Raw genomic sequence first — 112752 nt, 5'->3', positions numbered from 1 at the left:
GACTTCTAATTCATTCGGTTTTGTTTTGCTCTCTCTGCGCTTCCGTGTTCATCAATGCGTCATGTGTTGAGTCAGAGGTCACTCTTCCGCCGCAAATGGATGTGTACGAAAGCTAGTTATTATAGTTTTAAATATAGATATGTTTCTTACAAAAACCCATCGCTTTGCTTCAGAAGGCCTTTATTAACCCCCTGGAGCCGTATCAGATATTTGCTTATTTTCTGAACGAAGTCAAAGTAAATATCATGTTAAAATAAATAAAAAATAAGCCAAATGCCCTCTTAAACTCATAGTGACTAGTTCTCTAAAAGAATGTCAGTATATGTTTGAAATCGTTCCTGTTAAATTCAGAAAGCAGCTCATTAGTCACAGTGAGTATTACTTTTCCACCTGGTAAGTTGGTTATATGTCAAATGCCAATGGTTTGTGTGGTTGGGATGGTTGTAGGTATCTCTTACTGTTCAAACCTCTTAGTCAGTGGAGAACAAAGGAGGTACTTCTCATTGATTTCATCTCACTTTTAGAGTCCCACATGGTTTTCACACAGCCCGAGGAGCACAAAGCTGTCACGGGCACCGCCGCCAACCTCCTGAGACGATCAATAGATCATAGGAATGGTAAATCGAACGGGGTCATGCCGGTCATATAATGTGCAACCCACCACGTGTAACGCTCCAGGATCTCCTGCGGTATGTATGCTTGAAATGTTTATTTATGTAAAGCAAACAGTTCTAAACCTAAAGTGCTAAAAACAATTTATTTATGTCAGATTCACGCTGAGCGTGTGAAAATGAGTGATGGAGAGCTTTCATGGGGCCCGTTAGGGGACGGGAGCCCACAGACAGGAGGCACAAGCTGTTCCAGACTGGGAGACAGGTGGCGCTGGGTTCACGCAGCGGGCCGTGGGTGGGCGTCCTCCTCCAGCCCCCGCCCACTCCGCGCTGATGTCACTGACTCAGCCGGGAACGCGTTCAAGGGACTGATACTTCCATCATGGGAAACAGAAAGACAAGAAAGTAGAAAAACAACAGATGAGATCATAGGGCGGCCGTTCAACCAGGACATGCTCATTTTGTTCCGAAATTCCAAACGGTTGTTGGATACCATTGACTTCCATAGTTTTTTTTTTTTTTTTTTTTTTTCGTACTTTGGAAGCCAACTGTTTACTTACCCATATTCTTCAAAATATCTTCTTTTGTGTTCAGCAGAAGAAAGATATTCATACAGGTTTGGAACAACTTGAGGTTGTTATATAATTATTTGTGGGTGAACTATCCCTTTAAGTTCACTCAAACTGTCAGCATTTTCTCACCATCTTCCATTCTTCCATGGAACAGAAAAGGAAATGTCAGGCAAAACCTCCTGCTCCTTTTCCATGCAATGAAAGAGCATGACGTCTGACGATTGGTCATGAGATAAGTGAAAGGAGCATAACCAATCATTTCTTCTAAAAAGTAGTGTTTCATGTAGATGTTTTCACCTGCAAGTCACATGCACTAGATTTTATGTCTTTTTGTAGTGATATACAAAATAACATTGATTATTAGAATTATTGTACAAAATAATTTAACAATTGAATACTCCTGCCCATCACCGTTTTCAAGTCTTTTTTTATTTTTTTTTATTGTTGATGGCATTTCATTTAAATGCCATGAGATTCTCACCGCTTTTTAGTACATAAATGCGTATTGTATGTATGCTTGTATGTGTATATAGTTGTTACCGGGGCTTGACATTAACTTTTTTGTGTCTAGTGGTTTTCCAAAGTTACTAGCCACTCAAGCATTTTCACTGGCCACAATTTTGACATCAATACCATGGGGAGAAACTGACATATAGATATTTTTAATATTATCTCATAATTTGGCAGCAGGTATATTAGGCTGCTGTCACTTTAAGACCTGACGCTTGGATCCGTTATACTGTTACACATGCGTTTTCTTTCTCAAGTGTTTACGTTCACTTAAAACAGAACTGACTGTGTTTACGTGAATACTCACCAAGACCAGCAATTTGACATTATTGTGTGAGTATTTGACTGTTTAAGCGCAAAAACTGCTTTATGTGTGCGCGCTTTGGGTGTGAGCACAAAATCTGCAGGAATGAGTAAAATTATGCACAATACACGCAATCCCATGCTGAAATTCAAGCCCTGGAGCATCAATAATATTCATACAGCGCAAATGAGACAAGTGAGTGAGGGGAAGCGGGTTTGTGTGTTAACTCGCTGTCAGAGAGATGAGAGAGAGAGAGAAAGAGCAGCTGATATCATGTATCTATTCTGTGGAAAATTATTGCAAGCGTTTCAGATATTTCAGTATCAATATGTATTGAAAAATCTATATTTTCGACAACACTACATTGCACCTTTTTAAAACATTTAAGACTACAATTGAAAAATGTATATATTATATATAAAATTCAACTGAATTGAGAGTGACTGTGTTACAAGCCATTGCTGAAATCCACCCGCATTTGGTGGGTTGACGGGTGTTAAAAGGGTTAGTTCACCCAAAAATGAAAATTCTGTCATTAATTACTCACCCTCATGTCGTTCCACACCTGTAAGACCTTCGTTCATCTTCAGAACACAAAAGAAGATCTTTTTGATGAAATCTGAGAACTTTCTGTCCCTCCATAGACTGCTTTTCCAACATGATCTTTGACACTTTAAAAAGTTATAAAAACACATAAACAAGCAACACATGAGAATGATCCTCATTGGTTACACAGCATGTTTGAGCTTCTGGAACAGGTTTGTTCTTGTGGGTTATTCAGGTTCGTTTGAGCTTCTGCTTATGTTTGCTGATCAATGTTTACATGCGAGTAAAAGCCTACATTAAATCTATCATAAAAAGCAATCGAGTCTCTTCAGAAAGTTGCTAAAACTGCTCAATTCATATGGATTCGTTTTCTGACCTCTTTATGTACTTTTTGAAGCATCAGCGTCAGTTGCAAAGGCAGTCAATGGAGGGACAGACATCTCTCAGATTTTATTAAAAATATTTTCAACAAAAGTCTTAAGAGTTTTGAACGTCATGAGGGTGAGTAATTAAAGGTGCCATCGAATTGAAAATTGAATTTATCTCGGCATAGTTGAATAACAAGAGTTCAGTACATGGAAATGACATACAGTGAGTCTCAAACTCCATTGTTTCCTCCTTCTTATATAAATCTCATTTGTTTAAAAGACCTCAGAAGAACAGGCGAATCTCAAAATAACACTGACTGTTACGTAACAGTCGGAATCATTAATATGTATGACGCCAATATTTGCATATGCCAGGCAGTATTAACGTCTGGATCTGTGCACAGCTGAATCATCATACTAGGTAAGCAAGCAAGGACAATAGCAAAAAATGGCAGATGGAGCGATAATAACTGACATGATCGATCCATGATTACATGATATTTTTAGTGATATTTGTGAATTGTCTTTCTAAATGTTTCATTAGCATGTTGCTAATGTACTGTTAAATGTGGTTAAAGTTACCATTGTTTCTTACTGTATTCACGGAGACAAGACTGTCGTTATTTCATTTTTAAACACTTGCAGTCTGTATAATTCATAAACAACTTCATTCTTTATAAATCTCTCCAACAGTGTGTAATGTTAGCTTTAGCCACGGAGCACAGCCTCAAACTCATTCAGAATCAAATGTAAACATCCAAATAAATACTGTACTTACATGATCTGATATGCTGCACGACAAACACTTTGTAAGCAGGCTGAATCAGTGCATATTTAATGATGCCCCAAAATAGGCAGTTAAAAAAATGAATAAAAAAAAATCTATGGGGCATTTTGAGCTGAATTTTCAGACACATTCAGGGGACACCTCAGACTTATATTACATCTTGTGAAAAAGCATTCTAGGGCACCTTTAATGAATTTTCTTTTTGGGGTGAACTAACCCTTTAATGTCAAGCCCTGGTTTTAACTCTTATATTCTCTTATGTTCCATTTTGGTTGAAATTCATTGTGTTTTGGTTCTGTTTTCCCTGTGCCTGTTTGCCTGTATGACCCAGCTTCCAAGTGTGTGTCAATGTGTTCTCTTGATTAATGATTCAGTTCACCTGTTTTCCAATGAATTAGCTCATTTGTTCCTCTGTGTATTTAAGTCCTGTCTTCATTCATTTTTTTTGTTCTTTGTTGTCAGTGTTAAATGGTTGTTATTTTGTTTCCCTGAGTGTCCCTGTGGGTTTCTGGGATGAAAGACTATTTCCTTGAGTTCCTCTTCATTGTGTGCTTCCTGTTAGCAGCCAACCATGACAATAGTGGTTATTCAATGTAATTAAAATGCTTCTTGATTTCATTGTACGGAAAAGATTGTCTCAGACATTTAGTCTGACATCTTTTGTGTTCTTCAGAAGTAAGAAAGTCATACAGATTTGAAACGCCATGAGGATGAATAAATGATGACAGAATTTTCTCTTTTTTTTCCCCCATTTGACAGAGTGGCTGCCTTCTGTGCAGAATAATATTGGCAGCATATTAGCCAAAAGTATTACAAATGCATCACTTTCAGCTTTTGAACCCGTATGGCATATTGTAGAGTGAAGGGCTTATCAGCTCTTGACTTTAAAGCATTCGGCGTGCATTACATTTGCCTTTCCATCAGCTTTAAACAGCTCATTTCTTGCACAAACCGTGTCAATAAAACCTCTTTTTTCACCCTGCACTTTATCCAGCTGCTTTCTCATTCACACAAGTCTTCATTCAGTGCAACCCCAGGGGTCTTCCTCATTGTACAATGCTTTGAGAAAGGAAGGAATAATAATGAACAGAAGAAATTGTGTTTTCAGAAGGGAAAACGTGTGAGCTATTTAGGATCTTTGAGATGTCGCACCACGAATTCTCTGGTTTACAGAATCTATTCCTTGTAAGTCCAGTAATAACATTCATCTCTAGCTACCTAGGAATATCATCAACCCTTCCTGGAAAAGCAGTAATAGTATACAGGAAAGGAGGTGTAAAGTAGCATAGTATTCTTAAAACTGCATGTCCACCCAAAAAGACAAATCTTCAAATGTGCTGAGAACTGAAGACACAGTAGACACTTTGGCACACATTCAAAAGGCTTTTGTGCTTTTTATGTGTCTTTCCTGGATCTTGTGGACATCTTGAGACAAATCTCATGTGGAAGATGCTATTATAGGAACATTTTCAACTTAACCCTCTTGTGCTCTTGATTTTTTTGAATTTTTTACTTCAAGGTTTTGGCACTTGCAATGTGAACAAAAAAATTATGGACATGATTCGAAAAGGTTAAAAAGGCTCCTCACGGTTAAAAATGAATGGGAGATTAATTTCATCTAGTGAAAACTTTTGGTACTGCGGCCAAACAAAATCTTAAGCTGCATTCACAATGGTGTCAGCGTCAACGCTTGACGGAGGGCGTGTCTGAAGCTTGTGTTAGCGCGTTATAGTGATCTAGTGATATTGTGTTTATATAGTGATAACAGCCAATCACATTACTTTCCGGTGTTGCACAAACACAAATGGTTAGCGACTGCTCTTGGGTGTTTGCATAAAGCGATCTGATTGGCTGACGCCTGCGTTGGCACTTGAAAAGTTACGAAATCTTCAACTTCTGTCGCAAGCAAAGCGAGTGAAGCGACGTGACGGAACCCACAATTCAGTTCAACGTATGACGTCACCCATTCAAAGTAAATGAGAAGTGGTAACGCCGACGCCCGTGTGAATGCAGCGTTACTGAAAGCCCATTTTTTGAGTTATCAAGCTCAAATTTGGAACACAATGTTTAGATTTATGGCTTTGATTTTCTTGCCATTTTAGAGTAAAATGTGTTTTTGAAAATATATATTTCATATAAATGAAAATAGTATTTTTGTGCATTTTTCATAACAATAAATGTAAAACTTTTTTTAAGTTAACTTTTTGAAACTTTTTTCACTTAAGCAATAATTTGCCAAGTGTCATCTTTAAAAAGAGACCAACATTAAGTCTGTGCTCTAAAGCATTCAAAATTTGACAGTTTAAGTTGGAAATTTCATTTTCAGATCTATGATCAAAAAGTGAATAAATGGATTATAACTAATTTAGTACCATAAAATCCCCTAAAAATACAAAATATTAAATAAAAAAAACTGACTGACACACGAAGATCACCAGAGCGTTAAAATCTATGTATAGATTGCATATATTGTTGATTTACCAAGAACATTTAGTAAAAATGCACAGGAAATGCATTAACAGTACATATGCTTATTATGGCAGCTAGCAAGCAACTGAATGGGAGGTTAGGTTGTATTTTAGTGAACCTGCATTAATTATTCATGATATAATTTTGTTTTTGTACTTTTAGGTGGTGGAACATATGGTTTTGCACAAGGAGGCCTCGATATCTGGCACCCCTCCAGTTCGAACAGCCCGCTCTAAGCGGGACTCGAACCCGGGTCAGCTGGCATGGGAGTCGGGTGCTCTAACAAGGAGGCTAAAGACCGCAATCTCTAGCATCAGTTGCTAGAGGGCCTCTTGAGTTCAAGGGAGAGAGATTTACACGCACAGCTTTTACTAGCCTACGTCTGTTACACTCTCTCCCCTAAACCTCACTCCCATCCGGGCCACGGCACCAATGTAACCCCTCCAGTTCAAACTGCCCACTCTAGACAGAACCGCCCCAAAGAAAGTGAGTATTTTCCTAATTTTAACAACTGATTGATGAGCTGAAATGATAGTATGTGGAACATTTACATTTATGCATTTAGCAAATGATTTTATCCAAAGCAGCTTAAAATATATTAGCAGAGCAGTAAATCCCACAAATAAAGAGGAGCAAAGCATTATTTAATGCAATCCTTCAGTGGTCACACTTTCTAAGCACTAGTCGCACTCACTCGCCACCCCCTCTCTGTACTATCCGTCTTTCCCACCCCGTCTCACTCTTTCTCTCCTACGTCTTGATTTCTCCCTCAGTATGTCCGTGCTGGCGTGGGGCTACATCAGCGAGTGTTGAGTCACCAGACAGCAGTTAACTCTGTGTTTATGCTCCTCATTTGATTTCACCTCACTCATGAGGCCAGGGGGATAAACCGAGCGGGAACCACTTATTACGAATGTCAGAATCTTATTAGATATAATATTTGGCTTTGTATGGAAGAGAGGCTTGGATCCATTCCTTATTTAGTGATCTCATCTTGAGTGTATTTGAAAGAGGCTTTGATATATGTTCATTTTGCTCATTTCAGGATTTGTTGTCCTTAATTGATGCCATGAGCACATTGAATAGGATTTTCGCAGTGGACGGCATTCATAAAGTCTGACTAACACAGACATGGTGATCAGAGATTGATCCTTTAAACGTTATTTGATCAATAAGGTGGGTGTTTTTAGACACAATGCACACAATATATGCTTTGCATGCTAATGCTCGTTTTCGTCAAGGTTGCATTCTAATTTCCAAATATATTCCTGAATTTGAATTGAGGGTAGCAAACAGAATGCAGAATTCTTAGTTTTCACATGACATCATAGGAACGCCCACCTTGAGGGCAAAACAAGGTTTTCCTCCATTGGCCGCCAGTGATTCTTACCAGGTTTGTAAAAAGTACTAAAGAAGTAAGACAGTTAATAGACCAAATTCAATATGTGTTGATGATCCATAGAAAAACATTATAAAGAAAACACTTAACCATTTAACACATTGCATATATATATATTCTGGGCTAATCTCTCCTGTATATAGTATTCATCATCAATTGACCCTTCGCCGGGAGTTTGATTGACAAGCGATCTAACCAATCATAACGCTGAATCCACCATTTTGTCCGACAAAGCAGTCAGGAGTTAGAAGATTAACCTCGGTGGACTTGAACTTGAAAATGGTGTGTATTGACATCTTTCCGCATTTGAAACAACATACCTTCTGATGTTCATTCATGTTAATTTGATGCTATAAATTAACTAGTAGTAAGAGATGATCGGTTCACGAGACGCTTGATCTGAAGTGCTACAGCAATCTGTCATGACACATTAAAGAGCCACAAAATGATTTTTATTGTTCGAATTATTTCAAAAAATTACATAATTTGAAAGCTGGGACTTTTTTTAATATCATAAGTAACCTGCTTTGTTTGAAAATGTTTTTTTCACTGCGTGTGGCGTGACAGCGCCACGGCTTTTCAGACAAAGCAACAGTAACTAAGGGGGATAGGTCTTTGCGAAGGGTCAATAAGGTGTATATACTGAATTTAGTCTTTTAATATCACTGTTTTAGTACATGAAGTGTTTTTCCAGCATTTTAGAATGTCTTGCTGCTTTTAGAGATTGAAATACTGCAGCAGGTGCTGGATATGGATCATGGGTGCCCCAAAACTTGCATTTTATTCACATATTTTTGTTTTTCTTCTTTTGAGATGGAAAATTGATAGGCCTGTAATGCGGTTCTATGGATATTTTGCACATCCGGTCTCCGTGCCAGTCACATGACTGAAAACTAACATTTCCTAGAATTAATCACATGTAGCTCAAACAGTATCAAACCCTTTTTAGATATTTTTTTCAGATCTGAGTGCTGCTTTTGACACCGTTGATCATGAGATTCTACTCGACCGAATTCAGACCTGGCTTGTTCTGTCGAGTCCTGTCTTAGACTGGTTCAGATCCTGCTTAAGCAACAGGGAATACTATGTTACACTGGGTACCTACTACACCTCCAGGCATTATGCCATTTCTTGTGATGTTCCTCAAGGCTCAATTTTGGGTCCTCTATTATTTAACCTTTACATGCTTCCTTTAGATGACACGCAACTCTATCTTTCACTTGCACCAGATGCTCACAATTCAATTTCCACACTAATGGACTGCATAGAAAGCATGAAATTGTGTATGTCCCAGAAATTTCTACAGCTAAACAAAGATAAGACTGAGGTACTTATTCGTTCTGTGTGTGTGTGTGTGTGTGTGTGTGTTCATTATCTTAAAGGATTAGTTCACTTTCAAATTAAAATTTCCTGATAAGTTACTCACCCCCATGTCATCCAAGATGTTCATGTCTTTCTCTCTTCAGTGGAAAGGAAATTAAGGTTTTTGACATAAACATTCCAGGATTTTTCTCCATATAGTGGACTTCAATGGAGCCCAAATGGTTGAAGGTCAAAATTACAGTTTACAGTGATCCCAGATGAGAAATAAGGGTCTTATCTAGAGAAACCATCGCTTATTTTTAATTATTTTTTTTTTTTTAATTGTATACGTTTTAACCATAAATGCTCATCTTGAACTAGCTCTCTTCTTCTCTATTTGAATTAAAGCAGTGTAGACACTGCTAAGTGTATTACTGCCCTCCTCAGGTTAAAGTTTGAACTAAATAGTCATATACAATATGCTAGTGCAAGTATATAACAATTAGTTCAATCTTTGACCTGTGGAGGGCAGTAATACACTTAGCAGTGTAGAAGAAGAGAGCTAGTTCAAGATGAGCATTTATGGTTAAAAGTGCCCTCGAATGAAAAATTGAATTTATCTTGGCATTGTTAAATAACAAGAGTTCAGTACATGGAAATGACATACAGTGAGTCTCAAACTCCATTGTTTCCTCCTTTTTATATAAATCTCATTTGTTTAAAAGACCTCCGAAGAACAGGCAAAGCTCAACATAACACCGACTGTTACGTAACAGTCAGGATCATTAATATGTACGCTCCCAATATTTGCATATGCCAGCCCACGTTTCCAACATAAAAGGCATTAGACAAGGGCAGCCAGTATTAACGTCTGGATCTGTGCACAACCAAATCATCAGACTAGATAAGCAAGCAAGAACAATAGCGAAAAATGGCAGATGGAGCGTTAATAACTGACATGATCCATGATAACATGATATTTTTAGTGATATTTGTAAACTGTCTTTCTAAATGTTTCGTTAGCATGTTGCTAATGTACTGTTAAATGTGGTTAAAGTTACCATCGGTTATTACTGTATTCACGGAGACAAGAGAGCCGTCGCTATTTTCATTTTTAAACACTTGCAGTCTGTATAATGCATAAACACAACTTCATTCTTTATAAATCTCTCCAACAGAATAGCATTAGCCGTTAGCCATGGAGCACTATCAAACTCATTCAAAATCAGAAGTAAACAATATAACAGTATACAATACTCACATAATCCGACGCATGCATGCCGCATGCATGACGAACACTTTGTAAAGATCAATTTTGAGGGTTATATTAGCTGTGTAAACTTTGTTTATGCACTGTTCAAGGCAAGCACGAGCTCTGTGGGCGTGGACTACGGGATTTAAAGGGGCCGCAGCATAAAATCGGCGCGTTAATAACGATGCCCCAAAATAGGCAGTTAAAAAAATTTATAAAAAAAAGTCTATGGGGTATTTTGATCTGAAACTTCACAGACACATTCAGGGGACACCTTAGACTTATATTACATCTTTTAAAAACATAATCTAGGGCACCTTTAAAATGTATAATTATTTTTTTTTTGTTTGTTTGTTTGTTTTTTTTTTTTTTTTTAGAAAATGAGTGATGGTTTCTCTAGATAAGACCCTTATTCCTCGGCTGGGATCGTGTAGAACACTTTGAAGCTTCACTGAAACTGTAATTTTGACCGTTTGGGCTCCATTGAAGTCCACTATATGGAGAAAAATCCTGGAATGTTTTCATCAAAAACCTTAATTTCTTTTCAACTGAAGAAAGAAAGACATGAACATCTTGGATGACATGAGGGTGAGTAAATGATCAGGAAACTTTCATTTGAAAGCGAACTAATCCTTTAATTCTATTATGTGATTTTATTTTTGATCTGTATTTCATTTTATTATCTTATTTCAATTCAATTTATTATTTTATTTTATTGTTTTTTTTCTCTGTGTAATTTCTTTCTGTAAAGCACTTTGTAAACACTGTTTTAAAAGGTGCTATATAAATAAAATTTTATTGGCTTTTCGGTTTGTGTGACAGGAACACTAACCAGTCATAATGAGAGAAAAGAAATAAGTGATGCATTTCCAAGTTAATCTGATAACTAGATTATTTTCCGTCTTTTGGTTTTGATTTCTGTGGAATCACATATTGGAACCCTCCGTGAAATCCTGCTTAAGTACATTCTTATCACGTCATGCTGAATTTCTCCTTTTATGGACAGATAAATTAATTCCCCTTGGAAGATTTCTGGTTAGGACATGGTATTGGGGACATGTAAAATGCAGAATGATTTTTTTAACCAATGCAAATTACCCAGCAAGTAAAGTGTGACTGGTGCGGTTCGCCCATTGTTGTCGTCACAAGCACAAAGCACGAATCTTCACACCTCATTGTCTGTCAGTATTGCCTCCCTCGAAAATGATTTCACGTGAGAGACGAGACTGGGTGATAAACTGCACTGGCATTGCCATGGGTGCGTACAATCTCTCACTCTTGCTCCCTTGCTCTCTCTTCTTCAAATTGATTTTTCCTCCTGTGCACAATCCGTGACAGGGAAAAGACTCGGTAGGATTAAAAATGGACATCCGTTCAGAGCCCTCTTATCAAGCGTTTGGCAGTGTTTTGTGTTAGTGCGGCGTGGGAGGCCAAAAGTGCGTGGGTGCGCAGCAGGACGTGCGCGAACGGAGTCTCTGGATTCATTAGATATTTGCCGGCATGCTGTCGGGTTGAATGAATGCGCCACATGCTTCTGCATAAAATAATCTTGCAATCTCTTTATTTAATGAGCACTTAAATAGTCCGGTCCCCCTCCCATTTCACTGTCATTCCCTCTATAGGATACATGCACTCATTCTCTTACAAGCAAGTCGCAGCAAGAGAATGGAGAAGGAGTGGGTGGATTTTAGTGAACGGTATTTGAATGGTTAACTCCACCCCTCCTCCCCCACCTCCTTCCTGTTTGTTCTCCGCTGCCCAGTCTCAGACTACGGCATTTTACGTCAGAGTGCAGCTGCAGCCAATCAGAATCTTTGGGCTGCCCCCTCTGCAGCTTAACTCCTCCCCTCCTTCTGGCCACATATATAGCAGTGCTCATTCTGTCTGCTCGAGTGTTCAATGTGCTGCTGTGGGCTTGAGAGGCAGAGCACTGTGCCACTGACAAACCCACAGACATTGTGAGAGTATCTTCACATCCATAAATTGCATTTCCTCTCTTCAGCGCATCCTCTGTTGTTGTTGTGTTTCCTGCATCCTGGCTTTAAGATGGGATGTACCACAGGGCACTTCACCTGCCAACCGCAGACAACGGCAGCCCCAACCCTGGAGGGACAGACACAAGAAGGAGGGCCAAAAGTCCCTGAGGTCCTTTCATCCCTAGAGAGGCTTTCGCAAGCCACGGGAGGGATGGAGAAGTCCTGGTACCGCTGCATCTTTCCCTTCGGGATCATCTCGTTGGTGATTGGAGTTGCCGGAACCGGGGTGACGTACACGTATAACGATCTCCCGCAGACCAAGGTAGTGTCCGTGTTCCTTCTGATCGCGGGGCTGATCCTGGTACTGATGGCGACCGCTTGCTGGACGGCCCATAAGAAGAAGCGCAGGAAAAAGAAGGAAGGAGGTTCCTTCAGCTCCGAACAGTGTCCACTGTGAGAGCATCTGATAAAGTGACGGAAAATAGACTCTTCTTTTTATTTTCACCAAGATCTTCGTCCGCTCAGGTGGCCGAAGACAGGCCCTCTCAGAGAATCCCATGGAAAATACGGCGCAGGCCGGCATGAAGGTTCGCCGGAGTCATGCACGCAGTTTACCGTCGCTCAGCAGGTGTCTGGTATCAAAACAAGCCTGGAGAGGACACACATCCCCGCATGCACACACACAGGACACTCAACACTAACTGCGAGCCACTGCTGCCGTCAACACTGCTGTCAGTCCTCCTGCATTCCTGTGACGAGCGAAGAAGCCGGCCAGCGGCGGCAACCGGACACCGCAACGAAAGAGGAGTTCACCTCCGTCACCATCGCACGTCATTCGCCTGTCCAGTGACACCGTAGCAATGTGTGAGCTTTTTTACGGAGTGGAACTTGAACCTGTGTCTGCTGGCTAGAACCGGCAGCTGCGGATCAGGATAGGAAGAGAGCGCGGATCGGAGAGGTCGAGAATGTGTCCATCTGAGTGTGTGTGTGTGGAATATGTGTGCAGGATGGACTGGAGAGACAAGACACCTGCTCGGCCTCTTTCGCTGTCAACCCTCTGTCAATCGTAGCCGCTAATGATTTAGGACAAGGGTGCAGGACCTGATATTAAGGACACAAAGAGATTGATTTATTGGGAATTTTACACAGTGTACAATGTGTTGAAGGAGTTTTGCATTGGATTGTGTGTGTGTGTGTGCATGTGATTCTATCTGGCAAATTCAGGACTCTTCATGGACCTCATATAGGCGGTATTCGGAAAAACAACCGCAGAGGAATTTTATAACGACACGGTTCAGAGAAAGGCAAGCAAGCCGAAAGCAATTTGTTCTGAGACGGCCTGAAAAGAAAATTAATTTCCTGTCAGACAGATGAGCAAGATTACTAGTGGGGGGGGAAGATGCCACAAGGGTACACGAAAAGTGTCTGTAAAGTTTTGTTCTTGTTCCAGTGCCTTGAGCAAGCGTTAGGACTTAGCATGGTACAGCTCTGTTTTACCCCTCTGTCTTTCTTTTCCTCTTCCAGTGCCAGTTTTAAAACTCAAACTCAGCTATTTTAGCAATGTTATCCTCGCCCCCAAAAACAACATGCATGAATATGTCGTCACCTTGACCTGGTCAGAGCCCACAAAGGCTGGAGCTTACATCCGTTTTCACAATGGGAACAGCGCTTATTTACACTGCCTTGATCAGGGAAGAATTTGGCATGTTTTGCTAACAGATAATGAATTAAAAATGAAAGTTCTTTCATTATTTACTCAACCTCATGTTCTTCCAAATCTGTATGACATATTTACTTCTGTGGAAGACAAAACTCAGTGGGGTACAAAACAACACTTTTTATGCTCATTGAATGAAAAAAAAAAAAAAAAAAAAAAAAAACTCAGCAGAAGGAAAGTCATACTGATTTGGAACCACATGAGGGTTAATAAATGACAGAATTTTCCTTTTTGGAAAAGTTTAGCCTTCAAATGTCCTATAAATCATGTGAAAACTCTGTGTGAAGAACAACATTTGGAGATGGACAAAAAATCCATACCAATTCCGAGGTTAATACCCTTATCCTTTCATGAAAAGCTTATCGATTGAGATGTTTTGACCATGTTGAGGAGTGGACTTGTGAATAAGAGAAAGAAAAGAAACAGAGAGAGAGAGGATTAACAACCTTGAGTACTTGATAAAAGCAGTTTTTGAGGCATTTGGCTGTTAGCATGTGCTAAGCTCTGACTTGTTTGAGCCCAGAAGAAGATTTTATTGCTCTTTCATAGCTCAGGAGAGTTAATGGATTCCTCAGTCGTGTTCACCTTATCAGAGAAATAAAAGCTTTAGAGAAATAAAAATAGACACAAACTGAGATAGTTGTTCGCATAAAGTAGGAGTACAGAGCTATAAAATGAATATAAATTGTTCTTGCATGAAAACGATTGTGTTCATGACTTTTGATGAGCGACATTGTTGAGAAAACACATGAGATTACTGGTCATTTGCCCTCCATTTAATCTCATTGCCAAAAACATTTTGAGATATTTACGAGATCTCATCTGTGATTAAATAGACATGTAAGTTTGAGGTTATGGTAACTAGAAACAGAAGTTTCTGGAGTGAATGCGTGCGCATGGCATGCAACAGCGGTTCTGCACTTGGGGCACGTCCAGATGGAATTGATTGTAAAACAGTGACGTCTGATCACATGGCTAGGGATAAACACAGTGCCTTTTTATTGAATGATGTACGTGCTTTAAAGCTGCCTTTGCCTCCTTTAGTGTTTTTTATTGCTTTACACTATAATGTGGTTTTTGTCCCTTTACAAAAATAGATTGCCTTTATTGCGTTTCGCCACAGCGTGCTACAAAAAGCAGCGAAGGGAGTGCAACTAGAGTTTCCAACTGCATTTTAAACACTGTTCACAATGCTCTTAACTGCAAGCAGACGAGAATCAGGGTAAATCAGGGATGAAGTTGGTGTTTAAGTGGGAAAAGGACCAGATGAGATCCCTAGGGATATCAGTGACTGACCCTAATGGAGCGTCTGATTGTATCATGGAAAGCCAGTAATCCAAGATATCTGTTTACATGATCAAATCAAGATCAGACGTTCAGATCTGAGTCATCGGAAAAACATGGTACTGTTCTCCCCCCACCCCCAAAAATTGTTTGCGTTGTTTTTTAGGAAAAATATCAGATCATCCTTTTAAAACATTCTTTTGCAAAAGTGCTAAAACAAGTCCAGTGTTTTGATATTTGAAAATATACTCAAACGTATTTTTTTTTATTTTATATATATATATATATATATATATATATATATATATATATATATATATATATATATATATATATATATACACATACAGTTTTTTGGCCTTTCCATGTGATTGTTTCCATGCATATTTGGAAGTAGTTGTGCGCATGATTTCCTCCAGTTTTCAGATTTTCTTCAGCCATTTTACAAGAGCTGGAAGGAGAGAGATTTATAGAGGGTGAACACATTTACTGAGTTGTGCAATTTCATTGAAAAGACGTGAGCAGAATGTCACGGCTGCATGTGTGGAATGCGCAGTCAAACATATTGGGACCATATATTAAGTATATATACTGCTTCGTTTATCGCCTTACAGTCTTCTGTTGTACATAAATCCACATCTGTACCGCCACTGTACTAACCTGGGCTGCGTTTCTCAAAAGCATTGTGAACTAAGTTGATCGTAGAGATTATTGGTGGCAATTAATCTATGATCTACTTAGGAGAAGCGTAGCCCTGTCCATGCAGTTTTGTTCTTGTTTCATGTTGAAAGTTGTTGTGAATGAGTGAATGAATATCTGTTCTACTGTTTCATATTTTGGAATGAGAAAGAGTAAATCTACCTCTCTAGTTCTGAGAGAGTGTTTTCGCCATCCTTACATTCTCCAGAATGCTTTTTCTCTTAAGCTGGAGGCAACAAATGCCAAAATCTGTATTCTGTGTCAAACTATGTGATGTAAATATTAGTTATTTATATTTTTACATTTATATTCATATAAAAAAGACTTTTGAAAAAAATCAATTAAAGAACTGTTATGTGAAATAGTTTATCCCCGTGTCATTTTACTTGGTCGTTATCTGTGTTGTTATGTAATTAAAAGCTAATAAAGGTTCTTTATTGGCATTGATGATTCCATGAAGAACCTGAAATATCCATGGAATCTTTACATTCCACAAAAGATTCTCTATCTATCTATCTATCTATCTATCTATCTATCTATCTATCTATCTATCTATCTATCTATCTATCTATCTATCTATCTATCTATCTAGTGTAACTAGCTCTAGTTTTAGGTTAGTCTAGTTTTGTTACAGTTAGTTTTAAAGTAGACAAGAACAATGAAATTTCTAGAAATATAGAACACGGCTGGATGTTCAAACCTGTGGGGCATTTGTGTGGAAAAATGTGATAGCTTCACCCTCCGGCTTTTTATTCTAGTAGATCTATATGGAACCACGGTCCCTGCGGGCAGATCTATAAATATCTTCATAGAGAGAGAGAGAGTGAGTGAGTCACAGGGATTTTCTTTTTAAAGGCTGCCTGCTCTCTCTCTGCATGTGTGCACATGGATTTGACAAATCTTAATGAAATTTGAGCTTTGTTTTGTTTGGCTGTTGGTGTTTGCTTCAATGCAAGCTTGCTTTTCGTGACACTTTTGATGCTTTTACAAGCTTAAATTATTGAAGCTGGCATCTTTTTTTTCCATATGAAGATGTTTGACCAACATAAACACACTGCTGTCGAATTTAGCACCAATCAACACACAGAAAGGTTGCTGGGTTTCTGCAGGCATCTCAGGCAAGAAGTGTTAAATCTGAGATAATGGATTTGGACGTCACAGCCACGGCCAATGGAAAAACAATCTCAATTTGTAAATCCGAAAGCACGTACTGAAAAATTCCTCCAGTCAGCTGAAGGGCTTCAGTCAAGAGACACCATCTACTAGGCGCATAATACGGTGAATGTGTTGCATGTGTATTGAGATGGAAAATCTCACATAGTAATAGCTGTATGGGCACTTTCTACTCTGTTGCACTCATGAGATTAAACAAGGGTAGAGGGAAAAGTACTGCACAACAATATTACTCATGCTATAGAGAGAAACTCGTAACCTAGAGTGCAAATTGAAACAAACTCATTTAGAGGTCTTTAGAATTGCATGGAAAGACAGTTTGTCCCACTATAAAAAGGTGCTAGGGCTAAGCATCTCCACAAATTCATAGAAAATAACCAAAGTTTTTATTTAGTAGTGGCTAGATTAACAAATAAAGAGACGTCACCTAAACTGAATATTCCACCGTTACAGTTTAGTGAATTTCTTCACTGAGAAAATACAAACGTACAACCTTTGACAGCGTTTTATGATTCAGCCTCAATTATCGCAGTGTTTTACAGCTTTAGGACAGGAAGAGTTAAATAAACTTATTTCATCTAAACTAACAACATGTTTACTAGATCCAATACTCTCTAAATTACTTAAAGGATTAGTCCACTTTTAAATACACTTTTCCTGATAAATTTACTCACCCCCATGTCATCCAAAATGTTCATGTCTTTCTTTCGTCAGTCGAAAAGAAATTAAGGTTTTTGAGGAAAACATTCCAGGATTTTTCTCCTTAAAGTGGATTTCAATGGCTACCAACAGATTGAAGGTCAAAATTACAGTTTCAGTGGAGCTTCAAGGGCTTTAAACGATACCAGATGAGTAATAAGGGTCTTATCTAGCGAATCGATCGGTCATTTTCGAAAAAAATACAACCGTTTATGCTTTATAAACAAAATTGCCTTGAACGTACTTTCCGCTTCCGCATTCTTCATAACGCTTACGCTGAATGTTCTACGCCTTCCCTATTCAAGTTACGGAAAAAAAACGAAACTGGCGCTGCGTTCGTTCCATAAGTATTTTGACCTTCAACCTGTTGGTAGCCATTGAAATCCACTAAGGAGAAAAATCCTGGAATGTTTTCCTCAAAAACCTTCATTTCTTTTGGACTGACGAAAGAAAGACATGAACATCTTGGATGACATGGGGGTGAGTAAATTTATCAGGAAAAGTGTATTTAAAAGTGGACTAATCCTTTAAAAAAGAATTGTTCCCAGTAGCAGAAGACCTGCTTCTCAATATTACTCTGTAAAAACAAATTCTGTAGTTTTTACAAAATAATTTTGGCAGCTGTGGTTGCTAGAATAATTTTGTAAAAAAAATACAGAAAAACTGTAAACACATTTACAGAACCAACTGTAAATTTTACAGTATAAAACTGTAATTTACAAACAAGAAAATTTGAATGTTAAAGGGTTAGTTCACCCAAAAATGAAAATGTAATTTATTACTCACCCTCATGCCGTTCCACAGCAGTAAGACTTTCGTTCATCTTCGTTCGTACATTTCCTCTCTCAAGATCCATAAAGGTACTAAAAACATATTTAAATCAGTTCATGTGAGTACAGTGGTTCAATATTAATATTATAAAGAGACGAGAATATTTTTGGTGAGCCAAAAAAATAAATAAAAATAAGGACTTACATAGTGATGGCTGAAACACTGGTTCATGAAGCTTCGGAGCATAATGAATCAGTGTATCGAATCATGATTTGGATCGCGTGTCAAACTGCCAACGGCTGAAATCACGTGACTTTGGCGCTTTGAAACGAAGATTCGACACAAAAGATTAATTTATACTCCAATTCTTCCTGAAGCGGTGTTTTGAAATCGGCCATCACTATATAAGTTGTTATTTTGTTTTTTTGGCACACCAAAAATATTCTCGTCGGTTTATAATATTAATATTGAACCACTGTACTCACATGACCTGATTTAAATATGTTTTTAGTACATTAATGGATCTTGAGACAGGAAATGTCATTGCTGGCTATGCAGGCCTCATGGAGCCATCGGATGTGTTTAGAAATATCTTAATTTGTCTTCCGAAGATTAATGAAGGTCTTACGGGTGTGGAACGACATGAGGGTGAGTAATAAATGACAGAATTTTAATTTTTGGCTGAACTAACCCTTTAACCTGTAAATTCAACAATGCACATTACTACTAAAATCTGTTTTGTACCTTTAACATACTGACAACCACGTTATAATGCAGATGGTAAAAAAGAAAGCCACATGAAGTTCATCACAAGTAGATTTTCCACGAGCTGAAGTATATACTAATATATAGAAGGTGCAAAGAGTCGTTCACGCAAACGTGAAACGCCATCATGGTAACCCACCCTTACATAATGCAATAAACATTCATTAAACAACAGAAGATGTAACATAAAACCCTAATGTACATAACTGAAACAAAAACTATAACGAAACATGATTATTTAAACAAAATACTTTAAAATGTGGAGTGTCACACAGGGAATTGTGGAAATATCAGTTTACAGTTTTTGACCAAATTATACATTGATTTGTTCTATTTTACTTCTAAAAATTGTAAAATTTACAGTATTTTATTGTGAAAATTACATAAAATGTCTGGTAAGAGCTTTTACAGTTTTTCCCTGTATACAGTACGGGAACTTACTGTTAACCTATTTACAAACTTTTTTCCATATAGCGTTTTTACAATATTTTACCGTTAAAATCACATTAATTTTTTACAGTGTAACTCGTCTCTTTCTCTGGGTCATGTCAAAATTACAAATGACTTACTTCTAGCTTCTGACCACCAAGGCTGTTTCTCAATACTAGTTTTACTTGATCTTAGTGCTGTCTTCAACTCTAGATCATAAAATTCTCTTAGATCGACAACAATATTACATTGGTATTAAGGTATTTTAGATCATACCAATCAGATCATTACAATTTTGTTTATATAAACGAGGAATTATCCAAGATAACGTCAGTAAATTATGGAGTGCAGCAAGGATCTGTGTTAGGCCCTCTGCTATTTTCAATATACATGCTGCCACTTGGTAATATTATTAGAAAACATGGAATTGGTTTCCACTGTTTTATGATGACCAGATAAAATTTCTAAATTATCCAAGTTGACAGAGTGTGTTAAAGATATAAAACATTGAATGACCAGTAATTTTCTTGTATTAAATTCGGTTTAAGATTGATGTATTACTTATTGGACCAAAAACCTGTACACAGAAACTCTAAGAATGCAGTTTGCATCTAGAAGGATGTATTGTTACTTCAAACTCTACAGTTAAAGATCTGGGTGTTATATTAGACAGCAACTTGTCCTTCAAAAATCATATTTCATATGTTACAAAAACAGCCTTCTTCCACCTTAGAAACATTGCTAAGCTACAGAACATGTTATCTGTTTCTGATGAGGAAAGACTAGTTCATGCATTCATGACGTCTCGACTAGATTACTGTAATGCATTATTAGCTGGTTGTCCTGCTTCCTAAATTTTACTCCAAAATGCAGCTGCTAGAGTTCTTAATAGGTCAAGAAAATATGATCATATAACACAAATTTTATCATCTCTCCACTGGTTACCTACAAAGTTCTGTATCAGTTATAAAGTATTGCTACTGACATAAGGCCCTAAACAGTTTAGCTCCTGTGTATTTAACCGATCTTCTATCGCCCTACAATCCATCACACTCTTTAAGTTCATAAAAGTCTGGACTTTTGGTAGTACAGACACTCTCAGATACACTCTCCCAGTATAAATCTAGATTAAAGACATCTCTTTAGCCAAGCGTTCACATAATCTCATAACCTTGTACTCCAGTTATATCAGATAACTTGCACATGATTACAGTATCTTTTGCTTGAAATATTATGAACAGCAGCTACGGTAATTATTTTCCATTTGCTCTTCTGTTCTATACTTAGAGATTACGCCAGCTCCGGTTTGGATCCAGCCTCTTACGAAGATTTCAGATGCCCCAACACCTGTGAGATGACTGCAACTCCTGCGAGGAGGCCCGTTTACACTAGTGTATTTTTGTTTTAAAACGCCTAACTTTTGCTCTGGTTACACCTGTCGTTTATACTACTCCATCATTTTCTACTCTCGAAAACAGAGATTTTCGAAAACGCTGCAGAGCCTGTTTGCATTTCAGTGTAAACAGACCAAATTGGAGACGATATGTATCCTTGACGACACAGTAAACAATGACATGGAGACTGAACTGCTGAATCTTTGCTGGCTTTGTTGTCATTTTTAACATCCATTGTGCAGTTAAACTCTGCAATTTTTAATACTGAAGCTACCTACATGTGCAAGAGGCAACTGTTTACACTTGTTCGCGCATGCCCAGTGCGCATGAATGGTCATGTGACATGTTTTCGGTTGTGTAGTGTAGATAGTTTCTGAAACACTGTGGAAATGCCAGTGTAGACGAGGGGCTTGAAACAACATGCACAACTGCCATTTTTCTATTGTAATCATTATGATCACAACTTATAATAACTGCTTTAATGAGTTTATTGTTTCTGCCTAAATGAATACACATAGCAAAATCCCCAGAGTTAAATCAACTCTGCTCAGAGAACATATGGTCCCTCTCTACAAAGAGTTAAAATAACACTGAAGCAGAGTAAAAATTTATGAGATAATATGCTGTTTGTGGAGTTGTTTATTCAGATATTGAGAGATTTAATGCATTTTATCTTCAGTTAATTTCATCTAAGCCTGTGGCTGGAAGTCAGTTGTAGTTCTGCTTGTTAACAGCAGGTGTTCATCACTAATGATCAATCATAACTTAAATAATCACTTAATTATCTCATTAATTTCAACTCTGTTTCAGTGTTACTTTAACACTATATAGAGAGGGACCATATGTAATCTAAGCAGAGTTGATTTAACTCTGGGGATTTTGCTGTGCATGTTGTTAGCTAACTGCACAAATTGTATCATCTTAGAACTGTACATTTCTGGATATATGGACATTTCTTTGGACACAGAATCTGATTACAAATTCTCTAAACTGTAATGTAGAAACATGCATTTTCTGTAAACCTGTTTTGAAAGGATATGTATTTTTTAACGCACTAGGCTATACAAATAAATGTCCAATCCTTTTGGGCCACACATTTGTGTAATTCTTTATCACATTTTTTATCACAACAATGTGTAATTGCTAGCTATTATGTCTGCTGATCTTCACTCTTCTCCTATCTCAGCTTCGTGTTCATTTAGGGAAATTCCAAAAGTGCCATTTGCGTGATCTAAGCGAATAGGATAGTTTTTCTCTTCAGGGTCAATATAGCGCTGCTCTTATTCTGCTATTCTTCAGTGTGAGAAATGCATTAACATCCTGAGCACTTTCTTTCCATGTCCTCACTTTCCACTTCTGAAATGGGCTTGGGCATTTACCAAACCACAGGTAGTTGCCCACAAACCGAGCGTGCCGTGTGAAACGTCCGTGCCCTTCCACCAGAGACTCTAAACTCTAGTTAGCGTGTGAATGTTTGAGCAGGAAACAGGTTGATTTAGGGAAAAGGGGAAAAGGCCACAGGAGGGGACCCTGGGCGTGTGATGGTCAGGGTAGATTACAGGAATCCTGGCAGTGAAGCTTTTCCTCCCCGTTCCACCCAGTCTTGACTTTAGAGCCGGCCGGCGCTGACCTCTCCCGCTCAACTGAACTCTCTGATCAATTACACCAGCTCCCTTTCCTGCCTTCTCACATGCACACAGATTCAGCGCAACTTCAGCATGCCTGCTTCCTCTCTGAGTGCTGAGAAAAGTGGGTGGCTTTAAAAATAGGTCACGTTTCGTTGAACTTTAAGTTGTTAATTGAGTAGTGATAAAAGGCAAAGCTTTTTGCTTTCCGTTTCTTTTTCTAAAAAATTGTTTTTAGAGTATTCCCTCAAGCTTCCTTTTCTCCAAGTGGCAGTGAAATACAATAATGGAAAAAAAAACTGGCATTTTTATTTTATTGGCCAATATGCTGTGTTTATTGGCCAAACAATTTAAATAACTTATTTTTTAAATTTTCTATACTTGATATTTTTAATAAATTATATTTTGTTTTGTTGCTATGATTTCTAGATGGCTGATATGCTTTTAGGATGCTTTGTTTGGATGCTAGGATTTTCCGGTTGGTTGGTAGTGATTGCTATGTAGTTTCTATGCTTTTTCTATATTTTAGGTGGTTGCTAGGGTATCACGAGGGTGTTTGGCTGCTTGCCAGGGTGTTGTTAGGGTGTTTCTAGATGGTTGCTATGCTGTTAGGATGTTTTGTTTGGTTGCTAGTTTTTTTCTGTGTGGTTACCAGGGCATTGCCATGTGGATAATAGGATGTTTCTATGCTGTTTCTATATTTTGGCTGGTTGCTAAGGCATCACTAGGGTGTTTAGCTGCTTGTCAGGGTGTTTCTAATGTGTTTCTAGATGGATGATTTGCTTTTAGGATGTTTTGTTTGGTTGCTATGGTTTTCTGGTTGGTTGTCAGTGATTGCTATGTGGTTTCTATATTTTGGGTGGTTGCTAGGACATCACTAGGGTATTTGGCTGCTTGCCAGGGTGTTTCTAGATGATTTCTATACTGTAAGGTGGTTTTGTTGCTAGGGTTTTCTGAGTGGTTGTCAGGGCTTATTATGTGGTTTCTAGGTTGTTTCTATATTTTGAGTGGTTGCTAGGGCATCACTGGGGTGTTTGGCTACTTGCCAGGGTGTTGCTATGGTGTTTCTAGACAGTTGCTATGCTGTAAGGAGGTTTTGTTTGTTTGTTTGGTTTTTCTGGATGGCTTCCAGGGCATTGGTATGCTGTTTCTATATTCTGGGTGATTGCTACGGCATCTCTAGGGTGTTTGGCTGTTTGCCAGTGTGTTGCTAGGGTGTTTCTGAATGGTTGTTATGCTGTAAGGAAGTTTTTCTATGGTTTTCTGTTTGGTTGCCAGTGATTGCTATGTGGTTACTATGCTGTTTCTATATATGCATTTTTATATATGGTTGTCAGGGCTTTGATATGTGGTTTATAGGTTGTTTCTATGCTGTTTGTATATTTTGGGTGGTTGCTAGGGCATAACTAGGGTGTTTGGCTGCTTGCCAAGGTGTTGCTAGGGTGTTTCTAGATGGCTGCTATGCTGTTCAGATGTTTTGTTTGGTTCTTTGGGTGGTTGTCAGGGCATTGCTATGTGGTTTCTAGGTTTTTTCTATGCTGTTTCTATATTTTGGGTGGTTGCTAAGGCATCACTAGAATGTCTGGCTGATTGGCAGATTGTTTCTAAGATGTTCTAAAAAGTTGCTAGGGTGTTGGGGTGTTTTTTTTTTGTTGTTGTTGTTTGTTTGTTTGTTTGTTTGTTTGTTGTGGGTGGTGGGTGTTTTGGGTGGTTAGGTGGTTGCTTACTAGCCCAAGTCAAAAGATTCAGCATTCTGTTTGCAATGTATAATACTTGTTTAAGTATACTATTATGTACCTAAAACTTATTTTTATTTATTTCATTTTACTTTAGATTTTACCTAACCCTTACATGCATCATAAAAATCTGTAATAATGGTACTCTAGATATAGCTCTGGTCCCTTCTTCAGTGTCAGTCTGTGGAATTTTTTTTTTCACAAGCACCATTAAAAATACATCATATCTGACTTAATATAGAAAACAGCCCATAATCCTCTTCCCAAAGCTGAAGAGGGGAAGTGCATGTGATAATTTCATTAATGATTATGCTAAAAATGTTTGAGAGGACAATGAGCACATGCAGAACGTGTGTTTTGACAGCCGCATCTCTCTCACGCACTTAACATCTCTGACCCAGAACGCAGAGTGACAGCTCACAGAGATTGATAAAATCTTTCAAAGCAAATAAAATTACAGCATCTTGGTAATACGTGCATGGCTTTTAGACGCCTCAATTTTGTGCCATCAAACAGCCTTTTTCCGAGAGGGGGGTGAATTATCCCTGTGAGGAAAACTTGAGCAGGGTAAATGGAGGTGCTAAATTGACTGTTGCATCAGATGGCAGGGTGAACTCTACCAGATGTTCCACAGCATTTATCCACCAATTAAGCAGCGAGAGTTTCCTGGAAAATCGCCTGCTTGGGGTTCTTCAATTATCCTCAGATTCAGCTCACACAGGGAGAACTGCACGGCAGGAATGTCAAAATAAATAAGGATGATCCGTTTCCTGTTTCACCAAGACAAATATTTGGACTAATACGGGTCAGCTTAAAATAACCAGCTGGATCAATCTATGATTACTAATATGTAATTAGAAAGAGAATTTTGAACCATTAAATGAGAGAGCAGACAAGTAAATAAACACCAAGTCTCTCATTAACATACTGATGGAAATACAGCATTTATATCTTTAACAGGGTTAGAACTCAGTAGGTACACAAACTGATGTAAACGCTTGAATGCTTGCAAATAGCAATGCACTAGTCGGGATTAAACTGAAGTTGCGATAGTCTTTTCTTCCTTATTGTGACTTATAACAGCCTCTTGAATGAAAAAAAAAAATGTAGGGTGGGACTTGATTTTGTCCATTGGGAATTCATCAGTGTGGTTTGCTATTGCTGCAATGTCATGTGAGAGATTTCAACATGACTTTAATGTAAACTGTCTTCAACAGTTGTTTTTAGGTGGAGTACTGTTTCGGCGAGCAGTGAAGAAGAGAGGCGAAGATCTAATTGCAGCAGTTTATTCAAATACAATCCAAGATAATCCAAACAGGTGAAACATAAACACAAGGAAATCCAAATACAGGGGAACAAATCACAGGGGAACCATGACAGATTACTCTCTCACTGTTTAATTTCATATTATTTCATCATATTTTCTTTATACAGTACCAGTCAAAAGTTTGTGTTGTTAGATTGGGTCCCACCCTATGTTTTTTTTTTTTTTTTCTTGTTTGAAAAGCATTTTCAGTCGTTTTTGTCACAGTAGAGAAGAAAAGGCTATCTCAACTGCCATTTCATGCCGACTAAAACATTCAGTCCTGTTTGATATGTCTTAAAGGGAGAGTTCACCCAAAAATGAAAATTATCTCATGATTTACTCATCCTCAAGCCATCCTATGACTATCTTCTTTCAGACAAACACAACCGGAGATATTTAAAAATATCCTGGCTTTATAATGGTAGTGAACTTCTGGCATACTGCGCAAGTCAGCTAGCACCACAAGAGTAACTCCTGACGCGATGTATGACGCAGGATGTAGGAGTATCGTAAGCTTAGATGCCTCTCGCAGTTCAGACAAATAGGGCTGTGCACCAAACTCAAGCTCCTCTTCTCTTATATCAAAATCCTCTGACATTTCTCTTTAACATTTCTCGTTTTAGACTTCTAAATCATGACCGGTGTTTTGTTTTGCTCTCTCCTCTAGAAGTTACTCTTCCACCGCAAATCGATGTGTACGGCTGTCTGCCAAAAGCTAGTTATTATAGTTTATAAAGTTTTAAATATGGATATTTTTCTTACAAAAACACATCGCTTCACTTCAGAAGGCCTTTATTAACCCACTGGAGCCGTATGGATTATATTTATGATGGATGGATGCTTTTTTGGGCTTCAAAACACGCCCCCCCATAGTCATATACACCTAGGATGGCTTGAGGGTGAGTAAATCATGGGATAATTTTTTTATTTTTGGCTTTACTATCCCTTTAAATCTGATTATCAATTACTTTCAAGTTGCTCGTGTACGCTAACTATCAGCCCCTCACTGATTTATTTCCATTCTGTTCATTTTCTCAGAACTGTGTAAATATTTTCTAAAGTTTAAGTGCCTGATCTTGACCAGAGCATATTTCTGAAATACTTAAACTGCAACTCAAGGATACTTATTTCTCTAAGGGTTCCAGAGTTCAGCAGGCATGTGTGAATGAACCCTATGAGGAATTTTAAGCGCTCTGCTGTATTTCACGTCTATTTTACATTTCTTCCACTAAGTTCATAGACGAGAGCCAATAAACACTGAAAATCAACTGGAATCTTCCAGACCGCTGAGAGCCACAAACCACTACACCTGAATTTCCAACTATAATATTGTTTTAGGTTGCCATGGAAACACATCCAGGGTCAATTCAGCCCTCATTTGGACCCATTCATTCTTCAACAGGTGCATTCACTCCCATTTAATGCTGGTCATTTGGAAAGCATATTTCCGTGCCTTTGTATAAGCGTAATTTACGCTGTCAGCTGAGGCTGTTATCTTTCTGTGGTGGTTCAAAAACCTTCAGAACTTCATTCATGTTTATGTGAAGTCAATACAAAAAAAACATCAATAGAAAAAAGATGATTTTCATATCACATAAAGGATTGCACTAGTATCAAACTTTATATAACTCGGTTAAATGCAGTTGTTTATATTCATTTACTTGATGCTGCCAATAACCTAATTCTCAAGGACCAACTAAAGCACCTCTTGCTCTTCACTTAGTCACCTTATTAGATTACATGAGCTGGCTCAAATGCATCCAAGTTGCTTTCTTTAACAAGATGCAAAGCTTTTGATATACACTTCAATCAATTGATTCACCCTTTGTGATATTAGTAGGCTATCATTAGCTTTTTACTACAATTTTAAATGATGTAAGCAATACATATGCACAAGCCTATTGATTAACAGTTAATATCGAAGAACTCACCATATATAACCAAACAAAAATGACATGAATTATGACTCAATTGAATAATCGTTCCATTATATGTGTGGAGTTTTTTCCTCTTCTCTTTGTCTACGGTGAAAGCCGTTAATAATCGCTCTGTCATTTGTGACAGGCTTTATGAAAGCTAATCGTCAGCACTTTGTGATGGTTACCATGAACACACAAGAGTCTCTTTATTACCTGACATGTGGTTGAATCCTGCGTTCAGAGCAGATAAACAGGCTGCGCGAAAGTCTGACATTTAGGGACACAGTGCCATCCATAAACACACATGAAAGATACTTTTCTGGATTGAAAGACGTTGTGTCAAAGGTCTAATTTGTGAAATTCACAAAAGAAAAAAAGTCTTGCGTAATTTATTACACTCTTTCCTCGATACTTGATTCTGATTATTAGGTCTAACGCAACATTTCGCGGTCAATATTTTTGTAAAATGGCTGCTCAACTGCATAGACCAAGTAATCGATAACTGTGTTAGTTTTATGGCTCTCTTGTATTAGTTGAGTCTGCAGTCTCGTTCTTCTCACATAATAAAATATTTTAAGCTCTAATCAATGTCTCATCTCCATTTATTTATTTATCTTTTTTTTTCATAAAAATATTAATTAAATATTATTTTTTTGTAAATATGTAACCGTATTTTAATAAATGATTTTAAAAATCCTTTTTTAAAGGATTTAAAAATGGTAAACAAATATGCAATTTTTAAAAAAATACTTTAAATAATTAATTAAAATTATTTTAATATGTTAATATGTATTATAATAGAGTACCTCAGAGATGGCATGTTTTTGTAGGCCAACCTGGAAGTTAGCTGGCGCACGGGTTTCCTCGATCGAAAGCCTATGCATTTTCCCCATAGACTTCTGGAAAATCACAAAAAATAAGCTCTGTGTTCAACAAAGGGTTATGACACTTACACGTTTTGTCTATCAAGATAATCTTTACAAGTTAACACAACATTTATACATTTTGAAGCCTAAATAATGTGGTCAGATATAAAAAGCTAACAGTAGGCTATAAACGGACTACAGCACACCATGGTCGCGGATCAACGTCGTCCACCACCAAGCTTCCTCAAACTTTATTTAGAAAACAACTCTATTTAAAAACATGCTCACTGATTATGATCTGCGCTGTGTATGAATACTTATCCACTTTTTAATGAGAAATGCTGTCCAAATGTCCTGTTTGTCATGATGACGTCTAAAGTCCCCGCCAAAGGAAGTAGTCCCCTTTGTTAGCAGCTTGTTAGCAACCTACGTTTTTTTAAAATCACAAGCGGGTTATAACTGGTGTGTTTTATGTCATAGATCAAAACATGAAATTATTTAGAGGCTTTGTTTACCACAGACCTTATTTCAGGCGATTTAGCAAAAACCTATTCAAAAAACCCATAGACTTTGGGGCGATGGAACCGGAAGTCCTAAAATGCTAACTCGCTTCTGGGTTTTGCCTACCCAGACAGCAACATAGTGTCGGCCCAGATCCAGCCCACATCTGGCTCGTGTGTAATCCACATGTACCAGATCTGGGCCACACTATGTTGCTGTCTGGGTACAAAAACACGTCATCCCTGAGGTACTCTGTTACGCTCTTTCCTCGATACTTGATTCTGAATATTAGGTCTAACGCAGCATTTCGCGGTCAATATTTTTGTAAAATGGCTGCTCAACTGCATAGACCATTGACTCAAGTAATCGATAACTGTGGATAGGAAAAATATCGAAACTCTTTGGTCATTTTTGAACGAGATGCTAACGGTCTAATCAGATTCAATGAACTATGCTAAGCTATGCTAAAAGTGGTACGGCCAGACCCGGAGATCGGCTGAATGGATTCGAAAATGGTAAAACTCAACTGTTTAACTCTAGGGGAGTTGGAAAATGAGCCTATTTTCAAAAAAAGTGGAGTGCTCCTTTAATTAAATATTGATTTTTTTTGTAAATATAAGATTTTAAAAAGATTTAAAAATGGCAAACAAATGTGCAATTTCAAAAATTCTTTAAATTATTAATTAAAATTATTTTAATAATTAAACAGGATATGAGGGAAGTTCTATGCTTTAGCAGGAAGTATGTTTGGTTTATTACAGGCTTGTTTCAATGGTTGTTGCTTTGTGTGTAAATCTAACAAATAATTTGATTTAAAATGTGAACAAAATACACATTTCGCTCATGTTACACTAATGAGATACTACATCTCCCAGAATTCACCGAGCGAAACAACTCCTGTCCCACGCGCGTAATTCGAAAAAGCATCTTTTCAGCCAATGCATCGACGCCTTTCGTCCGCTCAGAACAACGGACCAACGGTGCCTCGAGGTTCACGCGAAGGCCAATCAGAGCGCAGCAGCGGCCGTGATGGGCGTATCCGTTTTCTGTCCAGTGAGCTCCCAGAGTTGATGTTTAAACTGTCCGCGCAGGCGTGGCCAAGCGCTCGGGGGAGGGGCTTAATGGAAGTTGCGTGGTTTGATCAGAGGAGAGTTGTGTTTTAAACAGTCCAACACTATTAGTTAACCGGAGTTTAGTAGTCAAACTGATTAGATCAATTTAAGATCTAATAATCTCAGATTTAAGTATTAGTTTCGGTTCACTGTGAAGCATTATTGCTGTAAGCTGACTTCTTTAATCCTTCCTTGAAATGAAAGCGGGCGGTAAGTAACTAACGTTAACTAACTTACTTTAACCTCGTCGAATGATTCGTTTTCAGTTAATTTATCATTGTAAATACGTAAGTTCATATTTCATCAGCATTTATAAACGTATTATACTTCTATTATATCATAATCAGGGCTGAAGTTGCTCACTAAATTGAGTCGAAGCGTTAGTGTTGTTACTGACCCGTTAACCTGTATATAATAGAAATACACTTTCACTAAGTGACTATAAATAATGTTTTAACTATTCATAACAAAGTTTTCTTAATAAATATGAAGGTAATGTCTCCTAAAGAGAGGTCAGTTATCCTCTGTCCCACAACTGGTTTGTGAATAAGGAGGGAAAACTGGCTACTGGTTGTTAGCATGTCAAAACTGCCATTGCAAAGAAACAAAACTAATATAAAATGTGTTTTACTCTTGTGTTAATGTGTTTTAAAGCATTTAAAGGAGTTTAAACTCAAATCAGATGTAAGGGTGACCTATATTTCGCAAGGAAACCTATAGCCTAGTAGGCTATACTAACAAGTCTACTATGGTAATACCATGTTTTAATGAGCTTTTACCATGTTATTCTTTAAAGTAATGTGGTATAACATGTAATTACCACGGCATTTAAATATAGTAATATAATGTTGACATGGTGTATATCAAAGTATCACAGTTTTACCATATTTCTACCATAGCACCGCTGAGGTACTTTTATATTTAATTGTCAATTTTGATATCTTGCTGACCAATATAATGCAGATATGCTTTATTAAATACACTTTAGGTCCATAAAATACTTATATTACACATTATTTACTGTTTAATTAACTAAAACATTAACTAGAACACAATATGTGGACTATTATTTGACAAAACTGTTGGCAGATTTTGGTACTGAAACTCGGCGTAATGAATAAATCTGTTAATGGACCTATCAGACACAGTTATTGATACTGAAGATCTCAAAATGGCCAATTAAAGGATTAGTTCACTTTCATATAAAATTTTCCTGATAATTTACTCACCCCCATGTCATCTAAGATGTTCATGTCTTTCTTTCTTCAGACGAAAAGAAATTAAGGTTTTTGATGAAAACATTCCAGGATTTTTCTCCATATAGTGGACTTCAATGGAGCCCAAACAGTTGAAGGTCAAAATTACAGTTTCAGTGCAGCTTCAAAGGGCTTTAAATGATACCAGATGAGAAATAAGGGTCTTATCTAGAGAAACCATCACTCATTTTCTAAATTTTTTTTTTAATTTTATAAGTTTTAACCATAAATGCTCATCTTGAACTAGCTCTCTTCTTCTTCTCCTTTTTTTGAATTCCGGCAGTGTAGACACTGCTAAGTTTTACTGCACTCCTCAGGTCAAAGTTTGAACTAAATAGTCATATACAATATGCTAGTGCAAGTTTATAACAATTAGTTTAAACTTTGACCTGTGGAGGGCAGTGTCAGTGCTGGAATTCAAATAGAGAAGAAGAAGAGAGCTAGTTCAAGATGAGCATTTATGGTTAAAACGTATAAAATTTTTATTTATTTTTTTAGAAAATGAGTGATAGTTTCTCTACATAAGACTCTTATTTCTCGTCTGGATCATGTAGAACATTTTGAAGCTGCACTGAAACTGTAATTTTGACCTTCAACCGTTTAGAGTCCATTGAAGTCCACTATATGGAGAAAAATCCTGGAATGTTTTCATCAAAAACCTTAATTTCTTTTCGTCTGAAGAAAGAAAGACATGAACATCTTGGATGATGTGGGGGTGTGTAAATTATCAGGAAATTTTAATTTGAAAGTGAACTAATCATTTGAACAACTAGGCCAATAATCTGCAATTTCGTAAATATTTCTTTCAAGAAGTTCTTGGCCACACACTGATTGTCTGTAATTATATTGAAGATGCAATAAAGAAACTGTGGTTCAGTGTTGTTTAATTTTGAATTTCTTCATTTCTAGTGCTCCACTGTCGATGTGCCAAATGTTTCTCTCTCCCTGTACGGAAGCGGATCCGAAAGCGTGCGTCCGCCGTCACGCTGCTGTCTCTTCCTGAAGAGCTGCTCCTGTATGTCCTCCAATGCCTCTCCGCTGAGGATCTCCTCGCCGTCCGAGCGGTTCGTCCTGAGAGACACATTATTTACAACCTCATAAATTCTCTGTTAACAAAAAGTGATTTTGTGATGTTGAATGTCATGTGATCCCACAGGTTCATTCTCATCTTCGTGACATTATTGATAGTAACTCAAGTGTTTGGGCACGAGTGAGCTTCAAAGACCGCTGGCCGGCCCCTGATACCGTTTGGCTCTTTGAGAGGTATGGTATTTCAGCTTTTTCAGCACATTTCCAGCTGTTTGTGACTACAGATAAGGGTCATAAAGGGTTAGTTCACCCAAAAATGAAAATAATGTCATTTGTTACTCACCCTCATGCCGTTTCACACCCGTAAGACATTCATTAATCTTGGGAACACAAATTAAGATATTTTAGTTGAAATCCGATGGCTCTGTGAGGCCTGCATAGGGAGCAATGGACACTTCCTCTCTCAAGATCCATAAAGGTACTAAAAACATATTTAAATCAGTTCATGTGAGTACAGTGGTTCAATATTAATATTATAAAGCGACGAGAATATTTTTGGTAGAAAATAACGACTTGTATACAGGGAGTGCAGAATTATTAGGCAAGTTGATTTTCTGATCATATTTTTTTCCCAAGCACATTTAATTCCAATCCACATCAATCTTAATAACTACTATTAATATTGTTTTTAATCATTTATAAGTGATATATAATTGTTCATGAAGGCTGGAAATGAAAAATGCCTTATATTCAGGTGTGCAGAATTATTAGGCAAGTTTTCTTTTACAGGCAAAATGAGCCAAAAAAGAGATTTAACTCAGACTGAAAAGTCAAAAATTATTAAATACTCATGAGAAGGACGCAATACTAATGCAATACTAGAAATTGCAAAGTTAAAGCATGACCAAGGGACAGCAAAATGCTCATTGGGTCAGCGGGGTCAGACAAAAACAGGTGGAAAAGAAAAGACACATGTTAACTGCAAAATAATTAAGAATTAAGGTGAAGAATTAAGTGTGAAACCATCAGGAACCCTTTAGTCTCCAGCGCCACCATTTTCCAGAGCTGCAACCTACCTGGAGTCTCCAGAAGTGCAAGGTGTTAGGATCTCAGAGACTTAGGTTAGCTAACGAATCCTAAAAAATGACCTGCACTTGATAAGAATCACAAGCTGAAGTGTTATAAAATACATGAAGACTGGGTTTTAATAGGGCTTATAGACAGACAGCTTGAGAATGACTCCTGATGGACCAGCACCACATCCTCTTGTACCACTGTTTGAAGAATTTATCCAGAATCTGGCAGTAAGGAGTTCACTTTTAGTCCATCTCTTATCCTGAAATGTCTGTCTTGCAGAGATGGACTAAAAATGATCTTCCAAAACTTACTGCCAGATTCTGGAAGATAAATTCTTCAACAGTGGTACAAGAGGATGTGGTGCTGGTCCTTCAGGAGTCACTCTCAAGCTGTCGGTTTATAAGGCCTATAAAACCCAGTCTTCATGTATTTTATAACACTTCAGCTTGTGATTCTTATCAAGTGCGGGTCATTTTTTAGGATTCTTTAGCTAACCTAAGTCTCTGAGATCCTGAGACCTTGCACTTCTGGAGACTCCAGGTAGGTTGCAGTTCTGGAAAATGGTGGCGCTGGAGACTAAAGGGTTCCTGATGGTTTCACACATAATTCTTAATTATTTTGCAGTTAACGTGTCTTTTCTTTTCCACCTGTTTTTGTCTGACCCCGCTGACCCAATGAGCATTTTGCTGTCCCTTGGTCATGCTTTAACTTTGCAATTTCTAGTATTGCATTAGTATTGCGTCCTTCTCATGAGTATTTAATAATTTTTGACTTTTCAGTCTGAGTTAAATCTCTTTTTTGGCTCATTTTGCCTGTAAAAGAAAACTTGCCTAATAATTCTGCACACCTGAATATAAGGCATTTTTCATTTCCAGCCTTCATGAACAATTATATATCACTTATAAATGATTAAAAACAATATTAATAGTAGTTATTAAGATTGATGTGGATTGGAATTGGTAAAATGTGCTTGGGAAAAAAATATGATCAGAAAATCAACTTGCCTAATAATTCTGCACTCCCTGTAGTGAAGGCTGATTTCAAAACACTGCTTCAGGAAGCTTCGGAGCATAATGAATCAGTGTATCGAATCATGATTCGGATCGCGTTCTGAAATCATGTGACTTTGGCGCTCCGAACCGCTGATTCGACACAAAAGATTCATTACGCTCTGAAGCTTCCTGAAGCAGTGTTTTGATATGAGCCGTCACTATATAAGTCGTTATTTTGTTTTTTTGCCGCACCAAAAATATTCTCGTCGTTTTATAATATTAATATTGAACCGCTGTACTCATATGAACTGATTTAAATGTTTTTATGTCCCATGCACACAATTATAATGTTCATTATAATTTTATGTAGCCTTTGTGACAGACTTGCGCTGCACGTTGCATTTAACTATCTTTAAGTGATTCCAATCATATTTCAAGCAATTCATAACCATCATGGTGAACTGTGCTCATCTTAAGTGTTTCAGCAAGTAATCTATTATTTATTGGCTTTAATTTATCGGGCAAATTTTCTTATAAGCCCGATAACAATAACATTAAAAATGAACATGTATATCAACCAAAACCAATATGGTGGCCGATATATCGTGCATCCACATTTAATTTGAATAATTTTCATGCCTGGAAAAACAATTTTTCATGATATTTCAAGGTTTTCCATAGCTCTGTTTTAATGGTAATGCCTAAATTGTGCTTGTTAAAGCATGTTAGTTCCTGTTCAATGTCCATAATTCCACACTGTCCCCTTTCAAATCAGATTAGTACACGTTTTTCTTGTTGCTCTTTTTAATTAATTCTAAATTTTCTCTTTAAATTCCTTCTCATCCTCTTCAATATCTAGGGCTGCGGAGAAAGGAAACTTTGAAGCTGCTGTGAAACTAGGAATTGCGTATTTGTACAATGAAGGCCGTAAGTTTTTACACTCATTTTTGATTGGTTGATTGATTTAAGTTCTTGATTGATTGATTGATTGTCTGTCTGTCTGACTGATCAAAGCCGTAATGACGTGTGAATGTTCTGCAGCCTCGCTCAGTGAGGAGGGACGGGCCGATCTGTGCGGCCGCATGGCGTCTCGGTACTTCAGCCTGGCCGAGAGCCTCAGGTCCCCGCTGGCCGACCCGTTCATCTGGCTGTTCATCCGCCCGCCGTGGTCCATGTCTGGAGGCTGCTGTAAGGCTGTGGTGTATGACCGGCTCGAGGCGGAGTGTGAGACCAACCTGGTGAGCCATTCCTGAATATCTCAGCATTCATGTCTGCTACAGTTGAACTCCCTTTCTTTTTATTTACTTTTTTCTTAAATTTGTTAGATTTTTATGTTACAGCTCTTAATGCAAGTGTTAAGCTTTTGTTCTAATTGCATTTAATGTTCTATGCAAGTCTAAATAAACAGTTTTAAACAATGAAGTTCATTGTTAAGTTCAACTAAAGTAGTTTAATTTTCTTCTCAAAACTGGCATCCGTCCATTAAAAATATTGTCAATATGGGGTCAGGTTTTTTCTTCTGTTTTTCTCTCTCCATGTTGACAACAAAATTGACCAAAATCTATATTTATTAAATATAATTTTTTAATCATAACACAGATGCCATCTAGTTCTAAACACACCCTGATGTCTCTCTTTCTTCTTGTCTTTATAGGGACGGAGAGGGACGTTACTTTACTGCTTGGCTAGAGTCCTTCAGCTGTTCGATGTGAGTCGGTTTTCATCTTGACACTTGCTTAAAGGATTAGTTCACTTTCAAATTAAAATTTCCTGATAATTTACTCACCCCCATGTCATCCAAGATGTTCATGTCTTTCTTTCTTCAGTCGAAAAGAAATTATGGTTTTTGAGGGAAAACAATCTAGGATTTTTCTCCATATAGTGGACTTCAGTGGGCACCAAACGGTTGAAGGTCAAAATTACAGTTTCAGTGCAGCTTCAAAGGGCTTTAAACGATACCAGACAAGGAATAACGGTCTTATCTAGAGAAACGATCGCTCATTTTCTAAAAAAAAAAACAAACAAATTTTAGACACTGCCCTCCACAGTATTACTGCCCTCCACAGGTCAAAGTTTGAACTAATTGTTATATACTTGCACTAGCATATTGAATATGACAATTTAGTTCAAACTTTAACCTGTGGAGAGCAGTAATACACTTAGCAGTGTCTACACTGCTGGAATTTAAATGAAGAAGAAGAGAGCTAGTTCAAGATGAGCATTTATGGTATAAAATGTATAATTTTAATACCCTTATTTCTCGTCTGGTATTGTTTAAAGCCCTTTGAAGCTGCACTGAAACTGTAATTTTGACCTTTAACCATTTGGAGGACATTGAAGTCCACTATAAGGAGAAAATCCTGGAAAGTTTTCATCAAAAACTTTAATTTCTTTTCGACCGAAGAAAGAAAGACATGAACACCTTGGATGACATGCGGGTGAGTAAATTATCAGGAAATTTTAGTTTGAAAGCGAACTAATCCTTTAACGAAATTATGGCCTTCTAATCCGAGATTGATTATGTGTACAAAGATGTATAAGTCTAACAGATTTCAAAGCCTGAGTCTCATTTGTTGCATATACTCAAAGACTAGAGCATGAAATGGTGTTATTCATTTCCTGCATCCACTTGATGTTTGTAGTTAACTGGCCATGTTTGGTTCGGTTTGCTCATTTTATGTTTTCTGTGTAGGGATTTGATCATTTGTGCTTCTCAAAGTCAAAGTGTCCCAGAGAAACACTTGTGTTAATGAGTTCAGCACAGCACCGGTTCTCTCGTAACCACTCAGACTCAATTGAAATCAAATAAGGCTTTGATTGAGTGGCAGGTGTTAACTCAATTTGTGACTCTTGTGCGTGTGTTTATCAGGATGAGGAGAAGCGTGACGAGGCTACATCCATGCTGAAGGAGTCGGCGCGTTGCGGGAGTGTGCAGAGCTCGTATCTGCTGTGGGAAATGAACCGTGGCACGTCGGTAAGAGCTTATTTAGGGCTTGTGATAACGGTATCCTGTATCTATGCTGATTATTTGCTGATCACTGGTTTAATTTTTCCGTCTGTAGGCGGCCGACCCCGGCAGGCATCTGCAGTGCATGCGCACGCTCAGGGACTACGCTGCCAAAGGATGCTGGGAAGCTCAGGTGATTGGAGAAATTGTGTATAGAAAATTAAAGAGGTCCTATTATGTTGTTTTTTTACATGGCCAAATTTCTTTAGTGTGTAATGTTGTTGTTTAAACATGAAAATCATCTGCAAAGTTAAAGTCACTCCGGAGGGAGTTATTCTCTTTAAACGCCTCCGTTGTAGTCTTGAGTTTTATTCTGGGAATGAACATGTCAAAATATTCCTCATTTAAATAATTCCCTCCCAAGGCATATGCAAAATAAACATGTGCAAATGATAACCTTTCACTCTATGGCAGTTAAACTTGTAATTAATCCTTAAATCACAAATGCGCCGAACCGTGGAGTCTGGCCCATATGGATCACTGATCAACAATGATCCGTTTAAAGGATTAGTTCACTTCAGAATTCAAATTTCCTGATAATTTACTCACCTCATGTCATCCTAGATGTTTGTCTTTCTTTCTTCAGTCGAAAAGAAATTAAGGTTTTTAAGTAACTATGTCATACGTGACCTTTCCAACATGATTATGTAATGTGTGGCGGATTGCAGAGCTAGTGCAAGATGAGCATTTGTGGTTAAAAAGTACATAATAATAATAATAATAATAATAAAAAAATAAAAAAACATTTTTAGAAAATCACTAGATAAGACCCTTATTCCTTGTCTGGGATTGTGTAGAGCCCTTTGAAGCCCTTTTGAGCACTCACTACACGCTGGTCCAGTCGACCAATCAGAGCACATTGTGCTTTTTGGAAGGCGAAGCTTCATAGAGACAGGAGTGAAAACTTAGACCCCAAAAACAAAATCAAGACTATTTAAATTCAAAATTGACACTGTTTAATTTCTTTAATACCCATTCCTGGTCTTATTGTGCATTACAAAAAATAAAATTATATATAATATAATATAATATATATTATTTATTTATTTTTTGGAATATCCTGTTCCTCTTGGATATTTTGCAAACGCTGTTTTATACTGAGGTTTTTCCTTTTTATGTTTTTGTCAGTTTTTCCTAACCTATTTTTTTCCCTAACCAGCTGCCATAAGATAAACTGTAAACAAATTTTTGCTTTTTATGTCATTTTTATGTGTATGTGTGGTATTTTTGTGCAGCTTTCATTGAGAATGAAAACAATTACTTGATTTAATATATATTTTAAAATATATTAATTTCATTTACTTTTCTTTGATGGCTCAGCCTTCAGTTTTTCATTTTTTGACCTTTGCAGACCTGCCAACATTTACGCATTTTGACCTCAAAGTGAACTGGTACGATTTGTCACTCTAAATATGCAAAAACCTGGCTCTGTGCACGCATGGTACTCAAATCAGACAAAAGAAAAAATTGACCAATCATAGCACTGGGTTAATTTCCCCAAATAGCCCGAAGGGATGATTGACAAATGCGTACGGCCTATCAATAAAAAGTGACTGCAAATCAACAGCAACACAAAATCAGTGACTGAATTCTCAAGCAAGGACAGTACAGTAGTCACGCACTTTTAACTCCTTAAGGTAAATGGATATAAAATGCTCAAGTAATGTTGAACAACAAATCTAAATAAAATTAAAATCGCTGTATGGCTTAGTGATTATGAAAGTGCTGTGATTTGTGAACGACTGACAAGCACGAGTCTGGAGAAACAGGCGTTTATATTTATCAGTGTTGAGAAACGTATAGCCTACATGTGTTGCGTTAACTAAAGTACCTAATTATGTTACATAGCCTACTTATTTTGTATGAAAACTAGCACATTAGTTACTTATGCATTTAAAATTACCGTTGTCTCAGAGCTGCGTGAGCTCTCTCAAACACAAACACGCGCGCACAGAGAGAGGGAAGATCATTGTGAAATGAAAATTGATGTTCTAGGTTTAAACTTTGTTCGTGCTTGTTGTTTTTCTGTCAGAAAACATTTTTTTTTTTTTATCCATCCGTGTTTTTAAGATTCGTTAAATGGACGCTTTAATTAACACAACCCCTCGTTATATGTCGGACTGACTTCTACTTGATATTCTTGAATGCTCGATTCGTTTTGCACTTATGAATCCTGTCTATTCATTGTCAACTGTTTTCTATAAATATGTTTGTATTGGCTAACCTTTATACAGCAAATGTCTCTTGTTTATAATGTGCAATGATCAAATGCAAGGACAGCATGTTACAAATTGAAACCCTTTTTTCTGTGGCATTTAGGATATTGGAATAAGTATTTTAAATGAATCATATGTAAACTCAATGTTTTTACTGTTTTCTAAGGGTTTCCTAATTTTATACTAGTTTTCATTACAAAACCTGTTTAAACAACTGTCAGGTTAGTCGTAGTAAGTAAATATAGTCTACTTGAAATTGCAAACAAAAAATTATTGTAGTTCATATTAAATAATTGAATGAGATTCATTTGTGGTTGTCAGTTTGCACACATTATGCAGTGCAATATTAATCATGAATTTAATAAATGCTTTTGAGCAGGTGTGAAACTTTTGAATTGGGTCAAATTCAAAAAAACTGTAACAGTCAAATTAGCTTTGCAAAGATGGGTGTGTGCACATGTTTTTGTGACATATCAAGACATGTGTATATTGACATGGGTATTACAAGGAGAGGGTGACTTGAGGACATTATTGTCCTCATAAAATGTCACAGTGGTAGTCAAAATATTTCCAAGGTTGGCAGGTCTGCCTTTGTTGTCTGTTAATGACGTCTGTGATGGGTTGTGTTTGGTGTCGTCATTACTAATCATCCATCTCCATTATTCTTCTGTTCTCACAATGTCAGTGCTGTGAGCTCCCTCATAATGGAAGTGCACACCCTGGGCAAGCTGCGTCACATTTCCTGTTCTCTCATACGGAGGTTTTCTCTATTGTCGACATTGATTTGTAATAATCAGCAGCTGTGCCAGATTGAAAGGCACTCTGACGTGTGGAAATGGGCTTGGATGGGGGCTTCAAATGAAGAGTGATGCCATATTAATACACACACACACACACACATTCTGGGTTTCATGTTTGTCTAACTTGTTTGTTCTGATCTCCCAGCTGGCGTTTGCAAAGTCATGTGGCACCGCTAACCCTCTGGGTCTGGAGCCGCGGGCATGCGCTGAACTTGTGGCCCAGTTCTTCCACTCCGGGCCGTCACCCCTGCAATACCCGCAAAATCTGCAGGGACAGGACATCATCACTAAGAGGTACGGCATCAACGCTTTGGACAAACACCCATTTCTAAATAGTCCACAGTGTACATTCATGGAAAACCTGGAATATCAGGGAATTTAAGTTGTTGTGTCCTTTTCAAGCCAAGAAATAGTCATGTAAATTTTTATAAATTGTTTGTTTTGCTTAACTTTAAAAAAAAAAAAGTTAAAAATATGCATTTCTATTTATTTAATTTAAAATATTTGTAAGTTTTATTATAGTTATCATCATTATTATTATTTAACATGGGTTTTGAACAGTTTTAGACCCTAAAACTCTTAATAATCATAGTAACACTTTACTATTCGGTCTCATTAATGCATTGACTAACATGAACAATGAGCAATATATTTTATACAATATTTTTTGTTAATGTTAGTTAATGTTCATTGTTAGTCATTTTAGTTCAGGTCCATTAAATATAAATTTTTAAAATCAAAAGTTGTATCTGTTATTAGTAAATGTTGAAATTAACATTAACTAAGATTAATAAATGCTTTAGAAGTATTTTTTTCATTGTTAGTTCATGTTAACTAATGTTAACAATTGGAATATTATTTTAAAGTGTTACCAAAATCATTTTCAGTGACAGAAATAAAGCTTAAATTAAAAAAAAAAAAAAATTAAAAATATTAGTTGGACTTGTATTATTATTATTATTATTATTATTATTATTATTATTATTATTATTATTATTTTAAGTCTAAAATGGAAATAAATACATTATAGATGTATAGAAATGTGCTTTTATTAAAAATGTAAATCAAATTCAAAATATTAAATACTATAATAGTATTGTCAAAAGTATAGAAATTTTTAAAATGTGATGCTTTGAGCAGATTCGTAAACGCCTCTGATTGGCCGTTGTGTTCACGCGTTTAACAGATATGTCTGTGATTGGCTGCAATGATCAACACTTCAAAAACATGTTGTAAATAGACATCAATGACACTCTTCACCAGCACTTACACAGATGCACACGGGAGCATTTGAAAGCAGGCGTCTATCAGCGAACTAGTCTGAAAAATTGTGATATTTACTTCCGCTTTCAAACCACTTTCAAATTTAAACACTTCTGTGTGCTTTCAAATGCTCCCGTGCGCTGATCCTTGTAGCCAATCACAGACATATCTGTTGAGTGCGTGAACACAATGGCCAATCGGATGTTTACGAATCCGCTCAACAGCACTCAAAGCGTCACAATTTTAAAATTTCTGTATCAACCTGGTATCGAAGTCGATGCTTTTGACAACACTATACTATAATAGCATATGCTATAATATCATCAAAATAACACTGATTGAGTGTTGCATGCTTTTATATTGCAAGCAAAATCCTTGATGAATATATTGTAAATCTTCAATATTTCTCTTCAAGATCTAGTGGTGGCTAAACAAACCACCCTGTCCCCTGAATGCATTTACTTCAAGCAATATTATACAGCATTTTTGGTGATAAAATTGTGGTCATATTGAACAAATCCTGTGTTCTTTTGCGACCCTCATCACCCCTATGTTTTTGCAGGTATATTCTAGTCGACTGGCTGGTGGAGGTGACCACCATGAAAGACTTCTCCAGCCAAGTGCTGCATGTGACCATCGGATGTGTAGATCGCTATCTGAGCCTGCGTTCAGTGCCCAAGGCCCAGCTGCAGCTCCTGGGTATCGCCTGCATGGTGATCTGCACTCGGTGAGCTACGAGACACGAAAGACGCACTCTGTTAATTCAGCCACCCAACGCAATCTTCTTCCTAAACCACAATGATTGGGCTATGTCTATTAAACCTTTGACAAGTATGATCACAGCGGACATTCAGATCTGCGTTGGCGCTGGCATGACTAGGTATTCGGGTAATTGTCATGAATAGGTATTTGCTTCCTAAACGGTTGTTTTAACAACACATTATCACATACTGTTTTTCACCTACTATAATTGTAGAGAAGTATGCGATTTCGGATGCAGCCATCGTGAGTCATTGAATCATTCATTCAAGAGATTTGTTCAAAAACATTGATTCATCCAGTAATGAAACGAGTGACGTCTTTGAGTGAGTCATTGAATTATTCATTCAAGAGATTTGTTCAAAAACGCTGATTCATCCAGTAATGAATCGAGTGATGTCTTTGAGTCATTAAATCATTCATTCAAATTTCTCAAAAAAAAAAAAAAAAATCTATTTAAATATCTTTTAAATAGACTGCAGCAATTAACATTTTGTCTGAACCTCCAGTAAATTACATGTTATTTTGTTTTGGTAGTATTTGTATTTTTTTGTCTATTTACAACAAAAAAACTTGTAATTCTCAGTTTCTCCAGAATCATGCAGCTCTATGCTAGACTGAACACGTTTTAAATCTTCTGACTCAGATACATCAGTAAAGAGATCCTGACCATCCGTGAGGCGGTGTGGCTGACTGACAACACCTATCAGTATGAAGACCTGGTGCGCATGATGGGGGAGGTCATCTCCGTGCTGGACGGGAAGATACGGGTCAGTTACTGAAGGACATAAGCGCCCTCTTGTTTGCTTTCACCCCAACACACAAAAACCTCATTATAGACTGCCAGCTGAGATTAATGTATCCTTGTGTCTGAGGTTTAGAGCTCAATGCCAAAACTGAGAGAGCTGCCTACCTATACGACATTAAGACCTTGTTTGCCAATGCAAAGTTATTCCAGAAGGCATTGCAATTGAGCAGAATGTTTTCTATAAATGCATTTAATTTAACACTGACCAGCAATCTAATTAAAAATGCGTTATTATTTTAATGAAGTATTTATATGTATTGTATTAAGCCAGTATTTGTAAGAATTTTTTTGTATTTATATTGATTTTAACCGAGATCTAAAATATTTAAGAAATTATACAATCAATCATTTGTTCGTGAATACAGTCTATCGATCTTGCCAAAATATTGACTGGCCCTGCCACAAAAAAAATGTATAAATCAGGGCTCAACCCTAAGGATTTTTTCTACTGGCCCGGTTGGGCCAGCGGTTCAAATTTTTACTTGCCCCGCCAAAATTTTCACTGGCCCCACAACAAAAAATTTATAAAAGTAAAAGACAAGAAAATGGGCCTATAAAATAAGCATAGTTATTGTTTTTGTTGTCTTTGTTACATTTAACCTCAATAAATAGGGTTATGACACCAAATAGGGTTATGACACCAAATAAGTAGTAAAATAGTAACAAATAATCAAATTACGAGTAATAGCACAAATGAATACAACAGAACAAACATATAAATTAAATAAACAATGCTTTAAGTTTTTCATGTAAGTTTAAACAGGAGATTTTCAGGTACAGAAATTGTAATCTAATTTATAACACTATAACTAGAATAGATTCAACTTTGTTAAAGTTTAACAGTCAAGAGCAGATGTATAAGATACAGATGCATAAAAATGTTTTTAATGTTGAAAATATAAAACGTTAAATACTGTTATTTGAAATTATTAAAATAATTGAAGACACTTTAAATGTGAACTTAAACCTGCCAGTAGGTGGCAGCGAATCACTGTTAATGAGCGAATCATTGAGATTCAACCGATTCATTCAAGCGGCTGATTCATTCAGGAAGTGTTGCTCAGAGACGCAAAACAATTCTGTTGACTTTGAAACTATTTTCGTTGGCAAAATACAGCAAAACAAGCGATTTGGTGTCTAAAATGTAAGTCACTTGATATTAAGTTCTTGTTCATTAAACTGTAACTTACGCTGAATAAAATCAATATCACATTTGTAATCATGTTAATATTTGGAGAAAAACGGCACTCTTTGTGTAATATTGGTTAACTATATTAAATTATATATATGAAATGTATATTTTTGCCCCTTATCTTGAATTCTGGGTCATTTAAATGTATTTTAATAGACTAAATCACGCAGTGAAAGCGTACACTCTATATATGCACGCGCACTAGTCTAACCTAACTGTTACTAGACTGTCACATAGTGCATGCGTGCACTCAAAGGGTGTGTTTTTGTTTGTTTTTTGTAAAGTTAGGGACATACTCGATAATATCAGATCATTAAATCAACAATTACGATATCATAGACTATATATAACGCACACCCTACAACACTGGCCCGATCGGGCAAGTGACCGTTCTGTCTACTGTCCCAAGCATCATTCACACTGGCCCCGGGCCATCGGGCAGTCCTTATTGTCAAGCCCTGTAAATAAATAAAATGGTTATGTTTTTGTGGGTTATTATGTGTTTGTGGCACCCCTTTAATACCTATTTAAAACCCATTAATATCATGGCATTATTTATACAATTCTAAATGCAGTGTTAATGCATTCATGCCACCTCTGAGGTGCAGTAAACAGTCTGTAAATATATATAAATACCAATTTCAGATGCAGGTTCTTTCTTCATGTCCTTTGTAGCCTAACAGTTTGTGCAATAAATTGTTCAATCAAATTATTTCCTTCTAAAGCTAATTTTTGTATTGTTTATTTGATGCTTTTCACGTTTAACACAATAATGACTTTAAATGATCTTTTGGGGGTAATTTCTCAGCCAAATTTGATGTGTGGTGCATCATGTAATTAATTCGATGATAAATTAATTGCTTGGCAACTCTACTTTAAAAATAACTGACTGTGTTTATGAGGATACTCCACATAATTTTGTGTGCATTGCAAGCAGCCATCAGGCAGTCCTCATTGTCGAGCGCTGACTCTTGTGCTCATTAATTGATTACTGTGTTAATGTTGTCTTTCAGACGGCCACGGTGCTTGATTATGGGGAAGTGCTGCTGTCATTGCTCCCCGTGGAGCGGCGCAGTTCTCACCTCTTCAAATACATCTGTGAACTCTCTCTTCTCTGCTCGCCTCTCACCGTACCGGGGCCGGCCCGACTCGCCAGCGCCATCCTGCTGCTCACCAGAGCACTGCACAACTATGGTACGATCGTCATTCCACTGAACCCACCAAAAAATATCACGTTAAATTTATGGTAAAAAGCTGCCAATTGTGGTTCACTGTAAAAAATACTGTGGCAGTGTTTCTGTATTGATTTCTTGATTTTAATCCATATTCAACTAATACTGATTCTTAAATTTGTACTGTTTGCAGTTCATATGTGAACAAAATTTCCCTGAGGAAAAAAAATTACATGTACTTTACCTGATAGATATCCTAAAGAAATGTTGAATCAAAATCGAATTGCAAAATTTGTGTCAATGCCCTAAGGGGTGCTCTACCAACTGAAGAAGAGTTGCAACCAAAATTCATAAGTTCATCTTGTTTGGAGAAAACGTGCAACACGAGGAATAAACTTGAATTTTAGGTAATGTTTCAGACATGCTTGAGGTCTTCAGGAATTTATTTATTTTTTTTAACTAAAGGGCTGTTTACACAACACTGATTTCAACTATAAACTGAACTTATGCACTTTGGCCGTTCATTTACACGACGGCATTTTGGGGGCCTGAAAATGCGAACTTTTGAAAATGGGTATCAAAGTGCAAGTTTTCCAAAACGATACTGCCATTGTCTATGTAAACTACAAAAAAGTGAATTTGTGAAAATGGTGACGTCATATGCATTACGTGTTCAGTCTATAGGTGCGTAGTGCTTCTTTACAAAGTAACATCGCCATCTACTGGCCTGGCATGAATAGTACAGCATTTTTAGATGTTTTCGCGGCTCCTTATGAACTGGGATCGTTTTGACAACGTTAACGTTTGAAAGCAAAAAACGCAAAGGAAACCTTTTCCAGTTTTAGTACATTGTTGTCATGTAAACGTACCCTAATAATAAAGCTCAAGTTTATTCCTATAGAGTAAGTGTTGCACCTTTTCTATAAAAATTACTAATATTTTTCACAGTGTAGAACTGGAGTCAACCATTCGACTAAGCCTTATTCAAGTTTTCTTGGTCCGTTTCTTCACAGTTCCTGTGTGGCCCATCCAGCTGGAGGAAAACACGGGTTTCTCCAAGCAGGATCTGGTCTCCTGTGCTTTATCGCTCTACGTCAAGTGGTGAGTGTCCATGTCAGTTATCCACACCGTTGTCTTAGCTACATGCATTCATTCAAATTAAAGTCTTATGGTTATTGTGACCCCGAGAGCAGTGGCGGTGCGTTTTCAAGCTTTGCTCTGCTGTCGTTTCCATGGAGCCAGTGATGTGCAGTCAGACAGTTGTTGTGTTAACGAGATGTTAGCGAGTTATCTGTGCTCGTCGCGTTCGCCCTTTATGAGGTGCACGATCAGCTCCTCTGGGTCTGAGTCATCGAGCTCTTGGTGCTGTAGGTAGATGGTGCTTCAGCTTCACAGTGTCTCATGATGAAGCCCACAGTGGCTTTTTCAACCCTAGTAAGCTGCAACATCCCAGCTGAAAAATTAAGATATTTTTGATTAAATCCAAGGGTTTCTGAACCACATATAGGCAGCAATGTCATTGCACATTTTGAGACCCAGAAAGGTAGTGAAGACATCGTTAAAATAGTCAACGTGACTACAGTGGTTCAACCTTAATGTTATGAAGCGGCAAGAATACTTTTTGCGCTCAAAACAAAGCAAAAATAACGACTTTATTTAACAGTTTGAACTGTCATACGCTGTTGACGTAGTGAATGCAGTGCAGAGCAGAGCTTCCATGTTTGTCCGTACACCGGCTCTGTATTGGCCGGCTCCTCCATCAGCATCACGTGCATGCAAATCTGAGCCAGCGTTTTGACGTAAACACAGAAGCCTGCACTGCGATCACTACTTCAACTGCGTATGACAACAGTGTTTTTGTTAGAGTTTTTTTTTTTTTTTTTTGTCATACTATTAGTTATAATATTGTTATTAGTAATAATACATTATTACTATATAGCATCTGGTGTTAGCATGTTGCTTAGCTAAAAAATAAATTCTCTAATTAGCAAACAAATACATTGTGTGAAATAGTATATTTTGAGAAGACTTCTATTTCTTTTGCTTATATCAGTACTTTTCACTTCATAATTGAATGTATTTCTTTTGACGTTTCCTATTTCCTCCCAGCATATTCAATGAATGTTTTCATTGAGCCTGTCGCAATGCATTCTGCGTTTGCCTTCTAAATGAAGCGCACATTAAAGGACTTTGACTTGTCCTAAATGAGGCTGTAACTTTCCTGCCAACAGCTTGGAATAGACTTTGATGCCTTAAAATGCTTAATAGATTTTGTATTAAATCTGCCGTCTCATCTTGTGGGAGAAAACTGAAGCTTTTCTGCTCGAGTATCTCGTACCATTTCAGACGGTGACGTTTATAGCTCTGTCGTTCTCTTCAGATAGCACAGGAACACCATTTTCTCTCTCTCTGATTGATCTTAGCACGTTGAAAAACCTGGTGTAATAACCCGATGTCACATTTATTTTGTGCCTCGATGGGGTCCTGAGGTGTGCACGGGGTGTTCATATAGTTTGGTTCAGGATGCGGTGAGATTGAAGCTCTCTGGTCTCACGCCTCTGTCTCTCGGTGGAAATGAATCAGGAGCAGTTGAGTGAGTTTACATCTATCACTCCTCACTGACCTGTTTTCAACTGCCCTCTGCAGTCTCAATAAAACACTTCAGATTTACTTCTATTCTAGGTTCATTCATGTCTCTCTGGGCCCTAACTTTATTTTTGTTTTACAAAAATAAATGCTTTTTACACGAAATGTGGAACTGTGAATGACAATATTTAATAACAATCATTTGTTTTTATTATAATATTTTATTATTGCACAAAAGATTAAAATGACAGCACATGCTAGTTGATGAGTTGAATCAACTCCACAAATTTATCCACTAACCATTCAGAAACGTCCAGTTTCATTCTAAAAGTTGTAACTTCTTCCTGAGTCTCTCCATCAGTGTCGACTCCGGTTTGAACAAAGTAAGGCTGAACACCGTTACTGACAATCCTCATTTTGTCTGCGTGAGATTCTCCGGCTTTGTTGTTGTTGAGCAACTGAAGCGTGAGCTGTTAAAGCTCCGCCCTCTTCTGGAGCAGCAGCTCATTTGCATTTAAAGGGACACACACAAAAACTGTGTTTTTGCTCACACCCAAATAGGGGCAAATTTGACAAGCTATAAGAAATTATCTGTGGGGTATTTTGAGCTGAAACTTCACAAACACATTCTGGGGACGACAGAGACTCATTACATCTTCTAAAAGGGGCATTATAGGTCCCCTTTAACTCCTGATTTTGCCTCGATATCTGAGATTATATTTGCAAGCTGTCGTTGTGACACTCACCAGTCTCGTTCACTCCATTCACAGTTTCGGTCAAGACGTGCCCAAAGACTACAGACATGTATCTCTGACAGGGGTCAAACAGAGGTTCGAGGATGATGCGTACCAGCAGATAAGCAAAGATGTGGTGAGTGTCTTCCCTCTGAGTCTGCTCTCGTTCACTTCATTATGTGAAGCATGTCATCTGAAGTATGTTTGTGTCTCAGGTGATGAGCTTTAAGGAGCTGTGTCAGGTGTTGGAGGTCCCAGAGGTGGAGCCGCAGGTGGAGGCGCCCAGTGCTAGCAGCCAGCTAACAGAGATGCACACCTTCCTGTCCTCTCCCGCCAGCAACAGCAAGAGGTGTGAACCAAACATTACATGCATATGGTTGCATACAGTATAGACAGGCATGATATATGAAGAGTTCAGATGCAAAAACCTCTACGTATGTCTGATGTTTTCTTTTAAATTAGCATTTTTACCAGGCTCCTATGTTTAGGTTCGGTAATTTCACTTTAATGGCAATGAAAAGGTTATTAGCCAGTTATTGAAATGCCTTGTTTTCAAAAATGTCACTTTAGTCAATTCATTGACATTTAACAAATTTGACTTTTTTTTTTTTTTTGCAAAATCTTCTAAGTCCACCTCTTTAGACAACAAGACAGAGTAAAACATCTGTTTCTGTCAGTTTTACAGCAGCAAAAGGAACACTCACTGTTGTTTACTTGCTACTCGTGAAATCCTGTCATTGCCACTGTAACGATGGACGATCTTTTGGTTATAAAAACATTAAAAATTCAAATCTACATTTTGATTTTCAAAGATATATTATAAAAATTGATTATTTTCCCCCCAAAAATACAATAAATCCATGACGCTTTTTTTTTTTTTTCAAAATGCAATTAATCCATCAATATAAAAGTTATTTTTCATACTGAAAATACACAACAAAGTAAGTTGATTCACATCTGACAGCCTCTGAACTTTGTCAATACTAATCTTATATACAGGCATTTAACTAAAAATACATTCAGTCATCTCTCCCAAAATGAATCACATTTTTTCTGTTTTATTAACACCATTCACGCTAAAATTAAATCAGCCATAAAACATTTTATATATATATATATATATATATATATACAGAAAAATGTACATATTATAATATTATGTTACTACTCATATAAGCATTTTGACAGACAAATATCTGACTTTTTTGTTTTTGTTTTTTTTCAATGCATCTCTAATCCTGTTATGTTTCTCATTTTTCTGCATCTCTATGACAGTGTTTTGTCAAATGTGGGTGGAGAAAAGATGGTAATCATTTTTTGACTCTGAGCAGGAGACGAGAGGACAGCATGCAGGCGCACAGGGGCAGCTTCCTGGCCACGCCCACAGCCGAGCTGTCCAGTCAAGAGGAGATGCTGCTGGGAGACATCCTGGACTGGAGCCTCGACACTTCCTGTTCGGGCTACGAAGGCGACCGGGAGAGTGAGGGCGAGAAGGACGGAGAAAGTGAGTGGGGGCAGATGGCTCATATATCAACTACATCATATTCTGAATCATCTTACACAGAAACATTAAGACAAAACCAATTGTTTTTGATGCATGAGTCACATTAGAGTCACATCTCGTGTTCATCAAAGTATGCACATGGTTTCTGAACAACTGCTTCAGTTTTAGTTCTATTGTAATTTAAGTATATAATTTATATATTGTCGAAGTTGGGCGGAAACCTCATATCTCCTTTTTTTTTTTATTTTTTTTTTTTTTATGGCTATTCCTTTTAAATTGCATGATGCTTGAATTTTGTCCAACCAACTATACAGTCCCACTCATTAAAGTTTTAAAAGGTCATGTGATGAGTAACTGGATCTCTTTCTGCCACAGTTTCGGCGATGGAGGTGCAGTTGGAGCTGCCGGTGGAGTGTGGTGACGGGCAGCCGCATTGTTGCGCGCTCTCCAGCGATGACGACAGTCTTTCTGAGGAACCCATCGAGGAGGAGGCGGCGACGAGCAGTCGAAGCAGCCCCTGGATACGTCACATATCCTCTTCCTCCTCTTCCTCGTGCACCTTTTGCACAGACCGCCGCAGCTCGGGCTACTCCTCTATCCAAAGCGTTCCCAGTCCGTCCGTCTCTTCATCTTTGGTCTCTCCCCAAAATCTCTCCGGATTCCGCCTCCTGCTGCCGCCCGTGCAGAGGACCCGCCGGCAAGTGAAGAGGAAAAACACGGCCGCGCACAGCGGAGGAGAGGCGGAGCGCGAAGAGGACGCTGCCAACGTGGCCTTCCTCAGCCTGTGATTGACTTAACGCATCACTTCCTGGCCGCCCGCCAGGAGCACTTTGGTTCACGGGTGGTCTTTATCTCAGAGGGACAACAGGCGAAATGTCCATTTTCTGAGCTTTAAGTAAGAACAAAGGTCATGTTTTTCTTCCCATAATGCATTTCACTCCAGCTCCTGACGGCAGGAGCGCCTTCGCTCGACTGTTGCTGTTGACAAGCAACGTGATTAATGCCTCAAATGTGTTGAAATCACTGGAACTGTCTGTTTTGTGTACGTTGTCTTGCGTCTTCGGAAGTATTTAAAACCGGACTGTTTACAGAAAATGACTATTATAGTTTATCAAATGTGCAAATGTTTATTTTTACAAAGTTACATGCAGCTATTGAGGAAACCGACTCAATCCATGAAGTTTCATGCTGATTAATGCACTGTCCGAACGAAACTGGTTTGTTTACGCGGATGTTTCTCGCCACGTATCCTGATTATTTATCTTGAACTCCAGTGTTTTTGTATTTGTGCATTGCTTTGCATTCACCACATCTTCTGCCAAAGTTCTTAACTTTCATACTGTTTCAAAAATGCTTTTCTGCTTGTGATACCACTGATGTTTTGACCTGTGAAACCTGTAAGCGTACAGTACATCTGTATGAATTTTTCCATGTGACAGATCCAATGCAACAGCCAATGAATGTGATCGTTTGACATGCTTTTTCGTAATGACCTCGAGAGATGCCGAGCACTTTTTTTATGACACATGCTGGAAAGCGAAATGACGCTTCGTAACGAGTCTCGATGTTTTATCTTTAATATGCTTGAACAATCAACCATACGTATATATTTGTGAGTGTTCATCTGTTTGAGGTTATGACACTAAAAGCATTAAGTTATTCTATTTGTGCAGGTCTTGTTGGTACTGTATGTCGAACGTCACTAAGGATTGCGACTGTAAATACTTATTCCTTGTTTATAACTGTAAATAATTAAATGTATGAAGCTGTGAAAGGCCATGTGAACTTGAAAACAGACATTTGTTTGTTATATTCTGAAAACCACAATAAAACAATGCAGTAGTTACATTTGCAAGTCTACAGTGTTTCTTTTTCATACAGATGGGAACTTGTGGTTTGTAATCAGTCATTGCACTGCCTATTTAACACCATTTTGATTTACTTTCTCTAGATATCACACTTAGGATTTTTTTTTTAACACAGTGGTTTGATGAGGGTGAATTGCTGGTCAAACAGTAGTTGAAAGATTAAAGATGTTATTTGACAACCACTGAATTGTGGATCACATTAAACCCAAAAAGAATATATTTCAATGTCTTTCACCTCGAAATGTTAATATTTGCATAATGAATTGATTCAAAATTTGCATGGTTAAAAAACTTGATCAAACGGTTTACAAGCTTTTCAAACTGAAACAATTGTTAGAATATGCAAATATATATGCAAATTAAGTACTTAAAGGCACACTATGTAACATTTTTAAAAATGATTCAAAACAAAGGTGTAGCTTGATGATGCCTTAATTTCGCAGATTCATGGGAGGTTCACGTTTACAGCTTGTGGAAAAGAATCAGGGCGGGACTTGAAATTATGTTTATGGGTGAGATTATTAACGTTACTGTAGTATGCAGAGCAGGGCCGAGAGATGAGCCCGACACACGGCTCGAGAGCAGCGGAGCTTTTATTATGCCACAGTCGTCGCTTCCGTTTTTCCGGTCGAGCGTATGTAAAGTAACACAGTGCTGTTTTATCATATTAGATACATTTGTGTGTTGAAAGTTGTTATAATGCTACTCTGTGCGTTCGCTCGACGGCTACTATGAGACACTTAAAGGGTTAGTTCACCCAAAAATGAAAATTCTGCCATTAATTACTCACCCTCATGCCGTTCCACACCCGTAAGACCTTCGTTCATCTTCGGAACACAAATTAAGATATTTTAGTTGAAATCCGATGGCTCCGTGAGGCCTCCATAGGGAGTAATGACATTTCCTCTCTCAAGATCCATAAAGGTACTAAAAACATATTTAAATCAGTTCATGTGAGTACAGTGGTTCAAAATTAATTTTATAAAGTGACGAGAATATTTTTGGTGCACTAAAAACAAAATAACGACTTAGTGATGGCCGATTTCAAAACACTGCTTCAGGAAGTTTCGAAGCGTTATGAATCAGTGTGTCGAATCATGATTCAGATTGCGTGTCAAACTGCTGAAATCACGTGACTTTGGCGCTCCGAACCGCTGATTCGACATGCTGATTCATTATGCTCCTAAGCTTCCTGAAGCAGTGTTTTGAAATCACTAAATAAGTCCTTTTTGCCGCACCAAAAATATTCTCGTTGCTTTATAATATTAATATTGAACCACTGTACTCGCATGAACCGATTTAAATATATTTTTAGCACCTTTATGGATCTTGAGAGAGGAAATGTCATTGCTCCCTATGGAGGCCTCACGGAGCCATCGGATTTCAACAAAAATATCTTAATTTGTGTTCTGAAGATGAACGAAGGTGTGGAACGGCATGAGGGTGAGTAATAAATGACAGAATTTTCATTTTTGGGTGAACTAACCCTGTAATGCACACTGCAGTAAGCTAGATCAGTATTAGGCATGGTAAAACATGGTACTCGCTGAAAATCAAGAAAATGAGATTTAAACGATAAAACTTACTGTGTTGAGCTATATAACATGATTCATTTTCTGTCGAAGAATATATCCAAACAGTTGTTCTAATAAAACACATAATATATTAATACCTATTTAGTGTTTCCATGATTTTTACAAAATAAAACGCGTGTATGATGTCATTGATAGGTGACGCACGGACACGGTCCGTGTCCTGGTTAAAACTGCTTATTTCTCTGGAATTAAACATTCTTGGAAATATTTGGGATAATGTAAGTACACAAGTCGACAAAATATATAACATTTTTAGTGTTTTTTTTGGCTATTTTAATCTTAAAACCGAACATATTGTGCCTTTAATCGATGAGACGTGAGGTACTGGCGTCAGCCATGACATAAACAAACGCCTCGGTCACATGACTGCAAGCAGCCGCCCAGCTGGTGGAGGTCACGTGATCGCATTTGTTGTGTCCGCACCGCACGGCCGCTGCGCTGCAATGTCATCATCTTCATTCTTATCACTATTATCGTCCTAATGAGTGATATTTCCCGACTGAATTCATCCGTGACCGAGCCGAGCTGAGCGCGAACATTAATCCAATGCTTTCCGACTGAAAGAGACGACATTCGAGCCCTATGCAGGACAGATAGACGAGTGTAAGGTGAGCTGTGTGCGTGCGTCCGTGCCTTCTATTGTGTTTTGCTGTGGCAGCTGGGTGATAAACAAGTTCTTGAATCCATCGCAAGATCTTTGCAATGATAGAAGAGATCGAATGCATTAGACAGAAAAAAAAAAAAATGCATGATTGATATAAAACAGACTGCTGTAATTTCAACAAAACAATGCAAACAAAACAAAAATAAAAGCAGACAATACTATAATATAATTGCATAAACTCACAAGTCAGACAAACAGGCATCAAAGCTGTGTCATCAATATGATGTCACTGCCGCGTCAGTATTATTAACCCTGCTGTATGTTTAATAAAGACAAGCTTTTACTGACGTGTCACAGAGATGACAGCTAAATAGTCACCTACATGTCAATCAAATACCTGAGTTTAAATGCAAATTAGTATTTTAAGTTAAATTTTTATTCTGAATGTTGGGATGGGAGATGAGGCTCCTCTCATTGTCTGTTATGGTTAATTTGGCCTTTATGGCATAGTTTAAAAGTGTTGAACATGACATTGTCGTCATGCTCCTTCAGTTAACTATGTTACTTTCAGTAGTCCTTGTTTGTTTGGATCATATTGTGCAATCACAACTGAAATACTCATTAATTGTTTGAACTTCTTGTTTCTTATCTGAGTGAAACATGAATTTTATAGTTGTTCTGTTATCTCAGAATGTAGTTGCGAAAGACTCTTGTTTACAAACTCACCATTGAAGTACAATTCCTGGAATAGCTCCCTGATATGGTTTTTCTTACATTTCTTTAAAAGTCTTGTGCAGAGACCTGATGTTCACTTTCTCTTCATCCAGGTTGTGAAGGTCTGTAAATCTAAAAATGGCTGTGTGGCGACAGTTCGGATTGCTTCTGTGGAAGAACTATATTCAGCAAGTGAGTATTTGACTTTTAATACAATGTATGTGCTGATACTTATTCTTTTATTTCTGGACATTGGATATAAGGTTTTATGACAACGATATACACTTTCAAAGGTTTGGCATCTGTAAGATATTTTTTTTTTTTTTTTTTTTAAAGAAATTAATAGTTTTATTCAGCAAGGACACATTATTTTGACCAAAAGTTACAGAAAAGACATTTATAATGTTACAAAAAAGATTTCTAATATATAATGTATCATGGTTTTCTGCAAAAATATCAAGCAACACTTGATAATAATCAGAAATGTTTCTTCAGCATCAAATCATCATATTAGATTTCTGAAGGATCATGTGACTAAAGACTGGAGTAATGATGCTGTAAATTTAGTTTTGGTCACTTGAATAAATTACTTTTTAAAATATATTCATATAGAAAAGAGTATTAATATTTCACATTATTACTGTTTTTACTGTATTTTTAGTCAAATAAATGCTGTCTTGGTGAGCATAAGAGACTTCTTTGAACGTTGGCATATAATATATGTGCATTATGGTTAATTTTGGGCTATAAAGCCCACAAATGATGGCGAGAGGTAAACTGTGTGATTAAACGCAGTTCTGGAGCGTCATGTAAGTTATTTAGCACCAGGCAACCAATCATAAACTCCCTCCAAACTTGCCATTTCATTAAATATTCATGTGTTTGGTACCATCACAAACTGTCACGGTGTGTTAGGATTCCGCGTTCTTAGCATGCTTTAGAAGATGGACAAGCTGTTAGTTAAATAGTTTGCATGCTCTTTGCACATTCTGCTTATCCAATTTATGTTAATTAACCTTCTAAATATGCAAATGAGAATGTGAAACCCCGGCACATTGTGAAATCTCAACTACCTAAAATTAATCCTTCAGGGTAAAGTATGACAATGTGAAACATAACCCAGGATAATATTAAACCGGGGTTAAAAATGACCCTAGGTTAATTATTTCAGCGTAATGTATGACATTGTGAAACATAACCCAGGATAATATTAAACCGGGGTTAAAAATGACCCTAGGTTAATTATTTCAGAATAATGTATGACATTGTGAAATATAACCCAGGATAATATTAAACCCGGGTTAAAAATGACCCTAGGTTAATTATTTCAGGGTAAAGTATGACAATGTGAAACATAACCCAGGATTATGTTAACCTAGGGTTAAAAATGACCATAGGTTAATTATTCCAGGGTAAAGTAAGACTATGGCCCAGTTTCACAAACAGGGCTTAGCCTAAGCTAGGATTAGGCCTTAGTTCAATTAGGAACTTTAAGAAGCTTTTATAAACACACACTAGAAAAAAACATTACTGGTGTGCATCCTGAGACAAAATAATGGCCTGACATATTTTAAGACGGCTCAAAAATGCATTTTAGTATGGGACTGTCTTAAGCCCTGTCTTTGAAACCGGGGGAATGTGAAACATAACCCATGATTATGTTAACCTGGACTTAAAAATCACCCTAGGTTAATTATTTCATGGTAAAGTGTGGCAATGTGAAACATAACCCAGGATGTTAACCCAGGGTTAAAAAGTGACCATAGGTTAATTATTTAAAGCCCATTCGAGTGAGTTTGAAACATATAAAGACTGATTCTACAAACCAGATATTTTAGTTAAGACTTCACAGCACGAAGCAGAAGTAAATCTATTTTACCCATCTTAAAGAAACAAGGAAATGTTTCAGCCAGTTTGCGGCAGATAAAAATAGACAAGTTCAACAAAGGCTTGGTGTTCAAATGTAATCATTACCCCCATTCACCTTATTTGACATAATGATTTAACTCGGCGGTTCTTTTGCTCTGTTGAATAACTTTTATGTTCCTTCTCGTATTTGGCCTCACAGATTAGATTTGAGGCACGTTTTGATAAACGCAAGACAACAGCCGTTCTGTTTAACGCAGATGCTTCGTTTTGATCACTGCGTGAGTGTTCATATTTATTTTTTGCTTTCATTATGCTTGACCTTTGCTCTGCACACTTGTGGAGATTTGCCATCTTGTGTAAGATCATGTGCAGGTGAGGTCTATCAAAATTGAACTTTCTAAACAATCAGTTCTCAATCGAAGGGCTACAAGAAGCGTCCCAATTCCCTCCAGATAGAGGGCTGTTTGCACACTATTGGGCTCCAGCTGTTGCTAGGAAACCGAAGCCAGCGGAGGCAGTAAACACTGGCCCCTTCATGCCTCGTTATAGCAGACAGCGCTGCCTTTCTGACCCAGATCAGAGGTCTAAAGTTCTTTATCGATCGAGATCAAGCCTCAGGTGCTGTGTGGGTTCCTGCTTGCTTACACATTCATGCATTGATAACATTTTCTAAACGCTAGATCTGCAATATGAGTATGACTAATTCACCTGTAAGTTAACACAAACAGGAAACTTGCAGCTGATGTGTAATATAGTTATTTTTTAAATATTTGTTTAGTATCATGACTGTAAAATCATCAGTGTAATTATATTTATTTATTTTAATTATAATTTTATATTTTTATTTATTTTTTATTCATTAAGTTATTTTACTTTTTTAATAATTTTATGTTATAATTTTTTTCATTTTTATTTATATTTTTAAATTATTATTTTTATTTTATTTTATTTTATCGCCATCCATTCACCCTTATCTACGTGACCATTATTCCCTTCTTCCGTGGTCCATATGCATGCATATCTTACTAACTAACTAACCATCCTTCTGTTTTACTCATTAACTTCCTCTTTCTCTCCATCTCCAGAAGCGTCAGATCCTGGTGATGCTGGTGGAGATGTCACTGCCGCTGCTCTTCTCAGCCATCCTGATCGTCCTGCGGCAGAATGTGTCAGTCACTAACTACCCTAATGCAACACACTACGGTAGCTTCGCTTTGAGTGACCTTCCGCGCATACTGTGCTTAGAGGACCTGCAGCTGGCCTACGTGCCCGCGAACGCCAGCGTGGTGCGGCAGATCGCAGAGGACACCCGGCGGAGCCTGGGAGGCTGCGTCAGAACCGGTAAGAGCTTTGGGGCTGTCTAGTGGTCTGAAGTATGGAAGTGTATTCATAAAAACACATCAGAGCTGTAGCCCAGAGTATCTGCTCAGACACATGTTTGGCTTGTGTCACTGGCTAATCTTGTTCCCAATATATACATATAAAATATTATCAATATTTTGCAATAAATTGGAAAACCTACATGGGAAACCTAGAAATAGCAGAGAACTGTTTTTATTTTACTTTACTTTACTTGTATGACATTTAAAGTATGTAAGGTAGCACAACTAGATCTCTTTCATTGAATCCAAAAGGTTTTAATTATATTTTGCTACATATAAAGCTATTTTAAAGATTTTGAAGTATCAAAAGGTCATTTGGTTTAACGTCCAAAGGCCAATACAGCCACTTCATTTGTGATTAAAATATCTTAAACTGTAATAAATGTATATATTTTTTATTCTGGCATGATTTTATATCATCATTTATCAACATAGTGCAAAATGGTATTAAAATTATGTGTAGAAGTCATTGCTTTGTTATGAGAAAGAATGTCCGGAAAAATGAATTTCATTGATGTCATTCGGAGTAACCAATATAAAGGCACCATTTTGAATCAAGTCATGTGGTCAATATCATGTGACAGGATGTGACATCATTCAGACAACTGCAAAGGACCACATGATCATGAAGCAAAGTAACTATTGAAAAATTCATGTTTTCACTTGCTCATAGACATGTCCCGAAACATCAGGTCATTTGGTACAACCGCTATAAAACATGGAAAGTGTTGTAATATTTTAAAAACTTGACTAAATATAAAATGTTTGATTGTCCGTTAGCTAGATATCAGCATGTTGGCATTGTTTCAAAACATCGTCATTTGGTATAACCAAAAGTGTAATTCTGTAAAACTGAAATTTTGGTTAAACCGAATGACTTTTTTGGTGACAAATTTTGTCCATCTGCAATAACTTTTAAAAAATTATAGAAATTTCTATAGTCTGTTTTTTTTAAAGGTGCCGTAGAACGTCTTTTTAAAAGATGTAATATAAGTCTAAGGTGTCCCCTGAATGTGTCTGTGAAGTTTCAGCTCAAAATACCCCATAGATTTTTTTAAAATTCATTTTTTTAATTGTCTATTTTGGGGCATAATTATATATGCACCGATTCAGTGCGCGGCCCCTTTAAATCTCATGCTCCCCTCCCCCGGAGCTCACACTTGCCTTAATCAGCATAAACAAAGTTCACACAGCTAATATAACCCTCAAAATGGATCTTTACAAAGTGTTCGTCATGCAGCATGTCTAATCGCGTAAGTACAGTGTTTATTTGGATGTTTACATTTGATTCTGAATGAGTTTGATAGTGCTCTGTGGCTAAAGCTAACATTACACACTGTTGGAGAGATTTATAAAGAATGAAGTTGTTTATGAATTATACAGACTGCAAGTGTTTAATAATGAAAATAACGACAGTCTTCTCTGTGAATACAGTAAGAAACGATGGTAACTTTAACCACTTTTAACAGTACATTAGCAACATGCTAACATTAAGAAAGACAATTTACAAATATCGCTAAAAATATCATGTTATCATGAATCATGTCAGTTATTATTGCTCCATCTGCCATTTTTCGCTGTTGTTCTTGCTTGCTTACCTAGTCTGATGATTCACCTGTGCACAGATCCAGACGTTAATACTGCCTGCCCTTGTGTAATGCCTTGATCATGAGCTGGCATATGCAAATATTGGGGGCGTACATATTAATGATCCCGACTGTTATGTAACAGTCGGTGTTATGTTGAGATTCGCCTGTTCTTCTGAGGTCTTTTAAACAAATTAGATTTATATAAGAAGGAGGAAACAATGGTGTTTGAGACTCACTGTATGTCATTTCCATGTACTGAACTCTTGTTATTCAACTATGCCAAGGTAAATTCAAATTTTTATTCTAGGGCACCTTTAAATGTTAATTTCAAAAATGTGTAATTGTATGAGTGCAAATGTTTTTAAAATTAATTTTCTTTGTCATAAAAGCTTTAACAGTTAAAACTAATACAAACTTTGAAAAAAAAAAAAAAAAATCATGGGAATTCCATGTTGTTATCGCTCAGAAATTGAATCTCATTGAGAGCAATATCTATAAAATATTTTTATTGATATTGCACGTCTATCCGGAAATCTAGAAAATTCATGGAAGTTCATTGGTCCAAAAGTGTGTCAACCCTGTCATTTAGTCTCTACAATATGAGTGAGTTTACAGTTGAAATGCAAATTTTGTAAATGAATAGCATCGTGACCAAACCCAAAACCTTAATGGCAGGTTTTTCTGGCTCCTGTCTGACCCTTGAGTTCTCCTGGTGCTCGTGTTTATGAGCTCTCATAAAGTCCTGCAGCTGGTGAGTCACATAATATACGTTTCTCTGGCCTGCGTCCTGATAATGTGAGTCACGCAGGAGATCCTTAATCTGATGCCTCAATTTTGACTGTAAAATGAACCACTTTGATTGTATTAAAGTGCTGTGTAATATTCAAAACTGACTCACTGACTGAACATACAGGTTTAAAAGAGTCTGCAGCAGTGCTCATGTAATCAAAGTCTAGGATTTTGATATTGTGACATTTTGTGGGATAGCTGAGAAGAGGAAGTTTCAGGCAAATACATAATTTATCTGAAATTGCAGAGCTGTAAGTAGGGGGTTATTTGTATGTGGACATGACGAAAGTGGATGACTTGAGGATAAACGAGTGAGTCACGAGGTTAATGTAGTCATTTGACCCAATCATTTTGACTGATTTGGAGTTATTTGTCCTTGAGCAACATTGGTCACATTGACTGTATGTTTGCTGTTGTGTGCAACCATCAAAATGACAAAAAATAGATATTTAGTCTATTGTCTTTATATTATTATCAAAGACTTTATATATAGAAAGAAGGTCCACTCGTATTACTATGAATGGGAGAATGCAACACACAATATGGTGAAATAAGTCCCGCCTTCTAAATAAAATAAACATGCAATAACTTTACCAATTAGTTAAAGTTAACTAAAAGCATTTATTATTACTTAATGATACTTTCTACATTTGCTAACCATCAAAAATAGTGTCTGTTGATATTTAATATGCCTGAGCTAACATGAACTAACATTGAACCATTGTATTTTAATAATTAACATTAACAAAGATTAAAAATACTGTAACAAACGAGTTGCTCATTGTTACTTAATTTTAGTTATGCATTAACTAACGTTAACTACTGTGACCTTACTGTAAAGGGTTACAATTTTGCTGGCTGTTGTTTACATTGGCACATGTAGCACAGATGCTTCCTTGTTGTACGTCGTCATCTGGATTTGCTTGTTGATCAGGACAGACCCGAGCGCTCCACATCTAAAAAAACACTGGTTTAACCGGCTCAACCGTCTCCTGTTTTTATAGTGGCAGATACTGTATCTCACAAGAAAAAGTCATGTGAGGACATTTGGTTACATATTAGATTAACGTTTGACCTAGAAATGAAAACTGCCATTATTCACCCTCAGGTCTTTCAACCCTGTATGGTGTTATGCGTTTCTCTGGAACAATAAAGGAGTAATAGTGACACATCTTCATTCAGAACAATTTATAGATACCATGTCTTTCAAGCTCCGAAAAGGACAATAAAAAGTACCATTTAATAGAGAGGTGTCAACTCGAAAGACTAATTCGCCCCTGGTTCCCTCAAGATTTTCCTGTGGTGTTTATAATGGGTTTTTCAATTTATGAGTAAAATAATGTCTGTGGTAAACGTAACTTGATGATACTTTGACGTTTTTTACACACCTACACCACAGACGTTCTTATCTAGTTACATATTAGAAACTAGGGCTGCACGATTAATTGCAATTAACCTGAAATCACTCTAACCTCTTGTCCAACAAAAGACAACATTAAATAACATGTTTTTACTCCAAACTCACTTCATAGAGACAGTTGAGCATCCTTCTGAGAGATGATGTGGCTTCTTACACACAGTAAGGCACACAAAATATTATTTCATAGTATTCTATACAGTGATAAAGGCTATGTCGATTAGCTTTAAAGTATAAATGTGCTTTATTATCATGAAAATACCCGAGAAGGCTTGAAGAACTCAGATAAACCATATATTGTCATAGTCGTGTGTTTATTATCATGTTTAATCAAAGCATTTCAATCTTCTGTTTATTCAGCTACAGCAATAGTATGATGCTCATAGGGATTTCCTGGAATGATGTGAATTATATCGTACTTCTGCGAGGCATATTTGGAGCTTCTGCACGTGAGCGCCCTCTGGCTTTCAGATGGAGCAGCATTTACTACTGATCACAGAGCCGTGCGTCACTGACAAGCTGCGCATAAAAAATCGCCGCCTTTGCCAAATCGCATGTGGTTTAATTTCAATTAATCGTGTAGCCCTATTAGCGTTCAAGTATTGTCAAGTCATGTTTACCACAGACCTTATTTTACTCATAAGGCGAATGTGATTTTGCCAAGTGCAACAAGTTCAATATCTTTGTTGATCCTGGAACAACTTTACAACCAACCAATCAGATTTGAGGAACAAGTTTACAGTTTATGTGAAGTTCAGTCTCACCACCAGGGTAGGTGTTTCTACATCAGTAGCTGCTTTTCCATTACCCTTTAAATTGCGTAAATTGAAATTGCAAAATGAAAATAAGTCCAATGGAAACTTTCGCAAAAAAAAAAAAAAAACATATCGCAAAAAGTTTTTACGCTCACATGGATGGTTTTCAGGCAATTCGATAAAGGAATATTTAGCAAAACTGCAATGAAAACAGTTTTTTCGCATTTACAGGTCACTTGATGTACGTAAAAGTCAATCATTCTTTAAAGGTGTTTGGACAGAAGGCAGAGTTCTTGATTAAACTCATAAAAGACAAAAGAAAAATACTGGATTCTAAACAACAAAGAAATGCCACAATTGATCAAGACCTTGAAGCAGATATGAGGGAGAAACACCCAGAAACATCTCATCAATGTCTGCTTCCAAGTATAAGGGGCTTTCCTTGCCATTAATTTTTGGATAACATGCCTACGTCTCCTTCTATTAAAAATAATGGCTAGTGCAGTGGCTGCGATATACTTAAACATACTAACATCTGTTGCCATGATTTTTGGAATGACTTATAGCGAGAGGAATAAGTTACATTTTAGTCGCATAACATCAGTTAATGGAAACAGTGTCATTTTGCAATAGTTTTTTTATTGACATATAGAAAACATTGCATTATGTGCAAATCTGTAATGGAAACCCGGCTATTGTTATTCACTTATCATTACCCTCTGATTTTAAGGATAACTTATGGGTAAGGTTAGGGTTAGGATTACATTTTCAGACAGGAATGTTGATCCAGTGTCAACAAAAGATGTTGATCTAGGAACATGTCTTGCTTTGCAAAGTCATGGAAACCTTACTCAAAAACCCTACTGTAAAACTCCATAGGAAAATCTTGAGGGAACCAGTGGCGAATTAATCATCCCTAGACCACTTTATATCCAATGAATGTAATGCTAAAAGTTTCTTGAAAATATCATATTTTTGTTGCACACACACAAAAAACCATTATGTGGGTTTATAACAACAAGAGGATGAGTAAATAATAACACATTTCATTTTTGGTCAAATATTCCTTTAAAGAACCTCACTTACTTGCCGGTTTATGTGTGTGTGTGTGTGTGTTTAATTGGATTTAGGTTGTAAATCCCAGTCGTGACCTGGCTGAATTCCCAGCTTTGCAGAGTGTCTCATTAGCTTTTCCTTTTAACATTATTTTCTTTGCGGAAAATGAAATACCTAGTGGTCATGATATCATTAACTTATGTTTACAGTAGGCTGACAAATCCGAAAATCAATTATTTTAAAGGTCAAATGATGAGCCAGTGTCCATAGCTTATTTAAAGGTCACATGGTTTTGTATGATTGCTTAAATGGTTAAATTTCACATCGATTAATCTGTCTTTATCAGTTTGACCCTCAAACTTTCTGCGCACTGAATTGATCGCATATAAAAATTTTCTTTTCTTTGAAGAATACAATGTTTTCTTTGCTAAAGTAGGTAGTTTCCTGGGTGTTTTTAATAATTTGATTTAATTGTTATTTAAATATAATTATTAAGTAACTAATAAAATTATATTAAAATTAATTTTTTTTTTTTTTTTTTTTACATTTCTGTGCAATAAATTGATTGCTTATAAAAATATGAACATTTTACATTTGTCTAAAGAATGTGTTTTTCCTGCCATGATGCTAGAGTGTTATGGGTGGTTGCCAGGGTGTTGCTAAGGTAATCTGGAGGGTTTCTAGGTGGATTAATACAAAATGATTATCTATTAGGGGCCAAGCAATAATCATTAGTGTTCTTGTTCTTATACTTCTTCTGTTCTTGAGTCTATGGAAGCCCATAGAATCACTTGCGGGAAAGTTATGAAATTTGGCACACAGATAGAGGATAGTCGGAACATTAATCATAGCAATTTTGGAGTCTCTAACTCAATCCCTCTAGTGCCAACACCTATCCAAAGTTGCGCTCACGTTTGTGTTAATAACTTTTGTTAAAAAATTCTGTTTTCCTCTGATTCCTTGGCTCAAGCTGATTCGATTCCATCATGAAAAAAAAGTCCGCCATTTTCAAAAAAAAACAAAAAAAAAAACTTTTTCTAACTCCTCCTAGACTTTTTGTCCGATTTTCACATAAATTGAACCAGATCATCTTCAGACCATGCCGACAAAAAGATATGGAATTGACATCAATTTGTCAAACCGCTCTTGAATAACGCGCAACCGAACTCGACTAAAAGCACACTAAAATGTATGTGAGGCTATATCTCTGCAATGCTTTAGCGTAAAATGCTATGTATATATATTTTTTTTGCTGTATATTTACATAACTCTGTATGCGTCTTCAGCACCATGCCCTGACGGTACTCAAAAAGTTTTGGGGCAACGCTACCTTGTGGTCAGAAGCTATAATGAAATTTCCAAAAAACGCTAATAACTTTTGATTAGAATAGCCTATTGTAATAAAATGGATTCCTTGGGTCATCCCGAGAACATGGATACCAATTTTGCAATAGTCAGCCGAACTTCCTGTCCACCATTTTGATTTTCTGTAAAAACATACTTTAACTCCTCCTAGACTGTTGGTCTGATTTTCACCAAAATCGAATCTTCAGACCATGCCAGTAAAAGTGTTTGGATTTCGTGCCGATAGACAAAACCATTTTCGTATACCACAGCAACAGATTTGATGGCATGATGCCAAAACAACTCTGAGGCTGCATATTGGCCTAAAATGATCTTAATGTGTCTTTAATTGCTCATTGTTGCAGTTGGTCTGATGCTCACAGCCATGATTGAATGACTTATCATGACTTCTCTGTGCTTGGCCCGTAATTGCTGCTTGCAGCTATATTTATAAATGAGTATTATTAAAATACAATTATTGTAATTATTAATTAACTAATATATAATTATCATATTAAAATTGCATGACACTAAAACACATTTTAAACTTTTTGTGTACTGAATTGATCACATAACAATATGAACTACCATTTTTCTGAAGTTTTTTTGCTGCAGTGATGCTAAAATGTCGTGGGTGGTTGCCAGTTGTTGCTAAGGTGATCTGGGTGGTTGCTAGGTGGTTTCTTTCTGTCTGGCGTGAAAAGAGTCCCCCCTCGAGTCTTCGATGTTTAAATAGTGACGTATGTGGCACTAATGATATAACGTCTTGTTTTCCAGTCCGTGGCTTTGAAACAGAGGAGCAGTTTGAGGAGTTTGTGAAAACTGACCCACAATCAGGCAAGATCTTGGCAGCCATTGTGTTTGAACATCCTTTCAGCCACGACGATGAGCCTCTTCCTCTGCAGGTGAGACTCTCAAACCAGACAGACATGTGTGTTAATGCATTAGCATTCCTCTGGGCTTTCAACCAATCACAGTCTTCCTGTTTACCTCCTCCTGTTAGCCAAGATCAACCTGTACAGCTGCATACTGAATGCTTTAATTCGTTGTGTGGATGAATCTCGTGAAGAAATGTCACTTCAATGTAAAAAATAAATAAATAAATTATAAATAATATATATAATATAAATATAAATATATATATAATAGATACATTACCAAATGTATTAGTATTTAAATAAAATTAATTTAATTCAAAATTAAGTATATTGAATTATTTTTATTAATTAAAAATTACATATTTTGCATAAAGAAAATGAAGCTTATTTATTATTTTTGCATTGTAACAATATTTGCATGAATTTACATGATAATTAAACACATTTCCTCTCAAATTCTCATTAATGCAAAACTCCATGCTATTTACTCATAATACATTCCAAATAAAAAGTTTGGAAAAAGTTTTTTGAAAAAGTTTTTATTTTTAAACTTAAAAACTGCATAAATTGTATTTACATTTCATTTGCATAAGTATTTTTATATCCTTTTGATTTTAGAAAATTGGTTGGAAATAATTGACAAATGATCCAAAAATAGGATTATTTTAACATATACAAAACTGTTTTCTTTTGATTTTGGTGTGAAACAGCATGTTTTTGTGGGAGTCGCATTTGTGCATCTTTCATGATGATTACCGTTGCTTAAAGCAGTGTTCCTGAAGAAAATGTGCTTTTCTGAACATTTGAGGACAAAATAATCTGTTTTTCAAAGAAGTGGAAAGTGCAATGTCAAATCTCAGGCCATTAGTGCTCTAGCAACATATACCCTCAAACCATATTGGTTTCATGTCTCTGACGCCTGCTTGTGTGTTTATGAACCACTGATTCTTCCAGCTGAAGCCGTTTCAGCCATTTTGAGATGCTCTTCTTGAGGTTTCTTTATGTGTCTAATGGAGAGATGAGGTCTGGTCTGGTCTCTTCTCATAAGGACATGAGTGAATCATCATCTCTCATGATGAAAGCTCTCGTTCCTCGGTCACGGGCAGCGAGTCCTTCGCTGAGGGTTTATTGAGTTTACCGCATCTCCGGTGCAGGTCCTGCATCAGCCTCGATGGAAAGCACATGTCTGTGTAAAGTGTTCATAAAATATATTTTTTTGTAACTCTTAACTTATAAGAGTTAAGGTTTTATAATTGATTTACACAGAAATTGGTTTTCCTCATGTGTTAAATAAGGCCCAAGATGTCTCACTGTGTGTATAAAATATTCTTCCAAAGTTACGGATTTATATTTCCAGTAGACGTGTGCATTTTTGTCGGTGACTAATTGAATATTTTGTCAGATGAACAGTTGACACTCACCTGGGAGTAGATGCTGAATTGAATTTGATTCAGATAAAAACAAGGCTGTATTTATTAGAAAAAAATAAATTATTATGATAAAAATCTGTGATGGTAATTTCTTAAATTTTGTCAGGAAATCTTATTCATCCCCTGAGAGAAAAAAACTCCTGTATATGTAAGCTTGTTTCCGCCACTGAGTAAAAAATAAAAAAGGAATAATTGTGACTTTTTATCTCGCAAATTTGACTTTTTTTCTCAGAATTGCGTGATATAAACTCACAATTGCGAGTTATAACGTCAGAATTGTCAGTTAAAATGTCAGAATTGCAAGATATAAACTCACAATTGTGAGTTATAAAGTAAGAATTGTGAGTTATAAAGTCAGAATTGCGAGTTATAAAGTCAGAATTGCGAGTTATAAAGTCAGAATTGTGAGTTATAATGTCAGAATTGCGTGATATAAAGTCAGAATTGCGAGTTATAATGTCAGAATTGCATGATATAAAGTCAGAATTGAGTTATAAAGTCAGAATTGTGTTATAAAGTCAGAATTGTGAGTTATAAAGTCAGAATTGCATGATATAAAGTCAGAATTGAGTTATAAAGTCAGAATTGTGTTATAAAGTCAGAATTGTGAGTTATAAAGTCAGAATTGTGAGTTATAAAGTCAGAATTGAGTTATAAAGTCAGAATTGTGAGTTATAAAGTAAGAATTGCATGATATAAAGTCAGAATTGTGTTATAAAGTCAGAATTGAGTTATAAAGTCAGAATTGTGTTATAAAGTCAGAATTGTGAGTTATAAAGTAAGAATTGCATGATATAAAGTCAGAATTGTGTTATAAAGTCAGAATTGAGTTATAAAGTCAGAATTGCGAGTTATTAATGTCAGAATTGCATGATATAAAGTCAGAATTGCATGATATAAAGTCAGAATTGCGAGATATAAAGTCAGAATTGTGAGTTATAAAGTCAGAATTGAGTTATAAAGTCAGAATTGCGAGTTATAAACTTTTTTCCTTAGAATTGGACTTTATAACTCGCCATTGCGAGTTTATATCTAAATTCTAAGAAGTCAGAACTGCTATTTTTGTCTCACAATTGTGAGTTAATATCTCACAATTCTGACATTTTATAACTCAATTCTGACTTTATTTCTCACAATTGTGAGTTTACATCTTGCAATTGTGAGACAATCAGAATTGTGAGATGAAAAAGTCGCAGTTACCCTTTTTATTTTTTATTTAGTGGCGGAAACAAGCTTCCATACCTGTACACTTCTCTACACTGGAGAATTATGAATTTGCTTCAAATTTCTTTAGAGAGAAGTATTATTTTTTTTCTTTTTTTGGGTGTTGTAAGCATTAGTGAGTACACACATATAATGTAATGTAACTACATGTATGAATGAAACACATGTTACATTACATGACGTTCTTATGACATTCCAGATTGTTTTTTTTCCCCCTAAATCAGCCCTATAAAAAAATTGTCTTTGAAGTACAAGACATATAGAACTTCAACTCCTCACAGCTGTAAAATTAAATATTACATGCACTCTGAAGTATATATTGAGAATTATTCAATATTATCTGATGTGGTAACCATATGGTTTTAGTTTCAAACCCCATAACAGTTGATCGATGTGCTATTAATCAAGACTCTCATGTTATTCCAGAGGATTAATAGATGAACTCTTAAGCCTGGTTGTACAAAAATCATATGCTTAATAACCCTTGATGTCGTGTATGGCAGGTCAGCTATCATCTGCGCTTCACGTACAGTCCCAGAAACGCTCCGGCTCGCGAGAAGTCCGAGCTCAACCCCAACTATGATATGGACTGGCACACGCTCAGCTTGTTCCCGCTGTTCCAGCTGCCCGGGCCCAGAGAACAACACGAGCCATACGGCGGCACACCAGGTCAGTCAGCACTGGTGCATTGTGGGAAATGTTGGTGGTAAGGATTCATTGTTTTATGTTAAACATGGAAAAGTAGTCATCAATATCATGCATTTCCCTGCAAGAGTATGTCTGTAAATGTATGTGCATATCTGCTAAATGCCTTAAAATATATGTTTCAAAGATAACAGCCACAAAACTATATGCATACCAGTTCATTAAAAAGCTCTGTAATCAAGAATCACCCATCAATGTACAAATTAGACCCAATAACTTCTTTGTTTGCGATCAAATTTTTTCCTTGAACATACCACCTTTACTGTCAGTTACCATCAACAGATGAGATAAACCAGCCTGTTCTCTCATCTCTGCTTCTTTAACGATCTCTTCCTGTATCGGTGGCTTCCTGTGACGGTGCTAGCTATTGATTAGGAAGTAATGTGGATTAGTTAGCTTTCCCTTTGCCCGACAGCCTACAGTGTTGCCGACAGCTTCAAAACGCCTGCAGCATGTCTGTTATTAATCATGAGCACTGCGTTAGTGTCCTGTCTGATCTTTGATGACTGACAACCTCTATTTTTGGCATAGTGCTACAAATTACAGCTTGATCTCTACTTCCATGACTCTTCAAGCTTCAACGTCGTCCTTTCATCTGCATTTAATTGCATTGAGTTGCTTTATACTGGAAGTGCAAAAGACCGCATAGCGAGTGTTTTGATCTTAGAGGGTCATTATGGTTTGAAAAGCCATTAGGAGCAGCGAGGAGTTTTGAATGAATGTCTACGCTTTGAGAAATAGTAACTTCCTGAAGCTCAAAATAAATATTTATAGGTGTTTTAAAGGATTAGTTCACTTTAAAATGAAAATTACCCCAAGATTTACTCACCATCAAGCAATCCTAGGTGTATATGACTTTCTTCTTTCTGATGAACACAATCTGATTTATATTAATAAATGTTCTGACGCATCCGAGCAGTGAACGGGACCAACGAGTACAAAGCTGAAGACAGTGCATCCATCCATCATAAACGTACTCCACACGGCTCCAGGGGATTAATAAAGTCCTTCTTGAGCAAAGTGATGCATTGATGTAAGAAAAATATCCATATTTAACAAGTTATGAAGTAAAATATCTAGCTTCCACCAGACCGCCTTCCATATTCAACTAACGAAGAAAGTGTAACACCTCTCGCAGGTCAAAACACTTACGCTACATCCTAAGCTTTCCCTATTCAACTTATGAAGAAAGTTTAACACCTCTCACAGTTCACAACGCTTATTCAATTTACGAAAAAAAGCGTAACTGACGCAACATAACAAACGGGGGCTCGTCCGGGATGAACCCGGGACCTCTCGCGCCCCTAGTGAGAATCAGAAATGTGAAGCTTGTAATTTTATAAAAGCATTTACATTGGTCCTTCTGTTAAAACTTCTTTATTTTTCAAGCTGAAATCTGTTTAAATCATAAATTTACAGCCATTTTCAGGTTATTGTTTATGGTATTGTGTGCTGTAAAGGATAGTGAGTGATTATTTTTTTATTTATTTTTTTTTAACACTGAAATAATTTTAACACACATATTGTTTACATTATGAAATTGCTTTGTATTTTTTGTATTTCCCAATTTATTTCATATGGCAGTCATTTTTGGTAGCTAAGAACACAAGTGTGACTATTTTGTATAGTCTTTTTGATATCAAGTCCAGTTTTTGTGTGGGTTTACATAGCAAGTGGGACAAAAGTCACCAAGTTTCATTCTCTTCAGATTAATTAAAATATAAAAAAAAAAATCCAAATATAAATTTTTTTGGTTTAAAAAGATCGAATAATACATCTTTTTTTAAGCTACTTAAATTTCTGTAACACAGTTCATAGATACGGGAAGAAGGAGGCGGGAACCGGCAAACATTCAAACAAACTTTAATATATAAAATAAACAAAGAACAAAACGAAAGTAATGCTGGCAGTCCGTCACGGACGACTGCCGGCCACATAAACATAATGAAACACAACATAAAATCCAGGCCTGGTCCTCTCTCGTCCTTCACTGTCGACGCTCCCCTTTTATGCTTCCAGAACTCCTCCGTGAGAGATACGAGACCGGTGCAACACGCAGCTGACGCTCGTTAACACTCGCGCCGTTCCCTCACGGCTCTCGCCCGCCCTGCTCGTCACAATGTCTTATTTGAATTAAGGTCTGATCCTGGCTTAATCTAAGTCCTGTCTGTGAAACCAGTCCTATAATTAACGTATCCGTCTGTCTGACATCTCTTGACAGGATATTACCGCGAGGGCTTCCTGCAGGTGCAGCACTCGGTGGACCGAGCCATCATGAAGGCCTACAACAGTACGAAAGCGGCGACCCTCTTCAAGCAAACGCAAGTACTGCTTTCCCGCTTCCCTTACCCAGCGTTCATCTATGACGTCTTCATCCTGGCCATCCAGAACCAGCTGCCCCTGCTGCTAGTGCTCAGCTTCACCTACACGTCTCTAAATATCGTCCGTGCCGTGGTCCAGGAGAAGGAGAGGAAACTAAAGGTGAAGAACTTGTTGGGTTGAAAGAAACTGGATTATGTTGGTTTTAATGCAAAACGTAAATATAATGGTCATGTGTCTATTGCAGGAGTACATGCGAATGATGGGTCTCAGTAACTGGTTGCACTGGAGCGCCTGGTTCCTCATGTTTTTCCTCTTCCTTTCCATCTCCATCTTCTTTGTCACTGTACTCCTCTGCGTCCAGGTAAACAGAGGCACTTTGGTGATATAATCTGTTCTTTGTTAAGTACATTTTGCTTCTATAAATTCCATTATAATCTTTTCATTTCTGTCTTTGTTTTTTAACTTCTTGATGACTCAGCATTATGCTTGAGAATTGAGAACCAGTTTATATTCAGAACAAGTTCTGCTTGTTTCATAAAAACACTGCAACCACATCATGATATTTAGTTCTGTCAACATTTCTCGAATGTCTGTTTTTTTTCACTGATACAGATGGTATTGGTGTGACAGCATGTACTCACAGATACAGTATGCATTTAGTTTTGCCTCCAGTATTGCATTTTTAAAAAAAATATTTTTACCTATTTTTGTAGTATAAAGTTAAGACCAATTAATTGTGTCCTCAAAAACATGACAAGAATCGCTAATGAAATCACTTTACAATAAAGATCTTTTAGTTAACATTGGTTAAAGCATTAACTAACAATGAGCAATACTTTTGTTACAGTATTTATTAATCTTTGTTAGTTCATATAAACTGAGGTCCTTTAAATAATATTAACTGATACAACTTTTGATTTTTAATAACGTATTAGTAAATATTGAGATTAACATTTAACTAAGATTAATTAATGCTTTAGAAGTATTTTTGTTAGTTCATGTTAACTAATGTTAACAAATGCAAACTTCCTTTAAAAAGAACAGAAATAGGAATAATTATTAAAATATAAAGCACTTAATACAAAACTAATTATGTGCATGTATAATTTAGTGCTGTCAAACGATTAATCGCATCCAAAATAAATTTGTTTACATAATATGTATACTGTGTATATTTATTACGTATATATAAATATACACACACATGTATATATTTAAGAAAAAAAAAAAATAATAATAATATTTATATATAGATGTGTTAAATTGATTAAAAAAAAAGTGATAGCAAAGATTTATATTGTTAGAAAAGATTTATATTTTTAATAAATGCTGTTCTTTTTAACCTTTTATTCATCAATGAATCCTGAAAAAAGTATCACAGGTTCCAAAAAAATATTAAGCAACACAACTGTTTTCAACATTGATAAAGTATCAGATCAGCATATTAGATTGATTTCTGAAGGATCATGTGACACTGAAGACTGGAGTAATGATGCTGAAAATTCAGCTTTGCCATCACAGGAATAAATTACATTTTAAAGTATATTAAAACATAAAACCATAATTTTAAATTGTAATAATATTTCACAATATTTTATATATATATATATATATATATATATATATATATATATATATATATATATATACATATTTTTTGTTGTAGTTAAATATATACATGAATCATGATTAATCGTTTGACAGCACTACAATTCAAATAAATACTTGTATAAAACTTAAAAATAAAACATATTATTTAGTTGTTTTCTTTAATTAGTAATTTGCATGTATTAAATGAAATTTGGCCATAATAATAATCATAATAATAATTTCAACAGCACCAAAAATGTAATCAGTGAATCATTACTGGAGTGCAGTGAATCGTTAATAGATTCATTAAGGAATCTGAATCATTAAGTATAATGAGAATCAAATTGATTCCCATCTTTAGTATTCCACACCATTTGCTAGTTTTGCCAAACAGTCATATCTACAGTAGATAATGTATGTTTTGTTTTCTTTTAGGTGAGTCCTAACGGAGCGGTGTTGACCTACAGTGACCCCACGCTGGTGTTTTTCTTCCTGCTGGTGTTTGCCACAACTACCATTAACTTCAACTTCATGATCAGCGTGTTCTTCTCCAGAGGTTAGTTCTCCATCTACTCTTTCTATCTCAGAACGTAATAGTCATTACGCTGTATTCTCTGTAGGACCATGATAGTGTACATTTGTAGCGCTCATCTGCACACGCACGCAGCGGTTTTTAATTTGAGCAGGCTTATTTCTGTGAGAGACAAAGCCTCATAATCAAAGGAAGGAGATAGTAGAACGTGAACGAAGAGCAAGAAAAGGTGATCGAAGGAATGAAGGCACAAAATAGGACTCGTTCGGTCTATCTTTGTCATAACATAACGAGTTACTGATTGTTACATTTACACTTTGCATGCATAAAGCTTTTGAAAATCAGCTCTGCATTGTCCATAACCTGCTTTAGTTCTTTCTTTTCTCTGCAAAACAAAACCACAAACTGTGTGTAAAAGCAGGTAACCAGCTGTGGAAAATGTTCAGGTAGCAGTTATTGACCCTTTTTGCTGCTTGAAATGCTTTTAGTGAGTAAAAGCAGAACTCGTGGCTGGACTTTATTGCGTTTGATTGGCGCTTATGTGCGCGGCAGCCCTCAAGTGAGCTAATAATAAGATCTGTATACCTGCTTTAAGAGGAGATCCATAGAGGTTCATCATGCTTCAACTGTTCATCCCAATGAAAAGAAAGAATATAAAATCAAATGGCCGTTGGTGTACAGACCCACCATTTTGTTTTGTGTTTTGTTCACAACTTAGTCATTATGGAAACTACACAGTTTTGAGAATGTCTTTTTACTTGAAAAGGCTGTTATGTATTGTTTGATGGAGAGATTTTGCATTAAAGTGGATCTGTTATGCACTTTTTCAAAGAATTGATTTTGTTTTTGGGTTATACTAGAATAGGTTTTTGTGCTTGAATGTTCAAAAAAACACATCATTTTTCACTTATTTGTCATTGTTGCAGCACCTCTCTTCCCAGTCTGTCAGTAAAGGTTTGTTTAGTTGTAGTCTCTAAGAACCCCCTCTTTCAGAAAAGCACAGTGTGCTCTGATTGGTCGGCTGGATCAATGTGTTGTGATTGGTTAACTGCTTTAAGCGTGTTTCATAAATGTCAGGCCCCTTACCATAACCGCGAGCTTCAACACACTAATAACTAACTCAACCAGGCTTTGCCCCTTTATTTTGCGAATACTTTGGGTGGGAATTATTTAAATGAGGAATATTGTGATGTGTTCACAAACACTGCTTACTGATATAGAGAATAACGCCCTCTGGAGTGATTTTGTGCTTTGTAACTTCACAGACCTTTTTCATGCTCAAACAGCAACATTACACACTATATAAAGTAGAAAATGTAAAAAAAAAATAAAAAGCATAATAGGATTTTAACAATGTTTAAGAAGGAGGCAGGAACTGGCGAGCGTTCAATGTAAAACTTTAATCACAAAATAAACACATAACAAAACAAAAGTAAAGCGGTAGCCCTGTCACATAAGTTAAACCAAAATTACCAATGTAAATGTCCCAGGCCTGGTCCTCTTTTGTCCTTTACTGTCGTCACTCCTCCTTTCATTCTTCCGGATTTCCTCCGTGAACTCGAGACCAGTGTGGCGCACAGGTGACGCTCATTAACCCTTGCGCCACCTGCCTCGCTCCGTGCCCGCGGCTCTCTGCCCCACCCTGCTTGCCACAAGGACCCCTTTAAATCTGTAGTTCATCCACAAAAGGAATATTTAGTAGGAGATTTTCTAGGCTGTTCATTTCCAGACAATAAAAGTGGAGGGTGACCATTTCTACAAGGCTCCAAAAAGTCAAAATGAAACAAAATTTTGTGATTTGTGTGAGGAACAGACATAGACTGTAAAAAAAAAAAGATGGACGACGCACCTTCACTCTCTTCCATTGTAGTAAGTGACGCCACCAGTGTCCCAATATGGTGCTGACATCTTGAGTCTCGAGTCTGCGCATAGTGAACTCGAAGTGGAGCCGCGATATAATTGCCCGCCCAAACTCAGAACAACTCATGTCGGTGTGAAATAAACAGTTCTGGAAATGTAGAAATTAAACTTAAATCTCCAATCTCCTCCCGAAGATCCAGAAAACAGTTAAAATTTCCATGCTTTCAGGCTTTAAATTCTGATATAGCAAGAAACATGAATACCTTTCAAAATATGTGTGTACTGCATGAGGAAATGAGGCTTTGCATGTCTATATTGCTGCCACAGGTACTGTAATATCATATGTTTGCTGTCATCAGCAGAGTTATGTGTACATTAATCTGCGGCACACCCAGTGCTTTTAAGAGAAATGGTTTCTTGTTTAGACTCCAGGCAAATGCTTTGGTTGACAGTAATATTTTAGATGTTCATAGTAGGATTTACCAATTCATAAAGTTCATGTTTCATTTGCCCAGGGCATCTTCAGTTAGCTTTTTGTGTTTTCAAATTTAGTCCAACCATTTCTGAAACAAAATGAATATAAGAGATCATTCATACTCCATTAATTTCACCACAAAATAAAAAAGAAGTATTTTGCCTAAAGAAAATGGAAAACTAATTTCGGACTGCTCAAGTTGGTTGGCTGATCATCCGCATTTTCAGAATCCGGCTCGGGCTCGAACTGAAACATTATTAAAGGATTAGTTCTCTTCCGAATTAAAATTTCCTGATAATTTACTTACCCCCATGTCAGCCAAGATGTTTGTCTTTCTTTCTTCAGTCGAAAAGAAATTAAGGTTTTTGAGGAAAACAGGATTTTTCTCCATATAGTGGACTTCAAGTGGGCCAACGGGTTGAAGATCAAAATTGTTTCAGTGCAGCTTCAAAGTGCTCTACACGATCCCAGCTGAGGAATAAGAGTCTTATCTAGAGAAACCATCAGTCATTTTTCTAAAAAGAATAGAAATGATATAATTTATAACCACAAATGCTCATCTTGCACTAGCTCTGCGATGCACCATGCATTTTGTAATCACGTTGGAAAGGTCATGTGTGACGTAGGTAGAAGTACAAAGTTTATCATGCAAGTCACTATTTGAGAAGCTTTTATTGATGTGAATTTATACGGCTGATATATGTGATGTAGATCAAGGTTAGCTACTTTTTCTTACAGCACAGTTACATGTCTGAAATCGAATCTCTGCGGTTCAACGACCTCCTTTATTCAAAAACCCATAGAGTCTCGTCCTCTTTTGGGTTTAGAGAGGCTGAAAATGGACCTTAATCAACACGTCCTGCTCTGCCTGTCCAGCCCATTCAAACCCCAAATGACATATTGTTGAGTCTGAAGAGGCTCTCCGCATCTATGCGTCCCTTTGAGATGTGAATGTAAAAATAGCAGCGTGTCATTTTCTTCCATTTGATGAACAGCAGTGCCACTCTTTTCTGCCATCACCTCTCTCTCGTTCACTCTTTTATGGCTGGTTGAGGGTCGGAGGGAAGGATGTTCAAGGCTGTGTGTGTGATTGCATGGGATTGAACTCATTCACATCATGTCCATTCAGTCTCATACACTGAAACTCATGCGGTGTGTATATGAGGGAGAATGTCACAAAAACGTCTAGATCACATTCACCCAAAAATTATTTCTTATTTTGAACAGGCTTCCATAGAAATGTACATATTTAAATTGACACTACTACCTTTCAAAGGTTTGGAGTCAGTAAAATTATTCATCTGTAAGGAATTAATTAGAAATGAATAGCAAAGATGCATTAAATTGACCAAGTAAAAACATTTATAATGTTACAAAAGTTTACTATTTCAAATAAGTTCTATTCATCAAAGAATCCTGGGGAAAAAATCATGGTTTCCACAAAAATATGAAGCAGGGTAACAAAATTTTTTAACATTGATAAAATAAAAATTTATCTTCAAAATCAGCATATTTGAGTGATTTCTAGAAAAGACAAGAAATATAATTGGTACCTTGTTTTGTAATTTGTTTTGTTTTTTGTTTATTTATTTATTTTACATACATTTCCCTCAATTCACACTGATATAATGTAAAAAAAATAATGAAATGCTATTTAATTGAATTGTATTAAAAATAAATAAATAAAATAAATATTAGCCATAAAACCATAAAAATAAATATTATTTAAATAAAGTATTTATAAATGGTAGTATTTGTTTTGTTGTTATTTAAATCACCATTGAATATTTTTTTACAGTAATTTTATTCAGAGAATCAACATTGTGAATAACTGGAAATCCCCCTCCAAAAAAACTTTACAGTATGAAAATTTGTGGGAGGAAATGTTATTAATTTTTAAGATCTAAAAAAAGTACGGGTGTAACGATACACAAAACTGACAGTTCAGTACCTAGGTTTTGAAGTCACGGTTCAGTTTGGTTCAGTTCGGTAAATCGGGGAGAAAACTAAACAAAATTTCTTCCTTTTTTTTTTTTTTTTTTTTTAAATCTGTTTTTTTTCTGGGTTCCCCTGGTAAAATTCATATCATGTTATTTGGGGTCACTTCAACCAGTGGACATGATAAACAACCCATGGCAACCAAGTTACAAGTTAAAGTTACAAGTTGAACCCATGGCAATTACAAGTTAATGTAACCCAATTACGTGGGAAAACCTCAGACTTGGCAACAACAGTTAGGCTACAATGATGTATTCGTTGTGTAGATCCAATGGACCAAGGCTGGGTGGGGCAGCAGGAGGCGGGGCATGTTCAGTACACCATGAGAGTATCACGGTTCGTACTGTGGGTGGTGTATCTCGTTTTTTTGGTTCGGTTTGAATATCGTTACTCCCGTATTAAAAGTCATCTTATGGTAAAATATAAATTATTATATCTTTTTCAGTGCACATGACTTGGTTTTTGTGATGTTTTAATTTAATTCTAAGCAAAATCTAATTTCAGTGTCATTCTCTCCCGTAGCGAATGTGGCCGCAGCAGCAGGCGGCTTCATCTACTTCTTTAGCTACCTGCCGTACGTCTTCCTGTGGCCGCGCTATGACCTGCTATCACATGCCCAGAAAGTCTCCGCCTGCCTCATCTCCAATGTGGCCATGGCTATGGGAGCCCAGCTGATCGGCATGTTTGAGGGCAAAGGTCAGGGAGTTGAACTAAACCTGACACTATTGTTGCTCTAACCATGCTGCCATGCATCTCAAGCTGATCCTGTGTTGTCCTCAGGCACGGGCATCCAGTGGAGTAACGTGTTTGATCCGGTAACGGTGGACGATGACTTCTCGCTGGCCCAGGTGATCGGACTGCTGCTGCTAGACGCTGTGCTGTACGCTCTGGTCGCCTGGTACGTGGAAGCGGTGTTTCCGGGAGAGTATGGTGTCCCTCGTCCATGGTACTTCTTCATGCTGGTACGTATTTCCTACATGCACTTTGTCTGTAGCTGTATTTTTGGTCACTGTCTTTGGTTTCCCAAAGAACCTTTCAGTGAACAGTTCTTGAAAGAACCACTTTGTTCTTAGTGTGAAGCACATTTTAATAATCTGAAGAACTATAAAGGAGCAATTTGGGGAAAGACCTGGCAACCAATAGATAGATAGTCAAAAGTGTAGCTATGCTTTCGTTTTGAGTGCATTGATTATTTCCACAATCCACAAACTTCCTCGTGCACATCACATGTGTTGGCGTTCTTGCGAAACTATGGTCAAAACAGGCTTATTTTGGCCTTGTGAACTTGTTGCAGAGATTAGCGGTTCACCCATGAGATCCTGCATGTATGCAACTGGAGTGATTTCCTGACCGATGGGCCCTCAAAAGACAGGAAACATTTGGTCTCGGCAGGAAAACCCTGCTTATGTCATCAAGACGGCCAGGAAGTGCGAAGAACAGTGGCTCAAATTGCGCAGAGCTATTGTATAAGTAGGACACCCACTGCGTCATTGCTTGTGTTTGCAGACTGGCTTATCAACGGGCCGGTAATAAAGACCCTGAAGAAAAGTGAAAGTGATATGAAACAATGGCCTTCTGGGTCACACCTTTGTCTCGGTGGTGTCTGGATGTCTAGCACATTTATACACACATGCATTCATGTAACGCAGTTGCTGTCTGAAAACAGTGTGACCACTGTGTCAAATAGATTTGTGGCGACCTGGTTTTTGAGCTATTCTGTAAATGTTTTCACAGGGCTTACAAGAATTTCTTAAACTTAATTAGTTACTTAATATATGTTTTTAGTTGTGTTTTCTAAGGCAAGCATCTTTATTATCGTTGTTGATCACGTAAGGGATTTGAACTTTGGCACTTTTGAACTCCCACACAGTTCATTCTACAGACATGATAAATGTCACCTTAAATTTTGCAGTTTGTTTGTTTGTCAGTTGGGGTCTATATGACCCCAATTCTCTTTTCCTTGGTTAAAAAAACATGATTCCCTTCATCTCAGTGGCATTTTTTTTTTTTTACTTTTTCTACATTATTTATCTGTATACACACACAAAACCCTTGATTCAGTTGTTCTAAATGTATGTAAACACAAAGATTTTTTTTTTTTTTTGTCAAAAAATAAATAAATCTGCATACATCTGAAAATCTTCACACATAAATGAAGGCCTTGTGCAAGCCTTAAATTTCCAAATGGTTTAATATAAGACAAAAAAATAAGATAAAACAACTAAAAATCAAGATATATCTTCTTTTAGTAATTTTTAATTTTCTTATATCAGGGTTTTCACTGTTTAGGAAAACCTGGATATATGAGGAAGCCTAACTGAATAAATGTTATGACTCCATGGGAATTTTTATACATTTTTCTAGTTATGCAATTTGTATATTTTATTAAGCATAATTTGTAAGGGGAAAAAAAATATTTAAAAAAAAAAATCCTTATCCAGTAACTCACAAACAACTGGAAAAGTCGAAAATTTTGTTTATGGCGGTCCTTGGAGTCTAAAAAGGTTGAGAACCAATTCAATTCACATATACATATATATATATATATATATATATATATATATACACACTACCAGTACAATTTAAAATTATGGTTTTCTATTTTAATATACTTTAAAATGTAATTTATTCCTGTGATCAAAGCTGAATTTTTAGCATCATTACTCCAGTCTTCAGTGTCACATGATCCTTCAGAAATCAATCTAATATGATGATTTATTATCAATGTTGGAAACAGTTGTGTTGCTTAATATTATTTTATATCCTGTGATACTTTTTCAGGATTCTTTGATGAATTAAAAAGTTAAAAAATATCAGAATTTATTTAAAATAGAAATGTTTTGTAACAATATACACTACTGTTCAAAGGTTTGGGGTCAGTATTTTTTTTTTCTTTCTTTTTTTTTGAAAGAAATTAATACTTTTATTCAGCACGGATGTGTTAAATTGATAAAAAATGATGGTAAAGATTTATATTGTTAGAAAAGATTTATATTTTGAAAAAATGCTTTTTAACCTTTTATTCATCAATGAATCCTGAAAAAAGTATCACAGGTTATAAAATAATAAGCAACAAACATTGATAATAACTGAGTATCAAATCATCATATTATAATGATTTCTGAAGGATCATGTGACACTGAAGACTGGAGTAATGATGCTGAAAATTCAGCTTTGATCACAGAAATAAATTTAATTTTAAATTATATTAAAATAGAAAACCATAATTTTAAATTGTAATAATGTTTCACAATATTATTGTTTTTTCTGTATTTATTATGAAATAAATGCAGCCGTAATGAGCATAAGAGACTTTGTTCAAAAACATGAAAAATAGTAATGTTTCCAAACTTGGTAGTGTGTATATATATATATATATATATATATATATATATATATATATATATATATATATATATATATATATATATATATATATATATATATATATATATATATATATATATATATATATATATATATATATATATATATATATATATATATTGAAAACAACAGAGGGCCTAACACAGATCCTTGTGGCACTCCATAATTTATTGACATTATCTTAGATTTTTCCCTGTTTAAATAGACAAAATGGTGACGGTCTAATAGGTACAATCTAAACCACCTTAATGCTTGTCCCTAAATATCAGTGTAATATTGTAGTCAATCTAAGAGTATCTTATGATCTCTAGTGTCAAACGCAGCACTGAGATCAAGTAAAACGAGTACCACTGGTTTAGGGGAATTTTGGGACTTTTAAAGACTAGCTTGGCCTGGCTAGGAGAACATCTTAAACAAAATAAGACCAGCAAACCAGGTTTAAGCATGTTTTTCAGCAGGGCAGAAAATAAAAATAGGTTGCATTTACCGTTGTTCAGTGAATTTTCGCGCAATCCAGTAATTTCAGTAGGAATCCAGGTAATCGGGTATTTCACAAGAGGTCAAGAGATTTTTCCCATGCAGATTTCACCTCGTGTTCACAGTCGGGTAAATTTGCCGCATGAACCAACAGAATTCTTCTTGGTTTGAATGTGATTTCTGTGCTTCATAAATTGTTACTGTATTGACAATAGATAAATGAACATTTTTGCCCGTGAAATTTAGCCAAAATGTCGCTAATATGACCGCACGTTTGGACATATAGAGAAAGAGGTGAGAGAAAAGGGTTATGCGCATAAACTTTCAGTGGCTGTTCATCGTGAAATTTGCTACTAAAAGTAGATGTCTGCGGACTGTAAACTTTTATGAATTTTAAGGTAAAAAAAATATCTTGCATAACTTAAATGGTTGTCTAATATTTCACCTCCTCATCTGCCCTCAGCCCTCGTACTGGTGCAGCAGCCCTCGTGTGGCCTTTCTGAAGGAGAAGGAGGATGATGAGGATGCTGAGAAGGCGACGAAGGGGAATTTATTGAAGAGGAGCCAGCTGGACTGGTCTCGGGGGTCAAGATCAAACATTTGGCTAAGGTATCGGATGCACCGTGTTCTGCATTAATATTATTAGATTCATAGGGGACAGATGGTAGACTCTGTGTGCGTGCAAGGTCAGTGTGACAGAGACATGGACTTCCTCTAGAAACTGTTGGAGAACGTAAACATGTGGATCATTCTGTCACAGGTCTTCAAAGTGGGCAATAAGACCAAGGAGGCGGTGAGGGATTTAACGCTCAACATGTTCGAAAGCCAGATCACTGTCCTGCTGGGTCACAACGGAGCGGGCAAGACCACCACACTATCAATGCTGACAGGTGAGAGTTATGTAAGCAATTTAGTTTTAATGTACTTTAGTGAAGTTTTTAAGCAATTTTGTCAAATTGCTTTAGGAAATGTGATTCTTTTTAGTGAACCAGTTCCTTTGAATGGTTCATTTTATTTTGAACTGGTTCAATAAATGATTCAGTTGAATCAAATCTGTATTGTGTTCTTGGAAAATCCTTTGTACATAATCTGTTTTGTAGTGTAATAAATGTTTACTTAAAAAAAATGCTATTTAGCATTATGTTTATGATTCGGCTAAATAAATTAACATTTAGTTTGAAAATCTGATTGTTTAATGTAAATCTTGTGCAGATAAAACAGCTATTTTTTTTAACTGAATCATATAATGCTAATAATTTAATTACAAGTTACTAACAAAAAGTAGCTAACTAAATTGAAGCTAAATACTTTTTCAAAATAGTAGCTTGACTTTCAATAATTTAAATCATGAGTAGCTTGTAGCTAGTTTGAAAGTAGCTTTACAGCATATAAACTGAGTATAAGTAATTTTAAAAAGATATTGCCCCTTTAAATATTTACTTTTAGCTAGCTTTTTGTTAGCTTGTATAGCTATATAATTTAAAGCTAGACTATGTTAATCTAGCTTAAAAGATTAAAAAGATTAGCTGAAAGTAGCTATACAACACTGCATAAGCTAATTATAGTTATAAATTTTTCAAAGATATTGCCCTATTTAAAAGCTTCACGGGTAAGCTACTCTTTGTTAGCAGCTTATATAGCTATAGGCTATGCTAGCTTAATATTATGATTAGCTTGTAGCTAGTTTGAAAGTAGCTTCTCAGCATATGTATATAAGCTGAAACTTTGAAAGTAATATTTTTAAAACATATTGCCCTCTTAAAAAGCTTCTTTGTTAGCAAGTTGTATAGCTACATGCTAGCTATCTTTTTATTTACCTTGAAATTATTATTAGCTTGTAGCTAGTTTGAAAGTAGCCTCAAAACACTGTATACTAATTATAGTTATTTTTAAAAAGACATAGGCTACCCTCTTTAAAAGCTTCATAGTTTAGCTACTCTGTACTCTTTGATATTAGCTCGTATAGTTACAAAGTCGTCTAGCTTTTAATTTACCTTGTATGAAATGAGCTTGTAGCTTAACAATCTCATTCATATTTAAGACATTTAGCAAATTTTCTTATCCAGAAGGACTTACAAATGTCTTTGGATCCATATATGCAGCTAAATACAACCCCTGATCATCACATACATTCATACTTGCTTAGTCAAGCTAAGTGTTATCTCTTATAGCTAGCATCTACACCATTGATTCTGCTCCTACCTGTAAACAGTGATAACAGAGGTCAGTCAGAGTTGATCGCTAATTTACACCATTCAAATTATCTTTGTCTCTTCATTCCCAGGCCTTTTCCCTCCCAGCAGCGGCCGTGCGTACATTAACGGTTATGACATATGTCAGGATATGGCTCTGATCCGCCGCAGCCTGGGTCTCTGTCCGCAGCATGACGTGCTCTTCGACAACCTCACCGTCCGAGAACACCTGCTCTTCTACACACAGGTAGAGGATGTCTGTAAGATACCTGACTCGTGATTGTCCATATATGTTTTTTTTTTGTTTTGTTCAAGTGTCCTATACGCTCCACGAGTCCTATACAAACCAAACCAAAAACTATAAAACTATTCATTTAAAGATGTTGATGTATATAGAAACAATATATATATTATGTTTATTGCAAAATATGCATACACAAATATTTAAGTGGTTTGAAAGTGTCAGGAGACTGACTCCTTTATGTCATGGTAGTGGGCGGAGCTCTTTTGGAGCGATTTTGCTAGTCGTGATTCTCCGATTGGTGGATTTCTTAACAGAATTGTGGGTAATGTAGTTTTCACCAGGAATTCTGCTGTTAAACATTATTATTTTTAAAAAAAAGCTGATAGTTGGTGGCTTAGACAAAAGCATATACCATCGATTCACCTTATAGTAACGGTTTATAAATTATCGTTATAAAATCAATTTCTATATGGAGAAAATGAATGTGATATTTACGTCTGGAACCAACTGTTGGAGTCTATTCAGCATTGAGATGAATCGTTACATGCCTTGTTTCTTCTCCTCAGCTGAAGGGTTACCCTCGTGAAAAGATCCCTGATGAGGTTGACCGCATCCTTCGGATCCTAAATTTGGAGGATAAGCGTAATGCGCGATCCAAGACACTCTCTGGTGGGATGAAGAGGAAGCTTTCCATCGGCATTGCTTTAATCGGAGACTCAAAGGTCAGACAAAGGAAACTTTGTTTAAACACTTGGTGACTTTTGTCGCATTAGCTATGTGAACACCCAAAAAAATCATGAACATGATTCGGATATGTTAAAGGGTTGAAAAAATAATCACACTTTGCTCCTTCGCAGTCAAAAATGACCTATATAGGAAGTGAATGGGAAGTACGAAAAATACAGAAACTTGGCGAATCTTTTGGTGGTACAAACTACAATTCAGCCACTGTGCAGAAAAAAGTGCACAATATTGAAGGGGTGACTAAAATGTCAAGAAGTGCATAATAAACACACTCACACGCACTCACAAACACAAACAACACACTATTATACACACAAATGAACTGGTGTGGCTGTAACAATATGGTAAAATTGAGCCAAAAGACTCAATAAAGAGGTTAAAATCAGATCAGACCCAGATTAATTAAGCTGTGATAAAGCATACCGGTTCATTTTTGTTACATTTTTATTGAATTTTAATGTTATGTGTAACAAAATGTCCTCCTCTGTATGTTCAGGTTTGCCTGTTGTAAAATGAATGCAAAAACTGTCACTTCAAATCAACATTTCAAACAAAACAAATCTAAACCTTGACAAAAAGTAGTCTTTGAGAATGTCTAAGTATAAATCCAAATCCAAAACTTAATAAACATAAGTATAAATGTCCATAAACCACTAGATAATTTATAAACCACTTTATATAGAACTATACAGGCATCTAGTGGTTACACCATGACATTACACAAGTTTTTCTTTTTTTACTCCCACCAGATGGCACTAATCTACCTTCAAAAAATTGGATTTTAAATGCCTTGTCTCTATTTTAACATGGAATATTATTGAACAAAATATATATCATTAGTTTTCCTGAAAAAAAGTTACATTTCAAGGCTTCGGTCACTTTTGACCACAAAGGAGCCAAGTGTGAACCCTAAATGAAGACGACCAGAGGTTTCCCATCAGTACTTAAAGGTTTTCCATTAAAGTTAGCCACTCAAATGTGAACCCAAACAAAACCCATTGTTTACCTGCAGGTGGTGATGTTGGATGAGCCCACCTCAGGAATGGACCCTTCAGCCCGACGGGCCACCTGGGACCTGCTGCAGGGCGAGAAACATGGCCGCACCATCCTGCTCACCACGCACTTCATGGACGAGGCCGACCTGCTGGGAGATCGTATCGCCATCATGGCAGGCGGGGAGCTCCAGTGCTGTGGCTCGCCGCTCTTCCTCAAGAACAAATACGGTGAGGCCATGGCAAATTTTAAACAGAATAATGTCATTAAAATATTGTTGAGCAGAAATTTTAGTTCTTTTTTGAGGAAAATGATTGATAGACATTTGCTAAGTTCAATATGGTGGTCTTGTAAGTTGTGTTTTCAAGATGGACTATAAATCCAATGAAGGACTTCTATCTAAAGTAAAAGTCTCAGTAAAAAAAAAAAAAAAAAAAGTTTATCTAAACTGTTTCTCTTGTACTTCTCACAGGTGCTGGTTACCACATGGTTATCGTAAAAGATGCATTTTGTAATGTGTCTGAGATCACCCGTCTAGTCCACATGTATGTGCCTGACGCAACTCTAGAGAGCAGTGCAGGCGCTGAACTCTCGTACATACTGCCCAAAGAGAGCACCAGCCGGTAAGACGACAGATATCAGATGTCTGTTGTATTTGCATAGCATACTGTGCACTATTTTTCAAAGTAGTGTTGTTTGCAATGAATTTCAAACACTAGTTTGCTACATTGTCATTACATGACCCCATTAGTTTGCCATCATTGTTTTGCATTTTTAATCAAATTTTGTGTCTGTATGAATGAGTCAAGTACATTGCATTGTGGGCAGAGCTGGATTACTTACAAATGCTGCTTTTCCACTGCGTAGTACTACTCGGTTCGGCTCGGCTCGGCTCACTTTACTTTGAGTTTGCTTTTCCATTGCAGTTAGTACCGCTTAAAAGTGGGTGGGATTATAGACTGATCGTTATAGTTGCGCCACCTCTACTGCCGTGGATGCACTCCTCATCTACCAATGAGTCTGCACCTCTAGTGCACCTCATCACTAACTCTAAAATTGACATAAACCCCACCCCCGAGAACACGCAACAAAGAGGGTGAGGACATGTAGGGCTGCTTTAGAGAAGAGGAAGAGTTGTTGTAGTAGAGTGTTGTTACAATGCCGTCATTTTACGCCGGACTGCTTCACAAACAAGGGTCAATTCAATGTTGGATTTGCACAAAAGATTAACATGACGGCACATGCTGGTCGATGAGTTGAATCAACTCCACAAATTTATCCACTAACCATTCAGAAATGTCCAGTTTCATTCTAAAAGTTGTAACTTCTTCCTGAGTCTCTCCATCAGTGTCGACTCCGGTTTGAACAATGTAAGGCTGAACACCGTTACTGACAAACGTCATTTTGGCTGCGTGAGATTCTCCAGCTTTGTTGTTTTTGAGCATCCAAAGCATGAGCTGTTAAAGCTCCGCCCTCATCTGGAAAGGGGGCCGGGTACAGCAGCTCATTTGCATTTAAAGGGACATGCACAAAAACGGCGTGTTTTTGCTCACACCCAAATAGAGGCAAATTTGACAAGCTATAATATATGATCTGTGGGGTATTTTGAGCTGAAACTTCACAGACACATTCTGGGGACACCAGAGACTTATATCACATCTTGTGAAAGAGGCATTTAATGAATTATGAATAATTTACTGTCATTGTAGGAATAACATGTAATCATGTAATCAATAAAAAAAGCAACAGTAGTCTGATTATGAGTATTTTAAAATGTTATATAATCTAATTACAAGTCCTTTTTGGAATCTGATTATGTAATCCAGATTACATGTAATCAGTTACTTTCATCTTTGATTGTGGGATATGATATATTTCATGCGATGTGCTCTGGTTGTGTACTACACATTTTGGCCAAAGTAGTAGGTCATCGATGCAAATAGAAGTTTGCATACCTTGAACTGTAAAAATAGCAAAAGCAGTATGTTAGTATGCTGTTGCAAATGCACTGTTGTTTGAATCCTGCTGATTTTATATAACTTCTGATTTTAAGAGTTTGAGTTATTTAACAGGAATACAAACATCAAGGCCATCATCATCATTGCCTTTAATCAATAACCTTGATTGCACAAACTCAGCTGGTACTTATAAGAAACAATGAATTATGAATAAAGTAATTTGATGTATACAGATGTATGACGTGTATGAGGCTTCAGTCTCGGGTCTGATTCTTTTGAGCTGCCGTAGCAACGGATGGACTAAATTTACCCACTGAGCTGTTTTTTAGTGAAGGTCTTGAAACAGCAGTCTTTTCTGTTCATCAGACACACGTCTTTCTCCTCAGAGACCCTCTAAACCACCTTCAATAAGAGAAAAACATCCTAAAAGCACTTTGTGAAAAAGAAATGGCTCACCCCAAAAGGAAAATTATACAGTTTTCAATTATCCTCAATGTTCCTGAACGTACAAAATATATTTTTTTCATTGAACCAGGGTTATTATCGTGTATAAAACCTGAAACCATAAGAAAAAAAAAAAATTATTGCTTAAATTAAAATAAATTTCAGCTAGTTGCCAAGGCGATATTTCTCATTTTCATTTAGTTTTTAAGTACTAAAATAATTAAATCTTAAAAATGACAAAAACACTAAAAATTAAAATAAAATCTAAATAACAAAAAGTATAATAACATCTCAATTATACTAAAATAATAATATAATAAAATAAATTAATACAGAATTTGGATGATAACCAGCAGCTTCAAGCTCCAAATATAGTCTGTAGATATGTGAACAGTAATTGAGCTCATTAAAGTAACTTCATGAATTTCATTATCTATTTTTGTGGTACAGGTTTTGAGTGACATGACAATGATACATTTGCATTTTTGTTGAACTAAAAAAAATGAATGGATATGGATGGATTTCACTGAAGTTATTTCAGTAGCACTTTAGTATGGGGAACGGTTCTCACTTTTAACTAGTTGCTTATTAGCGTGCATATTGGCTGTTTATTAGCGCTTAATTAATGCCTTACTCTGCATAACCATATTCTACATCCCTAAATCCTACCCCATACCTAAACTCTAACCACAAGAACTACCTTACTAACCATTACTAAGTAGTAAATTAAGAGTTTGTTGAGGCAAAAGTCATAGTTAATAGTGAATGTGTGTTCCCCATATTGAAGTGTTACAGTTATTCTTTCCACGCTCAGCAGTTATTGATTGTCATGTTTGCACTGCGCTCTCAGATCTGGTGTTTCTCCGCAGGTTTGAGCTGCTGTTCGCTGAGCTGGAGATGAATCGAGACGAGCTGGGCATCGCCAGCTATGGGGCGTCCGTTACCACCATGGAGGAGGTTTTTCTCAGGTATTTGACCACAAGACTCCCACAGATAATAAAGAATCTCTATCATGATTTTTGTACACTAGAATGGCTAATAAAATGGTTAATAGAATGGTTGATAAAATCTCTGCAGCAAAAACTTGAATGCTCATATTTTATTCATTAAAGTTTTTGAGGTTTAACAGACATCATGTTGCACTTACAGTGTGTACAAAATGGTCTGTTTCATTTCATATTCTTTACTGTTTTTCCTCACTGAATTAATGGTTTGTGAGAAACTGATTTTCTCTCCCACGCTTGAATATTTTTTTCCCTAGCTGCTCTTTATTTTAGTATTATTTATGTACTTTTATAAAATGGTTAGATCCAGTCCTTGATTCTGATTGATCAATAGCTGTGTTTTATTCACTATTATGACCGCTTCACCTAACATATGTTTGTTCTCACTGATACTGTTCATTGAAGCTTGTATTACCTGCATCTATATAGCATTTTCCTTCAGGTCAGTTGTTTGTTCATAATAAAAAGCTGTTTGAATGTCCACAGCGATATCTTGTCCTTTTAACAGTTAAGGGGATTTCCCATGCCCAGACACCAGGGTTGCCAGGTTTTCACAACAAAACCCACCCAATTGTTACTCAAAATTAGCCTAAAAGTAGCCCAATCACGTTTCAGGGAGGATTCCCCCAATAAAAATCACCTTCCAGGGGGTAAAATCCGTTTTTTGGTAAAAAATTCGCATTCGGGGGCTAAATATCATGTTATTTGGGGTTGCTTCAACCCACTGACATGAAAAACAACCCAGGGAAACCATGTTAAAGTAGCCCAATTCCGCGTGAAAACCATGGACTTGGCAACACTGCTTTACACTGACAGCGCTAGTGTTCACAACAGTTTCAGTCCTTTCAAAATAAAAGTCTTCTCTACTGACTGACTCACTCAAACACAGTCTTTGCCACTATCTAGTGGTGTAATAATGTAACTGACTTTTCCTAGGCTGTTTTTAGTTAATCTCCATGAGATGACACATTCTGTTGCCGTTCACGGTCAGGGACTATTTTTTCCAGCGGAAAGAAGGCTTTTAGTGTTTTACTTTACTTTATGAAAGTTGCATCAATATCCCTTAGCTGTTATAAATTCACTGTAAACCACGGTTTCTTGGGGCTTATTGTTTTATAATTTTATTTATTAATATTTTGAATTAATTTATATAATTCTATATTTTCTTAATTTGTTTTGTATTGAATTTTTAGTTTAATTTTTAGTAATTTTATTATGCGCTTTTTGTACTTTTTTGTTTATTTTTAAATATTTTTATATAGCTTTAATTAAATGTATTTGAATTTCAGTTTTAGTCATTTTAGTACTTCAACAAACTTATTTATTGCAAATAGTTGTTCAGACAACATTTCAAATTGTTCAATAATATTTATATTTGATTTCAGCTTGATCAAAAACGATTATTAACAGTTTTAGTTTTAATTAACAATAACAACAGTCCCGCTTCATTTATTTGCTTTACTTTCATATATTGTCTTATAATAATCTACATGAGCATGTTTGCTGAGATGTAAACATGAAATGGATGTGGAAGAAAATGAATTGTTTAAATAACTATTTTGTAAACCGTATGTTCCCTGATTTTAACACTGACCGTCCACTCTGAAATCAAAATGAGAAAGGATCTCCGTGAACACATTAGCAACTTAAAAGAATCGCTGAATTATACATATGAACTGATTCATTTAAAAGAATTGATTTGCAGGACTTCTTAACCACTCTAAATTATAGACCTCTGAAAACACACCCTACTCTGGTGTGGTCTCTAGTGTGTCGTTCAGAGAAGATTTTTTTTTCACCCAATTCTCCTTGACGTTTGTTCATCCTGAAAACATTTTTCATGATGATTTTGAAGAGCTTAAATGCAGTCCTCAATCTTCTGTCCTACTTCAAACAGCCATTAGCTGAAGGAAACGGTTTGGAGTGACAGGTTACGATGACATCAATGCTTTCTCTCCTTCAGCATCACTTCTCTGAGCCCTTCTGCATTTTATATAACCACTGTTGTGTAGGCACATACAATGGATGGCCAGCTGCGTCCCACTAAAAGCCACTTTCATGCAGATCCTTGTGTTTGTTTCATCTTTTTATATAACCGTGTGTGTTTGCGTGTGCTCAAACTTTCAGGGTCGGGAAGCTTGTGGACTCCAGTTTGGATATTCAGGCCATCCAGCTTCCGGCTCTGCAGTACCAGCATGAACGGCGGTCCAATGACTGGACCATGGACGACTCCAGCAGCATCAGCGGCATGACCGACGTGACGGATTTCACTGACAGCGGAACTATGATCTCAGAGGACTGCTCGAACATCAAACTCAACACCGGGGTCAGTGTTTTTAGTGCTTCTCATTGAAAACTAACACCGTGTCTACACCGGACGCGAGCGGTTCTCTCTTGAAAGGATTTATTGTTTTATTTTTTTGCATGTTTTTATCCTTAGGCCAGACTCTATATGCAGCAGTTTTACGCTATGTTCCTGAAGAGGGCGCTCTACAGCTGGCGCAACTGGAAAGTGATGGTGGCTCAGTTTCTGGTGCCGCTCATTTTCACCGTGGTGGCTCTGGTGGTGGCCCGCACCATGCCTGGCAGCCATAACTCCCCCCAGCTCCGTCTGGCATTAAAGCAGTACGGCCCTACCCAGGTACCCGTGGCCTTAGATGCCAACGCTGGGCCGTTGGCTGCAGCTCTGGCTGAGATCTATGCCGCACAGCTGCCTTCCCAAAAAGCCATGCCTGCCACTAATATAACAGGTAACACTGATCTTAATATGCTAGTGTGATGTAGTGTTGTCAAAAGTACAGACTTCGATATCAAGTCGATACTGAAATTTTTAAAATGTGACGCTTTGAGTGCTGTTGAGCGGATTCGTAAACATTGTGTTCATGCGATCGATCGTCAGATTGTATGTCTGTGATTGGCTACAAAGATCAACGCACAGGCGTTGAATTTCAGCCGTCCGGTCAACCGTTATTAAATGCTTCCGTGTATCTGTGTAAGCGCTCGGTGAAGAGCGCAATAGAGTGCCCCAGGGATGACGCATTTTTGTAAGCCAACCCGGAAGTTAGCGGCGCGCGGGTTCCCTCGACTGAAAGCCTATTCATTTTCCCCAAAGACTTTTGGAAAATCGCAGAAAATAAGCTCTGTGTTTAACAAAGGGTTATGACACTTACACTTTTTGTCTATAAAGATAATCTTTACAAGTTAACACAACATTTATAGATTTTGAAGCCTAAATAAAGTCGTCAGATATAAAAGGCTAACAGTAGGCTATAAACGGACTACAGCACACCATGGTCGCGGATCAACGTCGTCACCACCAAGCTTCCTCAAACTTTATTTAGAAAACAACTCTATTTAAAAACATGCTCACTGATTATGATCTGTGCTGTGTATGAATACTTATCCACTTTTTCATGAGAAATGCTGTCCAAATGTCCTGTTTGTCATGATGACGTCTAAAGTCCCCGCCAAAGGAAGTAGTCCCTTTTAGCAATTTGTTAGCAACCGCCGATTTTAAGACACAGTAAAAGTTTAAAAATTCACAAGCGGGTTATAACTGGTGTGTTTTATGTCATAGATCAAAACGTGAAAGTATTTAGAGGCTTTGTTAACCACAGACCTTATTTCAGGCGATTTAGCAAAAACCCATTCAAAAAACCCATAGACTTTACGGCGTTGGAACCGGAAGTCATAAAATGCTAACTCGCTTCCGGGTTTTGCCTACAAAAACGCGTCATCCCTGGGGCACTCTATTGATGTCTATTTATTACAACATGTTTTTGAAGCATTGATCATTGCAGCCAATCACTGACATATCTGATGAGCCTGTGAAAACAATGGCTAATCAGAGACCTATCTGTTGAGCTTGTGAACACCATGGCCAATCGGAGGTGTTTACGAATCACCTCAACAGTCACATTTTTAAAATTTCACTACCGACTTGTTCTTTTGACAACACTAGTGTGATGCGCGGTAGCTGCCTCTACAACATCCAATTGTTTCTGTTCAGATTTGTCAGAGTACGTACTATATAATGCCAAGAGGGAGGGCGGAGCTTTCAACGAGCACTGTGTGGTGGGCGCGGCTTTCAAAGGCAGATCCAGGAGGTACGCTGAGGTCATCGGTTACTTCAACAACCAGGGCTATCACACCCCTGCTACGGCGCTCATGCTGGTTGACAACGCTCTCTACAAGCTACTGGCAGGACCCAACGCCTCCATCCGCACTGGAAATTACCCCATGCCCCGCAACATGTCCGAGGCAGCGCAAAGCCAGCTTTCTGAGTACGTATCAGCTTTTGGAATATGCAAAGTAGGGCCCTATGGAATCCATTTCATGTTTTTACTAAATTCCAATTTATCTTTTCCCAAATACTGTTTACATTTTCGTTTGATTCCATTTTAATTATTTTCCATTCTATTATTGTTTCAGAAATTCTCTGTTTAAATTTTCCTGGATTTTGTGTTTTATGATTTATTATGAGTTAAATTAAAACATGAATGAAAAATTGTGTGATATTCCTTAAGTTAGGTTTTAAGAAACTGTACTAATGTTATTGTTTCTTTAAGAAGTATGTGTAGTAGTGTTGTCAAAAGTACCAACTTCGATACCAAATTTTAAAAATGTGATGCTTTGAGCGCTGTTGAGCAGATTCATAAACACCTCTGATTGGCCATTGTGTTCATGCACTTAACATATATGTCTGTGATTGGCTGCAATGATCAACGCATTGAAAGCACATGGAAATGTTTGAATTTTAAAACATTTTGAAAGCGGGAGTAAATATCACACAATTTTTCGGACCGGTCCACTGATAGACGCCTGCTTTCAAATGCTCCCGTGTGCATCTATAAGCACTCAGTGAAGAGCGTCATTGATGACTATTTACAACATGTTTTTGAAGTGTTGATCATTGTTGCCAATCACAGACATATCTGTTGAGTGTATGAACACAAAGGCCAATCAGAGGTGTTTACGAATCCGCTCAACAGCCCTCAAAGCGTCACATTTTTAACATTTCAGTACTAACTTGGTATCGAAGTCGATAATTTTGACAACACTAATGTGTAGTAGACAAATATGTAGAAACGCGTGACATAACATGCAGACTTCATATTTAAATAGCAGTCTTTTTGCAGTTTAATATTAACATACATTTAAAAAAAGTTAATCTGGGACATTTAGCTGTTTAGTAGTTTCATCAATCCTCCATTTTTGTCTCTACAGGGGTCAGACAGGCTTTGCCATCGCCATAAACCTCATGTACGGCATGGCGTCATTAGCCAGCACCTTTTCCCTGCTCCACGTCTCTGAGCGGTCGGTGAAGTCCAAGCACTTGCAGCAGGTCAGCGGGGTCTACCTCTCCAACTTCTGGTTCTCCGCCCTGCTGTGGGACCTCATCAACTTCCTGTTACCCTGCCTGTTAATGCTGGTCAGTATGAACGTACTGTCTAGGAATATTAAAAGTGTTATTTCTAGACCTTGAAAAGTCATCGAAAAGTAATGCAATCTTAAAAATCATGTGCTTTTAAATTATTTACCTTACAAATTATCCTGACAAATGACTAGACTTCATGTAAATTCATTGTTTAAAAGACCTTGAATATTATTCAGTTGTTAAAATTGTAATTTTAAAATTTCTATTATAAATATAATTTATTATGTAAACCTTGTATAATATACAATAAATTCAAAGAAATATAATAAAACCCTATAATCACAAATGACTAGAAAGCTATACATTCATTTATAGTAAAAAGTGTAAAACCTGAAGAACAAATTACGTAATTTTAAGAACTCATTGAAATCGGCATTGAAATCGAGCCTGTGAGGGACAAAAGTAAAGTCTGTGGAAGAATGTTCAAGAATTGTTAACAGAACGGAACATCATTCTTTTCTGGGATTGAATTGGAACAGGTTGTCAATTATGCCGTCTGCTCTGACTGAATGTCTGTGTTCAACTAAGCTCAACATGCTTGACATGTTTTTTTTTTTTTCTTTCTCAGGTGGTCTTCCGAGTGTTTTCAGTAAAAGCGTTCGTGGCCGAAAACCACCTGGTGGATGTTCTGCTGTTGCTGCTTCTGTATGGCTGGGCGGTGATTCCCCTTATGTACCTGCTCAGCTTCCTGTTCTGCACGGCAGCCACAGCCTACACACGCCTCACCATCTTCAACATCATCAGCGGCACCGCAACCTTCCTCGCGGTCACCATCATGACCATACCTGGTAAGAAACGCCTGTCCACACTTGTACGCTCAGAATGCTTTTCATTTCTTGCGAAAACTTGTATTCACACATCTCGTGTTCTTGTGTTCCAGAGCTGAATCTGCAAGACCTCTCCTGTATCCTGGATAAAGTATTCCTGATCTTCCCGAATTACTGCCTGGGCATGTCCTTCAGTGAGTTCTACCAGAACTACGAGATTATCACCTTCTGCACCTCCAGCATTTTTGCTGAGTACATCTGCAAGTACTACAGTGAGTCATCGGTTCTGTTTCTGTTGTACCATGTAGCCCTGTCCACAGTGAATTGTCCAAAATCCCGCTTCAGGAAGCTGCAGATTGAACATCTAATATGTTCTGATTAGCTTTGATTGTGCTGTATCATGCTGAAGTTTCTTGTGAAAAAAATTGAATATGATGGATGATTAGATATGATACATGGATGGCTAGATATAAAGAATGGATATATGGTTAGATATAATGGATGTACGGTTATATATGATGAATGGATGGTTAGATATAAAGAACGGATGGTCAAATGTGATAGATGATGTTAGAGATGATGGGTGGATGGATGGATGGATGGATGGATGGATGGATGGTTAGATATGATGGATGATAGATATAAGGGATGAATGGATGGTTAGATATGATGGATGGATGAATGGGATGGATGGATGGATGGTTAGATATGATGAATGATGTTAGATATGATGTATGAATGAATGGATGGATGTTAGATATGATGGATGGATGAATGGATGGATGGATGGTTAGATATGATGAAGTTGGATATGATGGATGAATGAATGGATGGATGGTTAGATATGATGGATGGATGAATGGATGGATGGTTAGATATGATGGACGAATGAATGGATGGATGGATGGATGGATGGATGGATGGATGGATGGATGGTTAGATATGATGAATGGATGGATGGTTAGATATGATGGATAATGTTAGATATGATGGACGGATGGACGGATGGATGGATGGATGGATGGATGGTTAGATATGATGAATGGATGGATGGTTAGAAATGATGGATGAATGGATACATGGTTAGATATGATGGATGGATGAATGGATGGATGGTTAGATATGATGGATGGATGGATGGTTAGATATGATGAATGGATGGATGGTTAGAAATGATGGATGAATGGATACATGGTTAGATATGATGGATGGATGAATGGATGGATGGTTAGATATGATGGATGGATGGATGGTTAGATATGATGAATGGATGGATGGTTAGAAATGATGGATGAATGGATACATGGTTAGATATGATGGATGGATGAATGGATGGATGGTTAGATATGATGGATGGATGAATGGATGGATGGATGGTTAGATATGATGGATGGATGGATGAATGGATACATGGTTAAATATGATGGATGGATGAATGGATAGATGGTTAGATATGATGGATGATGTTAAATATGATGGATGGATGCATGGATAAATGGTTAGATATTTTTGATGATGGTTTTATATGATACATGGATGGTTGTATATGATGGCTGTTTATTTGTAAAAACTTGTAAATATTTAATATTTCCCTTTCCTTTAGTTGCATTGGATTTGATATGGACTTATTTTAGGAATTAGAAATGTGCATTCACTTGGCTAATGTAAATGAGAAGCTGTGGATTTTCTATTATTATATGCACCAGCAATGTTATCATGTCATTGAGAAGCAGTGCTAGCATGAGTGATTAGCATCATCTGGCACACTTAATTGGGGACTGTGTTGTCATTCTCATTATAATTTTTGCTGGTTGTCCGCAGACATCACGTATCAAGTGAACTACTTTTCCATTGACGAGCCTGGAGTGGGCCGCTTCCTGGTGGCCATGTCCTTGCAGGGCGTCGTCTTCATCGCCCTGCTCTTCCTCATCGAGCTCCGGTGCATCCGCGTGCTACTCAACCTCTGCAGGAGACGCAAGAAGGTGGGAGAGGAGGGAAAGATACCACATGTGCTGCTTATTATTGGTTTGGATGCTATCAGTCACAATCACGGGTGTGTGTTTTTGTCAGGCTCTGATGCTGGCAGAAGAAGCTCTTCAACCTGAGGACAGAGATGTTGCTGAGGAGAGAAAGAGAGTTTTGGAGTGCCAGCCGGTGGTTGAGTCCATGGTGGGCAGCCCGCTCATTCTACAGGAGCTCAGCAAGGTATGCGGTCACATTGTGTTATTTGGCTCCAAACTACAGTATTTTAAGGTTTCAATTTCCACTGGTCTATATTTTCTGCCGTTTGTTGATGGTTTAAAGTCTCCTACAGATTCCTGAGTGTACAAAACCAGCTGAATGGTGCTGCTGCCACCTATTGACCAAAGTGTGCAAAACATGCAGAAAATCCATTAATCTCAAAATCGCTTGGGAATAATTTGGCCTAAGGTCATGTTTCATGATTAAGAAGGTCCCTTCTATGGCTTTCTGCCAAATTTGTCCAGACTTTGCCAAAATTAGCTTTTGTCGTATTCAAAGGAAGTCTCACAAAAGCCATTAAATGGGATACATTGGTATACAGCAACATTCTCCAGAAATACGCAAGATGCTGAATATGCTAAGCAGGAAGTGATGTATGGTTTGCATATTTCTACAAAACTAATATCATTGCCGCAATGCCCTGAAAATACCATGTTCATTTGGTCACATGATGTATGAGCTTATTTAGTTTAAGGTTTTTGTCCCTTTTCCCCTTTTGCCTAAGATCTGTGGTTGTGTTTCACTAGATATATTCAGGTGGTCAGTCGCTGTTAGCGGTGGACCGTTTGTCCCTGGCTGTTGGGAAGGGAGAGTGCTTTGGTTTGCTGGGATTTAATGGAGCAGGGAAGACTACGACATTCAAAATGCTGACGGGAGATGAAAGCATAAGTTCAGGGGATGCCTTTATTGATGGCTACAGCATCCTCCGAGATGTGAAAAAGGTGGAGCATTTTGTTATTTCATATGTGACACTTCATATAAAAGATTCAGTTCCTGAAAACTGGAGATTTACTTTTGATATTTTTAACAATTATGGTCATAGTTGGCATAAGTGAATGGTATATGATTCAACACATTGTTAAATATGACTTTGCTTCAGGTACAACAGAGAATCGGCTATTGTCCCCAGTTTGATGCGGTGCTGGATCACATGACAGGGCGGGAAACCCTGAGCATGTATGCCAGACTGAGGGGCATCCCAGAAAAATATATCGCCGCCTGTGTAGAAAACGTCCTGCGCTCACTGCTAATCGAACCACATGCTGACAAACTCGTCCGCAGCTACAGGTATGAACGTGAGATCTGAGAAAAAGAGGATGGATAGTTAGATACGATTGATGGGTGGTTAGATATGCTAAATGGAAGATAAGATATGATGTATGATTATGTTTCATGGTTAGGTGATGAATAGATGATTAAATATGATATTATAGATGGATGGATGGTTAGATATGATGGATGAATGTTAGAAATGATGGTTGGATGGTTAGATATGATGGATATTATGGATGAATGGTTAGATATGATGGATATGATGGATGAATGGTTAGATATGATGGATGAATGTATAGATATAATGGATATGATGGATGAATGGTTAGATATGATGGATATGATGAATGGTTAGATATGATGGATGAATGGTTAGATATGATGGATATGATGGATGAATGGTTAGATATGATGGATGAATGTATAGATATAATGGATATGATGGATGAATGGTTAGATATGATGGATATGATGAAAGGTTAGATATGATGGATGAATGGTTAGATATGATGGATATGATGAATGGTTAGATATGATGGATATGATGGATGAATGGTTAGATATGATGAATGAATGTATAGATATAATGGATATGATGGATGAATGGTTAGATATGATGGATATGATGAATGGTTAGATATGATGGATGAATGGTTAGATATGATGGATATGATGAATGGTTAGATATGATGGATGAATGGTTAGATATGATGCATGGATGTTAGATATGATGGATATGATGGATGAATGGTTAGATATGATGGATGAATGGTTAGATGTGATGCATGGATGTTAGATATGATGGATGAATGGTTAGATATGATGGATATGATGGATGAATGGTTAGATATGATGGATGAATGGTTAGATGTGATGCATGGATGTTAGATATGATGGATGAATGGTTAGATATGATGGATATGATGGATGAATGGTTAGATATGATGGATGAATGGTTAGATGTGATGCATGGATGTTAGATATGATGGATGAATGGTTAGATATGATGGATATGATGGATGAATGGTTAGATATGATGGATGAATGGTTAGATGTGATGCATGGATGTTAGATATGATGGATGAATGGTTAGATATAATGGATATGATGGATGAATGGTTAGATATGATGGATGAATGGTTAGATGTGATGCATGGATGTTAGATATGATGGATGAATGATTAGATGTGATGCATGGATGTTAGATATGATGGATATGATGTATGGATGGTTAGATATGATGGATGAATGGTTAGATGTGATGCATGGATGTTAGATATGATGCATGAATGGTTAGATATGATGGGTGGATGTTAGATTTGATGGATATGATGTATGGATGGTTAGATATGATGGATGAATGGTTAGATGTGATGCATGGATGTTAGATATGATGGATGAATGGTTAGATGTGATGCATGGATGTTAGATATGATGCATGAATGGTTAGATATGATGGGTGGATGTTAGATTTGATGGATATGATGTATGGATGGTTAGATATGATGGATGAATGGTTAGATGTGATGCATGGATGTTAGATATGATGGATGAATGGTTAGATATGATGGATGAATGATTAGATGTGATGATGGATGAATGGTTAGATATGATGGATGAATGGTTAGATGTGATGCATGGATGTTAGATATGATGGATGAATGGTTAGATGTGATGATGGATGAATGGTTAGATATGATGGATGCATGGATGTTAGATATGATGCATGAATGGTTAGATATGATGGGTGGATGTTAGATTTGATGGATATGATGTATGGATGGTTAGATATGATGGATGAATGGTTAGATGTGATGCATGGATGGTTAGATATGATGGATGAATGGTTAGATGTGATGATGGGTGGATGTTAGATTTGATGGATATGATGTATGGATGGTTAGATATGATGGATGAATGGTTAGATGTGATGCATGGATGGTTAGAATGGTTAGATATGATGGATGAATGGTTAGATGTGATGCATGATGGATGAATGGTTAGATATGATGGATGAATGGTCAGATGTGATGGATGAATGGTTAGATATGATGTATGGATGGATATGATGATATGAATGGATGAATGGTTAGATGTGATGCATGGATGGTTAGATATGATGGATGAATGGTTAGATGTGATGCATGGATGGTTAGATATGATGGATGAATGGTCAGATGTGATGGATGAATGGTTAGATATGATGTATGGATGGTTAGATATGATGGGTGGTTAGATATTATGAATTTATGGTTAGATACAATGGAAAATGATTAGATATGATGGATGGATGGTTAGATGTGATGGATGTATGTTAGATAAGATAAATGCATATGATGATGGATGGTTAGATATGATGGAAGATGGTTAGATTAGATTATGAATTTATGATGGATGGATTAGATGTGTCATATGGAAGGGTGATTATGATGATGATGGTATAGATATGAGGGGATGATGGATGTATGGTTAGATGAAGATGTTTAATGATATGATTACATTGTGAGATAAAATGGAATAGATGTAGTTGTGATGAATGGATATAATGAACAGGTGTTTAGAAATGATTAGATGAGTGGTTAGATTTGAAATGTAGATGATGGTAAATATGATAGTTTGATGGTTAGATGATGGATAGAAGGGGTACATTGAATGATAGATATTTGAGATTGATGAGTGTAGAGAAAAGGATGATATGATGAATGAATGATTAGTTGTGATGAATGGATATAATGAACAGGTGTTTAGAAATGATCAGTGGTTAGATTTGAAATGTAGATGATGGTAAATATGATAGTTTGATGGTTAGATGATGGATAGAAGGGGTACATTGAATGAGTATTTGAGATTGAAGTGTAGAGAAAAGGATGCAACAGGAATACTCTGAAGTAAAATCATTTGTTTGCCATATGTTGTATTCCAAGTTGTCTATCGTCTCCTCTACACAGTGGCGGCAATAAGAGGAAGTTGAGTGCAGGCATGGCTCTGATCGGTGGACCACCTGTGATCTTTCTGGACGAGCCGTCCACTGGCATGGACCCTGTGGCCAGACGGCTGCTTTGGGATGCAATTACACGAACCAGAGAGTCTGGCAAAGCCATCATTATAACCTCCCACAGGTAAGTCACACATCACCTGACTAAAGCAGATATGAACAGGAAATGAAAAGAGCATGTGGCAGCAGAATGAACCCTGTCTCATTTCTCTCTGCAGTATGGAGGAGTGCGAGGCGCTGTGTACTCGGCTGGCTGTCATGGTGAACGGCCAGTTCAAATGTTTGGGCAGCCCACAGCATCTGAAGAGCAAGTTTGGGAGCGGTTACACACTGCTGGCAAAAGTTCGCGTGGAGACAGAGTTAGCGGAGATGGACCTTCAGCTCTTCAAAGACTTCATTGAAAACACCTTTCCAGGTATTTAAATGACACGCTTTGTATTTCCGCTGGACAGTTGGACAGTTTGTAACATTTCTCCTGATGGCTTTCATAGGAAGTTCATTGAAGGATGAACACCAGGGGATGGTCCACTATCACCTGACTGACAAAACCCTTACCTGGGCACAGGTACGTCTCAGTGCTTATACAGTCTTGCCAAATGTGCAGTTTCCCACAATGCAATTGACCTTCCATTTCATGTTTGATCTCAGCTGAATTTAAAATTAAAATGTAAAAAATTAAATTAAAGGTGCCCAAGAATGCTTTTTCACAAGATGTAATATTAATCTAAGGTGTCTCATGAATGTGTCTGTGAAGTCTTAGCTCAAAATACCCCATAGATTTTTTTAAATTAATTTTTTTAACTGCCTATTTTGGGGCATCATTAACTATGCACTGATTTACACTCGACGCCGCCCCTTTAAATGCTCACGCTCCCTGCCAAACGAGCTCTCGACTATAATACAGTGCATTTACAAAGTTCACACAGCTAATATAACCCTCAAATGGATCTTTACAAGATGTTCGTCATGCATGCTGTATGCATGCTTCGAATTATGTGAGTGAAGTATTTATTTGGATGTTAACGTTTTATTCTGAGTGAATTTGAGGCTATGCTCTGTGGCTAACGGCTAATGCTACACTGTTGGAGAGATTTATAAAGAATGAAGTTGTGTTTATGAATTATACAGACTGCAAGTGTTTAAAAATGAAAATAGCGACGGCTCTTGTCTCCGTGAATACAGTAATAAACGATGGTGACTTTAACCACGTTTAACAGTACATTAGCAACATGCTAACGAAACATTTAGAAAGACAATTTACAAATATCACAAAAAATGTCATGTTATCATGGATCATGTCAGTTATTATTGCTCCACCTGCTATTTTTCTCTATTGTTCTTGCTTGCTTACCTAGTCTGATGCTTCATCTGTGCACAGATCCAGACGTAACTGGCTTGTGTAATCCCTTGAACATGGGCTGGCATTATACAAATATTGGGGCGTACACCCCGACTGTTACGTAACAGTCGGTGTTATGTTGAGATTCGCCTGTTTTTCGGAGGTCGTTTAAACAAATGAGATTTATATAAGAAGGAGGAAACAATGGAGTTTGAGACTCACTGTATGTCATTTCCATGTACTGAACTCTTGTTATTTAACTATGCTGAGGTAAATTCAATTTTTGAATCTAGGGCAATTAATAATTCAATTTACATTTAACAAAGATTGCAACATAATTTTAAGTAAATATTTCTGAGTAAGAATTTCAATTTTTATGGCTTCCTTTGCAACAAACTGTTTTAGAAAACACTGTTACAAAGATCACAAACTAAATACATAAAAAGCCAAGAGTCAAACTGCTCTACTAAAATGAAACACTGATCACCATAATAGTGACCACAATTTTCAATAAAACATCAACATCTAAACCTCTGTTAATACTTCTGTAGATGAATGGCAGAAATAAAGTAAATCTAGTTAGTAATAAGTGAAGCTCAGGCTGTGTGTCTTTAAGTCAGTTGAAGTTGTGTTTCATTTTCTGAGAGTGCAAGCATGATGTGGAATCAACATCACATTGTAACATTGATTCAATTCTGTTACCATTGATTTTTTTAAATTATTTTTTTATTTTTTGTTAGATAAAAACATCTTTTTTTTTTTTGTTGAAATTTTTTCAACATTAATTGTGGGTGCAAGTGATGTTTGTTCAATGTGGTTAACGTTGACACATTAACATTGATTTAACATCGTTTCAATTGTTACTTGCTATCCGGGTACTATATAGTACTGTGTAGTATGCAGTATGCTAGTTGTCCTTTTCAAACATAACCGGTATTTACACAAAAACCTCTTTCTTGGCTCATTATTTTGGTCAGACCAGAAGTATATTTCTATATGTTTTTTATGCAAAATTTAAAACTGCTAATGAGCGTTATGCTAATATTTAAGGCAGCAGCTATTTACACTAAGTGAAAATAGCAATATATTCTTTTTACACTATATAAAAGTAGCAGTTCTGTGCAACAAGTCCTCGGTATTGTTGTACATTAACAGGATGCAATAATAACAGTGTAAATGATAGTGTAAATGAACTAAACTCTAATTCCGGCGTAATAATCAAGGAACTTTGCTGCCGTACCATGGGTGCAGCAGGCGCAATGATATAGAGTATAGTTCCTAGCCATATCGGCCCGAAAAAGTCGCAACTTTTCATTTTCTGTCGGTCTTAGTACACAATGTAACTACAGAAGAGTCAAGTTTTAAATAGGAAAAATATCGAAACTCTTTGGTCATTTTTGAGCGAGATGCTAACGGTCTAATCAGATTCAATGAACTATGCTAAGCTATGCTAAAAGTGGTACCGCCAGACCCGGAGATCGGCTGAATGGATTCGAAAACGGTAAAACTCAACTGTTTAACTCTAGGGGAGTTGAAAAATGAGCCTATTTTAAAAAAAGTGGCGTGTTCCTTTAAGCAGAGTGCCTATACATTGCCAACACTTGCACAGTTTGATGTATGTACTTGTAGACAGATGTCCCTACGTTTCACTGGAAACACTCTGATATGACGCATTTTTAACACGTCTTTTTGTCTCAGGTGTTCGGAGTCCTAGAAACAGCCAAAGAGAAGTACGGCATCGAGGACTATTGCGTCAGCCAGATCTCACTGGAGCAGGTGTTTCTTGGCTTCGCCCAGTTCCAGCACTGCGCTGAGGCCTGCAGGAAATGACACGCTGAAGCACAGAGGGGATGACGCTCCTTGAGTTGTTCTTCACCTGCTGAGTAGAAGGTACATCCTGGGCCGACTGACTCTCCGTCAGACAGTGGACATTGCTCGGGTGTCTCTCTTCACTTACACATTTCTGACATGATCATACATGCATAACACACACTTCCGGACTCAAACACTGTGTCGCACGGCGGCAGGACCACTAACGCAAGATCTTGGGTAACCGTATACAGTGTTTATTTAACATCTGTCTGTGCGTTTGCGAGCGGTTTGAGTTTCGACGGGAAGTTCCGTCACACTCTTTGAATTTTAATCGGTGGGTCTCCGCACCGCTCGCCCGAAAGGAAGTGGTGTTTGTTCATCATCTGTGAGCGTGACAGACGAGATGTGTCATGTGTGCACTTTTGTACGATTACTGTTATTTATGAATGACTTTTTTTGTTTGTTTCTCTTCACCTGTTTTCTATTGTGGTCTTAAGGCTAAAGGTACACGCACTTCGCCCCCTTTCTACTCAAAAAAGGGCGAAATATTGAAAAATGCAATGTCCAAAACATAATGTGAAAGTCTAAACAAAAAATGCTGCTTCTTTGGGTTTGCAATGTTATAAAATATTACAGGAAAAGTTAGTGAATATAAAATTAAACATTTTATAGAATAGCTTTAGGTCATTTATAGAATTTATACAATAGCTTTATCCCCCTTATCTAGGCATTTATAGTCAGTTATTTGTGATATATCAATTCACCTTACAAAAAAAAAAAAAGGAAATTATTCTGAGTAATAGACAGTTTATGTTACGTATGTCAAAATAAAAGTCACTTTTCGCTGCTAAAAGTAACTAATTTTTCAGTCAAAACATGTTTGTGTTTTGAAAGAGACCACAAATATTTTAAGTCTTTCTCTCTTCACATTTCCAGCTATGATTTTTACCAGATTGTGATGAATAGAGATTTTTTTTTTTTTTTTTTTTTGAATAGTGCAACATGGGCTATGTGTAATTCCGCAGATGAGCACTAGAGGGCGTACAGTGCACTTTTTTTTTTTTTTTTTTTATGTCTGCATCAAACTGAATGTCTTTAGATACACTAAATGTTCGCTTGTATGATGAGAGTCTGTCAAAGAGCAAAAACCGCAACATTTACAGAAACTTTAGTTTGTTACTGTGGTTTGAATTCATCCTGCTGTGTTTTTTTGCACTATACTGATGTGGACCAATTCATTCGCTGACAGAAAGATCCATAAAAGAGCTCACTGAAGTATCACAAAGCCAGAGGGATTCATTGGAGCAGCTGTCTGTAAAATCATTCTTGCGTACATTTTTTGCATTGAATGTTTTTATTTAACTACGAGAAATTTGTTCTGCTAGTATTTCATACTAAGCTACTTTCTCCATTGCATTCCACATTATGCTATTTAAGGACGTCAACAAATCTTTGTTCAACGTGATTCTACATTCAAAGTAAAGCAGACCTTACTGACACGGTCCACGTTTCCGTCCAGATTCACGTTAACTGAATGTACTTTCATAGCGAATGAAGAAAACACGGGCTCATTTGTCACCTTAACCTTGTACACACTGACATACTATAGATAAAACAGGGCTTGAAAGTGACTGACTACAAAAAGTTTCTTTTCTTTGTTTTGTGTCGTTTACTGGTCTGTTTTGCACAGTGCTCTGGCTGTCGTGTCTGAACTGCTTGTTTGAAACTGAAATATTGCATTTTGAGAATCGAGAAAGCAAACTTGAGAATGTTAATGATGACAATGTTGATTAAAAATGGTAAAAAAATATATACCATAATGCAAAAAGGGAATTTACATCATTGTAATCTTGTGTACTGTATCACTAAATTAACCTTGTGAGAAATGTAAGTATTGCCATTTTTTCCTTTTTTATTAAATCTGCCTTATGCAAAGGAATTGTGTTCAGAAGTTGTTTTCTTTTTATATAGATTGTGTTTGCTATCCTATGGACTCTTTTACAGTTTGATGATGCATTTCTGCCATAATTAACATCTAAATCTTGCAGACATTCTATAGTTTTCTTTCCCGCTTCAAACCTGGAAATGTGAAAAGGGTCAATTACATAACTAGGATAACTGTCACCATTTGATAGTTAACTTTCAGTTCAAGAGTCTGAAGTACTTGAATAATTTTACTTCATTATTGTATATACATTATTGTTTTAGAAATGTATAAATACCTTTCTGTATGAATTTCTTCAGTGTAACAGAACAGAAAATATCTGTTTTTTGTCCATTCAGTGAAACTCAGTGGGCTTCAGTGTTTGGTTCCCAAAGTTTTTCAAATGATCTTCTTTTGTGTTCACATTTTGAACATTTTCAAATTCTAAAGAACCTTTTTTATCCAATGGAAAGGTTCCACAGATGTTCTTCATGGAGCCATTGATGCAAAAAAGAGAACCTTCATTTCTAAGAGTGCATTAATGTGTTTTTAGAAACAATATCAGGAGGTGAAAGACCTGTGTTAGCACTGTTCTGGAGAAAAGGTTCATTTTCATAGCCTATATAAAAGATAAACGCCTTTATCTTTAAGTGAAATGCTTACTGTACATGATAAGGTTGATAGTTTTAATGCCTCTTTAAAATTATCTCTAGGTGTAGTGGCTTCAGAGGGAAAAAAACATATATCTAAGCTTATGTTGTGAAAAAGCGAACACATGCATCGGCTTTAGAGGGAGTGTGGTAAGTCAAAGCGTCTATGGAGAAAACAAAATGAACTGTTCACCATGAGATTCTACTGACTAACATTTCAGAAGACACAAAAAAATGTATTCTTAAACTATATTATTCAAAGATTATTAATGAAAACATCCCAGAATATTTTTTTACTAATAATCCTTACTTATAAGGATAATTGGCTACATCAGCCCTCTGTAACTATGAAGATTTTGCTACATTTTTTACTAATAGGATAATACAGATTAGATCTGCTAGTGATTATACTGATAATTTTTCCAGATGAATTGGGAAGTTATCCACACCATAAAATGGAAAAGTTCAGCACAGTTAATAAAAAGATTTTTTTTTAGCTGAGTTATCTCTCAGCTAAATTTCTCCTTCAGCTATCTTGACCATCAGTTTTTTTTAAAGAGGTTTTGCACTGTTTGTTAGACTATATGTCGCACGTCCTGATTTTGCTGAGTTGGAATATATGTTGGGGAAATGATAGATGAATAACACTGATGTAGAAGCACCAATTCATGATTTTAAGCCTAAACTTGACATCTGTAAACTTGTCCCTCAAATCTGATTGGTTGATTTGGATGTTGTTCCAGGATCAACAAAAATGTTGACCCAGGAACATGTTGAACTCAGCAATATCAGGTTATGTGACTACGTCCTTTATATAGTCAATTGTCCCCTGGAGACAGGCATTGTTCCTAATGCTGTTGTGAAGCCACTTCTAAAGAAAAGAAACCTGGATTGTTCTAACTTTAATAATTACAGACCAATTTCTTTTTAAGTTAGATTTTAGAAAAAAGTTGTATTGCAACAGCTTCATTCAATTTTTAGATGAATATAATATTTAGGACAAATATCAGTCAGGTCATAATACTGAAGCAGGATTTTAGAGGTAGTAAATGACCTGAGATTAAATGCAGATAAATACAGGTGCTAAACAGACTGGAAAGGATTGTTTAATTTGGCTCAAAAATATGGTGTTCCTACGGAAGAGGATTAGGGCCAAGCAATAATAAAAAAATAAAACCGTCTCGAGATTAAAGTTGTTAAATTTCGAGAAAAAACTCGTTAAATTTCGAGAAAAGTCGAAATAAAATGTTGAGAATAAATTCGTTAAATTACGAGAAAAAAGTCATTAAATAACGAGAAGAAATTTGTTAATTTGTTCTCATAATTTAACGACTTTTTTCTCGTAATTTAATGACTTTATTCTCATAATTTAATGAGTTTATTCTCAACATTTTATCTCGACTTTTTTCTCGACATGTAACAACATTTTTCTCATAATTTAACGAATTTGTTCTCGTAATTTAACAACTTTTTTCTCATAATTTAATGACTTTATTCTCAACATTTTATCTTGACTTTTTTCTCGAAACGTAACAACATTTTTCTCATAATTTAACGAATTTGTTCTCATAATTTAACGACTTTTTTCTCGTAATTTAATGACTTTATTCTCAACATTTTATCTCAACTTTTTTCTCGAAATTTAATTTTCTCATAATTTGACAAGTTTATTCTCAACAGTTTATCTCGACTTTTTTCTTGAAATTTAACAAGTTTTTTCTCGTAATTTAATGAGTTTATTCTCAACATTTTATCTTGACTTTTTTCTCGAAATGTAACAACATTTTTCTCATAATTTAACGAATTTGTTCTCGTAATTTAACAACTTTTTTCTCGTAATTTAATGACTTTATTCTCAACAGTTTATCTCGACTTTTTTCTTGAAATTTAACGAGTTTTTTCTCAGAATATAATGAGTTTATTCTCAACATTTTATTTCGAATTTTTTTCTCGAAGATTTTTCTCCAAATTTAACAACTTTAATCTCAAGATGGTTTTATTTTTTTTTTATTATTGCTTGGCCCTAATCCTCTTCCGTATGTTCCTCAAGGATCAGTTCTTGGACCACTTTTATTTTCATTATACACACACATCATACGGTAAATCTTAAGTGATCCGGTGGTACTTATTTTAGCCACTGTGCTCCAAAAATTTGGATTTGTCTACCAAATACAGTGAAAGAGGCTACTAGCATTTATATTTTTAAAAAGGCAGGTTAAGACATATCTTTTTAAAGTTGTTTATACAATATTGTTTGAAATTGAATGTTTGTTTTATGTTTTTAATTTACTTTGTGATCCTTTTATAGTTGCTTTCAAATATTTTTTTATATTAATATTGCATGAAATTGTATTGCCAATATTTGTTTTGATGCTTGTGAAGCTGCATTCAATGGATCAAAAGTGCTATACAAATAAATGTTTATTATTATATGGGTTGAAGATGAAGACATATATCATATATTGAACTGAAATTTCACTATTAAAGCCATTATTCATCTTTTATGTTCTCAGACCTGTTAGCACAAGTGCGCAAGAATCAAAACATGACTTGTTACAGCCTCTGTGTTCCTGTCAACCCCTGACACAGTTCGCAATAAAAGCTAATCATCCTTAGACAGGTGAAGGTTCAGCCATGGGGTAAAGGAGGACGAATGTCAACCGTCTTTCTGTACTGCGGCACCGAAAGGTATTTAGTCTCTCAAGTCACTTGTAAATGTGCGTCTCAAATGCTTCAGGATCTTTTTGCTTCACTTTTTGTCATCATTTTTGCTCAATGTCTTTTGAATCAACTGGGTTTTTGGTGATTTTTAGTGAATGTATGAAGTCAGTTCTTCTCAAGTTCACACTGCAGGGTTCATCACATTAACTATCAAACATGATCCACTATTGTTTTGATATATTGCAGTACAGATATGTCACTCGGGTATATAAGTGTATTGCACAATGTTTAATCATCTTCAGTCTGATCTGATCTATTGCAGGTGTGTTAAACCAGCTGTGTAATATTCCAGCTTTACTCTTGACACAGTTGGCCATCAATATATCAGGCCAAACAACTGAACAGAGGAACATTTTTGCCCAGCCTGCAAAATGCTGATGAACCATTTATAGCAGCTAGTTTATTGCCATTTTTATTGCCAATTATATAGTACCTAAGGGCAGTCAGTTACTGTTTGATTGAAGGCAATAGCGGAACATCAGACCAGTGCAAAATGATTAACATGGCAGGCTGAATAGGAAAAGTGTTATGGTAGCTATTTTCATCCACCTGTTTTTACTCACATTTTGGGATATCACATTAAAAAAAATGCTGGATGGAAACACCACTATGTGCATAAATTCTAAAAATGAGCATTAAAAAATGCATGCGCTCAAATGAGGTGGATAATTTTTTTATTCATTAACGAAGACATATGTATAAACTACAATGGAAACACATTTACAGACTAAATCCCTTGATGTGTAACCAAAAACTCATGTGACTTTGCCTCAACCGAGGATGTGATTGGATAACTGGACTAACCAGCGGACCAATCTCATCGCACAGCATCTCAAATGTTGGTTTGGTCATTTTGAAATGCCTGAGTCATCAAAATGATTTGGTATAATGACCTTCCAGAACTTTCACAATGCTTGTGTTCCCAAACACCAGCATCCGCCTCTGAACTCAAGACGACATGACAGCGTTTATTGAGTTTCTTCTCCACACTTTGAGTCACAGTGGCGTCCTCGATTGCAGCAACTTCCATTTTTATTACTGATATTTTGCACCAATTTCCCAAGAAGTCACGATTTTGTTCTCTTGAACACATGGAATAGAAACGCTTTATGTTTTATGCAATATTCCAAGTTAAATTCAATTAACTTTGGTTGGAAACATAGCTATTGTCTGCAGTTTGAGTATTTGGTTTGTTAATGGCATTAATTAATAAATACATTTATAATTCACTGCACATTGTGGTTGATACAAAAACATTGTTTATTCTTCTTGCAAGTTAACCGTTATTCAATTTTAGCCCTGTTTCCAACAGGTATTAAGAAGCATTTCGGTCGATCGGATCACAAGTGGATGGCACTAAATACAGGTGTAAATGGAGTCTAAAACATTTTGAGCTCGTCTACTTTCGACAACTTCCAGAGGTAGTCAAACACATTCGACTGGATTGCTTTCATAGTGTAAATGCTCATGTGATCAAATGTGTTCGAACAGCCACAAAAGACCATCTACTCTCCACCTACTGACTTAATGCATAAACATTATGGAAAGCGTGCTAGCTAGACATATTTTAAACTTTTTTTTTTTGGCTGGATATCGAAGTTTGGATTGAAGTCAAAAAATGTACCAAGCACAATGTTCTCTCACCATTCCTGATTTCACCATTTCTAAACACATACTCATAGCGTTCGGCTGGTCTTGCGGCTGTCAGAGCAGAAATGAAAGCTGCTATTCTCTGTTTGTTTTTCCATCATCTCCAGTCTTTTTCATTTGTAAATTGCGTGAGCTTATTTGTCTATTACATCGAAAGATCTGAAAAAGCCCATACATTTACGCACCCATTGACCCTCCCCTCGAAGAAATCTGGGCAGCAGTGGTTGAAAGTGGACA

General features: G+C 36.8%; 2 protein-coding genes across 2 annotated transcripts; both read left to right on the top strand.

Annotated features, from left to right (window-relative positions):
* The first annotated feature begins 30067 nt into the window (after window positions 1-30067).
* On the top strand, window positions 30068-52338 carry ccnf (cyclin F). Its single transcript, XM_048201802.1, has 17 exons — window positions 30068-30302; window positions 32258-32412; window positions 32505-32611; window positions 35306-35373; window positions 35488-35684; window positions 36101-36154; window positions 37316-37420; window positions 37509-37586; window positions 40615-40763; window positions 42295-42459; window positions 43138-43261; window positions 45505-45685; window positions 46677-46764; window positions 49020-49119; window positions 49199-49332; window positions 50315-50487; window positions 50863-52338. The coding sequence occupies exons 1-17, from the start codon at window positions 30290-30292 to the stop codon at window positions 51273-51275; spliced, it is 2304 nt and encodes a 767-aa protein (XP_048057759.1). The 5' UTR covers window positions 30068-30289; the 3' UTR covers window positions 51276-52338.
* A 1990-nt stretch (window positions 52339-54328) lies between these two features.
* On the top strand, window positions 54329-107509 carry abca3b (ATP-binding cassette, sub-family A (ABC1), member 3b). The gene is given in 32 exon segments (XM_048201790.1): window positions 54329-54558; window positions 55382-55460; window positions 58223-58478; window positions 66247-66374; window positions 69505-69670; window positions 71928-72187; window positions 72273-72389; window positions 74054-74174; window positions 79006-79179; window positions 79264-79445; window positions 82811-82889; window positions 82892-82956; window positions 83108-83237; window positions 84632-84786; window positions 85350-85505; window positions 86540-86750; window positions 86993-87143; window positions 89792-89890; window positions 92054-92252; window positions 92367-92676; window positions 93936-94209; window positions 95153-95357; window positions 95932-96151; window positions 96244-96402; window positions 97952-98112; window positions 98201-98335; window positions 98899-99093; window positions 99252-99439; window positions 102373-102543; window positions 102638-102834; window positions 102911-102984; window positions 105457-107509. Coding segments are annotated over 31 exon segments (5124 nt in total). The 5' UTR covers window positions 54329-54558; window positions 55382-55406; the 3' UTR covers window positions 105589-107509.
* The last annotated feature ends 5243 nt before the right edge of the window (window positions 107510-112752 follow it).

Source organism: Megalobrama amblycephala, linkage group LG1 (assembly GCF_018812025.1).
Source record: "Megalobrama amblycephala isolate DHTTF-2021 linkage group LG1, ASM1881202v1, whole genome shotgun sequence".
In the NCBI taxonomy this organism is placed as follows: domain Eukaryota; kingdom Metazoa; phylum Chordata; class Actinopteri; order Cypriniformes; family Xenocyprididae; genus Megalobrama; species Megalobrama amblycephala.
This window is presented reverse-complemented; position numbering and strand designations above follow the sequence as displayed.

What these genes read in the sequence shown, in the direction of transcription:
- ccnf (XM_048201802.1), top strand. An exon ending in GTATTTGTACAATGAAGGCC is followed by an intron (nt 35,374 to 35,487) that starts GTAAGTTTTTAC and finishes AATGTTCTGCAG; the next exon opens with CCTCGCTCAGTGAGGAGGGA. An exon ending in AAATGAACCGTGGCACGTCG is followed by an intron (nt 37,421 to 37,508) that starts GTAAGAGCTTAT and finishes TTCCGTCTGTAG; the next exon opens with GCGGCCGACCCCGGCAGGCA.